This window comes from Oncorhynchus mykiss, chromosome 6, assembly GCF_013265735.2.
Source record: "Oncorhynchus mykiss isolate Arlee chromosome 6, USDA_OmykA_1.1, whole genome shotgun sequence".
In the NCBI taxonomy this organism is placed as follows: Eukaryota; Metazoa; Chordata; class Actinopteri; order Salmoniformes; family Salmonidae; genus Oncorhynchus; species Oncorhynchus mykiss.
In genome coordinates this window covers 74,470,235-74,601,104 of record NC_048570.1, presented here as the reverse complement: position 1 = coordinate 74,601,104, position 130,870 = coordinate 74,470,235, and the positions used below count along the sequence as shown (strand labels likewise).

At 44.0% G+C, this 130,870-nt stretch overlaps 3 protein-coding genes across 5 annotated transcripts; all 3 read right to left on the bottom strand.

The window, feature by feature from the left end:
• Positions 1 to 20,113: 20,113 nt before the first annotated feature.
• LOC110526572 (tyrosine-protein kinase CSK) lies at positions 20,114 to 64,160 on the bottom strand. 2 transcript variants are annotated; one of them, XM_021607650.2, is made up of 13 exons: positions 63,944 to 64,160; positions 36,336 to 36,412; positions 28,955 to 29,068; positions 28,160 to 28,272; positions 25,574 to 25,793; positions 24,014 to 24,107; positions 23,673 to 23,738; positions 23,468 to 23,567; positions 23,247 to 23,337; positions 23,062 to 23,135; positions 22,638 to 22,833; positions 22,408 to 22,494; positions 20,114 to 22,182 (listed from the first exon to the last, which is right to left on the bottom strand). In XM_021607650.2, exons 2-13 carry the CDS (start codon positions 36,348 to 36,350, stop codon positions 22,000 to 22,002), a joined length of 1,353 nt encoding a protein of 450 aa, XP_021463325.1. In that variant the 5' UTR covers positions 36,351 to 36,412; positions 63,944 to 64,160; the 3' UTR covers positions 20,114 to 21,999. The 2 variants fall into 2 exon arrangements, with proteins under 2 accessions (XP_021463325.1, XP_021463326.1); XM_021607651.2 differs by lacking the exon at positions 63,944 to 64,160 and adding an exon at positions 63,551 to 63,694.
• Positions 64,161 to 64,668: 508 nt separating this feature from the next.
• On the bottom strand, positions 64,669 to 91,658 carry LOC110526571 (enhancer of mRNA-decapping protein 3). Of its 2 annotated transcripts, XM_036980962.1 has the most exons (8): positions 91,541 to 91,658; positions 89,281 to 89,455; positions 87,219 to 87,412; positions 81,031 to 81,393; positions 73,999 to 74,152; positions 69,263 to 69,480; positions 67,644 to 68,017; positions 64,669 to 67,262 (listed from the first exon to the last, which is right to left on the bottom strand). In XM_036980962.1, the coding sequence occupies exons 2-7, from the start codon at positions 89,442 to 89,444 to the stop codon at positions 67,683 to 67,685; spliced, it is 1,428 nt and encodes a 475-aa protein (XP_036836857.1). In that variant the 5' UTR covers positions 89,445 to 89,455; positions 91,541 to 91,658; the 3' UTR covers positions 64,669 to 67,262; positions 67,644 to 67,682. The 2 variants fall into 2 exon arrangements, with proteins under 2 accessions (XP_036836857.1, XP_036836856.1); XM_036980961.1 differs by having other exon boundaries at positions 64,669 to 68,017.
• Positions 91,659 to 92,072: 414 nt separating this feature from the next.
• On the bottom strand, positions 92,073 to 96,061 carry LOC110526570 (cytochrome P450 1A1-like). Its single transcript, XM_021607648.2, has 7 exons — positions 95,919 to 96,061; positions 94,511 to 95,384; positions 94,275 to 94,401; positions 94,070 to 94,159; positions 93,753 to 93,876; positions 93,539 to 93,625; positions 92,073 to 93,392 (listed from the first exon to the last, which is right to left on the bottom strand). The coding sequence occupies exons 2-7, from the start codon at positions 95,348 to 95,350 to the stop codon at positions 93,092 to 93,094; spliced, it is 1,569 nt and encodes a 522-aa protein (XP_021463323.2). The 5' UTR covers positions 95,351 to 95,384; positions 95,919 to 96,061; the 3' UTR covers positions 92,073 to 93,091.
• Positions 96,062 to 130,870: the final 34,809 nt, after the last annotated feature.

Below are 130,870 nucleotides of genomic sequence, written 5' to 3'. Positions count from 1 at the left end.
GTGTAGTATAGTCTAATACTATTTTTTTTCAAAAGTTAATGTGGAATATCATCTGTTTTCCACTGAGCGCACATAAACATGTGTCTCATATAGAGTGGGGGTGGGTAGTTGTCTGCTGCTCGGGGTAAGAGAGAGAGAGAGAAAGAGAGCAAGAGAGAGAGAGAGCAGCTCCTGCAGGCAAACTGGTGTGTAATTGCATTTGAAAGGAATGTTGCACAAACCTCAATAAACAGTTGTCCATGCCCCTGATAAAGGCTATTTTGCTTTATGGTTTACACACAGACCACACACTCACATCACTCAGATCTATTTGATCCTTCACCGCCAGGTCATTAACAGTGTGTCTCACCTAACCTATCTCCATACACGACAGTACAGGAAAAGGGTATGGTGTTACAAATTAGTGAGACCAATTAGAGATCAGAATGTTTCCTTTTTCTAGGCCTAAGTGTGTCTGTAGGCCTCTACTGTAGGGGTCGTCATTAAGACAATGTTATTTAAATATTTGGATACAGATCTCTTGCTCTCTCTGCCCCCCTCTCTCTCTCTCTGTCTTTTTCTTAAATCCCAAAAATGTGAAATGTATACTCTCCACAGATACAGTATGAGGTGCATCTTCAATTAACAACTTTTGCGTCATGATGTGCGCAGCACGCCTGACACCAAGAAGCATGCCCTACTTTCCAGTGGATTAGGAGAGACAGATCATGTCTCAATGCACTCTGTCACTGGCTTAACAGACCCACCTGGGTAGTTTCAAATCCCCTGGCTGCCAAACTTCAAAGCCTCCTCTACATAAAGTAAATTGAATTATAACTTTCCAAATAAAGTATGATCGAATTGTAATCTGTGTAAAATATAAGAAGAGGAGGAGATGTGAGGAGATGTTTCTTATTTAAGCACAAGTGATCTGGGACCTGCTCTCTGATCACAGCTCAGGTCTCGTCTTGTCTCACACACTGCTCGTCATGAGTCACCATTCAGCCCTGGATAAGGAGGTTGCATACAGACCCATATTAATATACGTTATGTCAATTATACAGACGCACAGTATATAGACTGCAGATACCAGTGGGACCAGGGTGTTTGAGGGTCGCCAGGGGCATCCATTCTACTGCAGGCCATGTCACATGAGCGTGCGTAGTGGTGGTGGTGAGGAGGATACTGATATTGATACAGCATGGTGCTTCAGCTTTTCTACATTCTATATACTCAAATAGGCCTATACAGTTACTCTGTAATTGATGACTCTGACAGACAGAGGATATAAATCTATCTCAATCTCCCTGTGCATCTCTCTCTTCCTGTCTCTCTCTCTGCTCAAGGACTGAATCACCACCAATCTTCTCAGACAAACAAGCTTGTTGAATCTTTGAATGTTAAGTACTGGTATGTAAAATTCAAAACGCGAAAATACAACAACATGTATCTGCATTGGAGCAATTATTCAGAAAATCCTTAGTTTCGTTAATAGGTTGCCATTTTCTGTTCATTTTAGTCTAGATGAAAAAACAGATATTCATTGCTCTGCAGGACATATTCTTACATACTGGTAAGTGCCAAAATAAAGGAAACACCAACATAAGGCATGTTATTAATAGGGCGTTGGGCCACCTCGAGCCAGAACAGCTTCAATGCGCATTGGCATAGATTCTACATGTGTCTGGAACTCTATTGGATGGATGTGACACCATACTTCCACAACAAATTCCATCATTGGGTGTTTTGTTGATGGTGGTGGAAAACGCTGTCTCAGGCACCGCTCCAGAAACTCCCATATGTGTTCAATTGGGTATAGATCTGGTGACTGAGAAGGCCATGGCATATCGTTTGAATCGTTTTCATGCTCATCAAACCATTCAGTACCACTCGTGCCCTGTGGATGGAGGGATTGTCATCCTATGGGGGGGCATAGCCATGGTAGCCAAAATAATGACCTGCCCAGCATTTGTATACATGACTCTAAACATGATGTGATGTTAATTACTTAATTAACTCAGGAACCACACCTGCTTTCAATATACTTTGTATCCCTCATTTACTCAAGTTTTTCCATTAGATTGAATGTTCTGTGAAAATGACCAATGGAGCTATATGCAAAGTATAGACGTGACCCATGAGTGCGTTAATGAAAATGTCTCACACAAACCCTTATATAATGAGCACGCATGAACAAGCACTTTACACACAAACCCCAACATAACTTTGCGGGCCTGTCTGGGTGAGGGCACAGCTGGCCCTGCCTCAGCCTCAGCCTGCCTGGATCAGCCTATTTCTGTGTTTGTGTGTCACAGTGTAGCATATGGAGCTGTAGCTGAGGGGCTTGATTGCTGTGACCTCTGAGACATAACCCCAGTTCAGTGTGAAGGGGGTAGATGTACTACCCAAGGAACCATCTCCCCTCTGACTTCCCATGTTCTGATTAACTGGTACTAACTGGTCCAGTGAAAATACACACAAAGTATCCTTATCCTCCAGGTAGGAAATCACCAGCAGAATTCACAAATGTGCTGCTCACTAAATGTGACTTGAGCATTTCCAGTGATTAGTGTGAGTGAACATGACAGAGAGCACCATGCTATCCATCTCTCTGGGTTAGGCAGGTGGTGGTGGTGTTTAGGATTACCAAACGATGGGAAAGAGACTCCGTATGTCAGCCATCCCTTCTGATACTCAACAGAGGTCACACCTTTGTTTCCTCAGACGAGGGCTTAAAATCCTCATGTAACTACTGACTGCAGCAGCACACAATAGAATGGTTCAGGGAGCTTTGCTTGCTTGGAGCTCTACACCGATGAGTATATGCAGTCATCAGCTGGTGCAGGGCTGTCACTTACTTTGCCTAAGGGACCATTTCTACAAAGGCAATTATCCAGAGGGTCACTCACTTTTCACCTGTGGTGCTTGAACAAAACAATCTAATGCTAGGAATGACCTAATTCCATTGTGTGGAGTGTTGTTTCTCCAACATCAAATCTTTTGAAATAATCCAAGAGGCAAGTGTTGCTTGGTGTTAGTGTTACATCATGGCAGGCTGCACACAGCCCATGGACAGCATGTTTGACACGCCTTAGGTTCGTTTTTTAGGTGCTAAACTACATTCTGGGTCACGATGCTAAAACTGGGCCTTCCACTTACATCACTGTCTACCATATAAGCAACATATTATGTTGCGGCTTAGCATGAGTATGAAGACATTCTGAGTGGTAGTGGAGGTCAGGAGGCTTTAACATGAATAGAAAACCATGGGCATCATAATGTAGATTGGATATGAATCTTTATTTGATTTATTTAACCTTCATTTTATCAAGGAGTCATACTGAGACTCATTTACAGATGAGCCCTGAATGACATAAAGTACAGAAAATACACACATCAATATAAACACATAATGCAAGCAGAAAGAAAAACTAGGTCATACATTTTTTTCTTAGAATGCGCCATATCCTGAATATGAGCCTAAGGTAAGTTACATCATGCAACACAAGACTGGTCCATACCAGTTTCCTATTCACTTAAACCTTGTACATTTCACCCTCAACCTCTCTCTGTCCCCTTCTCTCCCATTACCTCACATTCCCACCCTTCCCATCTCTTCAATTCTCTCTCTACCCCTCCACATCTCTCTCTCCCTCCCTCCATCCTTTATTTTCCTGATGTAGTCCAGTTGCCTGAGAGGGATAGCAGAGTACAATAAGGTAGTGCTGACTGTGGTGAAATGGGATGCAATAGCCGGAAGATTCTCTTTCATCTGAATTGCTGCAAACAATTGGCAATGAGAGGGTGAAAAGAGAGAGGAATGGTGAGAGAGGGAGAAGGGAGGAGTGGTAAAATGAGGATGGGGAGGAGAGGAAGTGGAGGAAATAGGGTTAGAGGATAAGGGAAAGGTCAGAGGTGACTGGGGGCAGGAGCAGGAGTGGTGAATGGTGATGGTAATGTATGTCAAATTAAATCAAAATAAAACTTTGTCACATGCGTCGAATACAACAAGTGTAGACTTTACCGTGAAATACTTACTTAAAAGCCCTTAACCAACAGTGCAGTTCAAGAGTTATAGAAATATTTACCAAGTAGACTAAAATAAAAAGTAACAACAAAAAGTAACACAATAAGAATAACGAGGCAATATACAGGGGGCACCGGTACCGAGTCAGTGTGCAGGGGTACAGGCTAGTTGAGGTAATCTGTATATGTAGATAAGTGACTATGCATAGGTAACAAACAAACAGCGGGTAGAAGCAGTTTACAAAAGGGAGGGGGGGGGGGGGGGGGGGGGGGGGGGGGGGTCAAATATAAATTGTCCGGTGGCGATTTTTATGAATTGTTCAGCAGGCTTGGGGGTAGAAGCTGTTGAGGAGCCTTTTGGTCCTAGACTTGGCGATCAGAGAAAACAGTATATAACTTGGGTGACTGGAGTCTCTGACAATTTTATGGGCTTTCCTCTGACACCGCCTATTATATAGGTCCTGGATGGCAGGAAGCTTGCCCCCAGCGATGTAATTGGGCTGTACACACTACCCTCTGTAGCGCCTTATGGTCAGATGCCGAGCAGTTGCCATACCAGGTGGTGATGCAAACGGTCAGGATGCTCTCGATGGTGCAGCTGTAGAACCTTTTGAGGATGTCATCATGACTGTCTTGGTATGTTTGGACCATGATAGTTCGTTGGTGATGTGGACATCAAGGAACTTGAAACTCTCGACCCACTCACTACAGCCCCGTCTATGTTAATTGGGGTCTGTTCAGCCTGCCTTTTCCTGTAGTCCACGATCAGCTCCTTTGTCTTGCTCACATTGAGGGAGAGGTTGTTGTCCTGGCAGCACACTGCCAGTTCTCTGACCTCCTCCCTATAGGCCGTCTCATCATTGTCGGTGATCAGACCTACCACTGTTGTGTCGTCAGCAAACTTAATGATGGTGTTGGAGTCGTGTTGTGGGTGAACAGGGAATACAGGAGGGGTCTAAGTACGCACCCCTGAGGGGCCCGAGTGTTAAGGATCAGCGTGGCAGACGTGTTGTTGCATACTCTTACCACCTGGGGGCAGCCCGCCAGGAAGTCCAGGATCCAGCTGCAGAGGGAGGTGTTTAGTCTCAGAGTCCTTAGCTAAGTGATGAGCTTCGTGGGCACTGTGGTGTTGAACGCTGAGCTGTAGTCAATGAACAGCATTCTCACATAGGTGTTCCTTTTGTTCAGGTGAGAAAGTGTGGTGTGGAGTGCGATTGAGATTGAGATTGCATCATCTGGGAATCTGTTGGGGCGGTATGCGAATTGGAGTGGGTCTAGGGTGTCCGGGAGGATGCTGTTGATGTGAGCCATGACCAGTCTTTCAAAGCACTTCATGGCTACCGACGTGAGTGCCACAGGGCGATAATCATTTAGGCAGGTTACCTTCGCTTCCTTGGGCACAAGGACTATGGTGGTCTGCTTGAAACATGTAGGTATTACAGACTTGGTCAGGGAGAGGTTGAAAATATTAGTGAAGACACGACAATTGGTCCGTGCATGCTTTGCGTACACGTCCTGGTAATCCGTCTGGCCCAGCGGCTTTGTGAATGTTGACCTGTTTAAAGGTTTTGTTCACATCGGCTACCGAGAGCATTATCACACAGTCATCTAGAACAGCTGGTGCTCTCATGCATGCTTCAGTGTTGCTTTCCTCGAAGTGAGCATAAAAAGGCATTTAGCTCATCTGGTAGGCTCGTGTCACTGGGCGGCTCGCGTCTGGGTTTCCCTTTGTAGTCCGTAATAGTTTTCAAGCCCTGCCACATCCAACGAGCGTCAGAGCCGGTGTAGTAGGATTCAATCTTAATCCTGTATTGACACTTTGCTTTTTTGATGGTTTGCCTGAGGGCATAGTGGGATTTCTTATAAGCGTCCCACTCCTTGAAAGCGGCAGCTCTAGCCTTTAGCTCGATGCGGATGTTGTATGGAGTAAAGTGGTGGTTATACAGTGAGGGAAAAAAGTATTTGATCCCCTGTTTATTTTGTACATTTGCCCACTGACAAAGAAATGATCCATCTACAATTTTAGTGGTAGGTTTATTTGAACAGTGAGAGACAGAATAACAACAACAAAATCCAGAAAAACGAATTTCAAAAATGTTATAAATTGATTTGCATTTTAATGAGGGAAATAAGTATTTGACCCCCTCTGCAAAACATGACTTAGTACTTGGTGGCAAAACCCTTGTTGGCAATCACAGAGGTCAGACGTTTCTTGTAGTTTGATTTGATTTGGATTTTATTAGTTGGCCACCAGGTTTGCACACATCTCAGGACGGATTTTTGTCCCACTCCTCTTTGCAGATCTTCTCCAAGACATTAAGGTTTCGAGGCTGACGTTTGGCAACTCAAACCTTCAGCTCCCTCCATAGATTTTCTATGGCATTAAGGTCTGGAGACTGGCTAGGCCACTCCAGGACCTTAATGTGCTTCTTCTTGAGCCACTCCTTTGTTGCCTTGGCTGTGTGTTTTGGGTCATTGTCATGCTGGAATACCCATCCACGACCCATTTTCAATGCCCTGGCTGAGGGAAGGAGGTTCTCACCCAAGATTTGACGGTACATGGCCCCGTCCATCGTCCCTTTGATGCGGTGAAGTTGTTCTGTCCCCTAAAGCATAATGTTTCAACCTCCATGTTTGACTGTAGGGATGGTGTTCTTGGGGTTATAGGCAGCATTCCTCCTCCTCCAAACACGGCGAGTTGAGATGATGCCAAATAGCTCCATTTTGGTCTCATCTGACCACAACACTTTCACCCAGTTGTCCTCTGAATCATTCAGATGTTCATTGGCAAACTTCAGACGGGTATGTATATGTGCTTTCTTGAGCAGGGGGACCTCCCTTTAAGAGTGTGCTCCTAATCTCAGCTCATTACCTGTATAAAAGACACCTGGGAGCCAGAAATCTTTCTTATTGAGACGGGGTCAAATACTTATTTCCCTCATTAAAATGAAAATCAATTTATAACATTTTTGACATGCGTTTTTCTGGATTTTGTTGTTGTTATTCTGTCTCTCACTGTTCAAATAAACCTGCCATTAAAATTATAGACTGATCATTTCTTTGTCAGTGGGCAAACGTACAAAATCAGCAGGGGATCAAATACTTTTTTCCCCTCACAGTACATGTAGCCTATGCATGGTGGTGGAATACACACAACCCTCAAAAGAGGTCTGTTCAGTTCTATGTGGGATATTCATTATGCTGCAATTCTAACTAGAAACATAGTGACATCCTTTGGACACTTAGGATATGTAAAAATTACTTTAAAGAAGGTTCCATTTAGTGAGTTACAGTTGTTCAATATGTTGAACCCAAAAAATATAAAAGCAGCAGTCAATCTCCTCCAATTCCATCCTGTCATCTGGACGTGGCTCAAAGGCCGTCCCCAGGCTAGACACTCCTCCTGTTTTCTGTGTGGAGTTGCAGAGTTACAGACCCCCACTCCTCACCCACCCCTTCCCTCCTCACCCCTACCGTTCCCTCCTCACCCCTTCCCTCCCCTCCCCTCCTCATCCCTCCTCGCCTCCCCATGCCAACATCCCCTTCTGTCTTACGTAAGCGGTAGCCAACATATAGCCCTATCCTCATTCTAGCCCCCCCCCCCCCCCCCCCCCCCCCCCCCCCCCCTACTCATGCAGGCAGGCCAGATTAAGACTGTCACGAAGACCATGACAAAGATTCCTGTATGAAGTGATGTATGCTTGAGTCATGGCAGAGCCGTGTGCACTTCTAACCACATTCAAATAAACAGTGTCCCTGCCTGTTTATATGATGTTAACTGACTTCCTCCCAGCTAAAGTGTCCTTGCATGCCCGTGTTAGGGCCCCTCCACTACACTACACTGACTGGCCCACTCTGAGTGCAAGAGGAATGTCTAGGATTAAAAGTAAACAAAGCGAGGGATCTGAGGGAGGGAGAGAGAGTCTTTACCTTGGAGAGCGTTCAGTTCCCAGGCTTGGGAGAACTAGGATGATGTAAGAGGTCGGGCGTGGTCCGTCTGGGGGCGTGGTCCGTCTGGGGGCGTGGTCCAACTCCGTCTCCATTCTGTTCTCATCATGAGGCTCCACTCTGCTCTGCCACACTGACCCAAGCAGCTTGCCCCAAGCCCTGGCTCCAACCTAATATTAAATGGGATGTGGGGTTGTGTTTTTATTAATGTGTGTGTGTGTGTGTGTGTGTGTGTGTACAATGGTCCTCATCCATTCACTGTTTCAGTCACTCATTGAGAGAGAGAGAGAGAGAGAGAGAGAGAGAGAGAGAGAGAGAGAGAGAAAGAAAGAGAGAAAGAGAGAGAGAGAGAGAGAGAGAGAGAGAGAGAGAGAGAGAGAGAGAGAGAGAGAGAGAGAGAGAGAGAGAGAGAGAGAGAGAGAGAGGAGAGAGCGCGCGCTCTGAGTGGGCCCTCACGCTTACCCACTACTAGTGGACACATTGAAATGGAGTGTGTGTGTGTGTGTGTGTGTACAATGGTCCTCATCCATTCACTGTTTCAGTCACTCATTGAGAGAGAGAGAGAGAGAGAGAGAGAGAGAGAGAGAGAAAGAAAGAGAGAAAGAGAGAGAGAGAGAGAGAGAGAGAGAGAGAGAGAGAGAGAGAGAGAGAGAGAGAGAGAGAGAGAGAGAGAGAGAGAGAGAGAGAGAGAGAGAGGAGAGAGCGCGCGCTCTGAGTGGGCCCTCACGCTTACCCACTACTAGTGGACACATTGAAATGGAGTGTGTGTGTGTGTGTGTGTGTACAATGGTCCTCATCCATTCACTGTTTCAGTCACTCATTGAGAGAGAGAGAGAGAGAGAGAGAGAGAGAGAAAGAAAGAGAGAAAGAGAGAGAGAGAGAGAGAGAGAGAGAGAGAGAGAGAGAGAGAGAGAGAGAGAGAGAGAGAGAGAGAGAGAGAGAGAGAGAGAGAGAGAGAGAGGAGAGAGCGCGCGCTCTGAGTGGGCCCTCACGCTTACCCACTACTAGTGGACACATTGAAATGGAGTGCAGTGAAATAGAACAAGTGTAAATATGGGGCCCTGTGGAGTGTGCCATTTAACGAAGTGAGGAGTGAGACAGTAATATGGACAGCGCAGAAGTAGTCATGCCCACAGACATTCACAAGGAGAGTGTTTGAAACACTGCCAGGGAACATTGCCAAACACACACTGTTTAACATCTTCCTAAACACACAAATGAATTTGCTTATGCACACACACACACACACACACACACACACACACACACACACACACACACACACACACACACACACACACACACACACACACACACACACTATGACAAGATGGCACCAAGACATGGACGCCCTATTCCTGGCTCCTAAGCAACTTTGCAGTATTTCACAAGCATATCCCCACACCCGCAATAACATCTGCTAAATATGTATGTGACCAACAAAATTGGATTTGACTTCTGTACAGCTGACCCAAAGTACAAAGTACTGTGGCTATGAGGATAGCCATGGTACAGTAGCATTCCATCCTTGATGAACTGATCTGATTTCCCGCTATTTCACCTCACTGCATATACATCATAGTTGTCCTCATATAGAATAGAATAAAGTTGTCAGAAGATACCTTATCACTACACAGTGCATTTGGAAAGTATTCAGACCCCTTCCCTTTTTCCACATTTTGTTACGTTACAGCCTTATTTTAAAATTAATAAAATAAATAAAAATCCTCATCAATTTACACACAATAGCCCATAATCGCAAAGCGAAAAAAGGTTTTTAGACATATTGAAAATGTATTAAAACATTTAAAATTAAATATCTTATTTACATAAGTATTCAGACCCTTTGCTATGAGGCTTGAAATTAAGCTCAGGTGAATCTTGTTTCCATTGATCATCAATCCATTGATGTTTCTACAACTTGATTTCTACACCTCCGAGACAGAATTGTGTCGAGGCACAGATCTGGAGAAGGGTGCCAAAAACTTTCTGCAGCATTGAAGGTCCACAAGAACACAGTGGCCTCCATTATTCTTAAATGGAAGACATTTGGAAACACCAAGACTCTTCCGAGAGCTGGACGCCCGGCCAAACTGAGCAATTGGGGAAGAAGGGCCTTGGTTATGGAAGTGACCAAGAACCCGATGGTCACTCTGACAGAGCTCCAGAGTTTCTCTGTGGAGATGGAAGAACCTTCCAGAATCTCTGCAGCACTCCACCAATCAGACCTTTATGGTAGAGTGGCCAGACGGAAGCTACTCCTCAGTAACAGGCACATGACTACTTGGAGTTTGCCAAAAGGCACCTAAAGGACTCTCAAACCATGAGAAACAAGATTCTCTAGTCTGATGAAACCAATATTGAGCCCTTTGGCCTGAATACCAAGTGTCACGTCTGGAGGAAACCTGGCACTATCTGTACGGTGAAGTATGGGGGTGGAAGCATCATGCTGTGCAGATGTTTTTTAGCAGCAGGGACTGGGAGACTAGTCAGGATCAAGGGAAAGATGAACAAAGCAAAGTACAGAGAGAACCTTGACGAAAACTGAGAGGTTCCTGTCCCGAGCTCTGTGTTGTATTGACTTCCTGTGACAGGAGGAAGGATGCGCAACGGTGTTGATCTTAGCCTCGAAGCCTCTCGTCCCCATCCTGTCACATCCAGCCTTTCTCTGCCTCCTCAGGTTCCTGGCCCATTGCCCAAAGCCCAACTTCTAGACACACTTCTAGATGTGTGTAAGCTATCCTACAACAGTCAGACCTCACAACAACACACCAGAGAAGGCTGGTGGGAGGAGCTATAGGAGGACAGGCTCATTGTAATGGCTGGAATCAATGGAACGGTATCAAACATATGGAAACCCTGTTTGACTACATTCCATTCTTTCCATTCCAGACATTACAATGAGCTTGTCCTCCTATATCTCCTCCCACCAGCCTCCACTGCAACACACACACACACACACACACACACACACACACACACACACACACACACACACAGACACACACACACACACACACACACACACACACACACACACACACACACACAGCTGACTAACTAACTGCCCAGCAATGAGCCTTCAAACACTTCTAAATGTTAATGTACGCCTACAACATTCAGACCATACAACAACGGAACAGCACACACAGACTACTGTCTGGCTGCTGTCCTGATGACACAAACCCTCCCTCCCTGCCTCAGTCAGTATGTTGAGGCCAGTGAACATGAGATGAGTTCAGTAGAGGACGACAGAAGGCGACTCAGATGCTTGTTGCCAACTAGACTTTGAAAAATCAGGCCTATCCCCTGGGCACACTCGTCAATCTCTCCACTACTGGAGGGATTGTCTACCCTCTCCCCTCCTCTCCCTCTCCCTCTCCCCTCCTCCCCCTCTCCCTCTCCCTCTCCCTCTCCCCTCCTATCCCTCTCCCCTTCTATCCTTTCCCTTCTCCTCTTCTTTCCTCTGTTCTCTCCCATTCTTCTCCCCCCTCTACCCTCCTCTCCCCCATATTCTCCTCAATCACCAAAATTATTACTACTGGCCCAATGAAAGAGGCTGTGTTGTGTGTCATGGCCAGGCTGAGGTGAAGGATAGGTGAGGCCCAAACTTAGGCTGCTGATGGCTGAGGAGGTCAACTGCAGCCAGGAGCCATCAAACTCCCAGGACTGCTGGACAGGGACCTCAGATTTATGTGACAGGCTGCCTGGAGACGTTAGCATCGCTGGGCCTCCGGTCCCAAGCGGAGTGATGGGCCTTCTTACACGGGACCAAAGACCGTCACATGCACACACACACACACACACACACACACACACACACATACACACAGTCACATACACACAAAACGTCACATTACCCAGTCCACCATCACACACCCAACACCCAACACACAATGGCTCGCTGGGCGGACAAGTCATACACACATCATTGGAGAAAATAGAGCGGTTACACAAGCCATCGCATAGAACATCAGCCTTGGCTTATCCTGACCTGAAACACTACCACTGTATGGGTTGTAATCAGTCAAGTCCAACTTAAAATGGATTTAGGACATGAAACCTCCAAGTCAAATAAGAGAATATACACTCCTAGAGCCAGTAGGATTTGTGTGAGGAAGTCAACAGAAGAGGGTCTTTTCAAAGGGCCATGGCCCCCTTTTATACTTATTGTGAAACTTTCCTTTAAGAGGTCCAAGAATTCCCCCGGAATTCTCTGCATCCCCGAATATTCTGCAGTTCCTGCTCCAACATATAAACAGAGACACACACACACACACATAGCAGGGCGGAATTGATTTATGGCCTTCAGAACCAATCTCATCACAGGTTGGTGAAGATGACACCACCTCTCTCTGCTGTAGTTTCTTATGAATGCCACAGGTCTCAGCTTTCAGTGCTCCATTCAGTCACAACGCCCAGCCCACCCACACACACAATGTGCATCAAGGGATGGATCCATCAGTGGCTTTCTTCCATCAACAACCCTGGGGCAAGGCTTACTTTATCAACCAATGTCCTTCACCGGGACATTTCTTTGTAAATAAACATCAGTGCTTGGCTGCTTGCTTGTATGCTCTCCTATCTGGGTACAGGCTTGAGTATTAAGGGTTAAAGCAAACATTATCTGGGGAGCGAGAGAGAGAGTGAGAGAGAGAGTGAGCCACGTGAGTCAAGCACGTCAGCGGCCGCCCGTGTCTGCCTTGGGTCCAGTAAGGTGGTGAGTAATCTGGCCCAGGGTCCCTGCCTCGTCTTGCAGTGAGGTCATTACTGCCAGCTGACCCAGAGAGGTCAGACAAACAGGCAGAGCAAGCCCTGGTAAAAACACATCCCTCATCATACACAGCATCTCCAATCACAAACACAAACACACCTTTTATTGTGAGTCTTACATGTTGAGAAACACAATGATGATCATTCACATGATCTCACTTCCATTTGTTGTAATAATCTAATTATGGTTAAAAGGGGAAACCATTTCTCCATAGACTCAGACCCAACACGACAGAAAAAGATAATGGCGCCAAACTATTTCACAAAGACCCTGACCATTACAAGCCATTGAGTTGCTCACCTCAAATAGATCCAGTGAAGGAGAAGAAGAGGGTGAGGAGGATGCCTGGGAAACCCTCCATAGGATCTGCTACAGATGCTAGATCTTAATTTAACCAGATCCTCACAGCAGGAAAATAATCCTGCAGCAACAGGAAATGTTCATTATTATGTGGATAATAATTCATGGACATGTCATACGGACACATAACGCACCACGACTTGAACTCCTCTCCTGTTTTTAAATCCTCATGGTGTTCATGCAGAACCTGTCTGCTCTGTTCCTCAACAGCTTGTTGTTCTAAGGCTATGTGATTACATGTCTCTTCGCATGTGAGTTGCCACAACACATTATCTTCATTACTGTGAATGTACTGGAGGAGCCACAAGTCATTCCTGCCCATTGATGGTAAAGAGGCTGTTACTCACATACGGCCCAGCCTGAGATACACACAGGAGCTGTGTGTATGCATTGTGTGTGTGTGTGTGTATGTGTAGACTCCTCTCTAGACTGGAGAAATGCAGACTGGACCATGCAGTCCACAGCCACACACAGCCACTCACTCCTGGGTGCATTCCATCAGCCACAATGTGTCGGAGAGAGTCTAATCCCAGTCTGCCTGGCTTTCACTACTCATCTCTGTCAGCAGGGTCCAGGGTCATGGCTGCTCTATCCTCCTCTCTCCCCCTGCCTTCGCCCTGCCACCCAGAACACAGACAGCTCAGCCTTGTGTGGTCCTCCAGGACAGTACAGGGACAGTAGGGGATGGAGGATGGAAGAACCAGGTTGAGGGAGGGGACCATCAGGCAGAGTCAGTGTGTGTGGAACTAGAGGGACATTCAGGTCCTTTGGGTGGTGGATCATTCATGATACACACAGGAAACTGTTGAGCATGAAAAACCCAGCAGCGTTGCAGTTCTTGACACACTCAAACCAGTGCACCTGGCACCTACTACCATATCCCGTTCAAAGGCACTTAAATATTTTGTCTTGTCCATTCACCCTCTGAATGACACACGTAGGCAATCCATATTTCAATATCTCAAGGCTTAAAAACCCTTCTTTAACCTGTCTCATCCTCTTCATCTACACTGATAGAAGTGGATTTAATAAGTGACATCAATAAGGGATCATGGCTTTCACCTGGATTCACCTGTTCTTAATGTTTTGTACACATTTATACAGTACACCGTTTTTGGATGGTTGTTTACTGGTTGTTGTTACTTTAAAGGACTTACTTACAAGCATAACATGAGCCACTGACATTATTCATGATGCCAGTACTGTTTATATTTATGTGCAGGAGCTCCACTATACTTTGAGCTAATATTCTTTAAGAGGAACGTGAGCTCAAGCAGTAGAACATTTTGAGTTCCTGCCCAAGTCAAGCGCTGTGTGTGTACCCTGTGTGTGTGTACGCTGTGTGTGTGTGTACCCTGTGTGTGTGTATGCTGTGTGTATGTACGCTGTGTGTGTGTACGCTGTGTGTGTGTGTACCCTGTGTGTGTCTGCTATGGAGTTGAAGTGGTCTGTAGATGTGTGGAATGTGAGAAAAGCTTGCCTTACAGAAGCTGCTTGTTCAGGGAGACTGTCAGCAGGCTGATAGCATGGACCCACTAGTCGATGACAGCGGGCTGCATGGGCAACATGATCTAGTCCTCAGTGTTGAGTGAACCACTGACCCATCTAGATTCACTAAAGCATCAGTTCATCTGCACAGCCTCAGCTACACCTTGTATTCATGTATTAAATCTAGCTCGTCTTCTTTATGCCTGTCATGCCATGGAATCTAATGTACTGGTGTTTCAGGTGGCTAACTAGGCGATGATGGAGGATAAAGTGATCCAGGAGAGGGGGTTGGGTAGAGGAGGAGGGGGTCTATGGTGGTTCCAGGGGCCCTTCACCCTGCTCTGAGAGAGATGTGTGTTGGCACCGCACGCCCCTCCGGCAGGCAGTGGGCGCGGGGCTTGGGGCAGAAGGGTGAAATGTCACAGACAGAATGCAAATCCAGCCTGACAACTGGTGCAGAAAACATGTTCTCTCTGACTCTTGGAACCTTGCTATTTCACAAAGCCAAATGAACATATCAGCCATGCGGTGCCCCGGGCACCAATTGGGTTATTTTTAAAAGAGTCCCAAAAAAACAGCCCAGCTAGCATTACATCATCACAGCCCTTTGTTGCTGCTGTTATCCATCTTCTCCAGCTCAGAGCTCCACCTCCCTCCCTCTCTACACACCTGTCTCCCAGGAGGAGCTCTACACACATGGGATAGGGTTAGATGTAAGTTGGCCATCTGGAGTCTTGTTGTGGTAGAGATGATAAAACAACTACACACCGACTCCTGTTAGTCATTTCCGATACTGTATGCTCAGATCAGATCCAGCATATTGAGCATCATAACATGCTGTTTGGTTCAACCTCGCCATGATCATTTCCTATCCATGATCTGCAATGCCACGCGTCAGTGAGTCCATAAGCTATTTTGTTCAGACGTCCATGTGACCCAGGATTTGTGGTTCCACGTACGAACGAACGGTGAGCCTTGCTCTGCCATGTGTATTTGATTCATAGTTCACGGGTTTTTCTCTCAGTACATGATGTCCACTGACAACGACCCGGCCAGGGCCAGCCCAGCTCAGTGACGTCACACGGTCACAGGGGCCGAGACATGGTCCTCAGTCCTCCCTGTCATGTACTGCCTGGGGAGTCAGGGTTACTGAGAAAAGGCTCTGCCTACCTGCCAGGTCTAGTGGGTCGATGACTAGCTGTGACGGCAAGGTCATGCCTTCTACAGTCAAACCTGAAAATTTGTTGTCTGCACAACTGGTCCAAGCACACCAAGACAGTAATGAAGAGGACACGACTAAACCTATTCCCCCTCAGGAGACTGAAAAAATGTGGCATGAGTTCTCAGATCCTCAAAAGGTTCTACAGCTGCACCATCGAGAGCATCCTAACTGGTTGCATCACTGCCTGGTATGGCAACTGCTCGGCCTCCGACCACAAGGCACCACAGAGGGTAGTATGCGCGGCCCAGTACATCACTGGGGCCAAGGTTCCTGCTATCCAGGCCCTCTATACCAGGCGGTGTTAGAGGAAGGCCCTAAAAATTGTTAAAGACTCCAGCCACCCTAGTTATAGACTGTTTTCTCTGCTACCTCACGGCAAGCGGTACCGGAGCACCAAGTCTAGGTCCAAGAGGCTTCCAAACAGCTTCTACCCCCAAGCCATAAGACTACTGAACAGCTAATCAAATGGCTACACAGATTTACCCCCCCCCCCCCCCCCCCCCCCCCCCCGCCGACTCTGTACCGGTACCCCCTGTACTGTATAAAGCCTCGTTATTGTTATTTTACTGCTGCTCTTTAATTATTTGTTACTTTAATTTCTTATCTTTCTTTAGGTATTTTTCTTAAAACTGCATTGTTGGTTAAGGGATTGTAAGTAGGCATTTCACCTGTTGTATTCGGCGCATGTGGCAAATAAAATATGATTTGAACTAAGAATCCTCATACTGAAGAGCACAATTACAACAATAACAAACCACTGAATAGCATTACAGAATATTATTCAGCCCATTAGTCCATCCAACCACCTCAGAATGTGATTACAGAAAAATTATTCAACAGCCATCTGCACTCACTTATGTGGCACAAGGCTGTCGTACTACTACCACGACCAACTAATAATAACCAAGGCTGTCGTACTACTACCACGACCAACTAATAATAACCAAGGCTGTCGTACTACTACCACGACCAACTAATAATAACCAAGGCTGTCGTACTACTACCACGACCAACTAATAATAACCAAGGCTGTCGTACTACTACCACGACCAACTAATAATAACCAAGGCTGTCGTACTACTACCACGACCAACTAATAATAACCAAGGCTGTCGTACTACTACCACGACCAACTAATAATAACCAAGGCTGTCGTACTACTACCACGACCAACTAATAATAACTAAGGCTGTCGTACTACTACCACGACCAACTAATAATAACCAAGGCTGTCGTACTACTACCACGACCAACTAATAATAACCAAGGCTGTCGTACTACTACCACGACCAACTAATAATAACCAAGGCTGTCGTACTACTACCACGACCAACTAATAATAACCAAGGCTGTCGTACTACTACCACGACCAACTAATAATAACCAAGGCTGTCGTACTACTACCACGACCAACTAATAATAACCAAGGCTGTCGTACTACTACCACGACCAACTAATAATAACCAAGGCTGTCGTACTACTACCACGACCAACTAATAATAACCAAGGCTGTCGTACTACTACCACGACCAACTAATAATAACCAAGGCTGTCGTACTACTACCACGACCAACTAATAATAATACTACTACCACGACCAACTAATAATAACCAAGGCTGCCAAAAGACACCAAGAACTGCGTTATTAAGCCTTTCTATAACAAAGCCAAAAGCTGCCGAGCCAATAGACCACTGGGCATAAACCTCCCAGTCCGCAGACACAAAACAATGCCCCGGCCAGACAGTCAGGACCACAGTGACACCCGTAGCTATCTGAGATGTCTGCACGCATGGCCACAAATAGAAGCTAATTGCTGCTGAGACATCAGCTGAAGCAACAGATTATTTTTAGGGGCTGTTCAGTGGAGTGAGAGATCTGATCCCAGACCAGAGTAGACGAAGGAGAAATAAGGGAATTGATGGAAATTTGTGGAAGGGGATTTGTCAGGGATCAGGGAGGAGTGGAGTGGGGAACACAGTGGGCTCATGTGCACAGCTGAAACAGCCACACATCGCAGCCACATCAGCCTGACATTGGCCTGACTACTCCCTTCAGCTCCAATCACGTCACTGCTCACTAAGTTCCTGTCATCACCGAATTGGTCTGGAATCGGAAAACATCCCCACATGTCCTGCTGCTGTGCCAGTACAAATTAACCCATTTTGACGTCAGTGTCTTTGTTCTCTGCATATTTCTCCCAGTAAAATAACCTCATCTGTTCTGTATAAAGCATAGCATTATTATTATATATCTTATCTAGGGCTTCTATTTCTATGTTCTAGAACATGTTCAGTGTCTCCAGCCTTGAGTTATTGCAACAACATCAGGTGATATAATTAAGCAATAAGGCCAGAGGGGGTGTGGTATATGGCCAATATACAATGCAGATTGCCTGGACACAGCCCTTAGCTGTGGTATATTGGCCATATACCACAAACCCGAGGTGCCTTATTGCTTTTATAAACTGGTTACCAACGTAATTAGTATTTTTTTTGTCATACCCATGGTATACTTAAAGGATAATGCCCGAGAAGCCGGTGTTTGAAGGATATATTGGCGTGGGTGTTGTTAGGCCCGAGACAAAGTCGTTTCATTTGGCCTGTTTTCTATTGATATTTATTTTTATATATCCATAAAAATGATACTGATTCATGATTTCAACTGGCTGAAAAAAGCTGCCTGCCTCATCCCGACTACCGACACGTCCATTACTATGCGACAGCTGGAGATATATGGATATAGAATATTGAAACATTGCTGCAAATGTCAGAGAGACAGACAGCAAGGTTTATTCAAATCTCCACTGTTGAAAACTAAATGTTAGTCTAAAAGAAATGTGAGACAATGTCTAAATACTTTTGATAACAGAGATCAAGTTTATAAATTGCCTGGCCTGGCTGATAAAACAGTGGATTGCACAGTCAGATGGAACAGAGTAATTAGGCCTTTTAACATCATAGATTTAGCCGGTGGTAACTTGTGGAATAGACACTGGCTTGAATGCGGTTTTAACCAATCAGCATTCAGGACCCACCCGTTGTATAAGGTCTGATATACCACGGCTTTCAGCCAATCAGCATTCAGTGCTCAAACCACCTAGTTTATAATTGGATTGTGATCACAGCAGCATTTTGAATTGGATGAGGTACCCATGAGGAGACATGGCTTCCTGTCATAGCAGACAGCTGTCGTACATGGAGTAAAAGAAAGACGACCTCGCCACATTCTGTCACATGTACATCTGTCAACTCAACTACTCCAAATGGCCCGGAGGCTAAGGCACTACAATGTACACGCTAACTCCACAATCCACACTAGCCTCTAGTCTACAAACATCAGAATCCTCCTAGATTTAACAAAAATTGTTGGCGTAATCAGATTAATTCATGGTGGGTTTTAATGGGTTGCTGTCAAGAAATACCAGGCTTAGGAGATACGTCGTCAGCAGAGATCCATAACTTATCAAAAGCTGATTAAAACAGGACGCATCCTCCACTCATCTGTGCGAGTGAAGAACACGCACTGAACTGTGTGTGTAGTTGACAGGATTGTGGCATTTAATTGTGAATGTGTGTGTCAGTGTGAGATGAGAATCATACGCAAAAGACCTGGAATGAACTATGACCCTTTCAAGGTAGGATGACATCTCTGTACCTCACAAGAAGCCTAATGCTACATTTGAACACACAAGAGGGGTGACTAACTATGGTGTTACCACTAGAACACTAGCAGTATATCACATACAGGCTTTTTATTGATGCATTGCATTTTACCAGGCAGATCAATTAAAAACAAACTCTTATTTACAATGAAGGCCTGACGTAACATATTTATCTCCATCCATCCATGAGTTCTACTGGAGTAGACTACACGGTGCCAGCTGATGGTGATCCATGGTAGTGGTACAACCATCACTTGACTGGGTGAGTAAGATTAATTGTTGCACTCTTGCAGTAGCCTAAGCCATAGAGATCTAAATCTGAGAGGTCCCTCTCCAGCAATGCTCCTCCTGTGTTTTCAGCAGCACTGTATAATGTGAGATGGAGTGACGGCCCAGTGTAATGATGGGTCCTGACAGCTGAGCAGAACCGCACAGCCTTGGCTGAGAGCACCTTGTGTTGTGTAACCAGCCCATTGTTACCACTCTGTGGACTGTTAGCGCCATTAACATTCATAGGAATCAAAACGAGCCAGCCAGCCAGGGACATAGACAACTGCTGTAAAGGGGCGAGACAGGACGAGGGATGGAAACAGAAAGACACATGGGCAAAGAAGGAAGGCTTTGAGCCAGAAAGAAAGACACAAAAGCTGAAGATAATTGAATCAAATGTTTTTTTTTTCCCTTTACAAAAAAAATAAAAATACACAAGACAGAACAGAAAAGGCCCGTAAAGCTGTTCCTTTTGAGCTGGACTGTGTGCTCTGCTCAGTTCAGGCTCAGAATCATTCTGTGTGCCCCCTGTTCGCAGCAGAACATCACTGGAGGCAAGTGGAGGAACAGCCACTCCAGAGAGGAGAGAATGGAGAAGAGAATGAATGATGAGAGGAGCTTTAGTCTATTTGACTGACCATTCGAAATGGAAACAGGTCAGCTGACACAGAACACTGCAGCTTCACACCTTGAAGGCTCTTTTGGCACATCAGCAATATCTGTTATCACACCCTCAGAAACACTTCTACATTCTAAAACAGAGCTGCGTGTGAGAATTATTTTAGGCTCAATCTGTGAAATCACAGGTTCTGACAAGCATTTCGCTACACTCGCAATAACATCTGCTAACCATGTGTATGTGACCAATAAAATGCGATTTGAAGACCACAGGACCAATCCATAGTTAGAATACCTTATTCACAGTTCAACCAAATAAGATTCATTGGCCCAAGTATATGTATGAACCCAGTGGGTATGTAAAGTGTGTGGAATTGCTGTATTACCTCTGTGTAAATGAATATTTACTGTGTGGGAATGTGTGTAATAGCATAATGACTCGAGGTTCACTTCATATGGAACAAACACCCAGGGCATCCCCAGTGGCCCACTGCCCTGCTGTTACCTCCATCATCCAGGACATTCACATGACTGAATAGTACCCAGGTGCTTTCAGAGGGGAGCCCCCACTCCCTGTGATGTCAGTGTTTACATTCTTTCCACACTAATCAGATGGAATGATTTATTCATAATCATGGTAGCATAATAAACATTGAAAGCACTGACAGTTAAACCCAAGGCCTCTCGCACAGCATGCACATACCCAACCCCAGCGTTCGCTTCACACAGACACCAAAACATTCTTATATCCTTCAGTCTGTCTTTTCGTGGCTTCTTTAAGTTTTTTTTATTTTTTATCATTTAAATATAAAACAAGCCCACATATGATGAATCGACCATGTTGAGAAGTGCTCCTCCCTCTCCTGTTCTGTAGTCCTGTGTTGAGTTGGAGATAGGCTGAGGCTCTTTATGCACTGGCCTCTTTTCTTCTCAAATGTTCACGTTCTCTTTAACGGACATAGAAGAACCTGTTCTGGAGCCGGAGGGAGACAACTTCAAAGCAAATCAACAACCAACCTCAGAGACAAGAAATAAAAAAAAGGGATAGAAACGGAATAGTCTGAGTGGAGGAGTAGGTTCTGGAAGCTGAGGGGGTCTGGAGCTCTGTATACTGGAGGCACTTTGGCACAGAGCCAAGGCCCCAAGCAAGGCCCCACACAGGAGGGTAAGGGACAGACAGCATGCAGCACCACACTACCACCCAACACAGAGATACAGGAATGATCATGGCACAGAGAGAGGAGAGATTGAGAGCACCTGACGAACATGTGGAGGAAAAGGCCAGCCTCCCCATTATCACGTTTTGGAAAAGAAGAAAATCAGAAAAGAGTTTGAGGTGGTGACAATGCCACAGTGGAGAGACTGGGAGAACAGGAGGAAGGGGGTAGAGGGAGGCCGATGGAGTGAACAGAGGAAGACAACCAGCTGACAGAAAGCTATACAACACACACACACTGTTCCTTTCTTTCAGAAGAGTAGAGAGGGAAGGTAACACAGGGGAGGGTTTACTACAGTCTCAGGTCAGGTATCAGGTAGGGTGTGGTCTACAGGTGAAGCAGGCAGATGACTTCCGCTCCTGCTTCAGTTAGTTTCCCCCAGCCTGGACGCTCCCTCCCTCCGCTCTAGTCTGCTGTGTCTTCCCTCTCTGCCCCTCACAGGTAGAGCTCCTTGGCTCTGATATGTGACAGCTTGTCTCTCAGCATGCGGAAGGAGGGCCGCAGCCCCACGTCCAGGGTCCAGCACTGCTTCATGACGTCGTAAACCACCACCGGGCAGCCGTCGGGGGCGTCCATCTTGTAACCCTTCTCCACCCGCGGCACCACCTCCTTCAGGGGCTGAGGAGCAGAGAGGAGGGCGTTATCAACTCAACCACATACTCTACTAGTATGTTATAACATCCTCCACTGTCTGAACAGCGGCCTCAACCTATCTGCCTGCGCACAAGCTTAACAGCTATTAAATAATACGAAAGACATCACTCATCAAGATATAGCCATTTTTGCCTTGCATTGGAGAAGGCAATACAGAAAGCTGCTGCCCCCTGCTGGAGGCATACTTACAATTCTGGGGTAAGGCACACGCCCAAAGGAGTAGATCTCCCATAGCAGGATACCATAACTCCACACGTCTGACTTAGTGGAGAACCTCTGGAGGGAGCAGAGAGAGAGGCTGAGGTCAACTACACAAGACACAAAGACAGAGCTTAGGCTACACTATTTACACCATTTAAACATCCTCCCATTTACACTCCCTCCCTCCTTCATCCAATCCCCTCTTTTTCCACCCTCACCTTCTCTCGCAGGGCTTCGGGGGAGGTCCATTTGACGGGCAGTTTGGCAGTGTCCTGTGTGGATGAGGCCTCCTTGGTCAGACCAAAGTCACTGACCTTGGCGATGTTGTCGTCAGACACCAGCACGTTCCGGGCCGCCAGGTCTCTGTGCACAAAGTTATTGGCCTCCAGGTACTCCATGGCTTCACATACGTCACTGCACAGCAGGGGAGAACGAGGAGGAGTCACCAAATGGAGATGTGAGACACAGATAAAGAGAGAAACAATGGGATCACTCAGCCAAGACAAATAACTCATTTCATTGTAGATAAGTGATACCAATAGCCATTTAAAATACTTTGGTTCCTGGCATCCTCTCCAGGGAAATCACATTATAATTGAATAAAGAAATCCAATACTGCAGAACTTCCTGAGGATGACTTACAGTGAGAATTTGAGTAAACAGTCTCCTCCCAGCACGGTCCGTCCTCGAGAACGGAGGTAGTCCACTAGACTGCCCTGTGGTGGGGGGAGAGGGGGACGGCTGTCAAGCTGGGCAGTATGAACAGACCCTATCATAAAGAGACAGTGGACTCCAGCCCACGGCCTAGATAGACTAGACTGAAGTACCTTGGCCATGTACTCTGTGACGATGTAGAGACTGCCCCTCTCCTCTACGATCACGCCCAGCAGCTGAACCAGGTTGTTGTGCCTCAGTTGCCTGCAGGGAAGAGAGAGAGGGTTTTTAGTGACATAGCTACACACAAAGGTGTACAGACACAGAAACACACAGTAATAAGGTATTATAGAGAAAGTGGGTAAGACCATAAAACAGAATGGTTGAGACCTACGTCATGACGGAGGCCTCAGCAATGAACGCCTGGGCCGTGGCGTCGTGTTTGATGCACTTCACTGCCACCTTGGTCCCTCTGTAGTCCCCCACCATCACATCTGAACAGATACATAGAGAGGTAACATTGGACAACGACACACAGATGTCACACGGGGATGGAAAGAGACATCTTTATCAGCGCTGGTCTCAGTTAGGGTCTTTACCTCCAAACTCCCCTTTGCCAATGGTCTGGATGAGCTTGAGTTCCTTTCTGTTCAAGGCCCATCCGCCTGTGTGTGTGTGTGTGTGTGTGTGGGGGGGGGGGGGGGGGGGGGGGAAGAGATCGAGAGAGAGAAAGTCAGACTCTGGTTCCAGCAGAACTAATGAAATATCATCCTTCCCCAGACAGAGCAAAGCACAAGGTTAAAGACTTACTGCTAATTGAAGTGATTAAGCCCAAATTTCCTGTACTACAGAAGATGAAGACAGACCGAGTCACTGTGTATTCTTACAGACCAAGAGTGACTCAGAGAATGGAAACACAAGGTTAGTAAAGTGTTCTTACTCCTGGAGAATTCATCCTGGGCGGCCACCGTTCCCTCCATCAGCTTTGGCTTGATGAGTCTGGTACAGAGGCCGTCGGCATCTTTAGTGTAGTGCTGAATTGAGATCGGCGAGAGAGAACATGGCGAGTTGGATAGTGTGTGTATTAACAGTAGCTGCATAGTCACACTGAGGAGGTAGAACTGCATTGTCAACCGTATGTCAAAGACCAGACAACAAAGAGCAGGAGTCAAGAAGGCTCTCAGCAGTCTGGGGTGAAAAGGATGCTGGGATTGTAGGGCTAGAGGGGACTGCTAGTTAACAGGAGAAGCATGGGAATTGTGTGTTTGGTGGCGAGAGGTCACTAACCACACCTTCACTTTAGATACACTCACATAATCCTGTCGACTCCAACTGGTCTACATGTGATCAGGTTAACCAGTCAAACACACCGGCCATCCTTTTGACCTGTGATTAGTTTGTTAATCAATGGAGAAGCACCCAGTCATAGAGTGTAATCTGACTGCCACTGTGTTTTACATGTGAGTAGCATGCACAACCACCAGAGGGCAGCATGGTATAGGAACTATTGCCTCTGTACAAGCTACTAAACAAATATATTCATGTCAACACTATTTGAGCTTTAAAGACCCATGATCAAATTAACACATTATTTCTGCATATTTGCAGTCATGAAACCAAGGTTTTATAACTGATAATTGGACAATACAAAAATACTCAATGTGCCTGAATACACACTTGAATCTCCACACAAGTACACACCATCCATAACAACCCAAGTACTTAACATGTGATTGACTAATCCCTTAAACACAACAGTGTTTGATTTCCATTATGTGGTTAACACCACAAATCCCACTGAATGTGGGTCTATTGACAGGGAAGGATAACTTGTGTGGAGCCTGTTGTGATAGGCCAGTGGAGAGTAAGGGGAAAAAGAATGAGCTAGAAATCACAAGAATGTGAGAAATAGTGTCACAATATTAGAGCGAGAGAGCAAGAGAGAGAGAGAGAGATTTGACGATTACCGATTGTTAAGAAAACCTGAAATAGGCATGCCTGATTAATCGGTCGACCTCGACTCACGATATAGCATCATGATACTTAGGTGTCGATTCTGTATGTATTGTGATTTGATACTTCAATTTTGTTTGCTATTTGATGTTCCAAACATATTGCTCACTATACGTCTGCTGCAGAGAGACGAGAGAGTATGAGAAAAGGAGTTTTGATCAGTCATGGAATTAAAAAGTGCTGAAAACATGTTGGCTCCCTATTTAAAAAAGGCAGAACAAGCTATAGGGTGAAAAATAAAAAAAGGTACAGCCGACTAGCGCTTGCTAACGTTATCTTAAATCCATACTTGCAGAAAAAGTATCAATAAAATAATATTGATTTCTCCCCGATCAATAACCTCCACCCCCTTTGCCTTCTCCAACTATGTCACTAAGCGTCATTGACGAGTACCTTAACACCATACAGGGAAAGCAGAGTGGGAGGGAGTAGCCTAAACAGTAAGAAATAGGGAGCGTTTGGGACTGACAGGCTGACACCGCCTTACCTCCACCAGCTGCATGAGGTTCTGGAAGAACTCCTCCTCGTCGATGCTGAGCTTGCCGTTGTGGTAGATGATGCGGTAGTGCTCCACCTTACCGTCACAGCTGACACACAGGGTGTAGTCCCCAGGGTAGTTGGTGCTCTCCCTCGCCAGGAACAGACCAGTCTCTGGGGGGTAGAGGAGGAGCTCTGCCTGCTCCCGCGTTATCTTACCATGGAACCATCTGGAGATGGACATGAGAAGGAGAGGAGAGAGGGGGAGGGACAGGACACAGAGATAGGGCCTTAGTGGACTACAGAAAATTACCATACCAAGGTCATCAAAGGGGCAAAAAATACAATTTATAAGTAGAGGGGAGATCTACTCATTATTGCTAGCGTGCAATGTTGGCGATGTAACGCATACAAAGCCCTGTATTAAAAGAGTTGATAAACAGTCAGTCATAGACAAGGTAAAGGGGACAACAGCAGTAGATCAGCATAATGTAAGGCAGTGGCATTTCTAGGCAGTTGTACTTAGAGCAGTGGATTGAGTCTGTCTGTGTCTCAAGGAGCCAGTGAGAAAGTGCCTTGGCGTAAACAGGAAACGCAGACACAGAAAAACACACATGGGCAGGCAAAGACGGAAACTGACACAGGCTCTGCAATAACAGGAAAATGCAAAGCAGCTCAGAGCCGGCAAGGCGCAAGGCAGGGCCTACCAGACCTCTCTATTCACAGAGAGGTGAGACCACACAGAGGAGAGAGGCTTTTAGAGAGAACAGCACAGTGGCTCTCATCCCCTCAGAACAGTCTATGAAACCTGCCCCCGGCTGACCGCAAGGCAAGCTGCAGGACACGTGGTTCCCTTCTTTGTTTTGCCTCAAGCTATTAAACACGGCCTCCATCTCACCTCATGTACAAGATCTACAGGATAAACTCCACCCCTTGCTTGGCTTTTTCCTTAAGATCATTCATCTCTTATCTGTAGTAGACCCTAACACAGAATCCCCCAGCAGTATGGAAACAGGAGCAGTAGGAGGTCCACAGGGGTCTCTCTGGGGGCTGGTGAGTTAAGGGTAATCAAAGTGTGTAATTGATTTACACAGTTCCCTTCCTCCCTCCCTCCCTCCGTTGCCCAGCACAAAGACAGAGCAGGGCCTGTGCAAAGCGGCTTAATGCGGAGGGAGGATTGAGTTGATTAGATCAGCGGAGCTGCTTCTCCATGGACAGCAGCCTCCTTAACTCCCATTAATCTGAGAGCAGGCGCCAGTAAGCCAGCAGTCAGCCAGACACTGAGTAACCAACAGCCAAAACACAGGAGGAGCACACAGGAGCTACCAGCCAAACATATGACCAACCAGTCAGACTATTTAATGAGGAAGAAGGGCATGTAATATGCCATTTATATGTTTCAGTTTGTGCCATTCACTAGGGAGAACAGGCTGCTAGAAATAAGGGGGAAATAGAGTAAGGAAGGACAGTGGGGAAGGAGGTAGGAGAGAGAGAGACTGCAGTGAGCAGGGGACGGAGGCCTTTTGCCAGTCTTCTTTAGGGTGGTGCTGTAACCCCACCTCCCTTCCAACAGAGTGGATGATTACCAGCAGGTGGCAGCAGTGAGCTGTGAGGTCAAAGAGCAGCATCTCTCAGGGTGTGGAGATCAACAGACCCAAGAACACAGCTGACACTGTTAGTTATATAAGCCAACAGGGAGTTTTCCCCAAGACATCTGTTACCAATTCATAATAACAACAACCCCCCCCCCCTCAGACTCACACCACTAACCACTCCTCTCTGAGGGCATCCACAGGGCTGATGTATTATTGGCTGTATTTACAGAGAGTTTGCTCTCTTACAGCTGAAGGAGAGTAGGAGGGCAGTGGACTCTGCCCAGTCCCTCCACTGGTGACCTCTACTTCATAAGGACAGCAAACCCACTCACTCCCTTTAGTCAGTTCCCTGTCCAGTGGAGTAGCCGTGCCTTTGTTCTTCCTTGTAACACTTGACTGGTTGCCCTTCACCACACAGCTTGAGCTTTCCTCTCCTCAGCTGGGCGGTTAAGCTCAGAAGAATGAGATGTTGGGGGAGAGAGTCTGCAGTGTGTGTGTGTGTGTGTGTGTATGTGTGTGAGAGAGAGAGAGAAACAGAGAGAGACACACAACAGTGTGTTTTGGTCCAACACGTTTGAGTGCATCAACTTCAGCCTTGTCCTGTGTGTGTGTGAGTGAGTGAGATAACTCTGATTATCTCCTGGCCTCCAGTTTTATACCATTTGCATAAGTCTAATTTTTTTCCTCTTTTGAAATAGCTGGCCCTTCAAAGAGCCAGATTCAAATCGGAGCGGCACTTAGCCCCACCCACATTGGCAGGCAGCCACCCAGAGAGCAGACGGGACTGAGAAGAGGCGGTAAAAAAACAACAAATATTACCAACATCTCCTGTCAGGCCTTTGTAACACCCCCCCCCCCCCCCCCCCCCCCCCCCCCCCCCCTCCCCCTTCTAATGAACTAAGCACCAGTCATACCTTTAATATACAGTGAAACATGGGAACTTCTCACAGGTAAGGGCACATCTTATGTGACAGAGCAGCAAGGTCCTATCATGTACTTACGGCATAAGACTGAGTTTTCCCCCCGACTTGACCCCTTCCCTTTTCTGGACGTAGTTAGCTGGGATGGTTCCCTCTCTGCCCACTGTGTTCTTCGCTTTGTACCAGTTGGGATCCTGAAATATCAGCAGAAACACCCGTTAGCCTACGTTAGCACACCGATCCCGTAGAGGTTATGTGATTAGCATGAGGATGTAAGTAACAAAACCTTTTCCCAGGACATAGAAATATCAGATATGGGCAGAAAGCTTGAATTATTGTTATTCTAACTACACTGTAAAATGTACAGTAACTGTTACTGTGAAATAATACCATGCTATTATTTGAGGAGAGTGCACAATTATGAACTTGAAAATGTATTAACAAACCAATTAGGCAGTCTTGAGACAACATTTTGAACAGAAATGCAATGGTTAATTGGATCAGTCTAAAACTTTGCACATACACTGATGATCTAGTGGCCAAAATCTAAATTGTGCCTGGGCTGGAATAATACATTATGGCTTTCTCTTGCATTTTAAAGATGGTACAAAAAAGTGTGTGTTGTCTTTTTACCAGATCCAATGTGTTATATTCTACTACATTAATTTCACATTTCCACAAACTTCAGTGTTTTCTTTCAAATGTAATCAAGAATATACATATCCTTGCTTCAGCTCCTGAGCTACAGGTGTCATTTTTGGTGAAAATTGAAGAAAAAAAGGGTCCAATCCTTAAAGAGGTTTTAACACCGTTGTATAACTACACAACTACACACTACTTACATTTCCACAGTTTGGAAAGGTGACCCGTGCTTACCCTGGTGACTCCAATTATGGTCAACACATCTCCTTTACAGAAAGGCAGGTCCTGTTCATTCGTCGACTGGAAGTTGTACTTGGCTACACACTCTGTGCCAGGCAACCATGGCACCTAGGTCACGAGTGAAGAGGAGAGGCGCTGTTATAAAGTCTGAGATTGACTACAGTAAAAAGGTTACAGACAGTCATAGCTTGGACGAGTGAATTGCATTTATGTCGTCATTGACACCCTAGGGAGAAATTCAATTGCAATAGGGTTAAAATAATACATAACAAGCATTAAAAAAAAGGTCTACAACTCAAATCTTAAATAAGCATGCACCATTCATAAAATGTAGAACTAAGAACAGATATAGCCCTTGGTTCACTCCAGACCTGACTGCCCTTCACCAGCACAAAAACATCCTGTGGCGTACTGCATTAGCATTGAATAGCCCCCGCGATATGCAACTTTTCAGGGAAGTTAGGAACCAATATACACAGGCAGTTAAGAAAGCAAAGGCTAGCTTTTTCAAAAAGAAATTTGCACAAACTCCAAAAAGTTCTGGAACACTGTAAAGTCCATGGCGAATAAGAGCACCTCCTCCCAGCTGCCCACTCTACTGAGGCTAGGAAACACTGTCACCTGTCACATAAATCTACGATCATTTCAATAAGCATTTTTCTACGGCTGGCCATTATTTTCCACCTGGCTACCCCTACCCCAGTCAACAGCTCTGCACCCCCCACAGCAACTTGCCCAAGCCTTCCCCATTTCTCCTTCACCCAAATCCAGATAGCTGATGTTCTAAAAGAGCTGCAAAATCTGGACCCCTACAAATCAGCTGGGCTAGACAATCTGGACCCTCTCTAAAATTATCCACCACAATTGTTGCAACCCCTATTACTAGCCTGTTCAATCGCTCATAACGTCTGAGATCCCCAAAGATTGGAAAGCTGCCGCGGTCGTCCTTGTCTTCAAATGGGGTGACACTTTAGACCCAAACGGTTACAGAACTACATCTATCCGACCCTGCCTTTAAAAAAAGTATTAGAAAGCCAAGTTAATAAACAGATCACCAACCATTTCGTATCTTCTCCACTATGCAATCTGGTATCCGAGCTGGTCATGGATGCACCTGAGCCACGCTCAAGGTCCTAAACGATATCATAACCGCCATCAATAAAAGACGATGTGCAGAAGTCTTCATCGACCTGGTCAAGGTTGTGTCTTTCCACTCTTTCCTCTGGTTTAAAAATATCCCAATGCCCCAGGGCAGTGATTGGGGACACTGCCCTGTGTATGGTGCTGTCTTTCGGATGGGACGTTAAAGGGGTGTCCTGACTTTCTGAGGTCATTAAAGATCCCATGGCACTTATCGTAAGAGTAGGGGTGTTAACCCCGGTGTCCTGGCTAAATTCCTAATCTGGCCCTCAAACCATCACCTAATAATCCCCACTTTGCAATTGGCTCATTCATCCCCTGTAACTATTCCCTAGGTAGTTGCTGCAAATGAGAACGTGTTCTCAGTCAACTTACCTGGTAAAATAACGGATACATTTTTAAAAAAAATTGTTATTTACTTATTTTGCACCCCAGTATTTCTACTTGCACATTCATCTTCTGCACATCTATCGCTCGTGTTTAATTTCTAAATTGTAATTGGTTCACCACTATGGCCTATTTATTGTCCTATGGGCTATGTACAGGCCACTATGGCCTATTTATTGCCTTACCTCCATAATCTTACTACATTTGCACACACTGTATATAGACTTTTCTATTGTGTTATTGACTGTACGTTTGTTAATTCCATGTGTAACTGTGTTGTTTGTATCGCAATGCTTTGCTTCATCTTGGCCAGATCGCAGTTGTAAATGAGAACTTGTTCTCAACTGGTTAAATAAAGGTGGGGGGAAAAAAATAGCTACACTGGTTTGTCCTACACGCTATTCAGACCATATAGCATGTGGGCCTATTCTTTAGGCATTAACTGAGGCTCCTACGTCTAACCGGTGGTGTTGTGGCATTAGTGTTGTAAATAGCATCTTCACAGGAGTCATGGTTGTATGTTATCAGCTAGAGGCAATGACAGTACACAGCAGAGTGTGTGTGTGTGTGTGTGTGTGTGAGAGAGGGACACAAGGTGTGTCCAAAATGGCACCATATTCCCTGGAGGCTCTGGTCATAAGTAGTGCACTATATAGGGAGGGGCGCAGCCACTATCCTCATATAACCTGGTGTATTCCTGAAGCAATGCTCTACGCACAGCTCTGTATGTCTGATATCGTTATCGGGACACACATCCCTCAATCATTTCCTGATAGGAGTCAGAGAGACGAGCGTCACAGAGGGAGCGATGTGAGAGTTATGTACTGTTGTGTGCCAAAGATTAAAATAATTTGGGTTGATAAGCAAATGTGAATATGGGGGATGCAAGGGGGTTGTAATCATGCTTTGTGGCTGCTGACAGATGAAAAGCAGAAGCACTAATGTCAGTCAGGAAATATGACACGTCTGGAAGGGGCACGGCACATTAGAATGTGTGTGTAAGTAGGATGCGTGCGTGAATTAGTGATTCACGGGTCGACTCATAACCTGCAGTCCCCGTGGTTGTATCTGCGGGGCAGGCGCGTTTAGGGTCATGATATATTGTGTGGATGAAGGTGGGTTGGGTTGAATAAAAGAGAAAACAATACCTTAAAAAAAAAAAAAAAATTTAAAAGAACAATGTAGAATTCTTGTGCATTTTATAATAACAGGGTACACTGGTTCTCTTTCATTACTTTAGGCTGTCAGCCTGAGCTTCAGGGCCCAACTGTACGTGCGTCAAATCACCTATACACCAATCACAAAATTATTGTGGGAACAGGCAGAGAAAGTTGGGAGTTTAATTCAATAAGAGAAAAGCTGTGAAATGGAAAGCTGAAAATAAAGAGAAGCGAGGGCCAGAGAAGTAATGTTTGGGAAAGCATTGGTGACGTGGTAAGAGGATGATAGCAGTGATCTGTGTGATGGCTCTGTACAAATTTGACAGTCACAAGACTGGGGACATCAAATATGCCTATGGCACATCAAGGGAACAGTAGCCTATTGTTCAGATGGGTTAAATGGAAAAGGAAATCTGGACACTAACCTCTCAGCCTTAATATTAACACCTGCAGAATTAAACATTTCTTGCAGTAAAATGATAGACCAAATGTAGGCAACATTTTTACTCAGGAACAGGAGTGGAGAAATATGATTTCTTTCTTTCATCTAGAGAGAATGCAAATACACAGTTAAACGGCATCTCTTCATGCGGTATATTTGTTGGAATCATAAAAGCTGATAGTATTACAACCACATAAGATTTCAGTTCTGCTTGGGTGCATATTTATTCAGAAACATGTTGGGTCGTTTTCATAGCTTTCTATTTCCTTACAACGGGTCAAACTTAGCACAGAAAATCTGTTTTGAGTTTAAAATTAAAATAAAAAAAATCTCCCCACCCAGTCCCTAAACGTCTTTGCTCCGCAAAAGAAGCAGGGATGACAGAACTTTACCGATGTCAACTAGATTGAAGCATTCATTCTATCGATTTATGACAATATTATGTTGAGCAAGGATTTATTTAGTCTTCTAGGGCAGTGATTCTCAACGTGGGTGCGTGGTTATAAGTGGATTGTAGGTGTCCCCTACTTATTTTCCACCATCATTTGCAAATAAATTCATTTTTTTTAAAATCATACAATGTGATTTTCTGGAGTTTTTTTCTCGTTTTGTCTGTCATAGTTGAGGTGTACCTATGATGAAAATTACAGGCCTCTCATCTTTTTAAGTGGGAGAACTTGCACAATTGGTGGCTGACTAAATACTTTTTTGCCCCACTGTATGTGAACTGATTGCCCTTCATCTATCTTCAGAGCTCGTGCTGTTAGGCGGCCTAAACTGGAACATGCTTAACACCCCAGCCATCCTACAATCTAAGACTGATGCCCTCAATCTCACACAAATTATCAATGAACCTACCAGGTACCACCCCAAAGCCGTAAACACAGGCACCCTCATAGATGTCATCCTAACCAACTTGCCCTCTAAATACACCTCTGCTGTTTTCAACCAAGATCTCAGCTATCACTGCCTCATTGCCTGCATCCGTAAATGGGTCAGCAGTCAAATGATCTCCACTCATCACTGTTAAACGCTCCCTGAAACACTTCAGCGAGCAGGCCTTTCTAATTGACCTGGCCGGGGTATCCTGGAAGGACATTGACCTCATCCCGTCAGTAGAGGATGCCTGGTTATTTAAAAAAAATGCCTTCCTCACCATCTTAAATAAGCATGAAGAAATTTAGAAGCAGGAAAAGGCATAGCCCCTGGTTCTCTCCAGACCTGACTGCCCTTAACCTCTTGAACCTCTGGGGGCAGTATTTCATTTTTGGATGAAAAACGTTCCCGTTTTAAATAAGATATTTTGTCACGAAAAGATGCTCGACTATGCAAATAATTGACAGCTTTGGAAAGAAAACACTGACGTTTCCAAAACTGCAAAGATATTGTCTCTGTGAGTGCCCCAGAACTAATACTACAGGCGAAACCAAGATGAAATTTCATACAGGAAGTGAGCCAGATTTTGGAGGCGCTGTGTTCCAATGTCTCCTTATATGGCTGTGAATGCGCAAGGAATGAGCCTACACTTTCTGTCGTTTCCCCAATGCGTTTGCAGCATTGTGACGTATTTGTAGGCATATCATTGGAACATTGACCATAAGAGACTACATTTACCAGGTGTCCGCTCGGTGTCCTCCGTCGAAACTATTGCGTAATCTCCAGGTGCATGCACGTTTCCATTTGGTTCAGAAGAGAAAGTCATCTGCCCCGAATGATTTATCATCGAAAGATATGTGAAAAACACCTTGAGGATCGATTATAAACAATGTTTGCCATGTTTCTGTCGATATTATGGAGTTAATTTGGAAAAAAAATTGCGTTATAATGACTACATTTTCGTTTTTTTTTCTTAGCCAAACGTGATGAACAAAACGGAGCGATTTCTCCTACACAAATAATCTTTTTGGAAAAACTGAAGATTTGCTATCTAACAGAGTCTCCTCATTGAAAACATCCAAAGTTCTTCAAAGGTAAATTACTTTATTTGAATGCTTTTCTTGTTAATTAGAAAATGTTGCGTGCGGAATGCTAGGCTTAATGCTATGCTAGCTATCAATACTCTTACGCAAATGCTTGTGTAGCTATGGTTGAAAAGCATTTTTTGAAAATCTGAGATTACAGTGTTGTTAACAAAAGGCTAAGCTTTTGAGCCAATATATTTATTTCATTTCATTTGCGATTTTCATGAATAGTTAACGTTGCGTTATGGTAATGAGCTTAAGGCTATAATTACGCTCCCGGAAAAGGGATTGCTCGTCGCAACAGGTTAACCAACACAAAAACATCCTATGGCGTTCTGCATTAGCATCAAACAGCCCCCAGAATATGCAACTTTTCAGGGAAGCTAGAAACCAATACACACAGGCAGTTAGAAAAGCCAAGGATAGCTTTTTCAAGCAGAAATTTGCTTCCTGCAACACAAACTCAAAAAAGTTCTGGGACACTAAAGCCCTTGGAGAATAAGAACACCTCCTCCCAGCTGCCCACTGCACCGAGGATAGGAAACAGTCACTACCGATAAATCCAATATAATTGAGAATTTCAATAAGCATTTTTCTATGGCTGGCCATGCTTTCCACCCGGCTACCCCGGTCAACAGCACTGCACCCCCCACAGCAACTCGCCCAAGCCCCCACCATTTCTCCTTCTCCCAAATCCAGATCGCAGATGTTCTGAAAGAACTGCAAAATCTGGACCCCTACAAATCAGCCGGGCTAGACAATCTGGACCCTTTCTTTCTAAAATTATCTGCTGAAATTGTTGCAACCCCTATTACTAGCCTGTTCAACCTCTTTCGTGTCATCTGAGATTCCCAAAGATTGGAAAGCAGCTGCGGTCATCCCCCTCTTCAAAGGGGGGGACACTCGACCCAAACTGCTACAGACCTATATCTATCCTACCCTGCCTTTCTAAGGTCTTCGAAAGCCAAGTCAACAAACAGATTACCGACCATTTCGAATCCCACCATACCTTCTCCGCTATGCAATCTGGTTTCAGAGCTGGTCATGAGTGCACCTCAGCCATGCTCAAGGTCCTAAACGATATCTTAACCGCCATCGATAAGAAACAATACTGTGCAGCCGTATTCATTGACCTGGCCAAGGCTTGACTCTGTCAATCACCACATCGGCAGACTCGATAGCCTTGGTTTCTCAAATGATTGTCGCCTGGTTTACCAACTATTTCTCTGATAGAGTTCAGTGTGTCAAATCGGAGGGCCTCTCCAATCCAAAGTTAAATCTAGAATTGGCTTCCTATTTCGCAACAAAGACTGACCATCCTACCGATCCTCGACTTCGGCGACGTCATTTACAAAATAGCCTCCAATACCCTACTCAATTAATTGGATGCAGTCTATCACAGTGCAATCCGTTTTGTCACCAAAGCCCCATATACTACCCACCACCGTGACCTGTACGCTTTCCTTGGCTGGTCCTCGCTTCATACTCGTCATCAAACCCACTGGCTCCAGGTCATCTACAAGACCCTGTTAGGTACAGTCCCCCCTTATCTCAGCTCGCTGGTCACCATAGCACCACGCACTTGTAGCACGCGCTCCAGCAGGTATATCTCTCTGGTCACCCCCAAAACCAATTCTTACTTTGGCCGCCTCGCCTTCCAGTTCTCTGCTGCCAATGACTGGAACAAACTACAAAAATCTCTGAAACTGGAAACACTTATCCCCCTCACTAGCTTTAAGCACCAGCTGTCAGAGCAGCTCACATATTACTGCACCTGTACATAGCCCATCTATAATTTTGCTCCTGCACCCCCATTATTTCTCTCTACTTTGCACATTCTTCCACTGCAAATCTACCATTCCAGTGTTTTTTTTTATTTTTAAGAAGTTTGTTGTTTTTACTGTCTATATTGTATTTACTTTGCCACCATGGCCTTTTTTTGCCTTTACCTCCCTTCTCCCCTCTTTTGCTCACAGTGTATATAGACTCATTTTTCTACTGTATTATTGACTTTATGTTTGTTTTACTCCATGTGTAACTCTGTGTTGTTGTACGTGTCGAACTGCTTTGCTTTGTCTTGGCCAGGTCGCAATTGTAAATGAGAACTTGTTCTCAACTAGCCTACCTGGTTAAATAAAGGTGAAATAAAAATAAAAAATTTGCGCAATGTTATTGGGCCACTGATTTTCACATACAGTTGGATGGGTTATTAGCAATTGCGAGCAGGGATGAACAAACAGTTGACTTTCGCACTACTAGCATGTGCAGGTGTGTTCTCCTCTCACCTGGATCCCAGACATGGTAAAGGGGGTGGGGGAGGTGTCCTCAGGCAGGTGTCACTGGTCAGCTGGTACCATCAGAGCTGCAGGACAACAGAAGAGAAGATTGACAGACTAGCACCACACTGGAACATGATGTATGCTCAGCCTGGTAGACAACCACATGTGGTCTGGTCACTAAGCAAAAGAGAACCAGATTCAAAATGCTACTCTGGTTAGTTCTGTTAAACAGCTTTAATCTGCAGTTTACTGTATGTCAACTCAACTCAGTAGCTGTGAATAAGCTTCACATGCAGAGGAAAAATAGTCTACTGTCACTACCTTGTTTTTCAACCAATGTGCATGAACACTGGCACAACCTCATCTACTGCAATTTTTTTTTTTTAAACACTTAATGTGCTGTTATAAACTGCAATAGCCTATGTACTAGAATTTGTGAAATATAGGCCCCCCCAAAATAAAGACTGCTCTATGCAGATAATAATTTCTAAGCGCTAATAATTGTGCCTCTCCACAGTGACCTTCAGAGTGAGGTAAATGCATGAGAGTTGATCCTACCAAAGGAAATGAAGCCTCCCTCTGCCTGTTGTCCACTGCTCAGATCGCTAAAAGCTAAACCCACCACTTTCTCAGCTCATCTGTCAGGCAAAGCTCTGTGCTGTGAGAGAGAGCAGTATGGTCTGTATCAGCTGCATCTAGGCTACATTAGTGAGCAGTATGATCGGTTTTGGCTGGATCTAGGCTATAGTATGCAGGCAAAACACAGCAGATGCCGGGCCTGAAGCGTGTCTCTGCTCTGTCCCTGAGGATGAGAAAGAGGAGGAAGCCAGAGAAAAGACTAGAGGCACATGACAAGGCCATACAGTTTATGCTGCATCAGACAAAGGCACACACGGCATGGTCAATTCACCATAGGAGGGCCAGTACAGTATCACACAACCTCATCCACTGCCTCCCTCACCCTCATCCACTGCCTCTCAACTCAGGCCGGCCGAGAACAGGAAGTGAGGGGGAACTGGAAGTGGCTGACTCGTATTTTCCGATGGCTTGGTGTGGTGGGGGGGTGGGGGGGGGGGGGGGGGGGGGGGGGGTCGGAACTCCATAAATGTACGGTAGAGTTCTAGAACCATTAAATTATGCATGTCTCATCCATACAGCCACTACGGTGTATCAATGGCTCACAGCACAGCAGAGCACTGCGTGTCCTGTATCCTGTGTTAAAACAGGAAGTTGGCTAATTGCAGACTGTTGCAGATCTGTATGCAAACTGACAGAGCCAAATATAGCAGCTCTGGTATACCCAGAGGCCACCCACTTTTCTATTTGGAATTCTTAGTGTCAGTCAGTGCAAAGGGAAAGCGTCACAACAAAAACCTGTTGTTTTTAATAATAAATACGCATCTCTAATCTAGCCTACTTCCATCGTCCTCTAAGAGGGACTGAATATCCTCCTCACTTCAGTGTCAGTCAGTGTTTGTGTGAGAAACAGCCATATTCCATCATCCATTGCTGCTATAGTGCTGGTGAAAGGAGAAGATTCAACACAGAGCTGGTGAGGAAATACAGGCAAGGTTTCTGAACCAAGGTAGGAAGGCGGATTACATCTGAGAAATGAGCTCAACTCCAGCAGCAGTGCTGACATACGGAGGTCAAAGACAGATGCTTAGCACCCACTCAGCAAGTCTAGTTCACTGAGGTGCCTACACACACAGCCATGTGAGTGATGCTCTATACCCCCGAGCGCAATTTTCTCCTTTCCCACTCCCTCATCCCTCCATTCTTTTCAGCTCTCGCATGCTCCCTGCTGATATCGCTACCATGGAAACCAACAGTGATGTAACACACACTATACAGCCAAGATAACTACCTCTTCATATAGCAGAACACTCCTTTCTCTGCTGAGTTCAATGACAGTCATTAGGTGCTCCATTTAGGTTACATTCACACTAGGTCTAAATCAATCCATTCACAGAGACAAGAAATACTGCTGAGAAAGAGACAGCGTACTACAGACAACCATAAATAAACTCCATTTTACAAGCACAGTGCTCTGCCGAGGTATCTAGTTGGACAAACTTTACACCACTCTCCAGTGAGTGTAAAAAACACATCTCTGAAAGGAAAACCATCAATCCAAAACCTCTCAGTACTCCTCTCTAGCGTTGAATGAACACAGACATTGATAGTATCCACAGCAAAATCTATTATTTCTACCATGTCATGCTTATGTGTAGTCAACAAGCACTAAGCAAGTAGGTACTGTATACATGTTTGCCAGAAGAGCCTTCCAGATGAATAGCATTGCTTCAGCTACATGTGGAGAGAGATCATTCTGCTTGTGCAGTCAGCGTGCTACTTATTGTTTTCCTGTGCTGGCTGAACTCTCCATGGCTGCAGCTGGTCGGAAGTGAACAGTAATTCACACTTTCAAAAACAACCACACAATCATGATTAGGCCTACAGTATATAACAACTACGCCAGTGACAGACAAAAAATGTGTTGATATGTGCCACATATGAGTAGTAAGCTAATGTTTCTCAACAGCATATACATGACAGGTTGCTCCAGGTAGAAATGGATGGTGCAGAGTTGAGTTCACATTCCAGTACTCAACTACCTTACATGACCGGAGTGTCTGGCAGTGGTGGTCGGTGCCGTTCTAGATTAGGAAGGACTTTTTTTTTTTTTACTGAGCATGGCCTTATTTCTATTAAAGCATATTGGCTGACTGTCATTCATATTCCATATCAATAGGTTTAGGTTACTAAATTATCATCTAAATTTGTCCTATACCCATCATGAGGTTGCTACAACGTAGCCTACAAATTAAAGTTCATAACATAGGTGCACAGGTCAAGAGACAAGGTGAAACAGTGACACATTCAATACCGCCTTGAACACTCTAGCCTGCATCTAGCTGATATGGGGTGTAATCATTAGTCGAAACAGTTGCAAAATGAAACAAAAACAAGTTTATAGGACATATTCAGTTAGGTCCCTCCCAATTTCATTCCATTTGCTTTTTTATTTTATTTATTTATTTATTTATTTATTTATTTCACCAGGTAGGCTAGTTGAGAACAAGTTCTCATTTGCAACTGCAACCTGGCCAAGATAAAGCAAAGCAGTGTGACACAGACAACAGAGTTACACATGGAGTAAACAATAAACAAGCCAATAACAAACAAGTCAATGGCACAGAAGAGAAAAGAAAGTCTATATACAGTGTGCGCAAAAGGCATGAGGTAGGCAATAAATAGGCCATAGGAGCGAATAATTACAATTTAGCAGATTAACACTGGAGTGATACATGAGCAGATGATGATGTGCAAGTAGAGATACTGGTGTGCAAAAGAGCAGAAAAAGTAAAAACAAAAACAGTATGGGGATGAGGTAAGTAGTTGGATGGGCTATTTACAGATGGACTATGTACAGCTGCAGTGATCGGTTAGCTGCTCAGATAGTTGATGTTTAAAGTTGGTGAGGGAAATAAAAGTCTCCAACTTTAGCGATTTTTGCAATTTGTTCCAGTCACTGGCAGCCGAGAACTGGAAGGAAAGGCGGCCAAATGAGGTGTTGGCTTTGGGGATGATCAGTGAGATATACCTGCTGGAACGTGTGCTACGGGTGGGTGTGGTTATCGTGACCAGTGAACTGAGATAAGGCAGAGTTTTACCTAGCATAGACTTATAGATGACCTGGAGCCAGTGGGTCTGGCGACGAATAGGTAGTGAGGGCCAGCTGACTAGAGCATACAGGTCGCAGTGGTGGGTGGAAAAAGGTGATTTGGTAACAAAACGGATCACACTGTGATAGCAAACTGGATGCAGGCTGAGTAGAGTGTTGGAAGCTATTTTGTAGATGACATCACCGAAGTCGAGGATCGGTAGGATAGTCAGTTTTACTAGGGTAAGTTTGGCGGCGTGAGTGAAGGAGGCTGTGTTGAGAAATAGAAAGCCGATTCTAGATTTGATTTTGGATTGGAGATGTTTAATATGAGTCTGGAAGGAGGGTTTATAGTCTAGCCAGACACCTAGGTATTTATAGTTGTCCACATATTCTAGGTCGGAACCGTCCAGGATGGTGATGCTAGCCGGGCGGGTGCGGGTAGTGAATGGTTGAAAAGCATGCATTTGGTTTTACTAGCGTTTAAGAGCAGTTGGAAGCCACGGAAGGAGTGTTGTATGGCATTGAAGCTCGTTTGGAGGTTAGTAAGCGCAGTGTCCAAGGAAGGGCCAGAAATATACAGAATGGTGTCGTCTGCGTAGAGGTGGATCAGTCCGGCTGTCTTCATCGACCTGGCCAAGGCTTTCGACTCTGTCAATCACCGTATTGTCACAGTACGGTCTTTTATCGATGGCGGTTATGATATCGTTTAGTACCTTGAGTGTGGCTGAGGTGCACCCGTGACCGGCTCGGAAGCCGTGTTGCACAGCAGAGAAGGTACAGTGGGATTCGAAATGGTCAGTGATCTGTTTATTAACTTGGCTTTCGAAGACTTTAGATGGGGAGGGCAGGATGGATATAAGTCTGTAACAGTTTGGGTCTAGGGTGTCACCCCCTTTGAAGAGGGGGGTGACCGTGGCAGCTTTCCAATCTTTAGGGATCTCGGACGAAACGAAAGAGGTTGAACAGGCTGGTAATAGGGGTTGCAAAAATGGCGGCGGATAGTTTTAGAAAGAGAGGGTCCAGCTGATTTGTACTGGTCCAGGTTTTGCAGCTCTTTCAGAACATTTACTGTCTGGATATGGGTGAAGGAGAGGCTGGGGAGGTTTGGGCGAGTAGCTGCAGGGGGGAGGAGCTGTTGGCTGGGGTAGGAGGAAGGCATACCCAGCCGTTGAGAAATGTATTGAAATTTTCGATTATCATGGATGTATCAGTGGGGATCGTGTTACTTAGCCTCAGTGCAGTGCAGTGGGAAGCTGGGAGGAGGTGCTCTTGTTATCCATGGACTTTACAGTGTCCCACAACTTTTTGGAGTTAGAGCTACAGGATGTGAATTTCTGCTTGAAAAAGCTAGACTTTGCTTTCCTGACTGACTGCGTGTATTGGTTCCTGACTTCCTTGAACAGTTTCATATCGTGGGGACTATTCGATGCTATGGCAGTCCGCCACAGGATGTTTTTGTGCTGGTCAAGGGCAGTCAGGTCTGGAGTGAACCAAGAGCTATATCTGTTCTTAGTTCTGCATTTTTTGAACGGGGCATGCTTATCTAAGATGGTGAGGAAATTATTTGAAAGAATGACCAGGCATCCTCGACTGACGGGATGAGGTCAATATCCTTCCAGGATACCCGGGCCAGGTCAATTAGAAAGGACTGCTCGCAGAAGTGTTTTAGGGAGTGTTTGACAGTGATGAGGGGTGGTCGTTTGACTGCGGACCCGTAGCGGATGAGGCAGTGATCGCTGAGATCCTGATTGAAAACAGCAGCGGTGTATTTGGAGGGCAAGTTGGTCAGGATAATGTCTATGAGGGTGCACATGTTTACAGATTTAGGATTGTACCTGTTGGGCTCCTTTATGATTTGTGTGAGATTGAGGGCATCTAGCTTAGATTGTAGGACTGTGTTAAGCATATCCCAGTTTAGGTCACCTAACAGAACGAAGTCTGAAGCTAGATGGGGGGCGATCAATTCACAAATGGTGTTTAGGGCACAGCTAGGAGCGGGGGGGGGTCGATAGCAGGCGGTAACAGTGAGACTTATTTCTGGAGAGGTTCATTTTTTAAATTAGAAGTTCAAACTGTTATGGCATAGACCTGGAAAGTATGACAGAACTTTGCAGGCTCTCTCTGCAGTAGATTGCAACTCCTCCCCTTTGGCAGTTCCATCTTGATGGAAAATGTTGTAGCTGGGTATGGAAATCTCAGAATTGTTGGTGGCCTTCCTAAGCCAGGATTCAGACACGGCAAGGACATCAGGGTTGGCGGAGTGTGAGTAAAACAAACTTAGGGAGGAGGCTTCTGATGTTGACATGCATGAAACCAAGGTTTTTTCGATCACAGAAGTCAACAAATGAGGGTGCCTGGGGACACGCGGGGCCTGGGTTTACCTCCACATCACCCGAGGAACAGAGGAGTAGTAGGATGAGGGTACGGCTAAAGCCTATCAAAACTGGTCCAACCTGGAGAGTTGGGGCCAAAGAATAAAAGGAGCAGATTTCTGGGCGTGGTAGAATAGATTCAGGGCATAATGTACAGACAGGGGTATGGTGGGGTGCGGGTACAGCGGGGGTAAGCCCAGGCACTGAGTGATAAGAGAGGTTGTATCTCTGGATAAGCTGGTTATAATGGGTGAGATCAACGCATGTGTGGGAGGTGGAACAAAGGAGGTATAATGAGTGGAACTAGGGGCTCCATTGTAAAAGAAAACAATGAACTAACCTAAACAACAGTATACAAGGCATGTTGACATATGAGAGAGACATACAGCGAGGCATAAATTAATCACAGGTGTTGATTTTGAGAGCTAGCTAAGACAACAGCTAATCAGCTAAAACAGGGCTTCCATTTAAGAAATGTTTTGCAACAGAATTGGCAGAACAAATACACCCGATTACTGTCACACAGTTAACTTTCATAGCAGCCAAATACAGCATCATTACTATGCGCGTTGTACTGTATAATTCCTCCTTTCACCTTCGCTTGTAGCCTTCAGAGCACAGTCAAACCGTCATACCATAACAAAACCGCTACACAGCCTATAAAATCGGGACGCAATATTTTTTTCCATGGCAAAAAAAAAACTACACACTAAGCAGACCAAATTCTTTGGTCCTTTAAAAAACTGCTGTATGTAAAATAGTTTGTTATAGGTTGGAAAATGACTCTGGATGACAATGTTTTCCTAAAGAAGTTAAATCCACTTAGTTTCCTTGCCACAAAACTAATGATATCAAAACTGATATCATCCCAGCCCTAGTTGTAACAATAATAACATTATAGTCAACCAAATAGAATTTACATGTTAGCAATCCCACAGTCCAATCCAAGTGGACAAATCACACAGTACAGTGTACTACACGCAGTTACAACGGCAGGCCCCGGTGGCAATGAATAAAACCGAAAGCTTACCTTGGCCTCACTTGGAAGAGTTGCAGTGTTGGATAGCCTTAGCCAGCTAGCGAACATAAATAGCATTCTTCTCTGTTTGAGTTATTGTTGAGTAGCTTAAATTAAACTGCATTAGTTGGTAAACTAAAAGGTAAACCAAGAAATATATAGCTAGATCTCCCTCTCCGTGCCTCTTCTCCTTAATTTGTTCTAAACTGTTCAACTATCATCTTTGAGTCTACTACTCACCACAATTTACGCACTGTAGTGCTAGATAGCTATAGTTTATGCTTGCTGTACTAGATTCATTCACTGATCTTTTGATTGGATGGACAAGATGTTAATTCATACTGCAATGGGTCTGAATGGCTGGACGACTTCCTAAAGAAGTCATCATAATTACTGTGAAAGTCTACGGAAGGGGAGAACCATGAGCCTACTTGTTGTTTTAAGTCAATGTACCCAGAGGAGGACAGAAAATAGCTGTCCTCCAGCTACACCATGGTGCTACCATAGAGGGTGCTGTTGAGTCTACTGTAGAATTGCTTGCAAAACAGTGTGTTTTAATCAATTATTTGGTGACATGTGAAAGTTCATGTTGGGAGGAGTTTCATGGTAGGCTCAGAGGTTGCAGGTGTGTTGGTGTGTGCTGGGCCTGTAGCACAGAGAAGTTGTTATTGTAGAGTTTACTGGCAGCAAAGAAAGGTACGGGGAGAAATATGGAAATGTGACATACTGACTATGTAAATACAGAGCAACAGCTCACACTACAGTACACACACACAGCTCAGTGGAGTGGTCCGATGTAGACAAGACAAGTGCACAAACAATGACTCAATAGTTTAGTTCCTATTGATTAGCATAACCACAGCAAAAATCACAAGATGGGTGACCTATGTTCTATGAAACATGATGTCATTGCATAGAGTATGGAAGTCACAAGTGCTATGCACACAAGTGAGATATCATTATTCTCTTTGCACAGAGGCATAGTGTAAACAATCCTATGGTGAAAAGCACAGTAAGTCCAGTGTCGTGACTGGTGTCCTAACAGCATCTACTTTCTACTAGCTTTAGCCTAACTGAGTGAGGAGAACTGAACATGGACCCTCCCTTGCAGAGCAGAGTGGAAGTTTGAGGTATTGTGCTCTGTTTGGAGTGTTGGCGGTTCTAAAGCAGGGCCCAGACAGACTGTATCTGGCGGCTAAATTGCTGCAGTCAGACAAGGCCCAGCTGTCACGGTGTTGTCTGCTGCCGCTCTCCTACAGTCCCTTGCAGCAGGAACCAGGAAGTGGGCTACAATTAGTGCTAGCGCAGTGAGACACGATGTGCCCTGAGATAGAGCAACCTGGGCAGCCTGGCTCCCTGAGTCTTAAAAGCCCTTCTGTTCTTTTCATGTCTGCACTAATCCTGTGTCCCGGTGCCCCAGCAGCACTGCAGAGCAGAGAGAACAGACAAATGGCGCAACGTGGTATCATGAGTCGCATGGCACTTCCACGACAGGACCAGGTCAGCACCCCTACCACAGAGAAGACAGGTGACTCAATATCTCACATGGCAATTTCTCTGGCAAAATACTGTTTTAAAATGTTGTCCCCATTACACCATTCAGTGCTGGCGAGCTTCCCTCAGGCTTGGTGTTTGTCAAAGTCTACATAAAAAGGCACCACAAGGGACACACTATACTAACAATTGGGTTAGTTTCCGTCCAAAAATAGAATACACAAAGGTAAAAGTGGAACAAGTGCAACAGTGAGAAGAGAATGATGATATTTGAGTGAAGTGATCAGCCTAGATCTGGATTCCTCTGTTTAAGACGAACAGAGCCGATACAATATGTTTTGCGATTAAATAGTGCGATTTGATTTCCAAACATATTGCTCACTGCAGCAGATAAACAAGATAAAGTTTTATTCTGTTATGGAAATACAAGTGTTGAAAAGATTTTGGCTCCCCATTTAAAAATAATATGGAGAACAAGCTACAGGATTCAACATACCAGAGTTTGAGGAGCTACAGCCGACTAGCTTTACCTAGCAAAAAAAAAATATATATACACTGCTCAAAAAAATAAAGGGAACACTAAAATAACACATCCTAGATCTGAATGAATGAAATATTCTTATAAAATACTTTTTTCTTTACATAGTTGAATGTGTTGACAAAATCACACAAATTATCAATGGAAATCCAATTTATCTACCCATGGAGGTCTGGATTTGGAGTCACACTCAAAATTAAAGTGGAAAACCACACTACAGGCTGATCCAACTTTGATGTAATGTCCTTAAAACAAGTCAAAATGAGGCTCAGTAGTGTGTGTGGCCGCCACGTGCCTGTATAACCTCCCTACAACGCCTGGGCATGCTCCTGATGAGGTGGCGGATGGTCTCCTGAGGGATCTCCTCCCAGACCTGGACTAAAGCATCCGCCAACTCCTGGACAGTCTGTGGTGCAACGTGGCGTTGGTGGATGGAGCGAGACATGATGTCCCAAATGTGCTCAATTGGATTCAGGTCTGGGGAACGGTCCATAGCATCAATGCCTTCCTCTTGCAGGAACTGCTGACACACTCCAGCCACATGAGGTCTAGCATTGTCTTGCATTAGGAGGAACCCAGGGCCAACCACACCAGCATATGGTCTCACAAGGGGTCTAAGGATCTCATCTCGGTACCTAATGGCAGTCAGGCTACCTCTGGCGAGCACATGGAGGGCTGTGCGGCCCCCCAAAGTAATGCCACCCCACACCATGATTGACCCACCGCCAAACCGGTCATGCTGGAGGATGTTGCAGGCAGCAGAACGTTCTCCACGGCGTCTCCAGACTCTGTCACATGTGCTCAGTGTGAACCTGCTTTCATCTGAGAAGAGCACAGGGCACCAGTGGCGAATTTGCCAATCTTGGTGTTCTCTGGCAAATGCCAAACGTCCTGCACGGTGTTGGGCTGTAAGCACAACCCCCACCTGTGGACATCTGGCCCTCATACCACCCTCATGGAGTCTGTTTGACTGTTTGAGCAGACACATGCACATTTGTGGCCTGCTGGAGGTCATTTTGCAGGGCTCTGGCAGTGCTCCTCCTTGCACAAAGGCGGAGGTAGCGGTCCTGCTGCTGGGTTGTTGCCCTCCTACGGCCTCCTCCACGTCTCCTGATGTACTGTCCTGGTAGCGCCTCCATGCTCTGGACACTACGCTGACAGACACAGCAAACCTTCTTGCCACAGCTCGCATTGATGTGCCATCCTGGATGAGCTGCACTACCTGAGCCACTTGTGTGGGTTGTAGACTCCGTCTCATGCTACCACTAGAGTGAAAGCACCGCCATCATTCAAAAGTGACCAAAACATCAGCCAGGAAGCATAGGAATTGAGAAGTGGTCTGTGGTCCCCACCTGCAGAACCACTCCTTTATTGGGGGTGTCTTGCTAATTGCCTATAATTTCCACCTGTTTGTTGTCTATTCCATTTGCACAACAGCATGTGAAATTTATTGTCAGTGATACTTCCTAAGTGGACAGTTTGATTTCACAGAAGTGTGATTGACTTGGAGTTACATTGTGTTGTTTAAGTGTTCCCTTTTTTGAGCAGTAATATATATATATATATATATATATATATATATATATATATATATATATATATATATATATATATATTTAGCCTAGGCTATATACAGTTGAAGTCAGAAGTTTACATACACTTAGGTTGGAGTCATTAAAACTTGTTTTTCAACCAGACTTTCTTGTTAACAAACTATAGTTTTGGCAAGTCGGTTAAGACATCTACTTTGTGCATGACACAAGTCATTTTTCCAACAATTGTTTACAGACAGATTATTTCACTTATAATTCACTGTATCACAATTCTAGTGGGTCAGAAGTTTACATACACTAAGTTGACTGTGCCTTTAAACAGCTTGGGAAATTCCAGAAAATTATGTCACGGCGTTAGAAGCTTCTGATAGGCTAATTGACATCATTTGAGTCAGTTGGAGGTGTACCTGTGGATGTATTTCAAGGCCTACCTTCAAACTCAGTGCCTCTTTGCTTGACATCATGGGAAAATCAAATGAAATCAGCCAAGACCACAGAAAAAAGTTGTAGACCTCCACAAGGTTGGTTCATCATTGGGAGCAATTTCCACACGCCTGAAGGTACCACGTTCATCTGTACAAACAATAGTACGCAAGTATAAACATCATGGACCACGCAACTGTCATACCACTCAGGAATGAGATGCGTTCTGTCTCCTAGAGATGAACGTACTTTGGTGCGAAAGGGAATATCAATCCCAGAACAGTAGCAAAGGACATTTTGAAGAAGCTGAAGGGAACAGGTTCAAAAGTATCTATATCCACAGTAAAACGAGTTCTATATCGAAATAACCTGAAAGGCCAATCAGCAAGGAAGAAGCCACTGCTCCAAAACCACCATAAAAAAAGCCAGACTACAGTTTGCAACTGCACATGGGGACAAAGATAGTATTTTTTGAGAAATGTCCTCTGGTCTGATGAAACAAAAATTTAACTGTTTGGCCATAATGACCATCGTTATGTTTGGAGGAAAAAGGGGGAGGCTTGCAAGCCGAAGAACACTATCCCAACCGTGAAGCACGGGGGTGGCAGAACCATGTTGTGGGTGTGCTTTGCTGCAGGAGGGACTAGTGCACTTCACAAAATAGACGGTATCATGAGGAAAGAAAATTATGTGGATATATTGAAGCAACATCAGTCAGGAAGCTAAAACTTGGTCGCAAATGGGTCTTCCAAATGGACAATGAGCCAAAGCATTCTTCCAAAGTTGTGGCAAAATGGCTTAAGGACTAGAGGTCGACCGATTAATCGGAATGGACGATTAATTAGGGCCAATTTCAAGTTTACATAACAATCGGAAATCTGTATTTTTGGACACTGATTTGGCCGATTTTTATTTTATTAAAAAAAATAAAGATTAAATAATGGTTTAACTAGACAAGTCAGTTAAGAACACATTCTTACATTCAATGACGTCCTAGGAACGGTGGATTAACTGCCTTGTTTAGGGGCAGAACGACAGATTTGTACCTTTTCAGCTCAGGGATTCAATCTTGCAACCTTACCGTTAACTAGTCCAACGCTCTAACCACCTGCCTCTCGTTGCTCTCCACAAGGAAACTGCCTGTACGCGAATGCAGTAGAAGCCAAGGTAAGTTGCTAGCTAGCATTAAACTCATCTTGTAAAAAAAAACAATCACTAGTTATAACTGTTATAACACATGGTTGATGATATTACTAGCTTATCTAGCGTGTCCTGTGTTGCATATAAATCGATGCGGTGCGTATTCGCGAAAAAGGACTGTCGTTGCTCCAATGTGTACCTAACCATAAACATCAATGCCTTCCTTAAAATCAAAACAGAAGTATATTTTTTTAAACCTGCATATTTAGCTAAAAGAAATCCAGGTTAGCAGGCAATATTAACCAGGTGAAATTGTGTCACTTCTCTTGCGTTCATTGCACGAAGAGTCAAGGTATATGCAACAGTTTGGGCCGCCTAATTCGCCAGAATTGTAGGTAATTATGACATAACATTGAAGGTTGTGCAATGCAACAGGAAAATTTAGATTTATGGATGCCACCCGTTAGATAAAATACGGAACGGTTCCGTATTTCACTGAAAGAATAAACATCTTGTTTTCGAGATGATAGTTTCCAGATTCTACCATATTAAATGACCTAAGGCTCGTATTTCTGTGTGTTATTATGTTATAATTAAGTCTATGATTTGATAGAGCAGTCTGACTGAGCGATGGTAGGCACCAGCAGGTTCGTAAGCATTCATTCAAACAGCACTTTCATGCCTTTTGCCAGCAGGTCTTCGCAATGCTTCAAGCATTGCGCTATTTATGACTTCAAGCCTATCAACTCCCGAGATTAGGCTGGTGTAACCGATGTGAAATGGCTAGCTAGTTAGCGGGGTGACCGCTAAAAGTGTTTCAAACGTGACTTGCTCTGAGACTTGGAGTGGTTGTTCCCCTTGCTCTGCATGGGGGGTGGCTGTTGTCAATGTGTTCCTGGTTCGAGCCCAGGTAGGGGCGAGGAGAGGGACGGAAGCTATACTGTTACACTGGCAATACTAAAGTGCCTATGAGAACATCCAATAGTCAAAAGGTATATGAAATACAAAATTGTATAGAGAGAAATAGTCCTATAATAACTACAACCTAAAACTTCTTAAGTGGGAATATTGAAGACTCATGTTAAAAGGAACCACCAGCTTTCATATGTTTTCATGTTCTGAGCAAGGAACTTAAACGCTAGCTTTCTTACATAGCACATATTGCACTTTTACTTTCTTCTCCAACACTTTGTTTTTGCATTATTTAAACCAAATTGAACATGTTTCATTATTTATTTGAGGCTAAATTGATTTTATTGATGTATTATATTAAGTTAAAATAAGTGTTTATTCATTATTGCTGTAATTGTCATTATTACAAATAATCTTTTATTTTATATAAATCGGAATCTGCTTTTTTTAGTCCTCCAATAATCGCTATCGGTATTGATAAATCATAATCGGTCGAGCTCTATTAAGGACAAAGTCAAGCTATTGGAGTGACCATCACAAAGCCCTGACCTCAATCCTATAGAACATTTGTGGGCAGAACTGAAAAAGCATGTGTGAGCAAGGAGGCCTACAAACCTAACTCAGTTACACCAGCTTTGTCAGGAGGAATGGGCCAAAATTCACCCAACTTATTGTGGGAAGCTTGTGGAAGGCTACCCGAAAGTTAAACAATTTAAAAAAGGCAATGCTACCAAATACTAATTGAGTAAATGTAAACTTCTGACCCACTGGGAATGTGATGAAAGAAATAAAAGCTGAAATAATTCTCAATTTCTGCCATTTCACATTCTTAAAATAAAGTGGTGATCCTAACTGACCTAAGAGAGGGAATTTTTACTCAGATAAACTCAGTTTCTCACAATTCCTGACATTTTAAGTGTATTTGGCTAAGGTGTATGTAAACTTCCGACTTCAACTGTACACACACACCTGGAGTCAAACTATCAATATAATCCAAAATATTGTGATGTGCAACTGTATATCAATCTCTCCCGCCCCCCCACTAATAAATTCCTCATCCTCTTATCCATTTGTAGAAAAACATGGTGTAGAGTATGTAAGAAATTCACACATAAAAGACAGGAAGGCAGCAGTATGCACTTGAATAAAGTACAGTATGTCATGCAGAAGAAATGGAGGGTGTTGATCTGAGTGAATGTGTAGCCTGTTTTGACAGCACAGTAATAGAAGGTGAAAGGCAGCAAGAATCCCCTTCCCTTCAGAAGCTGCTGTTAGCAGCAGAGCCACAGCAGCTCTCTTAGCTGTGGTCTCAATCTCAGCACAGCAGGCAATTTGGTAATCTCGTGCTATTTATAGCCTATGCATATCCAGGCAAAGTAAGACTGCATTCACTTTCATAATTGCATACATTAGTTGTGTGTGTGTGTGTGTGTGTACATACATATAAGGGGATTTTCTCCACCACAGGATGTCAGAGATGCCACAAAGGAAATTCTGGGGAAGGTGAGCAGACGGCTAGAAAAGAGGGAGGGGGTAGAACCTCTAGTTGTCAAGCAGCATGGAGGCAGAGGGGAGGAGTGTATTGGAGTGATGAAGGAGTCCCTTGAACAGACACAAATCAAGACAGAAGGAGCTTGAGCCATGAAAGGGGATTTGGGAGGCTGAGACAGTGTGAGAGTGAGTGAGAGTGAGAGTGTGAGAGAGAAATGACTGTGCTCGGCCCTGACAGCAGGTTACCGGCACTAGCAGCAAAAGACTGTTGCAGTGTCTTAAATACGCAGAGAAGCAGTCTGCCTGCCTCAGTCAATGTGCCTCATTTCACTGCACAGCTCCCCACTCAATCTACAGGAGAAGTCAGAGTAATAGATGACAAAGAGCCTCATCACACACAGCAATGAAAGGGTTCAGCATCAGCAGGGTCCTGGTACAACAACGCAAATCACTCATCTCCAACTGACAGACTGTGGCAGGGGAGAGTAAGGGAAGAAGAGTGACAGGAAATACAGAGGAGAGAACAAAGGAAGTGAGGGAGATGTCCATAGAGAAGAGAGGTTGTTGGGTGAAGGGCTATCCCGTGCTGCTGTGGTAAAGGCTTCAGGGCTGCAGTGACAGTGAGTCCTTTACATTTGAGTAATTTAGCAGAAGCTCTTATCCAGAGAGACTTACAGTAGTGAGTGCATACAATGTCATACTTCTCCGTACTGGTCCCGTGAGAGTTGTTTCACTCGGACACTAAACATGAATAATGGAGCCACACCCCGCAGCCATCGGACCCTACTGTACACCAGCCAGCACTGCGAATAATCACACACACAGCTAGCCTGTGAATAATAAACACAGACTTACATTAGCATCCTCCACAGAGACTCACATGCAAGCTCACACAGAGAGTGGAATTGAATTCTCTTCCTCATATATCCTCTAAAGATATAGGCTAGGCTCCTGATGAGACAAAAAAGGCAATTGTGGTAGGCTACAATTCATGAATATCTTCTGATATTATTTTTGTCTCACAGAAACAGATTGTCAATAAAGATATTCAACAAATGAAAAGCAGAATAAATAAACATCCTTCATTGTAATGAAGGCAATGAATTCTTGATAGGGAAATGAAAATTATCATTTGGTACAGACATTAGGGTTTAGTGAGTGCAAGACTGCAAGTCCTCGAGCTCCAGGTCAGGACAGTGTGCTGAAGTGTGTTATAGCTCCTCTAGTCTCTACATATGGCCTAGATTCACCCAGCACACATCAAGTCAGATCACACAACATTAGAGGTTGACCGATTAATCGGAATGGCCGATTAATTAGGGCCGATTTCAAGTTTTCATAACAATCGGAAATTGGTATTTTTGGGCGCCGATTTTTTTCATCCTTAAATATAAATGAATAAATAAATATATATATATTTAAGGATGAAAAATATATATATATTTACCCCTTTTTCCTCCCCAATTTCGTGGTATCCAATTTTTTTAGTAGCTACTATCTTTTTTTATAATACCTTTAATTAACTAGCCAAGTCAGTTAAGAACACATTCTTACTTTCAATGACGTCCTAGGAACGGTGGGTTAACTGCCTTGTTCAGGGGCAGAATGACAGATTTTCACCTTGTCAGCTCGGGGGATCCAATCTTGCAACCTTACCGTTAACTAGTCCAACGCTCTAACCACCCGCCTCTCGTTGCTCTCCACAAGGAAACTGCCTGTACGCGAATGCAGTAGAAGCCAAGGTAAGTTGCTAGCTAGCATTAAACTCATCTTATAAAAAAAAACAATCACTAGTTATAACTGTTATAACACATGGTTGATGATATTACTAGTTTATCTAGCATGTCCTGTGTTGCATAGAAATCGATGCGGTGCGTATTCGCGAAAAAGGACTGTCGTTGCTCCAATGTGTACCTAACCATAAACATCAATGCCTTCCTTAAAATCAAAACAGAAGTATATTTTTTTAAACCTGCATATTTAGCTAAAATAAATCCAGGTTAGCAGGCAATATTAACCAGGTGAAATTGTGTCACTTCTCTTGCGTTCATTGCACGAAGAGTCAAGGTATATGCAACAGTTTGGGCCGCCTAATTCGCCAGAATTGTAGGTAATTATGACATAACATTGAAGGTTGTGCAATGCAACAGGAAAATTTAGATTTATGGATGCCACCCGTTAGATAAAATACGGAACGGTTCCGTATTTCACTGAAAGAATAAACATCTTGTTTTCGAGATGATAGTTTCCAGATTCGACCATATTAAATGACCTAAGGCTCGTATTTCTGTGTGTTATTATGTTATAATTAAGTCTATGATTTGATAGAGCAGTCTGACTGAGCGATGGTAGGCACCAGCAGGTTCGTAAGCATTCATTCAAACAGCACTTTCATGCCTTTTGCCAGCATCTCTTCGCAATGCTTCAAGCATTGCACTGTTTATGACTTCAAGCCTATCAACTCCCGAGATTAGGCTGGTGTAACCGATGTGAAATGGCTAGCTAGTTAGCGGGGTGACCGCTAAAAGTGTTTCAAACGTGACTTGCTCTGAGACTTGGAGTGGTTGTTCCCCTTGCTCTGCATGGGGGGTGGCTGTTGTCAATGTGTTCCTGGTTCGAGCCCAGGTAGGGGCGAGGAGAGGGACGGAAGCTATACTGTTACACTGGCAATACTAAAGTGCCTATAAGAACATCCAATAGTCAAAAGGTATATGAAATACAAAATTGTATAGAGAGAAATAGTCCTATAATAACTACAACCTAAAACTTCTTACCTGGGAATATTGAAGACTCATGTTAAAAGGAACCACCAGCTTTCATATGTTTTCATGTTCTGAGCAAGGAACTTAAACGCTAGCTTTCTTACATAGCACATATTGCACTTTTACTTTCTTCTCCAACACTTTGTTTTTGCATTATTTAAACCAAATTGAACATGTTTCATTATTGAGGCTAAATTGATTTTTATTGATGTATTAAGTTAAAATAAGTGTTCATTCAGTATTGTTGTAATTGTCATTATTACAAATAAATAAATCAAAAACGTAAAAATTGTGAATTTTATTGTATTTCAAAAATAAGGCGGATTAATCGGTATCGGCTTTTTTTGGTCCTCCAAGAATCGGCATCGGCGTTGAGAAATCATAAATCGGTCGACCTCTACTCAACATACTGTCACACAGCCAGAAAGATGTAGCCAGAACAGACACGCTGGCATCTTATACTTTTGTATTCAGTACTTTTCTTAAGGACTTTGTATGAGCGGAGATGTTAAGAGCTCATCTCAGAGGCTTTAGGAGTAGTTAACCATTCATCATTACTGATAGAAAGAATCCTTCTCTCAATGACATTATTATACCACACAGGGCTGCCTGCTGTCCGTCTACCTCTCTCACATAGGTGCCAAGAAGCCAAGCAACGTGTGGACAAGTCTTCATTAGAATCTCAAGCAACCAACATTAACACATTTAACAAAATGAGGGCAAGAAAGCAAGCAGATGTCTCAATGGTGTGAAGACAGGTAGGGTTGGAGAGAACTTAACACATGTCCAACAGCGCTAAATTGAAAGCCATCTTATCCTACGCCCACTGAATGCATTAGAAAGTGACTAGAGTGGCAGGCAGAATTGATCCCATTAAGAGGAGTGTGAAGAGAGAAGTGGGATAGGCTACATGAGAGATTCCCCTGATAGGCCTCTTTTTGTCAAGAGGCCTCTTTTTGTCTGACCTGCATAAAAAGAGGCCATCAGAGATAAGGGGTGTGTGTGCGTGTGATAATCTATGAGATCATAGGCCTAGTGAGAGATGCTTAGAGAGGATTTCTGCAAAGTAAACTGCAAATGCTTGCAGAGGCAGCAGTTGCAGGGAGCCCTGTGGAGCAGAGAGCATAGAGACAAGTCCAACAGGTTGTTTATGACTGTACAATAGCCTCACATACTGGGGGTGAAGATGACCAGTGTTTGTGCATGAGCTTGACACATAAATACAGGCCATTGGCATTTCCATGTCTATGATGGAACCATAGCTAGACTGTTGTTAGCTTTGTGCTTTGCAATGCATGCCAGCTCAAGACAAAGAATTGCACTGCGGTTAGATCAAATTATTCACATACACATGGTTAGCAGATGTTATTGCAAGTGTAGCGAAATGCTTATGCTTCTAGATCCGACAGCGCAGCAGTATCTAACAGGTAATATCAACAATTGCACAACAAAACCTAATACACACACAATCTAGTAAAAGAATGGGATAAGAATATAAAAATATATGGACGAGCAGTGACAGATCGGCTAAGATGCAATAGATAGTGTAGGATACAGTATATATGAGATATGTAAACATTCTTAAATTGGCGTTATTAACGTGACTAGTGTTCCATTTATTAAAGAGGACAATGATATTAAGTCTAAGTAGGCAGCCGCCACTCTGTGCTAGTGATGACTGTTTAACAGTCTGATGGCTTGAGATTGAATAACAGCTTCCATCTCTGTCTGTACTGACCTCGCCTTCTGGATGGAAGCAGGGTGAACAGGCAGTGGCTCGGGTGGTTATTGTCCTTGATGATCTTTTTTGCCTTCCTTTGACATCGGGTGTTGTAGGTGTCCTGGAGGGTAGGTAGTTTGCCCCCGGTGATGCGTTGTGCAGACTGCACCACCCTCCGGAGAGCCTTGCGGTTGTGGGCGGTGCAGTTGCCGTACCAGGCGGTGATACAGCCCGACAGGATGCTCTCAATTGTGCACCTATAAAAGTTAGTGAGGGTGTTCAGTGACAAGCCATTTTTTTTCAGCCTCCTGGGGATGAAGAGGTCGCCGCTGTGCCTTCTTCACCACACTGTGTGTGTGTGGACCATTTCTGTTTGTCTGTGATATGTACACCGAGGAACTTGGAAGCTTTCCACCTTTTCCACTGTGGTCCGGCTGAGGTGGATAGGGGGGGTGCTCCCTATCCTAGTACAGGAGGGGGATGAGAATGCACCCTTGTGGGGCCCCAGTGTTGAGGATAAGCAAAGTGGAGGTGTTGTTTCCTACCTTCACCACCTGGGGGCTGCCCGTCAGAAAGTCCAGGGTCGAGAACCAGGGTCTCAAGCTTAATGATGAGTTTGGAGGATACTATTGTGTTGAATGCTGAGCTGTAGTCAATGAACAGCATTCTTACATAGATATTCCTCTTGTCCAGATAGGATAGGGCAGTGTGCGTGTAATGGCGATTGCATCATCTGTGGACCTATTGGGGCGGTAAGCAAATTTAAGTGGGTCTAGGGTGACAGGTAGGGTGGCGGTGATATGGTCCTTGAATAGTCTCTCAAAGACAGGAGTGCTACGAGGCGAAAGTCATATCTCTACTACTCTCTCCCCTCTTTTCAAACATAAGAAAACGGGATGGGCGCCTACCTGAATAGAAACTAGTTTTCGGGGCAAAACATTTAACTGTTTGGACAAACAATAACACCCCGGCCAGGTCAGGCCCAGCAGAGGTCAAAGTCCAGGGAAACATGAGCCATGGAGTGGGAACAAAGAGTAGCATCGCATGGCAGAGGTTAGGGTGCTGGTAACCCTAGCCTACACAAATGTAGGATTCATTTAGGATAACCCTAAATCACAATATTGATCCATAGGTGAAAGGAATCTGGGTACATCCCACTGTGAGGACCTCTAATGCACTGTTCCATCTGAAACCATTCAACTAAGATACATGAAGGCAGGAGCTACTCCTGAAGCATTTAAACAAAATCTCACTGCCGATTGGTACTTATGACACTAGGCCTTTCCTTCTCTTGCTAGAACAAAAGTGGTACCTGCAACGAACCTACGGATTCTACTTTTAGGATCGCAATGCTCGTCAGTGGCCAACAACTCGACTTGTGCTCTTTTTGTCAAACATTTTTTTACCCCCTTTTCGTGGTATCCAATTGTTGGTATTTACTATCTTGTCTCATCGCTACAACTCCCTTAAGGGCTCGGGAGAGACGAAGGTCGAAAGCTATGCGTCCTCCGAAACACAACAACCAAGCCGCACTGCTTCTTAACACAGCGCACCGCCAACCCGGAAGCCAGCCGCACCAATGTCTCAGAGGAAACCCCGTGCATCTGGCTACCTTGGTTAGCGCGCACTGCGCCCGGCACGCCACAGGAGTAGCTGGTGCGCGATGAGACAAGGATATCCCTACCGGCCAAACCCTCCCTAACCCGGACGACGTTAGGCCAATTGTGCGTCGCCCCACGGACCTCCCAGTCGCGGCCGGCTGCGACAGAGCCTGGGTGCAAACCCAGAGTCTCTGGTGGCACAGCTGCGCCACCCAGGAGGCCGACTTCTGTGCTCTTTGATTGGCTCAAACTCCACATGGGGAGCCAACAAAAACTTTTTTTTTTAATAAAAAAAAAATAAAAAAGGCGTTTTCACCATCCATCTACAGATGAGCCAGTCACACTTAATATGCAATGTAGGCGATAGGATTTTGGCTAGCTAAGTGCACAGACACAATGCACAAAACACTATCTACTTCCTCCAAGCTAGCTAACCACTGTAGCTAGTATTGACATAATTAAATCACAATGGATTAGCTAGTCTCTATTAAAACGTCTGCCCGTGTTAGCTAGCTAAGGACACTGCACTGTTGTGCTAGCTAGCGAATATGCTAACATTAACTAGCTAAACATTTGGCTATGGGCTGGCACTGGCAGTATGGGATTCTGGAGAAAAAAAAGCAACAGTGCAGATAGCTTGGAATCTAGACCCTAAGCACGGATAGGCATTGCCAAATAACGCTACTGCAACCTTCTGGTTTAGAGTATTTTAACAAGGCTGAGTGGCTGACGAATTTCAAGGTCTTTGCTGTGTGAACACAAAAAAGGGATTGACCGCCGACCCTCTGTTCAGAGGTACTAAGTACTGTCGGCAGGCAAACGTTTGACAATCCTACCAGTGTGTGAGAGCTTTAATACTCACCCAAACTCTACCCGAGTCCCTGCCTCACCACAATGAGGTTAATGCTGCAAAACAAACCAACCAACACGGTCAGAACATGCAGAATGACTGTCTGGCACATTATAACATTCCCCAGAGGCTCAGAGGAGTTGGTTGGGGAGGAACTAGCGACAGCAGGGGTTTATTTTCCCCAAAGCTATCTCTGATATAGTAACGCAAAGGCCTGGAGAGATGCAACAGCTAGGCAGCCTGTCAGCAGAATGCTGTGTGTGTTTAAAGAGCAGAGCAGCACTGTTCAGACTGGACATCAGCTCTCCATCCCAGCTAGATGGCCTGTCCAATAACAGACATAAACCACTACAAGAGCAGTGTCTGACAGTTAACTAACTTCCTGAAGCTACTATTCTTAGACACAGGAAACTGAATTGGCATACTCAAAATTGAAGACGTTCCAGGAGTTGAGTGTGAAGTAGTAACAATTACTGCAAAAAGTAATTATAGCTATTTATGCAGTGTTAATGACACTGCTAGTTGACACTCTCAGTACCCCAGTCAAGGACTGAAGAGAGCATTGAGAGAATTAAACTAGTGCTGCTTGTCTTAGTAATAAGGGTGATAACACAACATGGCTGTACGGTGGAAGGCTTTCACAAAGAACATGACCAGCCCCCCACCATAGCGGAGTAGTCAGAAAGAGAGACTGCAGACAAGCACATCACTAAGCATGCTCAGACTACCAGAGCAATCATCCTCCTTAAGTATCAATCAATAGCTGATGCAAGTTCCTCTCCTTTTCCAGAAACCGTTCTCAAGTGTGATTTCTTGTCTTGGTACATCTTGATTGGCCAGCTAGCCATTGGATGATGGCTGCCTTTGGCCTGATTGAACTGCTGTTGAGTCAAACGTGCTACATCAAGTTCAGAGGTGACTTGCAAGCTGATAAAATCCTTGAAATCATCTGCTTTCAGGAAGTAAACCTAGCATATAACCTGCAAAATGATCAAAGAGCTCAAAGAGGGTGTCTGGTAAAACTGTTAAAAGAGTTCATAAATCTAGACACTTGTAAGTGTCTACTGATCAATTGTTGAGAATTCCTCCGTCTTTGATGCTGGTTGTTATTTGAAGTTCGCTTGTACAAGTTGGCCTAAATTCCATCAAACAGCAGATGATAGTAGATGGCTTCCCCACTGAGACAGATGTATCATCTAGGACTTATCCCGTGTTCCATACAAACAGGTCAGTCTGTCAAGAACAATGTAGATAGGCTATATGAGTCTACCCCCCACGGCCCCACCAGTTACATAACAACCAACATAATTATCTCCCTTTCATTGAGGGCTCAAAATCCAAAGTTAGGCATCTACAATAGAGATGCTACTACCTAGGGAAGTGCGGGGAAAGCAGGGGAAACCACAGGCTAAAATACAGGACAGGCAAGCAGCATACATCTCTTCCCTGCAGTGACTTCACAACACTTCCTGCTAACTAGGTGACCACAGGGCCAGAACAACCTCAGCCCTGTGTGGACAAGACAATGAGGGTCACATATGAATACCACATCCCCAACAGAAATAGGCCAAACAGGTAAAGCCCCCAGTCCACAGCAATTTGACAAAATACTTGTGCACACTCAATATGGCTGAGGTGCAGGCTAGGCCTAGCTACTGACGTGACATTTCTATGATATGCCCGCTCCCAGATTAAAATGTCACGATCAGAATCTATGATACCAAACAACAGTCAGTCCGTCATCCACCATCAATTTAACAGTCAGCCAGTCAGGTTAGCCAGCCAGGTTAGCCAGCCACAGCCAGTCAGGTTAGCCAGCCAGGTTAGCCAGCCACAGCCAGTCAGGTTAGCCAGTCAGGTTAGCCAGCCACAGCCAGTCAGGTTAGCCAGTCAGGTTAGCCAGCCACAGCCAGTCAGGTTAGCCAGCCAAATATGTAACAAAGTGTCTTGATGTGAGCTCTTCTGCATGGCTCAGTCTGTAGGAGGAAGTGACCTTCTGTTCCCATCGGCGCAACATTTATCTTTTTCTCATTAATTCAAATCAGCTCCCACAAACACAAAACCCTGACTGATGCCTTCCAAAGCCCAACATTTGAATAATTAACCATGGCCACCTGACCGTTCGCACAACAGGGGGTTGTGCAATTGTGTTCTAAAAGACGCTGAAAACATAAGAGTAAGGCAACAAGGGATAGATGGCATTCAGTGACTGAGCTTCAATCACCTCTCCTGTAAATCTGTGTCTACTATATTGAGCTGTGGAATGTCTCTCGGTGTGGTCTTTAAATCATCACTTGAGAGTGATCACTGAGATAAAAAAAGGTTTGGGTTGCAGCAGGTCTCAGACATGGCAGGCAGCGCTGCTGTCGACTTGTCAAGTTAACAATGTCACCCTTCTCGGTGACACACACACTGCGGTCGGCCTGGGAAGGCAAGAGTTACTGAAAGTAGTGGTGTAAATGTGATTCTTAGTCAGTAAACCTGTGAGTGTGTTAAAACGACAACCACATTCTACCAAAATCTGTGTAGGACCTTTTATAGAAGTAAAGAAGATGTGTGCTTTTACACACCAATGCAAACACTCAATTAGACAAATAACACCGTAGGCAGTTATTCTAATCTGGGTTTTGGGTCAGATTGGTGTAAAATGATTCTCAGCAGGGAGCGAATGTCTCACTGGGTCTCAGTGTGTGTGTGTGTCAGGCCAGCAGCTGTGCTCTCCTTAGAAATGTGAGGGTCCCTGTGGCTGTCCAGCAGGCCCAGTAGCAGGAAATACATGCACCTCTCAAGGAGCAGCCTGCCTGGCCAGCCGCTGCCCAGATGGAGATGCTCGCCCACTGTGTTTGTGCCTCAGACCGCCACCACAATGCCCCTTTTCTGCTGGGCGGTAGGCAGGGCCGGAGGGGTCTCGCCCTCCATGTGGGCCCCAACACAACACTGCTCCTTCCTTCCACAGCTGCTGAACAGAGAGAAGGAGACATAGGAGCACCAGAGGGAGAGAAGAGAGAGCAGGGCTAATATGGCTCTCTGCCACCTCTACTCCCATGTTACATTGAGACCACAGTGCCAGGGTTGTTTTAATGACATAGAATAATATGAAGCTGAACGGCTACAAGGCCAGCCTCTTTGAAAGCTGCACACTGACTGCACTGTGTGAAAATAATTATAGTGCATTGTGTTACACTTATGGTGGTGCTACTAAAACATGTTGTTAGTATGACATGGTTCTGATTGGATAAGTTAAATGGATCCTAGCATGATCCACCACATACAGAAGCCAGGGGTCAGAGTGCATGTCAACAAACACCATCTAGGCCTAGGCTACTTCTCTCACCATCTTACTGCTAGATATTCAAGAAACAGAATGTAGCTCAAATGCATGCCCCAGATGTGCCTTGTTGAACGAGACAGCAGGGAGTGTGGGGCAATTTCTTTCCTTCCCGGCCCCTAACAACCCGCACAGGCACTGCTCAGACACAAACAACTAACCAACTCATTAACTTCAAAACTACATTTCTCCTCTAAAAACAACTATGCCAAGCCAACTTAAACTGACTGAGGATGATGGAGGTAAAAGGGAATAAAAACAGGAACATCTAGGTACGCTAGTCTAGTGCCCACCAGATCATCTTAATGCCACTTTCAATTGAGGACTACACAAGTCTACAAACAAAAACCAACATGCATTCCAGAGGGAAAAAAAAACATTTGGGAGGAGAAAGAAATAGAAAGTGGCAACTGTTTAAAGGTCAGGGTCCTTGGCCTGTTGGCCAGGCTTAAGATGTCTAATGAGAGAGTGTACAGCAGACAGAGAGCAGCCATTACCTCCCTTCCTGCTGAGTGTGTAAGCTGAGCTCTGAGATACTAAATACTTCATAGAGACAAGGGGGAGCAGAAATGAGCTCCAGCTGACACCTTGTCTTCTTCAGCCTGCCATGCTCAGAGGCTAATGCAATCTACCATCAGTCAATCCATCAGTCGATCAATACTGCAGTGTGAGCTATTAACAAAGAGCAGAGGAAGGTGTATTGATGGTTTGGTGTGGTCATGCATTCCGTACCTGCATGGGTCTGCCTCAGTAGATGGGGTCTGTCGCTATCTCACTAGATAACCATGGTGCATGAATACTGGAGCAAAGCGAAAGATACAGGTTGGTTGTTTTGGAACAAAACCAAGGAGTGTGCAAAACAGACAGGGTTGGCTTAGACTGTGGACAACGTGTATATTGTGTCCAAGGTTAATAAAATAAAATTACATCATGAGCACTTGACTCTCAAATAGATTGTTACAGTTGCTGGTTAGCTAGCTAGCGAATTTCAACCATATTAACACTGACATAAAATTATTTAAAACACCTCAAAACAAGACATGGTATCAATAAGTCTTCAAATGAGCCACTTATAATTCCCAAATGGTAGTTTGCTTGCAAGAATGACAATCTGGCCATCCAGAATCACAACACGCCGAGTTCTGCCCCATGGAAGAACTCGCATCATTTTCATGACGTTGTCAGCTAACCTATCTATTCAGCAACTCTTGGTAACAAAATGGAAATTTGCTTGCAAACTTCTTAAACAGTGCCTTTTGACAACTGCCTTCATCAGGGTATCAGTAGATGGTCTGCTTGCCTTTACAGATAGAGATGAGAACAGCCCTGTCTTCAATTACTGCATACCAATTCTATAGCCTACCCTTATGCCCTAAGTGCATACTTGCTCACTTACCTTGAGTGCACAAGAGCACACTTTGGGATAATTGGGACGCAACCACTCACTCAGCCTCCATGTGCCAGGTGGACAACCCAACAAGGCAGCAGAAGGCCCAGCTCTGACAACATAGAGCCCAAACATGTTTCAGTCTGGTTTCCAGATACCTCGGGGGATAATGAAAGGCAGGATCAACTCCTCCCGCCATCTTGATTACAGATTTTTCTCTAATGGAAAACCCGAAGCTCAAGTATCTGCTACATTACACTTTGCACTTAATAACCATATAGTGAAGACGGGGCATTTGTTAGGCAGAGAAGTGATTTAGTTCATTACTCCTCTATGATGCCCAAATTGTTCATGTGACATGTTGGATGTGACATCCAAGACCCCTGAAAAGTAAAACAAAATATTTCACATTGCATTCATTATAGGCTTTTGACACCGGTTTCTTTAAACCTAACTGACAGCACATCATGCCAAGTACAACAATATTATGGTGCTCTGTCACATTGACAATACTATACTTCCAGGCTTACAGCCTAACTAATACCAGAAGAAGAGACAACCAAAACAACTGGACATAACCAAATGCTCTAGCTTCTGATTACCGCTATGGCTCATAATAACAAAGACAAGGTTGTAGCTAAGTGTGGCAACAATGAGTTGAGGCTACATGGTTTCAGACAGGCATGCCACAGCACGCGATAACATGGGGTTACATTGCAACATTTGTAATGATAGGGACAACAATGTTAGAAAACGTTGACGGAGGATCGATTGTGACAACATCCTCAATAAACCTAAATCACAACAATGAACAAATCACAAATGGTCAGATATTAGTATGGAACACAGAACCATATTCACTCACAACAGTGTAACTACATTGAGCTGTGCACGAGGCCAGGCGATTAACAATACAATTCAGGCATGCAGTGACACATTTTTCCTTGCAGACAATAACATACCCACTTCCTGTTTTCCTTGTCGTTTTTGCTGAGCTGTCAGCGGCCACAACACAAACAACTCAGACAAACTACCCGTCAAATAACCCTTTGGTCCCATCAATTGGCTGACCCTCCTAGACGCGGCACCAGTCAGTCAATGTGACTGATCGAAGGAACTCGGAGGTCGCTAATAATGTAGCTAGCTAATAGCACCGGTTAAATGGGTGGAGCCGTTGAACAATTCAAAACAACTTGGAATTACATCTAATAGATGTAGCTATACTGGCGGTAAGAAACTCAGTTCAAAAATACAAAACCGCCTAATATTTCAAAAATATTCTCAAGCTTTCCTGTGCTGAGATGGTGTGCTGCAACACCGCGCTAGAGACACTGCTTGAGTGTGCAACAACTCACCGTAAGAGATCGCTTTATGTTGACCAGATGTCTTTACAACTTAACGCGGCAGGCCATGAAGATGATGTCTGTTATTTCGAGCATCCAGTTTGTCTACCGTAAAAAGACGAATATCCCAATTTGACGTTTGGACGCTCGCTCTATGCGGAGTTCGCACAGGCCTCGTAAATGAAATGGATGGCCTCCCCCTCCTTCCAACCAGCAGTACTACGCATGCGCTAATTTATTGGCAGCAACACACACGGGAAGTTCAGCTGACTGAAGACGTGTGAGCTGTGAGTACAACCTTGTGGTCAAACCAGTGATGTGGAAGCAAAAAATATCTCCCTAACAAAATGCGGCCAAGTTGCAGTTTGCAGGAAACAGATATCGAGAGAAGAATACCTAATGGTATGGTCCTTCACTACTGATACATCATTAACTCTTTTTTTTACCATTTGAATGAAATGCCTGATCTTGTTAAATGTTCTCTAAGGCAGTATCAATTCTGATGATTTTCACCACCTTTGCATGCATTCATCTCAAAGCTGCCAGCACTAAGCTTAATTAAAAATGTAAAAAGAGAAACAGAGGCAAACTTTTTACATCATCCCAGCACAGCACAGGCTATATTGTAGCTTCCTCAGGTTGTGGCTACTTAGAACCATCTGGTGGACAACCTGTGAAAATGCATCCTCAGTACCCCAACATACAAATAATATGTGAACACAAATCTGGCACAAACATGAAGAGTAGCCACATGTCCATTTAATAAACTAAAACACTATACATTTGCTGCAGCTTCATAGAAGTGTGACTTGGAGAACTTTAACAATTACTATACACATTCCCACGCATGATCTTGTAACAAACGTCCCCCCCCCAAAACAAAATTGTAGCTGTGGTCTGTGGGATAGGCATAACAAATAAGTGTGCTTTCAAGATTCCTACAAAAGTAGTGCATGTGGCACATTTTGCCCCCTTGTATTTTCTATATAAAAAAATGGATGAAGTGGTCTTTATTACAACAACAGGTCAACAGAAATTGAAATGGAAGTGTTGAAAAAATGAAGCCCTTTAAAAAATTGAATATTTTCTATGCAGTGTCACATTTAATGTTTATCAGTCATTAATTCTCAAGCTTGATCTCAGTATACAGAACAGTGTCAACTGTCAAAGTACTTGTGGTGTCACATGCTTCATCTGCCTTGCTGAAATTCCTTTATGATAAAGGATAACGTTTATTATTCCAGTTTACACACCAATTCCTAAAAAAACAAAATCCTGATTAAATCTGTAATGATATGATCAAACAAAAGTGGTTTAGTTCCTCTATCATGACATATGAGATTAGCCACTATCCCATTGCTAGCTACCACGAGGACACTTCCCCAAAACTATTACTGTAAGTCCTTAAGAAAATTACTAATTAGCTGTGCGAAAACATGGCCTGTTTTCTGGCAAATGTTTTGTAACAATATGACCATAAATCACTTAAAAATAAATATGTCTGGGCTGGAATGTCACAATACAAGATCATCATTTCCCAGGGAAATATTTCTGAAAGTAGCACTTTTAGATGACAAAAAAAATCTCCTGTAAGACTTCTCACCTCAGCATCCTTAGGTCTCTGGCATCACATGCATGAACAGGCATTCCTCTCAAAGCTGACAACAGCAGCAGCCTCAAGGAGCCCAACTACTAAGCTAAAATACGTGTTTTGGATGCTTTATAAAGATACATTGTGTTGTTCTATTCTCACATCATAACATGTTATGTAGATACCTGCAGTATCTGTAGTTGGCACCTGCAGTGAGATGGCATACATTTACAAAAACAGGCTACATACACTTGTAATACGTGAGAAAGCTCATTGCGTGACATTGTTGAGCAACACAGCATTATTGAGCAACATTATCAGAGATAAACAAAAAAATATAAACTCATAGTCCTACCAACTAGAACACAATTGGCAACAGATGCCATTGATTCACTGTATTACATGTACTGTATGCACTACAGACAAGACAGTACTTCCAAGTCATAAAAGTTGCAAAGTTGTAACCCAAACAATTCAGATCAATCCTCATCGACTACCCATGAAAATAAACATGTGCAAACACACCAATAATTGGATTTAGAATAATAAAAAAATAATGAAATACAGTTTAAGAAAGCAGTCAGCCTCATTACCCTTGGAGCCAAACCTAAATCTAACTCATTCACAAAAGCTCCCTAAAACACAATGTCTGCACTCCATACTAAGACCATACTAAAATGCACCGAGTGTTTGCAAAAATCGCTAACCGTTTGCAAACATAATTCAGACATCCTGGCCAGTATGTGACCTAACAGGTCTGTAATTACAGATCTGTTTACACAACCACAGAACGTCTCACACAAATCCGAGTCTGGCTCAAGCGCATTTGAAGATCCACTTTCAAAATGTTTGCAAAAAAATAATATCCGAGTCTTATCTACCGCGGCCCATCTGTTTAGCTGCACATCCAAGGCTTGTGTTCGGAATTTAAATGGCATATTGCCTATACAAATGAAATACAAACCCAATCCTATCAGAAAGTGAATTAAATGGTACAATGGCTACTACTAGGAAAACTATCTTTACATTTTTTTTTCTTGACAAATGCTGTAATACTCAGTGTAAACTAAATGGTACTGCTTGGCAAATGACATGTTTACAAAACCTGAAGCAAGAACACAGTCACGGCAGCAAAGGTAGAGCCTGTGTACCTTTCTACTGTGTATAGCTCCTTAACAGATACATATGCATACCCTTGTAAACTATTATAAGACTGTATGTGGCCTTATCTGACAGGTGTCAAACAGATATGATTTCATATGAGAAGTGTAAAAGACAGAGAAACTATGTTTGTGTGGTAACACAAATACACTGAAACAAAAGTGTTGAGCACCACTTTACATCTTTCATTGCAGTGTTGTTAGAAATATAGCCCAGATGCAGCTTTAGAAAATAAATGCATTCAAACAAATCCAAAACATCTTCCCTATTTATCAAAAACAGACAAATTCTTAAACATTTTCTTTTTAGATAGAGAAAAGAGGACAAACAAATGTGTTTGTTCCGAGTTGATACCAGTGCTAGCTAAATACAGATTTCAATTGAAATTCGCTACAACCAATGTTGACCAAAAAGTGGCATTTAAGAAAAACACACCAATTGAATTTAGTGAGAATAAGGGCATTTCAAATAAATATCTCCAATTCAGATCATAGGGCTTTTCCCAGAGAGGCGAGAGAAATTGAGCTCTGCTGTGGGGCACTGGGTCAGCCAGGTCCTGTGGTCTCCAGTCCACACAATCTACAGTAGGAAACAGGAAGTATGTCTCAGGCCCAGGGCTGGTCACACGGTCAGGGTTCATAGATACCACTATGAGTCAGTCTCTTAGTCAGCTCTCTGTAAACATAACATACTCAAGACTGGCTGATAGAGGGCAATGCACACACATAGCCCTTATCACAAAGCCCAACGGGACAGGAAGCCCTCCTCTTGGAGCTTTACCCTTCTCCCGTGGCACGCAATACACTCCCAGGGGTCAACCGGGAGCAAAGGAAAAACATATACCAACCAGCAATACAATTAAGTGCCAATTCTGAAATCCCCCCACAACCTTTTTTCAGTAACTGTACACATCACCCTCTAAGAAGGCCTTCTGTATTTCACTAGAATGACAACACAAACCTGTGCACAGCCAGGGCTGGTAGGTTGTGGCAGGTCCTGCTATGTAGAGTGTAAAGGAATAACGAATTTGCAGCCGAAGGGTGAATGGTAGTTGATGCCCACTTCCTGGAACACCTGCTTCGGCACCCCGATGTCACACAGGTAGACCCTAGCCTCCCCACCATCCAGAGGCAGGGGCAGGCCCAAAGACAGGGTCCACTTGGCCTCCACGGCCTGCTTCTTGCCACTCACTGGAGGGTCAATGCTGAGCACCGGAGCCCTGTTCTGGTTGGCCCAGTCCGCAGCCGCCAGGTACCAGGTCTTGTCCCTCAGGAAGCCATTCTCATGGCAGTCCAGACAGTTGATGACCAGGTCCACTGGGCTGACTGGCAGGTCTGGGAGGAGAGAGAGGGACAGAGATCAGGGTTTGAACTGAAAGCTTCTGAGTAGCTAGACCTCCAGCAGAGGGCAACATCGTTTCAGTGTACTGCTGTTAAAAGCAGACAAGCAGCACAGATTTGAGTGTTTAGCTAATTGTGCCTTGTGTGTCTAACTATACTGAATGGAAATATAAATGCAACATGTAAAGTGTTGGTCCCATGTTTCATGAGCTGAAAAAAAAGATCCCAGAAATGTTCCATACGCAAAAAAAGCTTATTTTTAAATTTTGAGCACACATTTGTTTACATCCCCGTTAGATTGCATTTCTCCTTTGCCAAGAAAATCCATCCACCTGACAGGTGTGGCATATCAAGAAGCTTATTAAACAGCATGATCATTACACAGCTGCACCTTGTGCTTGGGGACAATAAAAGGCCACTAAAATGTTGTCACACAACACAATGCCACAGATGTCAAGTTGAGGGAATGTGCAATTGGCATGCTCACTGCAGGAATGTCCACCAGAGCTGTTAACAGAGAATGTAATGTTAATATCTCTACTATAAACTGCCTAAAATATGTTTTAGAGAATCTGGCATGTGGACAAGTGGTTTGCTGATGTCAACGTTGTAAACAGAATGCCTCATGGTGGCGGTGGATTTATGGTATGGGCAGACATAAGCTACGGACAACGAACACAACAGCATTTTTTCGATGGCAATTGTAATGTCCAGAGTTACCGTGACGAGATACTGAGTCCCATTGTCGTGCCATTCATCCGCCGCCATCACCTCATGTTTCAGCATGGTAATGCACAGTCCCATGTCCCAAGGCTCTGTACACAATTCCTGGAAGCTGAAAATGCCCCACTTCTTCCATGGCCTGCATACTCAGACAGGTCACCCATGTTTGGGATGCTCCGGACCAGTCATATGAAATCCATAGATTAGGGCCTTATGAAGTTATTTCAATGAACTGATTTACTTATATAAACTGAAAAATCTTTAAAATTGTTGCATGTTGTATTTATATTTTTGTTCAGTATACAGAGGGAAGTGTCTACTCTAGATTAGAACACAATGGTATTTTTATACAGCTCATGCCAACAAAAGAATACACTACCAGGAAGTGGATTCACCATCCTCACTATCTACAATCCATTTACCTTTCCATCTACAGTCTCATCACATCTAATGATTTCAAAAGCTGACAATATCTGTGAACAGAGAACAAATCTGTTAGTCAGGATAAGTCGGTACCTTTGATGCTGGCCACCTGCTTGCCGCTGGTCTTGCTGTAGAGGGCGAGCTCGTTGGTAATGGACTCCTGCATCTTGACGAAGTTGGGAAGGAAGAGGATGACCTCCACCTCGTGGTTGGCCAGGTGGCGTCCACAGCTGATGCCCTGGGCCCCCTGGACATGGGGGCCACACAGCAGGGCCACCGTGGGACGCTGGTGATTATTCTTAGGTGTCAGCCTGGGGACATCCAAGAGACATATGTGATTTGTTTGTTGTCTTATTTTGATTTATCATCAATACAAATAGTACAAGCCAAGGCCTGGGATATGTGATTACTGGTGGATTAGACAAACTTTGTCTTCATTGAGATAATTAATTGTGCAGAATACAACCATGACTGATCTGAACATCATGATCTGCAGTTTCCACACACTGCAAACAAATGAGCATTATCATCACCTCAGGACTGCATGGGTAATAAACTGGTTGTTGTGCAAGGGTTTCCCTTTCTTATAAAAACACAACTCTTCAACTATAGCATAAAAACCAGAGGAAGCCTTTATCTGCAATCATTGTAATCAAGGTCAGTGGAGCATTGTGTCCTATGTCGACCATAAACACCTCACGCTTTCAATTGGCTGTTACACCTTTCCATGCAAAGTATTAGCTTTCTGTCATGATTAACTGCTAAAGCCACTGTCTATTCGTCATAAATATGGAGTTTGCATTGACTCCTTCACACGCATAAAGAGAAAAGCCTAAAGTAGAGGGGAAATGGAAGCTTCACAGCCTGTCAGACATTCTTGACTTAACAGGGAGAATGATTTGTAAATACACTAGATGACAAATAGGGGGGCGCTGTTTTGAAGCCACCGCACTTCCATTTTGGTGCTCCCCAACCATTGTAAGTAATAAAAAAAATGGAAAGTCTTTGCAACTCTGTCTAGAAGGCCAGCATCCCCGAGTCGCCTCTTCACTGTTGATGTTGAGACTGGTGTTTTGAGGGTACTATTTTTGCTTTGGGTACTCAACTAGTCTAAAGGCAGCTAGTTTTATTGCTTCTTTAATCAGAACAACAGTTTTCAGCTGTGCTAACAATTGCAAAGGGTTTTCTAATGATCAATTAGCCTTTTAAAATTATAAACTTGGATTAGCTAACACAGGAGTGATGGTTGCTGATAAATGGGCCTCTGTACGCCAATGTAGTATTCCATAAAAAATCATAGTCATTTACAACATTAACAATGTCTACACTGTATTTCTGAACAATTTGATGCTATTTTAATGGACAAAAAAAAAGTGCTTTTCTTTCAAAAACAAGGACATTTCTAAGTGACCCCACACTTTTGAATATCCAGGAAAACAGAAGTTAAGTAAATAATTCTAAAACCATTCCAAAAATACAATAATGATGCCAATTTGCTAGATAAAGAATGCACAAATATTGTTTCTCACGCAAGTTTATTGTTGCCCACACAAACATCCCTTATTTATATATGTTGGGTTGTAGGCCCAACTCTTTCAACAACATTTCTGAGTACTCCATAGGTTTTCATACTTCCCGGGAATGACTAATTCTGACTAAACGGATAGCTGAGGTCCTTCACTGCTCAAAGCTGTGCTAACTGCATCCTGTGTCGCATGTCGACGTCTCCTCGAAGCTGTAGCAGGTCATCCGTTGTTGGTGGTGGCACTTCAGGGAGTCTTGGATCATCTGATCTCAGTATCATTCCCCTTGGTAGCCCCAATCGAGAGCCCAGTGTTCTCAACACTGCTCTCTGAAGTTCTGGGCTGTAGTCCTGTGCAGTTTTCAATGTGTAGACACTCTACCTTCAAGACTTGTTATTGTAGAGTCTCCTTTAGCTGAATGATAGAATAATATTTGGTGAGTATTTTGTCTATGGATTTTCATTACCATCAGTACAGAACTGTAGCGTGCAACTACAGGCTACAAAACTCTAGATCCTCTTTACTCCACACACAAAAACACATACAATGCCCTCCCTTCAGCAAATCAGACCATCACTCTATCCTCCTGCTTCCTGCTTAAAATATTTTTTGCAAGACCTGCCACATCCAAGAGCGTCAGAGCCGGTGTAGTAGGATTCGATTTTCGTCCTGTATTGACAATTTGCCTGTTTGATGATTCGCCAGAGGGCATAGAGGGATTTCTTATAAACTTCAGGGTTAGTGTACCGCTCCTGGAAAGCGGCAGCTCTAGCCTTTAGCTCAATGCGGATGTTGCCTGTAATCCTTGGCTTCTAGCTGGGATATGTATGTACAGTCACTGTGGGGACGACATCATCAATGCACTTAATGAAGCCGGTGACTGATGTGGTAAACTCCTCAATGTCATCGGATGAGTCCCGGAACCTATTCCAGTCCACAGTGCTGGCGAAACAGTCCTGTAGCTTAGCATCCGCTTAATCTGTGCACTTTTGTACTAAGCGGCCTCTGTGCACTGGTACTTCGTGTTTGAGTTCTTGCTTGTCAGCAGGAATCAGGAGGATAGAGTTATGATCAGATTTGACAAATGGAAGGCGAGGAAGAGCTTTGTATGTGTCTTGGTGTCTGGAGTAAATGGTGATTTTGAGTTTTGCGCCTGTAGTTGCACATGTGATTGGTAGAAATTAGGTAAGATGGCAACTCCTATCCTCGGGGGCCTGATTGGTTTCACACTTTCCTACAGGCCTATAATAATCACACCTGATTCAACAAATTGTATTCTAAAATAAGGACCATGATTAGTTGATTATTGGAGTCAGTTGAGTCAGCTGGGGTTGGGGCAAAAGTGTGTCACCAATCAAGCCCCTGAGGACTGGAGTTGTCCAACCCTGACATAGATAGACAACCAATAAAACATTCCCCATCAATCCCCATTTGGAATATGATTTTACCATTTGACAACTATGAAAGAATTGCCTTTGATAACTATCAATCTTAGATATTCAGAGTAAATACATTAATTGGAGAAGTAGGCTATTAGACAGAATGAGGACTTAATGTTTCCAGTCATTTCATATAATTTCATGTTACAGTCTTATACACTCAATACATGTGTATATTTTGGGCTGTCTGTTTACATCTCAGCCAGACAGCTCAAACGGCGAATATCATAGTAACATCTCTATACAGTAGGATAATGTTGGGCTAGAATGTCATCAATAATCAAAGTAAATCCTGTGCAGTTCATTTTCCTAAACAGCTTAGCTAGATAGATGCATAGCATTAAAATATGTTACTTTGTTATTACTGTTCTTAGCTAGCTAGGGGAAACAAAATGATGGAACAGACATGGTCAAAAATATTTTGCTAAAGCCTATGCTTACCGATCTGATTCTGCTCCAATACTCAACAATGGTGGGGCTGGAAACAGGCTTGCTAGGTGTTGATGTCGATTTATTCCTTTCATGACTGAAATTATATTTCAGGTTCAAAGATATTTTTGAGAGCTTTGACGTCAAGCAATGAAGTCCAGTTCAGATACAACAGCCAACAGGAGACAAAACTAGCTAGTTTAAGAATGTTGTGTTGTACAACAGCTGACTAAAGACGGGGCATTCCGATCAAGAAGAAGAGACGTGCAGTTGACACCGTTTCGTCAGTGAATCTTGGAAAATCCAGCCGACGACATGACAGGTTCTAAAACTAGACCCTTCAGATCAAACAAACCGTTGCATTGTGTCTCATCTTGTGTATTTCAAATTAACTTTATGATCATGGCTATTCCTTGCCAGTAGAGTAGTGTGTGAAATAGCTAGCTAGCTAATATCACAGCGTGACTTTCAGACCACAGAAATATAACACAAGGTCAAGTGACGTCAAACACATAAATTAGGTAGCTAGTTAGGACTTATTAGTGAAGCTAAATGTTATATTCAAATCAAATAAAAACAGCAATGTCAAAGTCAGCAAATAAGCTGCACACGCTAATACAAACTATTGGATGTGTGGCTTGACAACAATCAAAACAAGCAAACCAAAATAAACACTTGCATACATATTTACAACTAAATATCAAAAACCATCATTTCACTTTATATCTAGAAAGATGTATTATCTACCTAACAATGTCTTACATTTTCAGCAGAAAAAATGCAAACTGTGTCAGTTTTGAATCCCTTCAACTCTCATTGTTCTCTCCACTGAGTGAACGCAAATCCGAGGTTTACTCTAGTCTTGGCCCCGGCTCTATCATTTTCCCTTTTCTCCTTCAGGCAGGCTAAAGGTGCAATATTGTTATGATTGCATCACATTGTATGACCACTAGCGATTAACTCAAGCTTTTGAAAAAGCTCCATTCATTCCTATGGAGGACTGCTTCTTCTGAGAACTGCCAATATGTCCGACCGGTGGCTTCAAAACCTCTCATCGGCCAATACATAGCATCCGCAATCCAGAGTTTCATTGATCAGTGCCTTACAGGGAGGTTAATTGCCCGTTTAAAACACCTTACTACAGTATATCACCACGGCAACAATACAAGAAACAATTAAAAATTGACAAAAATAGAAGGACAAAGGCATGTTCGTATAACCTTGGGTCGTGTTCATTAGGGCACACCGTAGCAAAACACCTTGGAACTGAAAACAAAACGAACACTTCTTATCGGGCAAGTTCCGATATTGTAGTACGGTACCTCCCCATTTCGAACCGTTTTCTTTAGTTTCGTGCCTATTGAACACAACTCTGGTATCAATGAAGCCTGTTGCATGTGATGTTACCCCAGTAGAGGAAGCCCACCCAGCCACTCACCGGTTGGGGCCCCCCAGTAGAGTGAGGGCCATCTGGCTGGCACACACACCAGTCATCTCCAGCCTCCGCTCCAAAGACAGGCCATGCCGCTCCGCTGAGGCCAGAAGACACTTGTGAAGCTCGTAGGACACACTGGGGACAACCAGGCCAGAGTCTAAAGTCAGAGGAGCGAGAGAGACAACAGGGGAAAATAAACATGTATTAGTTGTTATTGTGCCAGATAATAATATATGTAGCTATGAGAAGAGTAGAGATTGGAATTTTAAAAAGTTCCAGATTTCCCCCAAAAATATATGGAAATGGTACTAAAAATAGAACTGTATAGAATCCTCATAATCAGTGTGACTAGACATTATCAAAAGGAACTACAAGGCCTAATTCACCAACAGCATGAACTTTCACGATGAGGACAAACACACACACAGGAACTCCTCAAGGAGTAGGAGTTCATGAATAAGCAGAACATCCCCTCACGCGAGGAGCCAGTTCCCTTGGGAAAGCTTCTTCCCTTGACCTGATCTCTTTCCAATCACGGAAGGAAGATTCCCTTCTTCCCCTTTCATTTGTCACTGTTGTCTGCCGCAACAACAAAGAGAGTGTCATATTTTGTAAAGGGCTGCCAAACATGAGGATGCGAACTGAACTGCCTCTCCTAGCTATCCCCTGCGGTCTTCTGGAGAGGCTGGGTTCACACGCTTCAGCTCATCCCTGCTGAGCTCCCTCAGCATCCCCATAACCAGAGCTTTGGGCTGAGAAAGACACCGGCGGCAGCCCCCCGGGCCCACACACACTACCGCCACACCTCACATAGGACTCCACCAAAACATAAGGGTACCATGACAAAGGGGAAAATTGATAACAGATGGTTAAGGTGTACTGGTTGGTACACCCATGTGCCAATGAAGATGGCTAATGTTTGTGGGAGTGTTGCAGCTTGACTTCTTGAATGAATACTCAGTTCCAGGACCACCCACACACACACACACATTCAAGGTTTTTCTTTATTTTTACTATTTTCTACATTGTATAATAATAGTGGAGATAAACACTATGAATTAGAAAATATTTCTAAAAACCTGTTTTTGCTTTGTCATTGTGGGATATTGTGTGTAGAGTGATAAGGGGGGAAAAATATTTTATCCGTTTTAGAATAACGTAACAAAATGTGGGAAAAAATCAAGGGGTTTGAATACTTTCCAAATGCACTGTATGTGTGTATGTATGTACAGTTGAAGTCGGAAGTTTACATACACCTTAGCCAAATACATTTAAACTCAGTTTCTCACAATTCCTGACATTTAATCCTAGTAAAAACACCCTGTCTTATGTCATTTAGGATCAGCACTTTATTTTAAGAATGTGAAATGTCAGAATAATAGTAGAGAGAATGATTAATTTCAGCTTTTACTTCTTTCATCACATTCCCAGTGGGTCAGAATTTTACATACACTCAATTAGTATTTGGTAACATTGCCTTTAAATTGTTTAACTTGGGTCAAACGTTTCAGGTAGCCTTCCACAAGCTTCCCACAACAAGTTGGGTGAATTTTGGCCCATTCCTTCTGACAGAGCTGGTGTAACTGAGTCAGGTTTGTAGGCCTCCTTGCTCACACATGCTTTTTCAGTTCTGCCCACAACTGTTCTATAGGATTGAGGTCAGGGCTTTGTGATGGCCACTCCAATACCTTGACTTTATTGTCCTGATACCATCTATTTTGTGAAGTGCACCAGTCCCTCCTGCAGCAAAGCACCCCCACAACATGATGCTCCCACCCCTGTTCTTCCCGGTTGGGATGGTTTTCTTCAGCTTGTAAGCCTCCTCCTTTTTCCTCATAACGATGGTCATTATGGCCAAACAGTTCTATTTTTGTTTCATCAGACCAGAGGACATTTCTCAAAAAGTACTATATCTGTCCCCATCTGCAGTTGTAAACCATAGTCTGGCTTTTTTATGGTGGTTTTGGAGCAGTGGTTTCTTCCTTGCTGAGCGACCTTTCAGGTTATGTCGATATAGGACTCGTTTTACTTTGCTGTTCTGGGATTGATTTGCACTTTCCCACCAAAGTACGTTCATCTCTAGGAGACAGAATGCGTCTCCTTCCTGAGCGGTATGATGGCTGTGAGGTCCCATGGTGTTTATACTTGCGTACTATTGTTTGTACAGATGAACGTAGTACCTTCAGGCATTTGGAAATTTCTCCCAAGGATGAACCGGACTTGTGGAGGTCTACAATTTTTTTCTGTGGTCTTGGCCGATTTAATTTGATTTTCCCATGATGTCAAGCAAAGAGGCACTGAGTTTGAAGGTAGGCCTTGAAATACATCCACAGGTACACCTCCAACTGACTCAAATTATGTCAATTAGCCTATCAGAAGCTTCTAAAGCCGTGACATAATTTTCTGGAATTTCCCAAGCTGTTTAAAGGCACAGCCAACTTATTGTATGTAAACTTCTGACCCACTGGAATTGTGATACAGTCAATTATAAATGAAATAATCTGTCTGTAAACAATTGTTGGAAAAATTACTTGTGTCATGCAAAGTAGATGTCCTAATCGGCTTGCCAAAACTACAGTTTGTTCACAATAAATGTATGGAGTGGTTGAAAAACAAGTTTTAATGACTCCAATGTAAGTGTATGTAAACTTCCGACTTCAACTGTATATCTATCTATCTATCTCTCTACTGCTCAGGTCTGTGTGTCAACACAGTAGATGATATCTAGGAAAGACCAGCCCAGGGAACATGGTTCCTAGATACTGCCACAACCATGTCATTATTCTGGTAGCTGCTCACGGAACCCTTTAAAAGAGCCCTGTGCTAATCTCTACCTATAGCCCATGGCACATTAGTCTAGAGAGGAACACTAGCTGGAGGGGCTGCACGGCTCAATATCCCTTTGATAGTGAAGCAGGTAAGACCTTAACGGCCTGTTCCAAAGCGCTGGCCTGGCATTTGAGTGCTCAGCGTGGCCTCCCTGCTCATGTATTATGTGCATGCAGGCACGTATGCAGCTATCAGAAACACACAGGCATATCACTCAAGGCAGAACACATGCAATGTGACATGCAAACACACACCTGCAAACAGCAGATAGACGGATGTCGTGCCTGGGTGAAATGAACCTTATCTCTTCCCTCTCCGTATCTCCACATCCCTCCCACTGTTCCAGTACAAGGACAGGTAATATGTTACAGTTGGGTTGTTACAGTTGGGTGAGAGAAACCCAGTCTACTCTGCTGCACCGTTCCTCAGACAATCACGTGAGCGATAAGCACACAGCAAAGTTAACTGCTCCTTGTCATGCAACCTGCCACTGAGGAGAGGGAAAGGGAGAGGTGGGAGTTGCACTATGATCTAATTGCTTTTTGACCATCCCGCCAGCTATGTGTGTTTGTAAGGAATTCCCCTGCTACAGCCCCCCACCCCGATCCTGTGTACTCTCACACTCACACACCCACTCCACTACACGCAATGCTCAACCTGCTCAACTGGGTAGCCAGGAGCACGCAGCGGCAGTAAAATAAACTGAGCTGGAAGCAATCCTTCAAGCATGACAACGAGAACGTTGAAGCTGAAATCAATACACACATGCAGGCAGGAAGCGGGTCATGGGTGATTAGGGCTGGCGCTGAGAGAGGGAGGGGAGAGAGAGAGAGAACAAGGAGTGAGGTTGCACAGTTTCACAAGGCTCCTCCAGACTACAGGCCTGTTACTGCTGCAGTACCAAGGGGCTGCGAGCCTCTAACACTCCAGACACTCCATAACCTCAGCCCTCATAACTATGATTAATGCAGGTCAATTGATTAGAAAGTTCCATTTGAGGACCTCCCGAGTGGTGCAGCGTTCTACGGCACTGCATCCCTGGCTGCGCGGTTTGGCGTGTCATGTTTCGGAGGACGTACGACTCGACCTTCGCCTCTCCCGAGCCCGTTGGGGAGTTGCAGCGATGAGACAAGATTGAATTTGGGGAGAAAGAGGGAGCACAAAAATGTTCTCATGTCACCAGACCAAGGGAATCAATAGCTGTGAATAACACTTGTCCTCAGCTCTCACGCCCTCTCCTGTCACTCTCTCCACCAAAGGTAGTTAACAGAGCAGTGCTTTGATTTGTTCTGTGGCTTTAGTATGTTTACAGTGAAGAGATTTGAGTACATGTGTAGCAGTGGAGGCTGCTGAGGGGAGGAAGGCTCATAATAATGGCTGGAACGGAGCAAACTGAATGTGTTTGATGTTGTTGATACCTTTCCACTTTTTCCATTCCAGCCATTACCACGTGCCCGTCCTCCCCAATTAAGGTGCCAACGTGTAGATGAGGAGTGGTTTAACACACATAGCAATTAGCAAAGGACAGCAGACAGACAATATGTTATCCCAACGCCAAACATTTGTTTTCCTAGCCCCTTTTCTGTTGTTGATTTAAATGTTTACAGTGGATAGGAATGGATTCAGGTGAGAGCAGCCTGGAGTAGGGTAAGGGTTTGTTCCACATGTAGTGTGGTTGCATCCCAAATGGCACCTTATTCCCTATGGGCCCTTAGCAAAAGTAGTGCACTATATAGGGAATAGGGTGCCATTTGAGTGGTAACCTGTGTGTGACTATGAGAGGTGCTGTTTATGTAAAGCTCAGAGCGGTCTGATAATTACAAGGTACAGAGGATGGGGCTTAGCATGACAGAATTCAGGCAGAGGTAGCAGACCTGCCCAGCCCGTTCGGTAAAAAGAGAAAAGCGTCCACATTCAGCTCCCAGTTCTCAGCACCAGGGACAAGGCTTTTAATGGCCGCCTGGCCCGCATTGTCATCATAGTCACCGCACTGCTGTCGCCATGATAACTCTGGCTGGCGGCCATGTTAGGCTACTTACATAACCCTTTCTAAGAACTGTTGCACATTTCACATACCTGTATGGTCGGTACAGTATGTACTGTAGTGGGCTATTTGAGACTAGGGCTCACATTCATGTAGTGAGTCATTTCATGTAGTGATTTAAGTTATCCAGTGAGGTGTATCAGTGTAGTGTCTTTGTCTGGGAGTATTTAGTCAGCTGCTAACAGAAGCACAACACTCCTATCTCCATGGGTGCACAGAATGCATTCTATGATTCTCTCTCGGAGGACCTGAGCCCTAGGACCATGCCTCAGGACTACCAGACATGATGACTCCTTGCTGTCCCCAGTCCACCTGACCGTGCTGCTGCTCCAGTTTCAACTGTTCTGCCTGTGATTATTATTATTTGACCATGCTGGTCATTTATGAACATTTGAACATCTTGGCCATGTTCTGTTATAATCTCCACCCGGCACAGCCAGAAGAGGACTGGCCACCCCACATAGCCTGGTTCCTCTAGGTTTCTTCCTAGGTTTTGGCCTTTCTAGGGAGTTTTTCCTAGCCCCCGTGCTTCTACACCTGCATTGCTTGCTGTTTGGGGTTTTAGGCTGGGTTTCTGTACAGCACTTTGAGATATCAGCTGATGTACGAAGGGCTATATAAATACATTTGATTTGATATGACTAATAGCGATGGTATTGGCATCGCTATCCTTTTTCCCTAATGAGAGAGCGAGCATGTGTGTGAGTGTGCTTGTGTTCCACTAAGACCTATATGACTTTATGCCAACACCAGAAACCAGATTTGACTGGCACTGATCCCCTATCCCTACAGCGTAGTGATTGGTCCAGCGGAGCCAGAGTGATAGGTATTGCTCTTCTTGTCACACCTTGGAATCCAGGCCAGGGGCCTAGCATAGTGTGCCATTCACTTATATCCTGTATGAAACCAATTATATAACACCCTTATAAAGAGTGGGACTGCATGGTGGGGCAGTGAGCTCAAAGCTCAAAAGTCACCTGCTGCCTCAATCAAAAGAGTAACCAAAGTTGGAGCCGAGCCAGCACAGCACATTGCAGAAGTGGGAGGTGGCCCTCTCTGGCCAATAGGAGACAGTCAAACCCACACCCAGCAAAGAGTTTCAGTGTTGCTTCACAGAAGCACAAGAGGTAGGCCTACATTAGACCAGCACTGTCACTGAGAACGTATACTATTTCTGTCTAAAGTCAATACTGACATGGAGGGGGAATTCAACTAGTTTCCAAAGTAAACACTACAATCATTATCACCGGTCCGCAAGACACGCATGCAACAGAAAACATCCTGAGGGTAGAACTTGTTGTGTCGGTCATCAATTCTTCTCATTTTCAAGAGTCAAAAAATATATATTTTTAATGGTAAATCCCCATTCTCTGGTTGAATGGGTCACCAATCTAGATGTTTTCCCATCTTTGAGCTACATTAAAAACATTCTAGTATCTTAAAGGAGAGAAAAACAAACAAGAGACTGTATGGACAGAGAAGAATAGCTCATTAGAGTTGTGTGTGTGTGTGTGTGTGTACGGTGGGTGTGTCACTCCGTAGGGAGAAGCCAGCAGTGATTACTGAGAGGGAGAGGCTCAGCCTCTTCACCACACGCTGCACACGGGCTGGGCTGTGACCGGAACCTATATCTCTCCCCCATCACATCGCCAGCCCGATGGTCTTAACTGAGAATACCGACACTGTTGCGTCCGATTACTGGGTATTTATTTTTCTTGCTTGTTGGTTTAAGGTCTATTTTAGAGCTGTACACAATGTCCTGTCTCTCCACTAGTCTGGCTCGCTTAGCCAAACCCATGGGTCTACTGTAGCCTCAATAGATCCAGCGGCTGGGGTGAGAGACACTCAGGGCCTAAGGGCACTGGCAGACAGGCCTCTGGAAGTGAATGTGTGATGACAGATGTGAATGGAGAGTGTTCTATCTGTCTAACCCTCAGGGCAGCAGGTTTCTAGATGTGGATGTGTGATATATATGTGAATGGAGGGCTCTCTCTCTCTCTCTCTCTCTCTGAATGGAGCGTGTTGTGTTCGCTCTCTCTCTCGCTCTCTCTCTCTCTCTCTCTCTCTGAATGGAGCGTGTTGTGTTCGCTCTCTCTCTCGCTCTCTCTCTCTCTCTCTCTCTCTCTCTGAATGGAGCGTGTTGTGTTCGCTCTCTCTCTTACCAGTGCAGTACTCTTTGCCCCCGTGCTGTGGGACCGTGATCTGCCGGTAGACGACTGGTTTGACCTCCAGGATGTTCTCATCGTGACGGTAACGTGTGGGTGTACCACGTTCGCCACCGGGCGTACCACGGGAACGTGCCCCATTGCAATCTGTGCCGTCAATCTGCGAGAACACGGCTGCCTTGTCGAACAGTGCCAGGTTTGCCTCAAAGTCAAAGTCTGTGTCCAGACCCTCATCCATGTCAGCACCAAAACACTCGTCGTCCCTGAGCCTCATCTGCCCTCCACCTCCTCCGTTCTTCACTCCATTCTTCTTCGGCGTGGCCTGGTTTGGCCCTCGGTTACTAGATGATGATGGAGGACCTGAAGAAGATAAATCAAGACATTAGAAGGACTATTTATTCCGATTTCTTTTTACAGTATATATTTTTATCTAACCTTTATTTAACTAGGCAAGTCAGTTAAGAACAAATTCTTATTTACAATGACGGCCTACCAGGGAACAGTGGGTTAACTGCCTTGTTCAGGAGCAGAACGACAGATGTTTACCTTGTCAGCTCAGGGATTCGATGTAGCAACCTTTCGGTTACTGGCCCAATGCTCTAACCACTAGGCTACCTGCCGCCCCTATAGCCTGACTAGCTAAAATCCCAGTTAAGAGAGTAATATTTCTGACTGGAGTCCATTAATCTCTGTCAGGACTCCAGTCTGTTTTCTAATGTGTCCTCAATACTGATCTTATCCTATGGCTGTATCAGGAGCTACAGTTATATAACAAGCAACATCAATAGCACATTAATAATACAGGCTAGTAGTTTTCTACCAACACACAATCCTCAACACACAACGTTTAGATACATGCATGGCGCACTAACAAATCAAAAAGAACCTACTGGAAAAAAAATAACTGGAAAAACCGGGTGTTCAACCCTAACTGTGATGAGGTCTCACGCTAACCTAGAGAGAGAGAGAGAGAGAGAGGCACAGCCGCACGCAAGTGTCACACTGACAGCTAGGTACTTTAGGCTCTCACGCAAGATACACACCAAGACTCTCAGTCAAGTCACGTACACACTACTGTTGTCACAATGGCATTGTCACCCGATCACACCGACTGATCTGAGACCTGCTACTATATCAATGTATTTTTGACAATGGAGGGGAGTGAGGGACTGCTTAAAAAAAACATCTGTTCATATGTGTGCATTAGCTTTTCAACATAGGCAAACATTTTACAATGAGACCACACAGAGTATAATTACCTACAGGTCTATTGTAAATCTCAGTGAATCAGATGCCTGAATGCACTGGGCAACGCTCCAAGTCAAGCAGAGAATAATGAACACCAAGTTAGTACTAGTGTCTGATAGAATTGATGTGAAAATGTGGAGAGGTGTAAGAATCTTAGGTTCAATAAAGGCTGAGATATTTGAACAAAACATGAACTTGAGCCATGTGAAAAATCATTGACTGAAACTTCACAGTGAACTACATTTCAAAGACTGATTAAACATGACCCATATTTAAGTTACACACATTACAAGCAAATGTTTCTTACAGAAAAATATGACACCAGTGAGTGAGATGGAGTGACTGGATAACTTATTTGTATTGCTTTTAATCCTTTTTAAATGAATATCTTATTAACACTTTGTTCTAGCTAGCTATTCTATGACACCAGTGAGTGAGATGGAGTGACTGGATAACTTATTTGTATTGCTTTTAATCCTTTTTAAATGAATATCTTATTAACACTTTGTTCTAGCTGCTGTTCTAGCTAGCTATTTGTGTAGGTAGCTATCAAGTAAACTCAATGTTAGTTAGTTAGCTACACAGGAGCTAAACTGGAGTGAACAACAGCGTGCTGTGACAGCGTGTGAGGCTTGTCAACATGTTGCTGTGTTGTGTGGAGGGAAATGTGTTCACATGCAAGGTAAGACTGACAGAAGGAAAATAATGTCAGTCAGCCGCAACAACTCCCTCTGTGTGTGTGTGACACAGTCCAATTTGTTTTATTTTACCTTTATTTAACTAGGCTAGTCAGTTAAGAACAAATTCTTATTTTCAATGACGGCCTAGGAACAGTGCTGCCTTGTTCAGGGGCAGAACGACAGATTTTTACCTTGTCAGCTCGGGGATTCGATCTTGCAACCTTTCGGTTACTAGTCCAACGCTCTAACCACTAGGCGACCTGCCACCCCAATCAAGAACAGGAAGGAAGAGCTTTACTGTACACTTAATGTATGTACCAGGGGCACAGGAAAACCAAAGGGCTAAGCTGATAGCATGTATAGGAACATTTTTATATGCAAAAAATAAATTTAAAAAGCTATTTTCCCCTCCAATTATACTCTTAACAAGGTATGTTTGGATCCAAGATAATCCACTCGATTTGCATAGGACTATGCATCCTTCATTTCATTCCTACATTCCCATCCTAAATCTCCCAGCAAGATTAATGTCAGATAATTACAAATCATTTGCACAGCCCATGATCTTGTATAAGTAGTCCGTAACCCCACCTCCCTTTCTTTCTATGGCCCCCTGCTAAGGGGCTGGTTAGGGGCATGGCATTGCGTGTGAAAGGGTCAGCCCAACCCCTGCCACTCAGCACTTTGGTCTCATGCAATTTGTGCATTAGCTCCCTTGGCTGTTGGCCCAAGAATCTGGAGATTAAAATAAAAAATCCAAAAGGTAAACAGTGCTTCCACAATTGATATGGCCTGGCCCCTTCCAAGCGCACTGCCACTGGGACAACATGGCTTCCTGTGGGGGGGGGGGTGGGGCAGAAGGGCACTAAGGCACGTAAGCCAGGCCTTGCATAACCTCTTTAGGAGCAGACACAGCGAGGGGGGAATGTTTATTGATCTTAGTCACACACGTATTGTAAAGAGGAACTTTGGTACAAGCCTTTAGCACGCTATGGGAATGTGGGGAAGTCACAGCATTGCAAACAGTGCCTGGCTGCTTCCGAGCTCAGTAAGTAGTAACCTGGTGACACCATAGACTAGAGGAAAGGACACCGGTTCACCAGACAGACAGAAATAAACTAGACTGATTAAGCAGACTACTACGTAGTAGTTATTTTAAAAGGGTTACTGCTTTATGGGTTGTGGTTATTATACCTGGCAGAAATGATTAAAAAAGTATTCTCATAGTACATCAGAGGTTAATAATTTACTAAAATGTGCCAAAACACTGCAGGGATTTGTGTCTGATAAACAGAAATAACAGAGCAGAGACCAAACAAAAGAAACAGAAGCCCTTAATGTATGAATATGCCAGTCAGGTAAAACATAGTGTAACCTTTCCCTTCCTATCCACAGAGCCTAGGTATCTCTCAGAAAAGACAAGTGCATAAATGTTACTATGATCAAAAAGAGAAAAAAATGCCAGGTGAAGCAATGTGTTGGCTTGGCTTCAATGACTGCTGACAAGCTGTGCAGATCCTAGAGATTAGGGAGTGGATTTACATGTGACACTGATACTTGTAGTTTCACATTTCCTCCTGTCACTGAATAAGGAAAAAGATCAACAATGAGAACTTTCTGCTCTATAATCACAGTCAGATAGCGGGAAATACGTTTATGGCTGTGCTTAAACTGTCTTATGTAAACATGTCATAATTGAGAAATAGCCTCGTTCCCAATGTGACAATGTGTTGAGTGTACTTTCTAAATGGGACTAACTGTTACGGTTGGCACCAAATTCATTGGGTTAACACATGAAGGGGCTAAATATAGTGTGGGTCAAATGTATTAGCCTACATCTAGCACTCATAAGCAACAGAGGCAGAGATAAAAATGCATGTAGTCATTGAGTGTGATGGTTAAATAAAAAGGTTAAATAAATGGTGTAAGATTCTAATGCAATAAATAGCGCATTCAGAAAGTACTCAGACCCCTTAACTTTTCCCAATTTTTGTTATGTTACTAGGGCTGTGGCGGTCACCAAATTTCATCAACCAATGATTGTCAAGCCAATAACTGGTCAGTCTCATGCTAATTGACCATTAATTAAACACATTTAGCATCTCCTGGCTTCCACACACAGCCTACAAGCCACCAATGCAGACCTTTGGAACATCTATATTACAAAAAGTATAATGCATTCATGTAATATAGCCTACACCGTCACAATGAATCTATTATTTATTTTAGACAGGTCTAAAGAAACATGATATGAAGAAAATGTAGTCAGAATAGCACACTCCGAGTTGTCCTTATGTTAGGCCTTGATCTGGCTATGCCAAATAGCCGTGGGCTACACTAGTTTGTTTAGCAACAAGATTTGCTTAGAAATCTGTGGCATTATTTTATAGTATGAAGAATACAATTGATACAAGCCAACAAGGAGTAGGCATAACGAACAGCAAAAGCACGAGCCTATGTCAATCTACTATCCCCCATAGTACAAATGTCAACCTATTCTATTCTGTGTGAGAAATAAATATGGTAAGCGAGTCTATAGGCCTAGCATACAGAAAGCTGATGGGATCCTCCTCTTTTAAGTAGAGGCCATCACTCTGTTTTCTCACGCAATTGCATAGCCTTTCAAAATGTTGCGCAACATGAGCTCAAGGCCTCTAATGAAGTGTTTGATTAGATTTTCGAATACATTTGCATTGATGCCAGAGTGATTAGAGGGACAATAATGTGCAGAGTACCAGGTAGTTAGCAAGTTTGGTAGGCTACTAATGACCATCAGCAGCATTAGAGCTTGGAGAAGCCTAATTACCATGACTCGTGAACGTCGGTGTGACGGTAATACGGTCACCGCAACAGCCCAGCCCATATGTTACAGCCTGATTCTAAAATGTATTACATTAATTACATTTTTCATCAATCTATACACAATACCCCATAATGACAAAGCAAAAAATATTTTTTGCACATTTATTATAAATAAAAAAACTGAAATATACCATTTACATAAGTATTCAGACCCTTTACTCACCGATTACACCGATTACCGATTACAGCCTCATGTCTTCTTGGGGATGACGCTACAAGCGTCAATCTCTGCAGATCCTCTAAAGCTCGGTCAGGTTGGATGGGGAGCGTTGCTGCACAGCTATTTTCAGGTCTCTCCAGAGATGTTTGATCGGGTTCAAGTCCAGGCTCTGGCTGAGCCACTCAAGAACATTCAGAGACTTGTCCAGAAGACACTCCTGCATTGTCTTGGCTGTGTGCTTAGGGTCGTTGGAAGGTGAACCTTTACCCCAGTCTGAGTGCTCTGGAGCAGGTTTTCTTCAAGGATTTGTCTGCACTTTGCTCTGTTCATCTTTTCCTCAATCCTGACTAGTCTCCCAGTTACTGACGCGGAAAAACATGCTTCACCGTAGGGATGGTGCCAGGTTTCCTCTAGAAGTGACGATTGACATTCAGGCCAAAGAGTTCACTCTTGGTTTCTTCAGGTCAGAGAGTTTTGTTTCTCATGGTCTGAGTCCTTCAGGTGCCTTTTGGCAAACTCCAAGTGGGCTGTCATGTGCCTTTTACTGAGGAGTGGCTTCCGTCTGGCCACTCTACCATAAAGGCCTGATTGGTGGAGTGCTGCAGAGATGGTTGTCCTTCTGGAAGTTTCTCCCATCTCCACAGAGGAACTCTGGAGCTCTATCAGAATGACCATCGGGCTCTTGGTCACCTCCCTGACCAAGGCCCTTCTCCCCCGATTGCTCAGTTTAGAAGGGGGGAAGATCAATGGAAACAGGATGCACCGGAGCTTAATTTCGAGTCTCATAGCAAAGGGTCTGAATAGTTAAAAAAGGTATCTGTTTTTTTAGCTTTAATACATTTGCAAAAATTTCTAAAAACCTGTTTTTGCTTTGGCATTATGGGGTATTGTGTGTAGATTGATGAGGGAAAAATGAATTTAATCAATTTTATAATAAGGCTGTAACGTAACAAAATGTGTAAAAAGGGGTCTGAATAATTTCCGATTGCACTGTACATAAGAAGGCAGGCTGTGGCCATTGTAGAACACACTGAAGAAACCCATGGCCTATTCAAATGCACTCAGTCAGACAGCACTCTTTGTAGCTTCTGGAGAACTGCTGATAGAAGATGGTGTTCCACTACCACTGTATAAAAAGTCGCCCAGCCCAATTGTTGTTACCTGAAGGGATGTTGCATCGGGGCCTTGCAACCAGTTTAAAAAATAAAACTCCCAAACTAGTCCTCTCATCTCACCTTTGCGTAAAATGGTAATAGGAGCGGTGGTGGAATGGGTGTTGTTGGCAGGGTAACCACCTCTGCTATTCTGACCACTCTGCCCTGAAGATTTGACAACTGGATCAGACAAGACCCCCTGTCCAGCACTGGCTCTGCTGACACCACTTTGAGTTTGGATATCCAGGAACTTGAGCTCTTTGATGTCCATAGCACTGCACAGAATGTAAACATTGACATGTTAGACATGTTAACAGTAGATTGCTTAAAACAAATAAGTAGGCCCCTATGTATTGTGAAATAACTAGAGCAATGCACAGAATGTAACTAGTATGTACAGTGGGCAAAAAAGTATTTAGTCAGCCACCAATTGTGCAAGTTCTTCCACTTAAAAAGATGAGAGAGGCCTGTAATTTTCATCATAGGTACACTTCAACTATGACAGACAAAATTAGAAAAAAAATCCAGAAAATCACATTGTAGGATATTTAATGAATTTATTTGCAAATTATGGTGGAAAATAAGTATTTGGTCAATAGCAAAAGTTTATCTCAATACTTTGTTATATACCCTTTGTTGGCAATGACAGAGGTCAAACGTTTTCTGTAAGTCTTCACAAGGTTTTCACACACTGTTGCTGGTATTTTGGCCCATTCCTCCATGCAGATCTCCTCTAGAGCAGTGATGTTTTGGGGCTGTTGCTAGGGAACACAGACTTTCAACTTCCTCCAAAGATTTTCTATGGGGTTGAGATCTGGAGACTGGCTAGGCCACTCCAGGACCTTAAAATGCTTCTTACGAAGCCACTCCTTCGTTGCCCGGGCGGTGTGTTTGGGATCATTGTCATGCTGAAAGACCCAGCCACGTTTCATCTTCAATGCCCTTGCTGATGGAAGGAGGTTTTCACTCAAAATCTCACGATACATGGCCCCATTCCTTCTTTCCTTTACACGGAACAGTCGTCCTGGTCCCTTTGCAGAAAAACAGCCCCAAAGCATGATGTTTCCACCCCCATGCTTCACAGTAGGTATAGTGTTCTTTGGATGCAACTCAGCATTCTTTGTCCTCCAAACACGACGAGTTGAGTTTTTACAAAAAATATATATTTTGGTTTCATCTGACAATATGACATTCTCCCAATCTTCTTCTGGATCATCCAAATGCTCTCTAGCAAACTTTAGACGGGCCTGGACATGTACTGGCTTAAGCAGGAGGACACGTCTGGCACTGCAGGATTTGAGTCCCTGGCGGCGTAGTGTGTTACTGATGGTAGGCTTTGTTACTTTGGTCCTAGCTCTCTGCAGGTCATTCACTAGGTCCCCCCGTGTGGTTCTGGTATTTTTGCTCATCGTTCTTGTGATAATTTGGACCCCACGGGGTGAGATCTTGCGTGGAGCCCCAGATCGAGGGAGATTATCAGTGGTCTTGTATGTCTTCCATTTCCTAATAATTGCTCCCACAGTTGATTTCTTCAAACCAAGCTGCTTACCTATTGCAGATTCAGTCTTCCCAGCCTGGTGCAGGTCTACTATTTTGTTTCTGGTGTCCTTTGACAGCTCTTTGGTCTTGGCCATAGTGGAGTGTGACTGTTTGAGGTTGTGGCAGGTGTCTTTTATACTGATAACAACTTCAAACAGGTGCCATTAATACAGGTAACGAGTGGAGGACAGAGGAGCCCCTTAAAGAAGTTACAAGTCTGTGAGAGCCAGAAATCTTGCTTGTTTGTAGGTGACCAAATACTTATTTTCCACCATAATTTGCAAATAAATTCATTAAAAATCCTACAATGTGATTTTCTGGATTTTTTTCTCTCATTTTGTCTGTCATAGTTTAAGTGTACCTATGATTAGTTGATGATGTACCTATGACAATTACAGGCCTCTCTGATATTTTTAAATGGGAAAACTTGCACAATTGGTGGCTGACTAAATACTTTTTTGCCCCACTGTATGTAGCCTGAGTCTCAGATCTGTTTGTGCCGTCTTGCCAAATACCAACTCCTATGTCATTGTCACCGCAAATTATTTCCTGAAATCTGTGACGCAGGCTAATCTTTCTGTACTTCACCATGTGAAAGCCTTACCTGAAGGTGACCTCAGGGACAGGGCATCTGACCCCATTGTGGAAAGGTTGTCTGAGAGAGATGGTCTGACTAGTCTGGTCCACAGATGACACTTCTCCCTGGTACATGCCCAGGGTTGGTCCACAGTTTATTGACACCAGACTACCCAACCAGTCTGCAGCCATTCTCTCTGGATCTAGGCATATATGGAAGACAGAGAAGAACTTCACAAATACGTCAAAGCTTTCTGATCAATGGGATATTTGTCAGATCTAGGAAGTCTAGGAAGAAGAACTAAATCAATCTTATTTTTTCAGGTTAGAAAAATACCACTCTAAAAATAATACAACAATTAAATATTAATGGTCTCATCACAGATGATCCCAAATTAATCTCTAACTTCAGTTGCAACTTCTACAGGAATTTATATAGTTCTAAGTATTGAGGTTTCTTCAACTTTTTTCTTTGACTCTCTGGGGGATGTGAAATCAATTGGGGAGGCTGAGAGGTAACAGTGTGATGACCCTATTATAGTTGAAGAGATCATTTATTCTATTGAACACATTCAAAATAAAAAGTATCCTGGGATTGATGGTATATCTGCTGAGTTTTACAAAACTTTTTCTCAACAGTTGGCCCCATTTCTGTTTGAGGTCTTTTCTGAAAGCATTACAAATAAGTATCTCTCCCAGTTTGACTCCAGGTCCAATTACATTAATACCTAAGCCCAAGAAAGACTTGCTTCTACTCAATAATTGGCGTTCAATCTGTCTGCCCAATAATGACTACAAAATATTAGCCTCTATTTTTTCAAAAAGAATGAAGGAAGTATTGGACTCAATTATAGAAGAGACCCAATCTGGCTTCATGAGGAATAGACATATCTAATAATATCCGACTATTCTGATTTAATCTTCGAAGATCGTTTTATTGTCGTCTTAGACTTTTATAAAGCCTTTGATATAGTGGAACATGAGTTTCTATTTCTCTCCCTTGAGAAATTTTGTTTTGGGGAATTATTGATGTACTATTAAAACTCTTTATATGAATGGGAATAGTTCGATTCAATTAAAGCATGGCACTTCTCCTAGATTTGATTTGAAAAGAAGAATTAGGCAAGGTTGCCCAATTTCACCTTACCTCTTTCCTGCTTGCAACCCAACTTCTTACAAGTTCTGTTAAACCAGCAATATAAAAGGGATCTATTGCTGACAGATATATTATCATAAGTCAACTTGCAGATGACACAACCCTCTTTTTGAAAGATGCTGACCAGATTCCTAGAGCAGTCGATGTGATAAATATATTTTCCAAAGCATCTGGTCTTTGCCTAAACCTTAATAAGTGTAAATTGTTTGCTGTTAAAGACTGTGTGATACCCTCTATATGCAATATTCCAGTCAAGGAAAAAGTAACATACCTTGGGATTACCATATCTAAGGATCAACAGGAAATATGCTCATTAAATGTTATACCTATTATTGAAAAAGAAGAAGTTGAACCATTGGTTGCAGAGAGATTTATCCTTGAAAGGTTGAGTATTGCTTTCTAAAGCTGAAGGTATCTCCAGGCTTACTTATGCAGCCCAGTCCCTACATCTTGACAACAAAATAGGTAAAGCGGTTGACCAGGTGCTTTTCAACTTCATCTGGAAAAATCGTACACATTATATTAGGAAATCTGTCGTTATGAACTCATATGAATATGGTGGTCTCAATTTTTTAGATGTTACTACTTTTGAATAATACTTTTCAGGTACATTGGGCTAAGCATTTTTTTAATAATCCAACTAATGGTGTAAAAAAGTCTAAGGACTTAGTTACAGGTCTAAAATATGAGTTCCATTGGCTATACAATTGGCTAACAGCGGGGTTAACCACAGCCCTTTGTAAATGACTACTAGCTACCTAACGTAAACTGGCTACTCACTCATCACTTACCTACTCTGGCAATTACGTCGTTAGCTAGCTAGCTAGGAAACAAGCTGGCAGTGTAGCTGTCAAATAGCCTAGTTAGCTATCACTGTGTTAAATCGGTATCTAGCTAGGTAACCAAATAACGCAACTAGCTAGCTGTTCCATTCGAAAAGATGGCTAGCTAACGCTACCTAGCTAACTAAATAGCTAGCTACTGCCAAATTGTTGTGAACGCTAACGTTAACGAGATAACGTTAGCGTAGCTAAATCAGAGATCATGGCTAACGTCGGTTATTAATATATCCATCCTCTCCACTCTTTTGTTATTCATTAAACGCTGTCAGGTAAAATTGAAAATTATATACCTTGTTTTTGTGTATGATAGTTTTTTGTGATGAATTTGCGAGTTTGCTAACAACACTTTCTGAACTCGAAGAATCTGTGTTGTTTCCTGGTCACAACGTCACTTCCTTCGCTTTCCCCACCTGCGTTCATTGATTGTTTATGCAAGGGGGCACCAATGGGGCCACATGTTGCTGCAAAGGTGTATTAAGGTAAATGCAATTATGATAAAAAGTGAAGGCATTATTTACAATGCCAACAAAGGTTGTTTTAAATCATTGCACCAATGGCAAGTTTATAGCTTATTTACTCATGAAAACGTGCTCAGTTTGTGTGCTGATTGTTTTTGTAGTAGAAGTCCAAGTCTTGTACACAGGTAAGTGATGATATCCAACCCTATCTTATCTAGCTAGTAGTGTTACAGATGTACTCTTCGATCAGCCAAATACCGATGTCCTCTCCTAATGATTGGCCTGTGTATATTAGCTTGTGAATGCATGCATGGGTTATCAATGAGATAGGCCAACACACTCAAGAAAAGAGAGCACAAGTTCATTGATTTTCAGCTTTTATTTCAGTAGCTACCTAGATAGCTACCAACAACACAATGCATAGTGTATACAGTTGGGGTTTTAGTTTTCAAGAGTCCTTCGTTACATTATAAAATGTTGACATTTATAACACAGTCAGTAATACATACGTATTTTGGTATCCTGACAAAGCCACCACAATATATACACATTTTAGGCACATTTCAAAAAAGGACTTTCCAAAATACATCTAGGCTTAAAAATGTACACAAACAATCAATCACATGTTGGTGGGATACAAACATAGCTTCAGTGTGTTGTGTCCACATTTGACTGATTTATTCAGTGGAATAAAAATATCTAGCTTAGAATTGGGAGGATACATCCATTCAACTCTGTCTGTGACCACCTGAACAATAACTCAAAAGTACGAGAACAGGCACTTTATGATGTAGGTTGTAACATTTTTGCCTCAAAAAATTCTCTAGCAAAAAATTATACCCAAACATAGAACTAAAAAACAATGCTCTTTAAAACCCCATCATGGGTTTATGTATATGTTTTAAAGATGTATCCTCTTTAAAGCGATCTGATACAGTATATGAGCTGTGATCAAGGCAAGAGGAGCAGTAAAACACGATGATGTAGAACAAAAAGGCAGCTAAACAGCTATAGTCTCTCCTGATATCTCCTGAAGCAACACCTGACAAACTCTAGGAGGCCCTGTGGTATGCAGGTCATAGAAACTAATCAACTCTATGAGTTTGTGAAGGTCCTTTATCCAATACAACACTTGTTTGGAATCCCCCTACATACCATTTCAGATTATAATTTTATCGATTTCAAATAGTCTACAATTTGACTCAGTTTTCCCTCACTGTTAATTCTCCAATGAATCAAGAGAGGTGTCAAGCCCAGTCGTTCCTAGAGAGAAAATGTACCCTCGGACATTTAAATCTGAACTCATCTCATGCCATCAAGTATGTAGGGCTAACTATAAATCAGTTATAGTGATGTTGAGAATCATAAATGTGACCATGGCCCTCACTCCTCCTGCCCCCATGGCCGCATGCTAGCCTTCAGCTGACAGCGCTTGTGCTTCATGGTGAGGCCGTATTCTGGGGTCATGTCCAGCGGGTGCCCAGGTTTCTCCTGGAAGCGCAGCCTTTGGAGCAGGATGGCCAAGAAGAGGTAGACCTCGTTGCGTCCGATGGCCTCACCGATGCAGCGGCGCTTGCCCATGCCGAATACGAGCACTTTCTCCCCCTCCAGCTTGTTGAGTTCTGTGCCATCAGCACTCAGGAAACGGTCAGGGTTGAATGAAGAAGGCTCCTTCCACAGCTCCCTGAAGAGCACAGAGGTAACCATTTACATTAGGTTCTTGTTATACCTGTGTAGTAACACTGTAATTACTGCAGTAACAACACTGTTGTTGCACAGTAGTTGCATAGTAATGGAGTTGAGAAGTTTTAGTTTGAAAATCCTACTCACGGGTCATGGTTGACCTGCCACTGGTTGATGAAGACACAGGTGTCCTTGGGAATGAAGTAGCCATTGAGGGATGTGTCCTTGATCGTGCTAAAAAAATATTGACAATACCAGTCAGACCATGCCATATGTGTCTATAATGTGTAACTGATATTGTGAATGTCTGTTTGGCTGATATTGTACATTTGTGTTTTGAGCAGGTGCAAGTGCAACTCACCAGTGTGGGATGGTGAACGGCAGGAAGGAAGAGTGCCGGAAGATCTCCAGGATGAAGGCTTCCAGCAGAGGTAAGTTGATTTTGTCTGAGAGACGGGGAGTGCGAATCATTCCCACCTTTTCCTCTGTTGGGATGACAATAGAGAACATTGGATATCAAAAAAGAATGGGACGGGTAGTGACAGGTCAGTAAGCCACAATATTTTGAATCATGACTCTATAGAATTACATATAGAATTGATTTATAGGATCTCTGTGGATGACTCATTTAATTTAAAGAACAGAACTATCTGTTAAAACCAGCAAGGTTCAACTTACTCAGTTCCTGATGCAGTCTTTCCTGGATCTCTGGATAAGCCACAAGGTACACAACAGCCCATGACAGAGCTGTGCTGATGGTGTCAAAACCTTGAGAGGGAGACAGAAGCCGCATTGCATAATTAAAACATCTTACAAATTTACATTTGTTCAAATGATATGGAGTGACTCAGCATAACTGTTACGTTATTTTTACTCAACTCACCTGCACCAAACAGATCATTGACAATGCCCACAATCTTCTCATCAGAAACCTGGATGTTGGCGTTCTCATCTAGTTTCCTGTCCTCACAGTGGTCAATGAGGGAGTCAGTGATGTCACGGATGTTGTCCTGAAAACAGAACAATGGACAATCAGTATCACAGACAACAAACAGCAATAGTTCAAACATGGAATGAAACATGTAACATCTTTGAAACATGATGCAATGTATTATTTACCTTGTCATAGCTTTCATAGTGCTCACTGACAATCTTCTGCACAAAGTTGTTGAAACGGTCATTGATATCCATAAACCTCTTCATGGTGCGGTTGGGCAGGTAACGAAGGATGGGAATGAAGTCTGCAGGGTTGCCGCTGCCCACCACCTGCCCAAACTCATCACTCATGTTCACCAAGCCCAACAGCTCCTGGTCATCATGGCTGTAGCGCCGGCCGAAGCACATTCCACAGATGACGTTGGCCACCGATACGACAATATGGCGGAAGGGGTCAAAGCTGCCACTGACATCCATGACGGAGGTCAGCTGTTTTACCAAGTATTCTCCCTCCTTGCAGACGTGCTCCTCCAGGGCACAGGAGTACTCTGGGGTCGTTCCCTCCAGTGTGGCGAAAGAGCGGAGGGCGCTCATAGCTAGCTTGCGGCGGGCGCGCCACACCCCAGCCTTGTCGGTGCTGAAGGCCAAGCTCTTGCCGTCGTTGATGAATTTGAAGCTGTATAGATCGGGCCTCCCGGCGAAGTCTTCCCCTTGCTTGATAAGAGCCTGGCGGACTGTCTCATTGCCACTCAGAACAACCACAGGCCGCATCCCTATTTGGATCTGGAAGACTGAGCCGTAGCGCTCGCTCATGGCAGTCAGGCTGAGGTGAGGGTTGTTGTACACCTCCAGCACATTCCCGATGATGGGAAGGGGCTTTGGTCCTGGGAGCCGTTTTAGTCCCTCTGGGATCTCTGTGTGCTTGTACTTCATGAGCATGTACACCAGGCATAGTGTTACTATGGCCACCAGCCCCTCAGACACAGAGACTGAGCCGATAATGGGTAGTATCATCAGAACCATTTTTAGATGTTTTTTTTAGTGGCTTGTGCACAATCTGTAAGAAGGAGAGGTACATGTTTTAGTGATTAATAGTGAGCGAGAAAAATACTCCAGCTGAGTAATAAACATTGCTCGATAACATTGTTAAAAAATTGCATTGGGGGAATTACGCACGAGTGATGCCATGCTGACTGCATGCTTTACGCATACAGCCCCATGTACTTTACGCATGGTGCACTCACACTTTTCACGCTTTTGCAAGCCACCTTACTCTACCAGTCTTGTACCATTAAACGTAGGCTACATAAAAGCTGTATAGTATAAAAAAATTAAAGCCCTTAACTGTTACATTGCCTACACGTACGTACATTTTTTTTGAATAGATTATACTAAAAAGAAGACTCAAGAATAAACGGTACAATATAACAGTGTATAATGCATTTTGTAGGTTGTTATATTGTATTTAAGAAAATAAGAAAAAAAACAGTACTAATATTATGTGCAAACTAGTTAATAAATGTTATTTCGAGACTTCATTCACAACAAAAAGACACCTGCTATTCCAACATATGTTTACCATTTTTATTACCTTCCGTTATGAGCCAATTGAGCCGTCTTGCAGGGAGATCGAAGAAGTTTGCAGGTGAGGTTATATTTATACAAAGCTTTTTCTCTTGCAATAGGAGAACTCCGTTTCTCTGTACTTAAAAGTAAGAATGGGAACTTCTTTTATAGAGCGCTTCTCAGCTCCATTGGCTGATGTCTGAGTGACGTAACCTCTCTCCCTCTCTTGGCTTGCCAGCAGCAGCGGCTGTCTCTGAAGGAGAGGTGTAATAAAATATCAAGCGGAAACATCAATGAGTAGTGTGTATATATATATATATATATATAGTTGAAGTCGGAAGTTTACATACACTTAGGTTTACATACACTTAGTCAATAAAACTCGTTTTTCAACCTCTCCACAAATTTCTTGTTATCAAACTATAGTTTTGGCAAGTCGGTTAAGACATTTACTTTGTGCATGACACAAGTAATTTTTCCAAAAATTGTTTACAAACAGATGATTTCACTTATAATTCACTGTATCACAATTCCAGTGGGTCAGAAGTTTACATACACTTTATTGACTGTGCTTTTAAACAGCTTGGAAAATTCCATAAGATTATGTCATGGCTTTAGAAGCTTCTGATAGGCTAATTGACATCATTTGAGTCAATTGGAGGTGTACCTGTGGATGTATTTCAAGGTCTACCTTCAAACTCAGTGCCTCTTTGCTTGACATCATGGGAAAACCAAAATAAATCAGCCCAAGACCTCAGAAAAGAAATTGTAGACCTCCACAAGTCTGGTTCATCATTGGAAGCAATTTCTAAATGCCTGAATGTACTAAGTTCATCTGTACAAACAATAGTATGCAAGTATAAACGCCATGGGACCACGTAGCCATCATACCGCTCAGGAAGGAGACGCGTTCTGTCTCCTAGAGATGAACATACTTTGGTGCGAAAAGTGCAAATCAATCCCAGAACAACAGCAAAGGACGTTGTGAAGATGCTGGAGGAAACAGGTATTAAAGTATCTATATCCACAGTAAAACAAGTCCTATATCGACATAACCTGAAAGGTCGCTCAGCAAGGAAGAAGCCACTGCTCCAAAACCACATAAAAAAGCCAGACTACGGTTTGCAACTGCACATGGGGACAAAGATCATACTTTTTGGAGAAATGTCCTCTGGTCTGATGAAACAAAAATAGAACTGTTTGGCCATAATAACCATCGTTATGTTTGGCTTGCAAGCCGAAGAACACCATCCTAAACATGAATCACGGTTGTGGCAGCATCATGTTGTGGGGGTGCTTTGCTGCATGAGGGACTGGTGCACTTCACAAAATAGATGGCATCATGAGGAAAGAAAATTATGTGGATATATTGAAGCAACATCTCAAGACATCAGTCAGGAAGTTAAAGCTTGGTCGCAAATGGGTCTTCCAAATGGACAATAACCCCAAGCATACTTCCAAAGTTGTGGCAAAATGGCTTAAGGACAACAAGTGAAGGTATTGGAGTGGCCATCACAAAGCCCTGATCTCAATCCCATAGAAAATTTGTGGGCAGAACTGAAAAAGCATGTGCGAGCAAGGAGGCCTACAAACCTGACTCAGTTACACCAACTCTGTCAGGAGGAATGGGCCAAAATTCACCCAACTTATTGTGGGAAGCTTGTGGAAGGCTACCCGAAACGTTTGAACCAAGTTAAACAATTTAAAGGCAATGCTACCAAATACTAATTGAGTGTATGTAAAATTCTGACCCACTGGGAATGTGATGAAAGGAAAAAAAGCTGAATTAATCATTCTCTCTACTACTTTTCTGACATTTCACATTCTTAAAATACAGTGGTGATCCTAACTGACCTAAAACAGGGAATTTTTACTAGGATTAAATGTCAGGAGTTTAAATGTATTTTGCTAAGGTGTATGTAAACTTCCGACTTCAACTGTATATATATATATATATATATATATATATATATATATATATATATATATATAAGCTTGCCTTTATTATAAAAAGAAACGTCTAAGGAGTAAAAAAAAAAATCTATGAGTGCATGCTTTCTCTGATATATCAGTGATGGGCCATATTGAAAAAAGATATACATACAATTTCATATAGTTTGTTATAAAAACATAACCATAGGGAAATTCAATAGGGAAATTCTCAGTAGGCTATTCCACGTTCATATGACTTTAAAACATTTTATTTATTTTTTAAACATTTTTAGATTAGATTTTAGGTTTATATCAGAATAATTGGATGAGTCTCTTTTCAGATGTTCATTAGCCTGTTGGAGGGAGTTATAAAAAAGACTATACAGAAGAAGCCAGTCAGGTAAGAGGAATACAGGACCCATTGATTTGTGGAATGATCACCAATGGTATTTGCAATTGAAGTAGAGCATGTTAAATGTGTTATTGTGTAATAACAATACAATAATACAATCAGCCTAACTTTTAATCATAATATATCATCATAATCATTAGCACAACCATGTAGATGTAGACCTATAATCACTATCATACCTATTCATCATACTACACATTTTACTTATAATGTTATAGATGTGGTAAATATATTTGTATTTTTTGTTTTATTTATTTGTTTAGGCCTAAATATTTATATGTATTTTATTATTATTTTTTCCCCATTTATGTTAGAGTATTGGGCCTAATTTTGCAGGCTATGGTAGGCAGTAGGCTAATAAGCCATATTGAAAAAAGGCAATTCACCCACTCCTTATCATGTTATGAACTAGTTATATTAAAAGTATATGGAACATATTCATGAAAACAATTATATAAAGCACATTGTATAAGGATGACAGTACTTTGGGCCAGATCCAAATATTTATTCTCAATGATCTATTGAACATGAACTCTTCCACAACTAATTTAAGGACACAAGCTTAATCACTTTGGGCCCACAATATTTTCAAAAGTAAATGTACCATCAGTGTCTAGTCTGTTTCCAGTGGTATTCATTTTTATATTTTATTATTAGCAAACATCAACATTTCCGCTTTAAATACTTGTTACATAAATTAATTAACAGGACATTGTTACGCATTAGTTATTAAGTCATAAACCCTTTGGCAATCATTCCTTTAGGCCTACTCATTGCAACAGATTTCGATAGCGTGCAAAGGTGTAGCCTATCCCAAGCGGGAGAACTTACAGCCCCGAAGTACTTTTTATCAAGAGACTCATCTTTGACAGTTTGATAAATCTCACTCAACCTGTCAACAGTATAACGGTGGTGCATATAAGGACAATGGGAAGACGTGTGCGTCTTATTAACTTATAGGAAACAAATGTAGCCAACCTATCAACTGTGTCATGGAGGATAAAACATTCGATTGAGATAAGAGACTATATTGTCTTGTCTGCTTGTGTACGCTATCCAAAGTGTTTGACTTCGGATCCCTGTTGGGTTAATCAATATCCCAATTGGAATTTACTCAAATGTAAGTTATATGCATTAAGACCCAGAATAGAGTATTCTAGACCGCAGCATCCACAACACACCAGTCTGAGCGGAGTCTGTTTTGAAACAAGTCGTGATAAAAACTGTCAAATGCCATCGCGTGCGTGTACCTGTTAGCACTCGAGTTAAAGATTGGCCAAGTTGCGTGAGAGCGTTTTGACCAAGCCCTCGCCTCCCCCAGTCCTTGGTTAAGGATGCTGGGGTGTGGGGGTGGGGGAGTATTCTGTCAGCACTGCAGGGGTGAAAGGTTGAATGAGTTCATCATTACCCTTACAGTCTCTCTTCTTTTAGGAAATGTACATCCTATTCCAGATAGCCTACTGACAGTGAATATATATCGACTCTGCACAGCAATACGAGGGATTTCCAACATAGTTGGACCATGAACTGAAACATTCTCAGCGGTAATGAAGACATCGACTGAAAAGGACCTGTATGGATTGCATATAAGCACCATTGATATAGAAGGCTTTATGGTTATGGACAACATGCACAAAATCTGTTCCTCAGAATAAAATGATTGTTTATTTACTTATTTCAACAACGTATTTTGGATGCATATACGACTTTCCTGTTAACCAGCATCATATTAGCCTGGCTGTTAGCCTATATGCTTTGATTGATAAACAAAACTTGTTGCTGAGAAATCTATCTCGACTAAATCCTAACTTAATATCCACGTGCGTAATTAGACACTTAACCAAATCTCCTATCAGTGCAGGATTTACGCGCAGACATGCGTTATTATGCAAGCATATCTCTATCATTGGGGCCACAATGACCTGTCCATATACAAATAAACACGCTGAAATGGTTTACTAAAGGCAAGGATGTTTTAATGAAGTTTTTATTGAAGACAATTATGGTTAATTAGGCTATATTTTAAGCATTCACTAATCTCTTTGTTATTTTATTTTAGTTGTTCTCTATATCATAATTTACAACAGGTAAATGGCTTTATATTAATTGTCTTTTGCCTACTTAACAATATGCCTCTATATTTTGTCTTGCGGTATGCCTGTATTTCAACTTCCAAGACCTGTGTTAAACATTCGGTTTTGGGTTAACTGTAGGACTGTATAATTCACAATGGGTTAACTTTATTGCTCAATTTAAATAATTAGCATAATTCAACTTGAAGACGTCACAAGACATTTAAGTGCACAATTCAGTGTATGAATGTGTGGCTATTAGACAGCGTCGCTATTAGTTTCCTAAATAGTTAAACATTTGGATGATCATTCCTGGAACCCTGGATCACAACTAGTAGGCAACCCAAAATGTGCAGACTTTGAGGAAAGTGAAGTGTCACTCCAAAGCCAAGATAAAAGACGCCAATGTGTAATTGAAATTGTGAAAAACAATAGACTAATTTACCACTGTTTGAGGCATATGAACACTATAATAATATTGAGAGACGCTCTTAATCGCTTATTTTTTCTCCTCCGAGATAGGCCTATTATTGCCATGCTCAATATGATGGATAATGCCAGTCGCTGGGCTTTCGCACACTCGCCGCCCGCCCGTGCCCCTCAGCGCTACGTTCCTGCTCCTGCAGTTCGCGTGAGAAAGCGGAGCTCCCGCACGGAGGGGTGGGCTTGGTCTTCGGGACAATCCTAAATCTGCTTGGTCAGTCACGCGAAGGCAGCAGCCCATGGAAAGACACAAGGGTCTTAAACGCTGCAGAACAAAGAGCGCAGGACGTGAGACTTTTTCTTGGTCACGGAGGTGCACATATTCGCGCGCTATAGCTTCTGTAAATGCGAGGATCTTGGGCTTTGGAGTCATGCGATCTACCACTCAGGCTTCACGCAGGCATGCAACTGGCTGGCTGAAGTCAAATGCCTAAATCCACCAAATACCAATTGACCTGCATAGTCACGGTAATGTCAACCATGGCAGGTACCTTCGCGTACGAACTTGGAAACCATTTTATGACATTTCAAAGAGCTGCTTAAAAACAAAGTTCTCCAAATGAGACTGTTCACTGGTACAGCATGACACAGTCAAAGGCTGATTTATTAAGCATAAACATAAAGTATATAATCACACTAAGCATTACGCACAGCTTTGTGAGGGGAGAGGGAGACGATAGCGTGAGAGGCTATGGGAGGGACATTATTCCATACAGGTCCAGCATTCAACGTAAACATCAGGATCACACCCATTTGAAATAGGCTTCTCTGTTCATATGGTTATGGTCTAACACGCCACTCCCTGCTCATCATTAGTGACTTGCTCAATGACCTCCAACAGTTTGTATGACCTCTAGTTGCAACGCAGGTTCATACATGGAATTACATTCAAATCAAATATTTTTGGTCACATACACATATTTATGTTATTGCGGTTGTAGCGAGATGCTTGCGTTCCTAGTTCCAACAGTGCAGTAGTATCTAACAATTTACAACAATACACACAGATCTAAAAGTAAAAGAATGGAATTAAGAAATATATAAATATTCGATCAAGCAATGTTGGAGTGGCATTGACTAAAATACAGTAGAATATAATACAGTATATACATATGAGATGAGTAAAGTAGTATGTAAACATAATTTAAACATTATTCAAGTGACTAGTGTTCTATTATTAAAGTGGCCAGTGATTCCATGTCTATGTATATAGGGCAGCAATTGAGGACAATAACGTGACAAATATCAATAGGAAATGTTCAAGTAGTCTGTTATTTAGTCAAGTTAGGGTCACACACATACATCCAGGATGTCCATTTACAGAGCTCACATCATAACCAAAACACTGTTTAGCCCACAGCATATTGAAATTCCCTTGAAGAATCTCCCTTTCTGAGTAATGACTGTAAAGGCAGCTGAAGTCTTCAGTCCTTTGGCACGCAATAACCAAACACCTGTCACACACCTTCAAACCAGGTATGTGTGTGTGAGTGTGAGGGAATTTTTCGTGAGTGGGTTTGCATCTGTGTGAGGGCGTGTTGTTGTGTGTGCATGAGGGCAGGAGTTTGTTATGGAGGAGGTCAACTAACCCCTGTACACAGACTGGTAGTTAGAGTAATTAACCACTCAGGTGACAGGTCAGATTGGTGCACTCATCTCTCAGTATTTTATTCTAGTCTGACAGAACAGACAGAACAGTTTGTGCTACCAGAGGATTGGAAGTGTCTTCTTTGAACTCTCAGGAAAATAAAACATGCATGAACAGTCAGGAGAGAGCGACAATATCACAATTGTTCATACACGCAATGCCAAAGCACACAACACTTATTTATTAACATGTTATTACTGTTTATACTATGTTATTACTGTGTTTTATTACCATGTTATTACTGTGTTATTACCACTTGTTATTACCAATTCTATGGAGTACTGTAAACCATTAGGGCAGTACTTCAAATGTATTTATAAAGCCCTTCTTACATCAGTTGATATCTCAAAGTGCTGTACAGAAACCCAGCATAAAACCACAAACAGCAAGCAATGCAGGTGTAGAAGCACGGTGGCTAGGAAAAACTGCCTAGAAAGGCCAAAACCAGGCTATGAGGGGTGGCCAGTCTTCATCTGGCTGTTCCGGGTGGAGATAATAACAGAACATGGCCAAGACGTTCAAATGTTCATAGATGACCAGCAGGGTCAAATAATAATAATCACAGTGGTTGTCAAGGGTGCAACGGGTCAGCAGCTCAGGAGCAAATGTCAGTTGGCTTTTCATAGCCGATCATTCAGAGTATCTCTACCACTCCTGCTGTCTCTAGAGAGTTGAAAACAGCAGGTCTGTGACAGGTAGCACGTCCGGTGAATAGGTCAGGGTTCCATAGCCACAGGCAGAACAGTTGAAACTGGAGCAGCAGCATGGCTAGGTGGAATGGGGACAGTAAGGAGTCATCAGGCCAGGTAGTCCTGAGGCATGGTCCTAGGGCTCAGGTCCTCCGAGAGAGCGAAATAAAGAATTAGAGAGAGCATACTTAAATTCACACAGGACACCGGGTAAGACAGGAGAAATACTCCAGATATAACAGACTGACCCTAGCCCCCCGACACATAAACTACTGCGGCATAAATACTGGAGGCTGAGACAGGAGGGGTCGGGAGACACTGTGGCCCTGTCCGACGACGTCCGTACTTGTTACCCTGAAAAAGCTAACGACATCTCCTACTATGCAGATGTTATAGGTTTTAGGGACGATCATCTGAGAGGGTTTGCCTCCGCCTTTTCTTTTGACTTGAAGATGGCCCAAACCCTAAGAAGGAAGAATGTGTAGTCTTTTTAAGTGCAGGGAGTGATGCATTTATCAGTGGGAAATCAGCCGTGTGGCTGAGTTGGTATAGCATGGCACTTGCAATGCAAGAGTTGTGGGTTCAATTCCCCTGGGGACAAATACAAAAAATAAAAAACAAGTACAAAAATGTATGCCCTCACTACCGTAAGTCACTCTCGTTAAACTAGGACAACCATCTCTGTAACGGGTGCAATAAGTACAAATACTAACAGATTGGATTAGTTTATGTATGTTATTAATCTTTGTGTAGCATAAGATTAATCAACCAATAAATGTGCATGCCAAAACACAGACATTGAAACAAACAATTCTGAAAAATTGACCTGCAATAGAGCATGCTGGGAAATATGATAATGATGGGTGTGGTTTTGAGTGATTTACTCCACACAGATAAACATTTCATAATCACACTTAACTCTGTTTATTCATACCAACACAGGGTTCCTTTACACCACTGAGTGTTGAATGTAACTCCTGAATCCACTCGAAATGTTACACTGAAAAATCAACACTAGATAAAACTGGCCAATTTGCTGTGTATCATACTATACATTGCTGGTTCACTCATACTCCCTTCTATTCTCCTACTTTCTTATCAATAAATTCACAGAAAATACTCATTTGAAAAACAGAAATCATGGCAAAGATATCAACTATGTCAGTGCTGTATATGTAAAATGATTAAGGGAATACCAGATACAGTACATGCATAAATATTCCCATATCATTACAGATAAAACAAGAACCCTATCCATCTACAAATAACCCCTTTGGAACCTTTTTTTTCTAAGAATTTAGGTCATGACACTACTCATGAATGTGTGACTGTGACCTCATACAAACCCCCTCTGGCTTGAGTAAGTCAACACGCAATCACTTACACTATACACAAACTGTAATTGAGCAACATTCTGTCTCGCTCGCTCCCGCGGCCGGCTCGAAGTGCACTCACAGGAATGCTGGGGTTCGGAACAGGGAGAGGAGGGGGCCGGTCCCCATATTGTATCACCTTCCCCTCACGGATTGGAGTGAACATAACATTAGTAACTGAGCGAACAGTCCCGGTCTCTCTCTGTCCTTAAGCAAGCCAAAGTTAAAAATACTCACCGGGAAAAACAATAGTTGCGTGCGGAAATATCTCGGTCATCCGTCTTTCTGTCACGCACGAAGCTGCCATGCGCTTTTTTTTTACGCTGACTCAAACGGGGGGCGAAAAAATAAAGAGGACATGTCATAAAGAAAGGAAATATGAAACGCGTGTACAAAGACAGATATACAACCACATAGTGAAAGAAGATATGGATAGGCTTGACACGCAAAACAAGCCATGCGTGAAACAAATTAACCTCGTCTGCCCCTCCAATTCTCTCAGCGGGCTTCGCAGGCTATGGAGCGGGTTGACAGCACATTTACGGGTTAATCATTGTGCCACAGACCCGGCATTGCGTGCAGACTGTGTTTGCTCTGGCTGTGCCAAGGGTCGCAAGGTTGTGTACAGAGAGAGCAGGGGAGGCATCAGCCAACCTCGCGGGTCACCCCTTTTATCAAAACAGTCACCGACCGTTTTTTGGGAAGCACGCTACTGTTGTGTAAATAGAAAAGTTTACAGAGATTGGCCAGACTCAAATGTGGATTTCTTCTATAGAAACTGGTGCACTATGATGCATATTTCAATCAGTGTTTGGCCATAAAACATTAAATATTTACCAGAACATCGTAAGATATTGAAGTCGGCCTACAGAAAGATCTCCCTACATTCTTCAATTGTGTTTCATTGTGTTTTTTTGTATAAATAGCTAATAAAAAGGGATATTTCTAATAAACAAATATATTAACTAATGTTAGAAGCACAAATGCTCAACATGCCTAATATTTGTAGTATTAAGTCTGCACTTTAAGTGTTAATATTTGTCAAGGTCTCTGACATGTGCAGATTTACTCTCACAAAAAAATGTACTAAATTACCTAGAATAATTTCAACATTCTTGCTTTGCCAAAAGAGTGATACTACAGAGACAGGATGGTCAAAACAATCTCTTGTCTGAGTTGTTTCATATTGTGTGCATTCTGTCAGTCTGTGGGAAGTTGTGTGAAAGAGAGAGTGTTGTGTTGTGGCCAGGCATCTATCTGCACCATGCAGTGTTTTTCTTGGACAGCACAGAAGACTTATCCCCAGGGCCCTGTTGAGTAATGGACTGAACCCGGTTCAAGCATAACAATACCTTTCACCCTACTGAGACAGGATGTCTGACACCACTGGCTACTGAATGGGTGGATGTGTGCGAGCAGCCTACACACTCATACACGTGTGTTATCACTGCTATGACTGTTGGGTGACTCGCAATGTTGTTGTAGGTTAATCTCTGCACCCACAACCAAATAAGTCACGAGAGACTAGGTCTAGCTCTACTTGTCAAAGGGATCAATCAGTAATGATGTGTGCTATGGAACATTTCCTATAGCAAGAGTCAGCGGTAGCAAAGTGACTAAGTCCATCATTAAGGCCATCATCACAAAGTCAGTCTTCTGAGTCATTGCATGTGGTTTAATAGTATTGTGTATTGTGTCAGAACCCCTGACATCCATTATACTGTGTCAGGGGCTGCAGCTTTCCTCTATGGGTCCCCAAACACCAGCTCTGAGGATGTGATCCCAGGGTGAGCAGCCGTAACGTTAGATATAGAAGGAGTCCTGACAATAGTCCTGACTGTTATCATCAGTTAAATGAGTTCATTGTTTTGCTGATCCTTTTCTAACTTCACACAAGCGTTTTGTGAAAGTTTTTCACTGCCTTCCGGTTACCACTTGTAAAATTCAAAACTAATTTTGCCCCTCACTCATACCTCTCGGTTTCATATGTTTCAGATCCAAAGTTCTCTCATAACCACTGTGGTTTGTGGTCCTTCGCCCGACTTACTCCGTTTAACTTGTTGTGAACAAACAAGATATAGCAGCACGCAATATGTTTCTATGTTCAGCTTTAGCATTCATTGAACTTAAATTAAATGTAAATGTACCATTGTAACCCATGCCATTGTGACACACACACATCATGACATCACATTTTCTTTTCCACAGTTAGCCTTTGTAGGAGGTGCAATGTGGGAGACGTGTGTGTGAGGATGAAAGAGGGAAATGAACTGAAAAAGTCAATATCTTCTTTGCGTAAGGAGGCCTGGTCTCTCAGGTACTACCCACCATATGTAGTGCTGAAAGTCATTGTGTGCCAAGGCTTTATCTTTTAATCAGTTGTGTTCACCATCAGTTAATCATTTGTTCATGCCAAGACTCAGACACATTGGATTCATTACACGCAGAGAGAAAATAGAAGCTTGATGACCTGATAGGTGCTAATGCTGTGTGTGATTACTACAAAGCCACACAGGTCTGGACAATCATGTGGTTTACATGGGAAAGGTTTCTGTGACAATATTCCTGATCTCAACTGATCACGTGCATGTTGGTTCGGCACTTTTTTTTCTCTCTCTGTGTATGCTCAGAATTATTATATATATTTTTTTGCATAATTGTGTGAGAGAAAAAATGATTGGGAGAGAGACAAAGAGAGAGATTGTGAGAGAGAGTGATGTTGACTGCAGTGCAGTTGCTGTTCTGCCTGTGCTGTGTGAAGGAGAAGCTATAATCCGGTGGCCTGTAAGACTACCGCCCCACACAGCAGGAGATTAAAGATGCTGGCCGTAAATAAGGAACCACTAAGGAGACACAGCACCGCAGGTCACAACCTCTGAGGGTACCATGCCACAAGGCCAATGGTACACATGGCGATGGAGCAATATCCTGCCTTTATTGAGTGTTTAAGTGTGTTTGTGTGTTTATGTATGGTAGCTGATGTAGGTATGTGTATGCGTGTGAGAGGGAGGGAGTGACAGTCAGGAAGTGAGAAACAGATAGACTCCCTGCTTTGGTGTGCTTGTGTATGCCCATGGGTGTTACCTGTCCTGAGTAAACAACCGTCCCCGCAGGGCCCTGGTGTTCCCCATCCACCCACCCCACCTCAGCTCTCTGACTCAGGGGCTACAAGGCAAGCATCCCAAACAGAAAAACAACCTCCACCTCCTCCTCCAGTAGCTTATACAGTAACATATACAGGGAGGCAACATTATGTTTGTCTGTCTAACTAACTGCTTGGCAGCATCCCCTCACTTTACCCCCTGCAGGCCTCCTGCTCCTGAGAGGAGATGAATACACTCAATCAAACCAGTGCTCTCTGTCCTGGCCCTGTATCAACCCGCTGAAGAATGGCAGCAAATCAGTAGTTTGATTATGTAAAGTAAAAGTAAGTATCGTTGTTATGTTTAGGTAGTTAACGACTGACTGAGGGATGGGCCGTGTGGAGGAACATGATAGGTGCAGGGCAGAGCGTACCCCTTTATAATGGTTACAGGGCAGAGTATACCCCCTTTAACTACACTGTAGTATAGATATGTGATTAGGTATCTATTGTGATGGAGTAGAAAGCCCCTGGACTCTCAGTTCTCAGATGTTACCTTCCAGTGTCCCATCAAACTGGGCTACAAATCAATCTGCCAACAGCCCTATTACTTTGTCTGTCAGGTGTGAACAGTTTATTCCCATTTGATTCTCAGCCAGCTCCCAACCGCCACCTACCAAATAAAAGCAGCTGTAATTATAACACTTGCAAAAAAAAAATGCCCATGTGCTACTGTTCAGCCTCAGCTTGCCTGGGGATATTGTGACATTTGTTTTTGCTTTCTTCTTTCTCTCTCTTCCCACCCTCTCTCCCTTTACCCCCCTCTCTCCAGCCACAGGAGGGGCATGCATGGTAAGTAGGCACGTAGTAGTGTTAAATCCTGCATGCAGGACAAGATGGTACAGGAGATAAGTGCAGGAAATATCAGAGTGGCATGCACAGACATACCACTCTGTTCTCAGTGTTCTCTGCTTGTTTTCGCTTTCGTCAGATTTTATGAGGTTTGCCAGATTGGAGTAAAAAGCTGATTTGGCTTTTTTTTTGTGGTATTGATAAAGGTATTTGATTGGGGAATGGGGATACATTTACATGATGGGAAATTAATTAATCAATAAATGTGGGGAAACAGAAGACCTGCAAAAATAATCTATTTGGTTTAAATTCCCCTGGTGCAACTGCATGGTATTTGCAACAATAACAAGTCTGGACTATGTTCAATTAACCCATATTAATGCAGTTAAACAGGTTAATGTAAAATAATGAATTCAGTTGCCTTACACAGCATTGTAGGCCTTCTGCCCCTGCCCAGAGGCCTACTTTCATAGCAACAGCCGTTGGAGCTCACTTTGCCACGTATAAGCGCTTGTTAGAGCCTGTTGCAGATTTCACTCTCTTCCTCTACATTGGTGGCAGCGTTGGTATCACATCCAACTCTCGTGTAGTTATGTGATCTAGCGGTGGGAAGCATTCTGTTTTTCAACATTGTGTTGGGTGTAATTACATTGATTTATCTAGTGAACAATGCATAAGCAACAATGGGCATGATGGATAGAAGTAGTCACTACAGGTGTGATCAAGCCTTACATCAAAGTTGCCTGAAGCGGAATGGAAAGTGCTATGCCCTGACCAGTTATTCAGAAGAAAATCCCCTGTGATTATCTAATTTACCAGTGTGGACCCAAAACAAACACATTCTATACATTTACAAAGGAGCTGTTTAAAGTGTTATTACAACCATGGTGTTCTGTTGTTACTGAAGCATATACATCTAATAACCTTTTCCAGTCATGAAGGACAAAGCTAGGCCCCTCTTGGTTCTCATTGGCGAAGACTGAAGTCAAGTTAGGACAGTTGTGGAAAAAGTACCCAATTGTCATACTTGAGTAAAAGTAAAGAGTGGTGGAGGGAGAGAAGAGTGGTGGGGGAGAAGAAAGGGGTAGAGGGAGAGAGTGGTGGAGGGAGAGGAGGGGGGTCAAGGGAGAGGAGAGTGGTGGAGGGAAAGGAGAGTGATGGAGGGAGAGGAGAGGGTGGAGGGAGAGAAGAGTGGTGGGGGAGAGGAGAGGAATAGAAGGAGAGGATAGTGGTCAAGGGAGTGGAGAGTGGTGGAGGGAGAGGAGAGTGGTAGAGGGAGGAGGGAGAGGAGAGTGGTGGAGGGAGAGGAGAGTGGTAGAGGGAGAGGAGAGTGGTAGAGGGAGAGGAGAGTTGTAGAGGGAGACGAGAGTGGTGGAGGGAGAGGAGAGTGGCAGAGGGAGAGGAGGGTGGTGGAAGGAGAGGAGAGTGGTGGAGGGAGAGGAGAGGAGAGTGGTCAAGGGAGAGGAGAGTGGTCAAGGGAGAGGAGAGTTGCGGAGGGAGAGGAGAGTGGTAGAGGGAGAGGAGAGTGGTGGAGGGAGAGGAGAGTGGTGGAGGGAGAGGAGAGTAGAGTGGTCAAGGGAGAGGAGAGTGGTGGAGGGAGAGGAGAGTGGCGGAGGGAGAGGAGAGTGGTGGAAGGAGAAGAGAGTGGAGGAGGGAGAGGAGAGGAGAGTGGTCAAGGGAGAGTAGAGTGGTCAAGGGAGAGGAGAGTGGTGTAGGGAGAGGAAAGGAGAGTGGTGGAGGGAGAGTAGAGTGGTCAAGGGAGAGGAGAGGAGAGTGGTCAAGGGAGAGGAGAGTGGTAGAGGGAGAGGAGAGTGGTGGAGGGAGAGGAGAGGAGAGTGGTCGAGGGAGAGGAGAGGAGAGTGGTCAAGGGAGAATAGAGTGGTCAAGGGAGAGGAGAGGAGAGTGGTCAAGGGAGAGGAGAGGAGAGTGGTCAAGGGAGAGGAGAGTGGTGGAGGGAAAGGAGAGTGATGTAGGGAGAGGAGAGGGTGGAGGGAGAGAAGAGTGGTGGGGGGTGAGAGGAGAGGAATATAAGGAGAGGAGAGTGGTCAAGGGAGTGGAGAGTGGTGGAGGGAGAGGAGAGTGGTAGAGGGAGAGGAGAGTGGTGGAGGGAGAGGAGAGTGGTGGAGGGAGAGGAGAGTGGTAGAGGGAGAGGAGAGTGGTGGAGGGAGAGGAGAGTGGTGGAGGGAGAGGAGAGTGGCGGAGGGAGAGGAGAGTGGTGGAAGGAGAGGAGAGTGGTGGAGGGAGAGGAGAGGAGAGTGGTCAAGGGAGAGGAGAGTTGCGGAGGGAGAGTGGAGTGGTAGAGGGAGAGGAGAGTGGTGGAGGGAGAGGAGAGTGGTGGAGGGAGAGAAGAGTAGAGTGGTCAAGGGAGAGGAGAGTGGTAGAGGGAGAGGAGAGTGGTGGAGGGAGAGGAGAGTGGTGGAGGGAGAGTAGAGTGGTGGAGGGAGAGGAGAGTGGTGGAGGGAAAGGAGAGTGGTGGGGGAGAGGAGAGGAATATAAGGAGAGGAGAGTGGTCAAGGGAGTGGAGAGTGATGGAGGGAGAGGAGAGTGGTGGAGGGAGAGGAGAGTGGCGGAGGGAGAGGAGAGTGGCGGAGGGAGAGGAGAGTGGTGGAAGGAGAGGAGAGTGGTGGAGGGAGAGGAGAGGAGAGTGGTCAAGGGAGAGGAGAGTGGTAGAGGGAGAGGAGAGTGGTGGAGGGAGAGGAGAGTGGTGGAGGGAGAGTAGAGTGGTGGAGGGAGAGGAGAGTGGTGGAGGGAAAGGAGAGTGATGGAGGGAGAGGAGAGGGTGGAGGGAGAGAAGAGTGGTGGGGGAGAGGAGAGGAATAGAAGGAGAGGAAAGTGGTCAAGGGAGAGGAGAGTGGTGGAGGGAGAGGAGAGTGGTGGAGGGAGAGGAGAGTGGTGAGGGAAAGGAGAGTGATGGAGGGAGAGGAGAGGGTGGAGGGAGAGAAGAGTGGTGGGGGAGAGGAGAGGAATAGAAGGAGAGGAAAGTGGTCAAGGGAGTGGAGAGTGGTGGAGGGAGAGGAGAGTGGTGGAGGGAGAGGAGAGTGGTAGAGGGAGAGGAGAGTGGTAGAGGGAGAGGAGAGAAAGAGAGAGAGAGAGAGAGAGTGAGAGAGATAAAGAGAGAGAGAGAGAAAAAGAGAGAGAGAGAGAGAGAGAGAAAGAGAGAGAGAGAGAGAGAGAGAGAAAGAGAGAGAGAGAGAAAGAGAGAGAGCAGTGAGTAAATGGACAGGTATGCTACATTACATGATGATTCCTCTAGCATGAGTAATAGCCAGGACCATGACTAACACTGGCATTGAACAGTCCACAAAATAATTCTTAGCTGTGACTAATGTTTAGCTGTGGTATACGGTAGCCCATAAAAGCGATGGAAGTGAGTTGAATTATAGTGATGATGATGATAATAATCAAGCGATTCCGATGTGATACAGCACTTGTTGATTTCCAGGTTAGGAGGAGGGATACAAGAGATGAACAGTATTTCAGCTGACACCGTCTTCTTGTTATTTATTTCTACTATATTACAGCATCAGGTGTAGTAGTAATGGGTGATTCCCAAAATATTTTTGGTATCTCAGATTGTTTTGGCAATACTCACTTAGTAACTATTTGGGAGGACGGATGTTAAAAATCATGATGAAATTGGCAATTTTAGGCCCTCTAAGCTCAAGACCAAGATGTTGTCTGTATCATGTACTGTACAGTTCACAGAACATAGGGTCTTACAGGAGGCATGTAAAGGTCTAAAAAGGGCCTGAAATTGCCACTTTCATTATGATTTTCTAAAAATGGTTTGTGATACAAAAATAAAAAATATTTCACACATCCTTCCTCCCAAATAAGTTTTTATGTGAGAATTGCCAGAACAATCTAAGAAGAACCAAACATATTTTCTGCTCCCGCTGGCATGGAACCGCCCTAAAATGGTTTTACAGGATGTAATGCAACACAATCCTCATTAAACGTATGGTTACTTGACTTATGTCAGTGTTTCTTACTGTCTCACTGTTATCTGCAGAAACGCAATGATGTTTCATGCCTTCAGGCTTGTAAATCATACCTGACACATAGTATAGAAATGCTCCTGATATGCACCATTTTGTCAGTGTACTTTATGCTCTTTTGTCAATGTAGTTACTCAGACTTGGAATATGTGTGGTCTGTGTTCCAATTTACAAGTACTGACTTAACAACCTTAACAACCTCAGGGAGACTCCCATTCACTGAAGAGGCAAACTCTTTTGTGAATGACAATGGCATCTCTTTTTCGCTCTCTCTTTCCTCCCTCTAAGCACCTAAGCCCAGGTGTAAGTCAGGTTGAGAAGTACTACGGTGGTTGCGTTCATCTCCGGGACCGGGAATTGTGTGACGCTACAAGTTCATGTTCATATCCAGCAGATAGGAGAGAAGAGAGAGGGAAGAGGCTGACAAGCTATAGATAGTGTTTACTGGGTTCAGAAGTGCTCCACACATTCCTCCCTACCTGCTTTCTCCCTGCCTCCTTTCTCCCTACCTCTCTCTCTCTCTCTCTCTCTACCTCTCTCTCTGTCACACTCTCTCTCTGTCGCCCTCTCTCTCTCTCTCACAAACATGCACGCACACACGCATGCATGCACACACGCACACACTCACAAACGTACCAACCCACACACACCATTGCCTGCTTAAAGCTTGCCTACAACCCAGGAACGTGCTGTCTTGAGCGAGCATCTTGGAACTGCTTCTTACGCCACTGTATCACCTATCCATCATTACACGTACCTCAGAGGGCAGGAGAGTGCATGTGAGGGAGAGAGAGAGGGCAGGAGAGTGCATGTGAGGGAGAGAGAGAGGGCAGGAGAGTGCATGTGAGGGAGAGAGAGAGGGAAGAAGGGTGCATGTTCAGGGGGAGAGAATGTGTTTAAGTGTGTGTGTTTCCAAGAAATATCAGATAAAGATCTCTTATATTGTGTGACGCTTCATTGATCTCAATGCAACCTGAGATAGCCTCCACATCAGGATGAAGGGCAAGTGCTCTGTGAATTCAGGATTAAGTGGAAGTGCTCTGTGAATTCAGGATTAAGTGGAAGTGCTCTGTGAATTCAGGATTTAGTGGAAGTGCTCTGTGAATTCAGGATTAAGTGGAAGTGCTCGGTGAATTCAGGATTAAGTGGAAGTGCTCGGTGAATTCAGGATTAAGTGGAAGTGCTCTGTGAATTCAGGATTAAGTGGAAGTGCTCTGTGAATTCAGGATTAAGTGGAAGTGCTCTGTGAATTCAGGATTAAGTGGAAGTGCTCTGTGAATTCAGGATTAAGTGGAAGTGCTCGGTGAATTCAGGATTAAGTGGAAGTGCTCTGTGAATTCAGGATTAAGTGGAAGTGCTCTGTGAATTCAGGATTAAGTGGAAGTGCTCGGTGAATTCAGGATTAAGTGGAAGTGCTCTGTGAATTCAGGATTAAGTGGAAGTGCTCGGTGAATTCAGGATTAAGTGGAAGTGCTCGGTGAATTCAGGATTAAGTGGAAGTGCTCTGTGAATTCAGGATTAAGTGGAAGTGCTCGGTGAATTCTGGAAATGTATCTCAGATGAAAGTCAACATGAAAGGATTACAGTCACTCACATAGAAGCTTCTGACATTTTTCTAAGAGCACAGCCCACTGGTTGAATCAATGTTGTTTCCACATCATTTCAACTAAAAATATCTCTCTGATGATGTTGAATCATTGTGGAAAACTGATTGAATTTGAAAAAAGTCAGCAAAGTAAGGGAATTTCATCTCTATTTCACCCAACTTTTAACTTAAATCCAATGACCTGGTGAATTTGACAACTCAAAGTGAAGTTGACAAACTAGACGTTGAACTGAAGTCTGTGCCCATTGGGAGGCTTGTTCTTTGGTTGGTCTATTGACATCGGTCTACTGACATCGGTCTACTGCCATCGGTCTATTGCCATAGTCTAGAACATTTGAGCATCTCTGCTTAACGAGCAGCTCTGAATAATATACTGTATATATTTTAGAATGGTGTTATTTATTGCCCATGCTCGCCCATTTATAATTGGCATAGTGAATGGCACCTTGATGTTTGATTGGACCTACATTATGGCTGGTTGTTTCATGGCATCTTAACAGATTTTCTGGCTGTGTTTGCAGGTGCTTGTGAAACCCCCATTCACCTGAGTCCCAGGTGTGCGTGTGATCCACCGCACAAAGTAATGTAACCTAGCCATGTGTACTGAGAGAGGAAGACTCCGTGAAAATACTTGGGAACGTCGCAGCAGCACTCACAGACTTTAATTACATCCTCTAGTGTCTTTGTCACTGGGCCTTTTATGAGCAGCAGGTTTGTGTTGTCACTACTGTTATTATTATTCAGGGTGGAGTGGTTGAGTTTGTTCTTTATGAGTGTACTGTATTTTCTTAGACTCCCTACTCCTCCTTCCCTCCCTCTCTCACAGGAGGTTGGTAGCATATTAATTGGGGAGGATGGGCACTGGTAATGGATGGAGCGGAATGGGTGGAAAGATATCAACAACATCAAACACATGGTTTCCATGTGTTTGATGCCGTTCCATTCACTCCGTTCCAGCCATTATTATGAGCCGTCCTCCCCTCAGCAGCCTCCACTGACCTCTGTCTATGTCAATCGTTATGTCAACCCCTTTATGAAATAGCTGAATGCCACAGATCATACCAACATCTTGAAACAAAATGTTTCTCTGTTGCTAAACCATTAAACATTTGACAGAGCTTCAGTTTGATGAGTGTGTATTTATTTACTTCTTTTGCCAGGAGGGAAGTGAGATTCCCAGATCAAAATAGTGAGGAAATGTCCCAATGTCCTCAGGGGGTTTAGTTATATCAAAGAGAGTCTAGATGAAACGCCACCAGAGGCTGTTCTTCTGCCAACATTTCCATGATGAATAATAAATCAAAATGCCTTTCAACTGTCTCTCAATACTTTTTATGTGAGCTTTGCTGTCCTCCCTGGGCCCGATCCCCACCTCACAGAGCTCTGTACCTCCGGTCTCCATGCACCTGCTGATAGACGTCCCACTCCAAACACACAGTAAGGAAAACAGATTTACCAACAAGCTTCAATAGAGGACCGAATACACACACGGAGGCTCTGTTTTCCCCAGATCAAAATATCACCTCTAGCTTTTATCTGGCTGTTGTTTTCCTTTTCACTCACTGGTTCCTGTGCTCCATTGACATCACAGCAGCAACTTATTTGTTAGTTTTACCCCAACAATCTGCAAGTTGTGTTTTCTTTCAAGTATTAGAAACAATAAATGACTGATGTGTATCATGTGTGTCCTGATGGCAGCATCAGCAGGCTCTGTGTTAGGAAGGCCAGTGGCTGACATGTGTTTTGACTGCCTGAGTTTATCTGCTAGCTGGCCTGGGCTGCTGTGCTGTTTGAACAGGGCAACTGAACAGAGAGACACTCAAAATGCCTGCCGCTCAGCCCTCGGCCATAATTCAATTACACTGAGCAGGGCCCGGCAGTGGGAGCCAAGGGGATAATACACACATCCAGCTCCATTTAAACACCCCTGGTCTGCACAAATCATTATGACCCAGTCTGTTGGAGCGTGAACACACACACGCACACACTCAGAGAACAGGGGTAACTATGAATGGCACCAGTTGCATTATAAAGCTTATTCAGTTTAAAGAGGGGCCCTGTGATGGTATGACTGCATCAAGAGCCTGGAAACACCATGAACTTGGCTAACCTCATTTAGTGGCATAGATAGTGGTTCTCAGGCATGTCACCACTGCATGTCATTCACCTGACTGTGGCTTGGCCCAAAAACAACAACAATTTTATATGACAGGTGCTGGAATTGTGTGAGCTCTATTGACAGTACAGGAGAGTGGGGTAAGTTGTGTCATTTTTTACATTCAGCATCACTCTGTCAATGGAAATATAGTATTATTTGGCTGCTTATACACAGACAGCCCAATTCTGATATTGGTCTTTTGACCAATTACATTAGATATTTTCACATTAGATATTTTCAGAGCTTATCTGATTGGTCAAAATACCAATTAGTGAAAAAATATCAGAATTGGCTTGTCTGTGTAAATGCAACAATACTAACAAAGATATCTACATATATTTCAGGATGTTGTGTATCCCTGGAAGTAATCAGAATTCATGTAAACATTAATATTTTGAAAACATAGCTTGTCCAAAAAAAAGTTGTCTCTTCGTACAAATTTCTGTACTGAATGAAATATTACTGCTACCTTTTTAAAACCATGTATATTCATCACAATCACTTATTTGTCTTTGAATCATTTTAAGCATCTTTTAACACCTAACAAACACTTAGTACTTTTTAAACACTTTTAACATAGGCCAGGCCCTGTTGTTGTCTCATATCCCAGTGATAATTCCTTGCATGACTGGGAAGAAAACACTTCAATTTACTCAACCTCCCATTGGCTCAACCATTAGCTGAACTTACCCCATGACCATCAGCCCAACTTATCCCAAGTGAAAGTGATTTACTTTATTTATCAATATCTAATATCAATATGCCTAGTCCATTACTGTCCTGGTTAATGATTACTGTCTTATTTCACTGTAGAGCCTCTAGCCCTGCTCAATATGCCTTAACCAACCATGTTGTTCCACCTCCTACATATGCGATGACATCACCTGGTTTAAACATCTCTAGAGACTATATCTCTCTCTTCATTACTCAATGCCTAGGTTTACCTCCAATGTACTCACATCCTACCATACCTTTGTCTGTACACTATGCCTTGAATCTATGCTATCGTGCCCAGAAACCTGTTCCTTTTACTCTCTGTTCTGAACGTGCTAGCTGGCCAGTTCGTATAGTCTTTAGCCGTACCCTTATCCTACTTCTCCTCTGTTCCTCTGGTGATGTGGAGGTTAATCCAGGTCCTGCAGTGCCTCGCTCCACTCCCACCCCCCAGGTGCTCTCATTTGTTGACTTCTGTAAACGTAAAAGCCTTGGTTTCATGCATGTTAACATTAGAAGCCTACTCCCTAAGTTTGTTTTACTCACTGCTTTAGCACACTCTGCCAACCCAGATGTCTTAGCCGTGTCTGAATCCTGGCTTAGGAAAACCACCAAAAACCCTGAAATCTCCATTGCTAACTATCACGTTTTCCGCCAAGATAGAACTGCCAAAGGGGGCGGTGTTGTAATCTACTGCAAAGATAGCCTGCAGAGTTCTGTATTACTATCCAAGTCTGTACCCAAACAATTTGAGCTTCTACTTCTAAAAATGCACCTTTCCAGAAACAAGTCTCTCACTGTTGCCGCTTGCTATAAACCTCCCTCTGCCCCCAGCTGTGCCCTCGATACCATATGTGAACTGATTGCCCCCCATCTATCTTCTGAGCTCGTGCTACTAGGTGACCTAAACTGGGACATGCTTAACACCCCGGCCATCCTACAAACTAAGCTTGATGCCCTCAATCTCATACAAATTATCAATGAACCTACCAGGTACAACCCCAAATCAGTAAACACGGGCACCCTCATAGATGTCAACTAATTCGCCCTCCAAATACACCTTGGCTGTTTTCAATCAAGATCTCAGAGATCACTGCCTCATTGCCTGCATCCGTAATGGGTCTGCGACCAAACGACCACCCCTCATCACTGTCAAACGCTCCCTGAAACACTTCTGCGAGCAGGCCTTTCTAATCGACCTGGCCAGGGTATCCTGGAATGACATTGACCTCATCCCGTCAGTAGATGATGCCTGGCTATTCTTTAAAAGTGCCTTCCTCACCATCTTAAATAAGCATGCCCCTCTCAAAAAATGTAGAACTAGGAATAGATATAGTCCTTGGTTCACACCAGACCTGTCTGCCCTTGACCAGCACAAAAACATCCTGTGGCGTTCTGCATTAGCATCGAATAGCCCACGTGATATGCAACTTTTCAGGGAAGTTAGGAACAAATATACATAGGCAGTTAGAAAAGCTTAGGCAAGCTTTTTCAAACATAAATTTGCATCCTGTAGTACTAACTCAAAAAAGTTCTGGGACACTGTAAAGTCCATGGAGAATAAGAGCACCTCCTCCCAGCTGCCCACTGCTCTGAGGCTAGGAAACACTGTCACCACCGATAAATCCACTAATTGAGAATTTCAATAAGCATTTCTCTACGGCTGGCCATGCTTTCCACATGGCTACCCCTACCCCGGTCAACTGCCCGGCACCCCCCAAAGCAACTTGCCAAAGCCCCCACCATTTCTCCTTTACCCAAATCCAGATAGCTGATGTTCTGAAAGAGCTGCAAAATCTGGACCCCTACAAATCAGCCGGGCTAGACAATCTGGACCCTCACTTTCTAAAATTATCTGCCGAAATTGTTGCAACCCCTATTACTAGCCTGTTCAACCTCTCTTTCGTATCACCTGAGATTCCCAAAGATTGGAAAGCTGCCTGCAGTCATCCCCCTCTTCCAAGGGGATGACACTCTAGACCCAAACTGCTACAGAACTATATCTATCCTACCCTGTCTTTCTAAGATCTTCGAAAGCCACCATACCTTCTCCGTTATGCAATCTGGTTTCAGAGCTGGTCATGGGTGCACCTCAGCCACGCTCAAGGTTCTAAACGACATCATAACCGCCATCGATAAGAGACATTACTGTGCAGCCGTATTCATCGACCTGGCCAAGGCTTTCGACTCTGTCAATCACAACATTCTTATTGGCAGACTCGACAGCCTTGGTTTCTCAAATGATTGCCTCGCCTGATTTACCAACTACTTCTCTGATAGAGTTCAGTGTGTCAAATCGGAGGGCCTGTTGTCCGGACCTCTGACAGTCTCTATGGGTGTGCCACGGGGTTCAATTCTCGGGCCGACTCTCTTTTCTGTATACATCAATGATGTTGCTCTTGCTGCTGGTGATTCTCTGATCCACCTCTACGCAGATGACACCATTCTGTATACTTCTGTCCCCTCCTTGGACACTGTGTTAACTAACCTCCAGACGAGCTTCAATGCCATACAACTCTCCTTCCGTGGCCTCCAACTGCTCTTAAACGCAAGTAAAACTAATGCATGCTTTTCAATCGATCCCTGCCCGCACCTGCTCGCCCGTCCACCATCACTACTCTGTACGGCTCTGACATAGAATATGTGAACAACTACAAATACCTGGGTGTCTGGTTAGACTGTAAACTCTCCTTCCAGACTCACATTAAGCATCTCCAATCCAAAATTAAATCTAGAATCGGCTTCCTATTTCGCAACAAAGCATCCTTCACTCATGCTGCCAAACATACCCTCGTAAAACTGACCATCCTACCGATCCTCGACTTCGGTGATGTCATCTATAAAATAGCCTCCAACTCTCTACTCAACAAACTGGATGCAGTCTATCACAGTGCCATCCATTTTGTCACCAAAGCCCCATACACTACCCACCATTGCAACCTGTATGCTCTCGTTGGTTGGCCCTCGCTTCATACTCGTCGCCAAACCCACTGGCTACAGGTTATCTACAAGTCTCTGCTTGGTAAAGCCCCACCTTATCTCAGCTCACTGGTCACCATAGCAGCACCCACTCGTAGCACGCGCTCCAGCAGGTATATCTCACTGGTCACCCCCAAAGCCAATTCCTCTTTTGGTCGTCTTTCCTTCCAGTTCTCTGCTGCCAATGACTGGAACGAATTGCAAAAATCTCTGAGGCTGGAGACTCACATCTCCCTCACTTGCTTTAACCACCAGCTGTCAGAGCAGTTTACAGATCACTGCACCTGTACATAGCCTATCTGTTAAACAGCCCATCTATCTACCTACCTCATCCCCATACTGGTATTTTTTTTTTTTGTTTGTTTTTTGTTTTACTCCTTTGCACCCCAGTATCTCTACTCCTTTGCACCCCAGTATCTCTACCTGCACATTCATCTTCTGCCGATCTACCATTCCAGTGTTTAATTGCTATATTGTAATTACTTCGCCACCATGGCCTATTTATTTCCTTAATTTACCTCATTTGCACTCACTGTATATGGACTTTTTGTTTTCTTTTGTTCTACTGTATTATTGACTGTATGTTTTGTTTATTCCATGTGTAACTCTGTGTTGTTGTATGTGTCGAATTGCTACGCTTTATCTTGGCCAGGTCGCAGTTGCAAATGAGAACTTGTTCTCAACTAGCCTACCTGGTTAAATAAAGGTGAAATTGTAAAAAAATAATAATAATTGCCCACACAGCTACAAGGACGCTAGTTTTAGGACCTCATATATAAGCTGATAGAGAGCCAAGTTGATGCATATAACAATATTAAATGATCTACTTTGGTCGAAATACAAGCATTGTGAAACCTCTAACACGATAAATTAATTTGACTTGGTGACAATCTGTTTTTTGGACCTAACTTTCTTACCACTTTTTGCATGTAGTTTCTTCCTTCACATACTCCATGAAATGATGACCTCTTTCTAAATATTTGGTCAAACGTTTCCTAGAAACAAGGGTGGGTCGACTTCCCTCTTTGGCTCAACTTACCCCTCTCTCCCCTACATGTTACAACTTGTGTTTGCTATATTGGATGTCAGGACAGTTGGGGGATACTCATCAAAGTGTTTATTTATATTAGACTACAGTACCACTATTTAACCCATGGAAACTCACCTCTTATTTATCCTACACAGGAAAACACTTGACTCAGTAGACAGAGCCATTGTGCAGATGGATGATTTTAAAGCTTAGTGTGAGAACACAATCAAACAACCTATTATTGCCTGTCACGATCAATAGGTTGTTTGCGGGCCAATGAGAAGGTGGGAAGAAAAAAGAAAGTCATAAAAATGCCGCCGCCAAAGGCCAGGTTGAGAGGTCGTAGGGAATGAAAAGATAAAGCAGTTGTCCTCACGCAAGCCAAGCAATTTCGGAACCAGAGGCAACACACTTTTCCTAAAAACTGAGATGCCCCAGACCTGTCCGGCCGGTTCCTGGTTCTTGGCTGCAAATGTGCATGCGAACAGCTTGTAAATGACAGAGGAAGCCGAGGTGTAGAGAAGAAGGGCCCGGGGCTAGGGGAGTTTACACAACGCCTTAACATTTATCCGCCCTCTCTGATTTTTCTATCCGACCTAACATAACGATGGCAATAAAGCGCAACCTTCCTGTGAAAATATTCAAAGGTTCTTGGCCCTGATCCCTTTTTCACATAGCCTACACCCTTGACAGATTAGATATATTCTGTTGCTGCTATTGTGCTTTTGACAAGAGTAGCTGGCATGTAGAATTAAAGATTGGATTGCAAATGCATCATTTAGCATACATTGTATATAATGCATACTGTATAGGCCTAAAATCATGTTTTTGTCACCCTATAATAATTATTTCTGATTAATTCTGATTACCCCCGCTGTCAATTTGTAAGGCATGCTGCATGGGTAAAGACATAGGCCCACAATGTCCTCAGTTTGGGGTCATACAGCAGTTTATTTAATTAAGTAATAAGTAGCCTACTGTGTTATAAAAAAAGCAGACATATAGGCAGACAAGGCCGATTCATTAACCAACTTCAACATCTGTCTCCATCCAACACAACCTACTTATCATGAAACATTGTCCTTATTCAAACTTTAAATTTGACTTCCTAGGTCATTGTCAAGTCAACCGTTGTGTAGCCATTCACAGACACCTAATGATGACAGACGACCAAGGTGACATAGACCTACATGTAGTATGTACAGGTATAACAGACCCTTGACTCATTCACTAAACCTGTACAGGTAGGTCTCAGGCTTACAGTCCCTTCAATAGAGTGACAGTAGTACTATTGGAAGGGGTGTGGCAAGAGGAGGAGGAGGGATTCAGCTTCAGAGAGCGAGCTGTGCTGTTTTCAGGCGGAGGCATGTATCTCAGATTTAAGAATGAGTTAGCGTGTCAAGATAGCGTGTCTTGCTACAGACCACGCCTGCACCTGTCAGGTGTTCAGTGGCATGCCTATGTTTCGTGCGGGAACTCTTGTGTGTACTGTGTGTGCGTGAGAGAGAGCATGTCTGTCTGTGTGTGCTTGTGTGTACTCTCTCTCTCATTTGCTGCACACAGCTGCATATCCAAGCAGTGATGGACACCTGTGATTTACCTACAGATGTAGGATCTTAATTTGATCACCTTGTTGCAGGAGAACTTTCCTGCAATGCAGGAAATAAAAAACATGTAGTGAATTTTAGGTTCAGAAAGGCTTCTGAAGTTTGTAATTTCTACGAAAAATGTACCAACCTCTACAAAAATGTCCATTAATTATAATCCATATAATAATTCACATTTCCTGCTGTAGCAAACTAGCTCAAATTAAGATCCAACATCTGTAATGCCTCCAATGGCTGTGCAGCCCTGGAAACACCTAAATATTGACAGAGTCATGCAGCACCTCAGTGGCTGAGCCGCGCTGAGGAGCTCTCTTCTTCCTCTATACCTCTAACACACAGGTTGGGGCTGGTTATGTAAACAACACATAGAGGAAGAGCAGGTTTAGTGTTTAGTATCATCTCAGAGCATCTCTCTCCCCTACCTGAGACACACAGGGGAAGTGTTGATACATGGGGCAGACATACCAAGACTAAGGTCATTATAACAGACTTTGACTTTGGACATTTCTCTTCCTCATCTCTAACCCCTCATTAGCAAGGGGTAGATCTGTGCACAGATGAAAGATGGCCGGTAGTTGTATTTGCTCTCTACCGCTACGGCTTTCATTCACATTGGCACAATACTCAGGGCCAGGGTTTTGTACTGACCACATGAGCCAACCTAGTCTTGGAGCATTTCATATTATTCTGTACGTAAATCCGAGACACTCCTTTTAGTATGATATGTCCATCATCCATTTGTATGATATGTTATGAATTATGTTGTTGTGGCTAATGTTAGCTAGGTGGCTAGGTGGCTAATGTTAACGTTAGTTAGCTGGCTAACGTTAGCTAGGCTAGGGGTTAAGGTTTAGGGTTAAGGTTAGGGGAAGGGTTAGCTAAAAGGTTTAGGGTTAGGGGAAAGGTTAGCTAACATGCTAAGTAGTTGAAAAGTAGCAAAAAAGTAGTAAGTAGTTGAAAAGTTGCTAATTAGCTGAAATGCTAAAGTTGTCGGTGATGCGATTCGAACACACAACCTTTAGGTTCCTAGATGTTCACGTAATAAGCCTACCCATCCACCCTGACCAACCACCCTCCTTTTGTTTTTACCTCCTTTCGGTTTTACATTAACCATACAAAATGTAACTTATCATACTAATTTGAGTGTTCCGGATTTACGTTTACTATGGCGGCATGAACTGAACAGGGAAACTCTGGACTCTGTATTGAGTTGAACTGGGCTGCTTAGTGTTATGACCACTGACAATGCATTCAGTTAGCTCTCCTCCCTGGCTGAATGCAGTTACTTTACCCGTGGAGCACATCAAACAATGTCAGAAATCCAGACCTTTCAGGTAGCCAGCTCCACCTGCCAAGATATAAAAGTCCCTTGGATGATGTCAACGCAGAAATGACAGATGACAAGATAACCAGCATATTTGAGTTTCTCTTTTGAGGAATAAACAGAGAGGATGTTAGTTATGCTGTTGGAATGCCAGGTGCCGTGTCTATTCCTGACCACAAGTACGCTGTGGGAATATAATTAAATATAACACTTTCATAGATCCCTATCTATCTGGGTATGTCCAAACCTGCATCAGTGACCTCACTGCCTGGCCTGATGTCAGAGCCCTCTGCCTAGGCATGTGTTACGTGCCTTCGGTCACAGACACAAACACACACACACACGTACTTGAACATGGACAAGACGTGTGTCTGGGTGGGCATGGCGTGTCAGAGAGAGAATAACTCTCCTATCTGAGGCTACCTGGAGAGCATTTCTGGAACAGCTTTATCTGCTACATCTTGGTACTCAACTGCAGCTGCCAGTGAATAGCTGAGTTAGGGTGGCAACAACCTCGCCCAGTAGTGCAACAATGGTGGAGGTGCCGCTTTGAAATAAAACCTTCAACATATCATAAATAGAAATGTTATCATTCTGAATACTTGGAATATACAATTTCTCTAAAAGTCATTGACATATGGTAGATGAAAAGTCTGGTAGATGAACAGTCATTGACAGTGGTAGATGAAATGTATAGGAAGGAAAAAATGATTGTATAGTTGGTATACTGCAGACCTGCGGAGAGAGAGGTAAGTACAGATTGCGGTACATTTTTCCTTTCTCGTCCATATAATGATATTGTGCACAGTAGAGAGAACTTCTAAAGCCTAGACACAATGTTCATTAAGCATCTCCTGTATGTGGCAGCGGTAGGGTAGATAAGGGTTAGTATGGTGTGCACTGCACATCTGACGTGCACTTTGTTGACCCATTATAAACTCAGTTGAACTCCTCACTGCTGTCATCTACAGGCCAAAAGGGGGAAATACATTACAATTGCATGACAAGCAGTGAAGGAAATGAGATAATCTCTCACTCCCTCTCTCTTTTCTCTCTGACATAGTTCTTAAATTGTTTCATGTTGTTTTTCCTGATCTTGGTTGCCTAGCGACGTCTTTACTGTGAGCCGTGGCTGCACGGCAGGGGGCGGAGCTGGTAGATGAGAGGCTTGGAGGCTTGTCACGCACGCATGCTCACGCACACACACACATACCTTTCCACCATGCACACACTCACACACATAGCCTTCCACCTGTGCTATCACCACCAGAGAGCTGACAAGTGTACAACGTGTCTGAATCAAAGAGAACAGAAAGGAGTCGGTGTTCTTCACCACAGAACAAACATGATGTGCAGGGGATTTTCCCAGGCTGAACAGAACATACTTTTAACTCATCCATGTGGACTCTCATCACAGGCTAAGTTAGGGACCGAGTTGAGACTTGATGACATTACCCATCCAGCTGTCTTTGCCAAAGCATTTGAACCCTGACCTCTGGTACTTACACCACTCATAATTACACTGAACCTCACTACTGTTCACCATCTTTACCTGCCAAGCCTGAGACACATCATGTGTTACATATTATATACAAATGATTTACTCTGTGTCGTATAGTCGTGTTAGTAACACACAGCTCGTTAGGTGATGCTGAACCCCTTCTGTGACTTAGCTCCCTCTGCTGGAGATGACACAGTACCTCTGGAGAGAGAATACCTGCAGAGACAACAAGTGCTAATCGACTGACTGAAAGGCAGGAAAGCAGACAGACAAACAAATAGTCTGGAGTTGTTCCCATGAGTGATTGTAACTGGCTGTAGTGTGTAGACCCTGAGGAAGAGCAACCTGCATCCTCAACCAGGGCCAAGCAGCTGGCCTTTTCCCTTTAATTCATAAAATGTTTAATTAATATTTTGCTACTTTTGATTGTCTACAGTCCACACTCTTGGTATTTCTAATTTAATGGTGCATATAATTTGTGATTAGCAATGTTTCCAAGCCCTGCTGTGCTCTAAAATCTTGACTTCATCGGGAAAAGTGCTGGTGTGTATGTAACAGTATAACTTTAGACCGTCCCCTCGCCCATACCCGGGCGCGAACCAGGGACCCTCTGCACACATGAACAACAGTCACCCACGAAGCATCGTTACCCTTCGCTCCACAAAGGACGCGGCCCTTGCAGAGCAAGGGGAACCATTACTTCAAGGTCTCAGAGCAATGACGTCACCAATTGAAACGCTATTTAGCGCGCACCGCTAACTAAGCTAGCCGTTTCACATCCGTTACATGTACATTATACAGTTGAAGTCGGAGGTTTACATACACATTAGCCAAATATATTTGAACTCAGTTTCTCACAATTCCTGACATTTAATCCTAGTAAAAATTATCTGTCTTAGGTCTGTTAGGATCACAACTTTACTTTAAGAATGTGAAATGTCAGAATAATAGAAGAGAGAATGATTTATTTAAGCTTTTATTTCTTTCATCACATTCCCAGTGGGTCAGAATTTTACATTTACTCAATTAGTATTTGGTAGCATTGCCTTTAAATTGTTTAACTTGGGTCAAACATTTCGGTTGGCCTTCCACAAGCTCCCACAATAAGTTGGGTGAATCTGGGCCCATTCCTCCTGACAGAGTTGGTGTAACTGAGTCAGGTTTGTAGGCCTCCTTGCTCGCACACGCTTTTTCAGTTCTGCCCACACATTTTCTATAGGATTGAGATCAGGGCTTTGTGATGGCCACTCTAATACCTTGACTTTGTTGTCCTTAAGCCATTTTGCCACAAATTTGGAAGAATACTTGGGGTCATTGTCTATTTGGAAGACCCATTTGCGACCAAGCTTTAACTTCCTGACTGATGTCTTGAGATGTTGCTTCAATATATCCACATAATTGTACTTCCTTATGAAGCCATCTATTTTGTGAAGTGCACCAGTCCCTCTTTCAGCAAAGCACCCCCACAACATGATGCTCCGACCCCTGTGCTTCACGGTTGGGATGGTGTTCTTCGGCTTGCAAGCCTCCCCCTTTTTCCTCCAAACATAACGATGGTCATTATGGCCAAACAGTTCTATTTTTGTTTCATCAGACCAGAGGACATTTCTCCAAAAAGTACGATCTTTGTCCTCATGTGCAGTTGCAAACTGTAGTCAAACCATAACTGTAGCTTTTTAATGGCGGTTTTTGGAGCAGTGACTTCTTCCTTGCTGAGCAGCCTTTCAGGTTATGTTGATGTAGGACTCGTTTTACTGTGGCTATAGATACTTTTGTACCTGTTTCGTCTAGCATTTTCACAACGTCGTTTGCTGTTGTTCTAGGATTGATTTGCATTTTTTGCACCAAAGTGCGCTCATCTCTAGGATACAGAATGCGTCTCCTTCCTGAGCGGTATGACGGCTGCGTGGTCCCATGGTGTTTATACTTGCGTGCTATTGTTTGTACAGATGAACGTGGTACCTTCAGGCGTGTGGAAATTGCTCCCAAGGATAAACCAGATTTGTGGAGGTCTACAATTATTTTTCTGAGGTCTTTGCTGATTTCTTTTGATTTTCCCATGATGTCAAGCAAAGAGGCACTGAGTTTGAAGGTAGGCCTTGAAATCCATCCACAGGTACACCTCCAATTGACTAAAATTATGTCAATTAGCCTATCAGAAGCTTCTAAAGTGTCACGTTCTGACCTTAGTTCTTTGGTTATGTCTTTGTTTAGTATGGTCAGAACGTGAGTTGGGTGGGTTGTCTATGTTTCTTTTTCTATGATTTGGGATTTCTGTATTTGGCCTGGTAGGGTTCTCAATCAGAGGCAGCTGTATATCATTGTCCCTGATTGAGAACCATACTTAGGTAGCCTGGTTTCACTTTTGAGTTGTGGGTGATTATTTTCCGTGTCAGTGTTTGTGTCACATGGGACTGTTTTGTTTGTTTCGTTCTTTCGCTTTGTTATTTTGCATTTTGTAGTGTTCAGTTGTACATATTAAAATGGACACTTACCACGCTGCAAATTGGTCCGATATCTCTTACTCCTTGTCAGAAGAAGAGGACGAGCGTTACAGAATCACCCACCACCAAAGGACCAAGCAGCGTGGTAACTAACGGGCAGCAGCAGCGATCTCAGGACTCCTGGACATGGGAGGAGATTCTGGATGGCAAGGGACCCTGGGCACAGGCTGGTGAATATCGCCGCCCCAAGGCAGAGCTGGAGGCAGCGAAAGCCGAGAGGCGGTGGTATGAGGAGGCAGCACGGCAGCGCGGCTGGAAGCCCGAGAGGCAGCCCCAAAAATGTATTGGGGGGAGGCACACGGGGAGTGTGGCTAAGTCAGGTAGGAGACCTGAGCCAACTCCCCGTGCTTACCATGGAGAGAAAGGGACCGGGCAGGCACCGTGTTATGCCGTGAGGCGCACGGTGTCCCCGGTGCGGAGGCATAGCCCGGTGCGGTACATAGCAGCGCCTCGTATTGGCCGGGCTAGAGTGGGCATCGAGCCAGGTGCCATGAAGCCAGCTCAGCGCACCTGGTCTCCAGTGCGTCTCCTCGGGTCGGGGTACATGGCACCAGCCCTACGCATGGTGTCCCCGGTTCGCCAGCACAGCCCAGTGCGGACTATTCCACCTCGCCGCACTGGCCTGGCTACGGGGAGCATTCAGCCAGGTAGGGTTGGGCAGGCTCGGTGCTCGAGACCTCCAGTGCGCCTTCACGGTCCGGTCTATCCGGTGCCACCTCCACGCACCAGCCCTCCGGTGGCAGCCCCCCGCACCAGGCTGTCTCTCCGTCTCCTCCCTACAGGTGCTCCCGCCTGTCCAGCGCAGCCAGAGTCTTCCTCCTGCCCAGCACTGCCAGAGTCGCCCGTCTGTCCTGAGCTGCCAGAGTCGCCCGTCTGTCCTGAGCTGCCAGAGTCGCCCGTCTGTCCTGAGCTGCCAGAGTCGCCCGTCTGTCCTGAGCTGCCAGAGTCGCCCGTCTGTCCTGAGCTGCCAGAGTCGCCCGTCTGTCCTGAGCTGCCAGAGTCGCCCGTCTGTCCTGAGCTGCCAGAGTCGCCCGTCTGTCCTGAGCTGCCAGAGTCGCCCGTCTGTCCTGAGCTGCCAGAGTCGCCCGTCTGTCCTGAGCTGCCAGAGTCGCCCGTCTGTCCTGAGCTGCCAGAGTCGCCCGTCTGTCCTGAGCTGCCAGAGCCGCCCGTCAGTCAGGAGCTGCCAGAGCCGCCCGTTAGTCAGGAGCTCCCAGAGCCGCCCGTCAGTCAGGAGCTGCCAGAGTCGCCCGTCTGTCCTGAGCTGCCAGAGTCGCCCGTCTGTCCTGAGCTGCCAGAGTCGCCCGTCTGTCCTGAGCTGCCAGAGTCGCCCGTCTGTCCTGAGCTGCCAGAGTCGCCCGTCTGTCCTGAGCTGCCAGAGTCGCCCGTCTGTCCTGAGCTGCCAGAGTCGCCCGTCTGTCCTGAGCTGCCAGAGCCGCCCGTCAGTCAGGAGCTGCCAGAGCCGCCCGTCAGTCAGGAGCTCCCAGAGCCGCCCGTCAGTCAGGAGCTGCCAGAGCCGCCCGTCAGTCAGGATCTGCCAGAGCCGTCAGTCAGCCAGGAGCTGCCAGAGCCGCCCGTCAGTCAGGAGCTGCCAGAGCCGCCCGTTAGTCAGGAGCTCCCAGAGCCGCCCGTCAGTCAGGAGCTGCCAGAGTCGCCCGTCTGTCCTGAGCTGCCAGAGTCGCCCGTCTGTCCTGAGCTGCCAGAGTCGCCCGTCTGTCCTGAGCTGCCAGAGTCGCCCGTCTGTCCTGAGCTGCCAGAGTCGCCCGTCTGTCCTGAGCTGCCAGAGTCGCCCGTCTGTCCTGAGCTGCCAGAGTCGCCCGTCTGTCCTGAGCTGCCAGAGTCGCCCGTCTGTCCTGAGCTGCCAGAGCCGCCCGTCAGTCAGGAGCTGCCAGAGCCGCCCGTCAGTCAGGAGCTCCCAGAGCCGCCCGTCAGTCAGGAGCTGCCAGAGCCGCCCGTCAGTCAGGATCTGCCAGAGCCGTCAGTCAGCCAGGAGCTGCCAGAGCCGTCCGTCAGCCAGGAGCTGCCAGAGCCGTCCGTCAATCAGGAGCTGCCAGAGCCGCTCGTCAGCCAGGAGCTGCCAGAGCCGTCCGTCAGCCAGGGGCTGCCAGAGCCGTCCGTCAGCCAGGAGCTGCCGGAATCGCCCTTCACTCCGGAGCTGCCGGAGTCTCCCGCCTGTCCGGTGCTGCCAGAATCTCCCGTTCGTCCGGTGCTGCCGGAATCTCCCGTCCATTCGGGACCCATAGTTAGGGTCCCCAGTCCGAGGTCGTCGGCGAGGGTCGCCGCGTTAAAGAGGCCACGGAGGCGGGTAAAGAGGCGGAGAAGGACTATGGTGGAGTGGGGTCCACGTACCGCGCCAGAGCCGCCACAGTGGACAGACAGTGGACAGACACCCGCCCAGACCCTCCCCTATAGGTTCAGGTTTTCTATACATCATTTTCTGGAATTTTCCATGCTGTTTAAAGGCACAGTCAACTTAGTGTATGTAAACTTCTGACCACTGGAATTGTGATAAGTGAAATAATCTGTCTGCAAACAATTGTTGGAAAAATTACTTGTGTCATGCACAAAGTAGATGTCCTAACCGACTTGTCAAACTATAGTTTGTTAACAAAAAGTTTGTGGAGTGGTTGAAAAACTAGTTTTAATGACTCCAACCTAAGTGTATGTAAACTTCCGACTTCAACTGTACATACTTACACACAAGCAGAGGCACACATGATGCTTTAGAAGGTGATCTAAGGTGTAGATCAATAGCTTGTTACGGTGCGTGAATGAGGACCCAAAAGCGAATTAACGTAAACAGAGCTTCTTTAATAACAAAACAAACGTAGGCTCAGATGGACCGGCAGATTCCGACAGGACAGGACAAGGTTGCAGCAAACATGACGATAGTCTGGTTCAGGCATGAATAACACAAACAAGAATCCGACAAAGACAGAAACAAAACAGAGAGAGATATAGAGGACTAATCAGAGGGAAAAAGGGAACAGGTGGGAAAAGGGGTGACGAGGTAGTT

Excerpts from the sequence above, each read along its gene's own strand:
- LOC110526572 (XM_021607650.2), bottom strand. Across the intron at positions 23,739-24,013 it reads CCAGGATGAATTCTCCAGGA|GCGGATGGGCCTTGAACAGA; the intron begins GTAAGAACACTT and ends ACACACACACAG. Across the intron at positions 22,495-22,637 it reads CCGAAGCCCTGCGAGAGAAG|AGGTTCTCCACTAAGTCAGA; the intron begins GTGAGGGTGGAA and ends TGCTCCCTCCAG.
- LOC110526571 (XM_036980961.1), bottom strand. The coding sequence starts at position 89,444 with ATGGCTGCAGACTGGTTGGGTAGTCTGGTGTCAATAAACTGTGGACCA. Across the intron at positions 81,394-87,218 it reads TATTACCATTTTACGCAAAG|GTCCTCCATCATCATCTAGT; the intron begins GTGAGATGAGAG and ends TATCTTCTTCAG. Across the intron at positions 74,153-81,030 it reads GGGCAAAGAGTACTGCACTG|ACTCTGGCCTGGTTGTCCCC; the intron begins GTAAGAGAGAGA and ends CTCTGACTTTAG.
- LOC110526570 (XM_021607648.2), bottom strand. The coding sequence starts at position 95,350 with ATGGTTCTGATGATACTACCCATTATCGGCTCAGTCTCTGTGTCTGAG. Across the intron at positions 94,160-94,274 it reads CAATGATCTGTTTGGTGCAG|GTTTTGACACCATCAGCACA; the intron begins GTGAGTTGAGTA and ends CTCCCTCTCAAG. Across the intron at positions 93,626-93,752 it reads CCGTTCACCATCCCACACTG|CACGATCAAGGACACATCCC; the intron begins GTGAGTTGCACT and ends ATATTTTTTTAG.